Source organism: Culex pipiens, chromosome 1, assembly GCF_016801865.2.
Source record: "Culex pipiens pallens isolate TS chromosome 1, TS_CPP_V2, whole genome shotgun sequence".
Taxonomy (NCBI): Eukaryota; Metazoa; Arthropoda; class Insecta; order Diptera; family Culicidae; genus Culex; species Culex pipiens.
In genome coordinates this window covers 1009402-1129280 of record NC_068937.1, presented here as the reverse complement: position 1 = coordinate 1129280, position 119879 = coordinate 1009402, and the positions used below count along the sequence as shown (strand labels likewise).

Below are 119879 nucleotides of genomic sequence, written 5' to 3'. Positions count from 1 at the left end.
TAACGTTCGTTCATGAGTAAATTGGGTACTAAAGTCCTGTGTCAATTTTTATGTACAACGGTAAAAAACACGAATAAAAACCATTTCTGATCTTTTTTTTTTCATTTTAACTCAAAAAAAATTTACAAGACAACATTTTTTCGATGGATCAACTATGGTCCCCTTGGAATGAGCTGTCAAGTAGGAGCTTTTCTGTCAAGAAGGACCGCGAGGTTAATTTTTCAAAATTGATTTAAAAATCCATTTTAAACTCTTTGTGGTCGTACAAAGGGTCATTGTACTCAGAAAAATAAGCTTTATCGCTGTAAACAAAAATATCAGCAATCTAAGCTTCATTTTAGGACCCAATTCAAAATGTTTGCAGAATCCAACAGAAATTATTCTTATTATTTTCATGGTCGTTGTCGAATTTGAACACCAAATTAATGGAGTTTTTTTTTTTGAAAAGGTCCAATAAACCAAATTTTCAGTTTTTGCTTTTTGGGTGTTTTTAAAACCGCCTTGAGTCAGGGGTATTAAAAAACACCCAAAAAGCAAAAATTTAAAATTTGGTTTATTGGTCCTTTTCAAAAAAAAAACTCCAGTTATGAGCCTCGTAAATGAGTAATGCAAAAACAAACAAAAGATGATTCCTGCACCAAAATATCGAAGAGTATAGTGGCCGTAACTATAGCTTTTGAGTTTTTTGCTTTTATCTCAAGATTTCCAGCAAGAGCATTCTCTATCTGTTCTTCGTTCAGGCACACTCGCCGAAGATATTTACTTTTGTTTTCTCAGAAAACTGTGACGAAAGAACGCAAGACCACACATAACGTCCCGCTAAATTGCGAAGACCAATTTTGTTTTATGGCGGCTTTCAATTCGATTTAAAAAATGAAGCAAAAATTTTGAATTTTTAGATTATAATAAATTTACTATCCAAAAAAATAAAATTTTTAAATTCACAATTGAAAATCTCAATTTTTAAAATTAATGATCCTTCAATTATCAAATTCATCAATTCCTTAATTCTTGAGTTCTTTCTGAATTCTAAAAAAAAACTAAATTCCTCAATTCTTAAAAATGCTGAAATTATTATTTGCTAAATTTTATAGTTTATAATTTATTTGCCATTTGCCATTTTTGTCGCCATCTCAAATTACAAAAAAAAATAAGTTAAAACCCCACATTTTTTTTATTGGATTCGAAATTTAAAGAATTTTTAATTGATTTTTAAATCCTTAACATGTAATTTCTTTGGATTTTAAATTGATAGCATTACTGAATATTTGTAATTTTGATGTTCTGAACTTTTAAATTTTTGATCTTTTGAGTTCTTAATATTATTTTTTTAATATTCCTAGTTTTTTTGCATTTTGAAATTTTAATGTTTCGATATTTGAAATTTAATGAATAAAAAATCCTACATTCTCGAATTTATTTATTTATTTTTGATAATTTAAAATTTTGTGTTTTTTTGTATTTAAATTTGATCTCTCTGTGCGGATATGGAAGGGACCGTCAAGCGAGGGAGGTATCAAATTACAGAACGAAATATCAAAGCATGCTTTTTGAAGTGATTGAAAAATTTATTGACAGGTAGAGCAGGTGGAGTCAACTGTAGTGAATTTTTGAATTTGTGATTTTCGCATTATTATTTTTTAAATTTAAATTCTTAAATACATTTTGTTTTGATAATTGCGAAATTTATTAATATTTTTTCAATTTCTTTGTTTCTCGATTAAATTTTCAAAAGGTCCTATCTGCATAGGAATTCCATAGTATGTTTTGAAAATTTACACTAGATTTCTGAAATTCGAGAACAGAACACTGATGAAGTCTGCAAGTAGTAGACGAAATACGTATCTGTCAAGATATTAAAAATATATAGCGGAATTAAAAGGAACAACTCGTCTCTTTGTATTCACAGAAATGCATTCTGCTAAAACGCTCAACCAAACCACAATAAATTTAGGTATTTCATAATATTTTTTCTACAAAGTTTGTATGGAAAATTAACTTTAACTTTAAAATTAAAAAAAAAATCAAAAACTCAAAAATTATGAAATACAGAAATTAAGAAATGAATATTTGCTCCCTTTGGATTACTTGATTTCGAACAAAAAAACAAATCCGTCCTTCAAAATTCTGCGTTTTGAAATTCGGCATTATAAGGCAATTCGGAATTATCAATATTATTGAATTGAATGCAAAATTATTGATATTGATACGTTTGCAATTTTCAGTCACATTCAAATAAGCAGATCTAAATTATTTGATTTCTGGAGTTTTTTTTAAAAGGACCAATAAACCAAATTTCCAGTTTTTGCTTTTTAGGTGTTTTTTAATACCCCTGACTCAAGGCGGTTTCAAAAACACCCAAAAAGCAAAAACTGGAAATTTGGTTTATTGGTCCTTTTAAAAAAAAAAAAAACTCCAGATTTGATCATACTGCAAACAACTTCAGAGCTAGAGTTTTGAAATTTGTTAGTTTTCTTTGGATCAAATGTAATTTTCCGGAAAGTTTCCAAAGTCTGTTTAATTTAGACAAAATCTGAGGGCAAAATATCAGAAATGAGTTATTAAAAATGAGCGTGTTTCACTCAAATATCTTCACACACTGAAACAAATCGAAAGAAATAATTTATCACAAAAAAAAAAGTTGATTTCTGGAGTTTAAACAAAATTGTCACTTAACTCATCAGCGTGTCGCCACTGGTGGCTTCCTGATGAAAACAAAGAGCTGTCATTACGATAGTCCCGGTGAAATATGTTCGGTTGACATCGGGCGGCCAACTTAAAAACTGGACAATTTCGGACGAATGATTTTAAACACACCGCCGGACGCATTCCTCAACAGCCTTTATTTTGAAAATGTAATAAAATATGTAAGACACTGGCGTTTACATGATGTTCTTTTCCTCCATTTTATTATTTTTTGTGTTACTTTGTAAGTGTGAGAATGTTTTCTATTATTTTCCTCTTCTTATGTGTGATTTAAGTTATTTTTTTCTTCTTCACATTCGTTCGTTCCATGCTTCGCCTGATGTTTTTGCTCTATTTATTCTGCTGCGGTTCACCTTCTTTTGCACTGTTTGTTTGTGTGTGTGTGTTTTTTTATTTGAAATGTTGCAATATTGTGTTTGAGTTTTGTGTGTGTGTTTTTTTTAATTGGTAGTAAAAAGACAAAGAGCTTTTGCAGTGTTTCAAAGATGTTTTAGGTTGCAGATTTTTTTTTCGTTTAGTCATTTGTATCATTGAACATTTGTTTGTTTGTGTTGGTGTGGCTGATTTGATATTGTAAGTTTACTTGAATATCAGGATATCTAAGCATGGAATACACGACACACAACTGACGCATCGTTACGATATAGTTTTACAAATGTAGCATGACGTGAAAGATGACCAGGATAAGCAGTTTTAATTTTGAGTGTAAGCACGTGTCCCTGGCTAGAAGAAAGGACCATTAATAAGTATGTATAGAGTGATTAGTTTTGACCACAGTTTGTCGTAAATTTGGGTGCTGATTTCGAAACAACGGGAAGGGAAGAATTAAAGAAAAATACCAGAACTGGGGGGTGATGAGTGAAATGCATTCTCACAATTGCGTGTCAATTTTCGCCGGTGCAGTTTTGCTTTAAATTTTTTTTTGTAATTATTCGATTTTAGTTTTTCACTACTCAGTGTAAATAACTCTAACTTTGATCTACTTTGAGTTCTCGATTTATGTGTGTAATTGGTACCCGAATTTGGAAAGTAATTCCATCACTTTAAGCACACGAGTTTGACGTAATAAATATTTGTATTTTGAGAGAAAGTAGGTCGAAAAACCCTACAAATACAATACCTTGGTAAATGTTTGGAAAATGTGTGAGGGTTTATTTGTTTGGGTTTCCTTAGCTCGCTAGTTTAGAATTAATTTTATTACGGAGTAAAACTTATGCGATATATATTTTTATGATCCCATCAGTTTAATTATTGATACGGATTTTAGTTGAATTTAGCTGAAAATTTTGTAGTTTAGTAAATGGTAATACTATTGATATTTCAAAGTAAGACTTGGATTTTTGTTTATCACGACATTTTTAAATCACGCACAATGTAACCGATCTGTGTTCGGAGTTTGAACGTACCAACCGTTGGAGGGAGAATTTAGTATTTGTTTGTTTGTTCAAAAGAAATCGTTTGTTTCTGAAAGACCTATAGAAAGAACAAATCGAGAGGTTATTTGGTGTGAACAAAACTGATAACGAGAGATCAAGTAGCGCGAGCGAACGAAAATAAACGGAAAAAAATGTTAATCATAGGAGAGACAAAATTTATTCGAGTAGAAAAATAAGCCCAAAATTTGGAAAAAAGTACCTAATTGCTCAAAGTTTTGCCGAAAAAAGAGTGAGAAAACTTACTTACAAATCCAAATTACTATTAAAGGGGGAAAAAAAGAGTCGCTTTAAAAGTCAAGGAGTAAGATCTCTGCTCAATTGCCGCAATCATGCAAATGCATTCCGGTTTGGGATTCGAAAAACACGTGTTTCTGTGTGAGATACTGTTGCATTGCGAAGAGAAAATTAGTTATGAAAAAATGTGTACTTTTGCAATCCTCTTGCATTTTTCGGTGATTTTTTGTGCTTTTTCTGTTTGTAATAATTTAAAAAGATTTTGTTGGTGAAGGAAAAGGGAATAAAATCATGCGGCCAAAAATGTGAGAGGAAATGATTTTTTTTTCATACAAATGAACTCGAACTGAGAGTGCTCAGGATTGTGAAAGCATTGTGTGCCTTGAAAATGGATTTAAAATGTGAAGCAGCGAGAGAGTGTGTGACTGAGTTTGAGTGAACAACACCGATCGTGATGATGATTTGTTTCCCGTTGCAAGTTTTCACCGGTGCAATTGACGTGTTGATTTTTTCCAGTGTTTGAATTGGCTTTCTACACGAAAATCAAATTCACCCATTTTTTCGTCTAAACTACACCTACCCAGAATTGAGTTAAATGGGCTTCTGTCAGATTTGAGTAAATGTCTCGCAATTCTTGTTGAATTCTGAGTGAAATTCACTCAAATCTGACAGAAGCCCAATTTACTCATTTCTGAGTAGGTTCGGTAGAAATTTGAAACTGTCAAAAAGAAACACGCTTAATTCGAGATCGCCACCAATGAAAACAAACAGCGGCCAACTGCGATGGCATTCTGAGATTTGGACGACTGCGGACGCATTTGTCTATTAGAAATGGTATCTTTTGGCTAAATAGTAGCTCACGTTTGTGTTTAGCGTTAGATTTTATTAATTTATTTTTGCAGCATGTACGTTCGACGTTTGATTAGTTTTTTTTATCTACGTTTACAATCATAGGCGTTTTTTTTTCTTCATAGTTTTTTTTTTATCATAAAAGTGTTGTTTACAGTACATTTTTTACATCGTTTTCACATTGTCCCACATTCCGTCGATGGTTTGTCCCCCTAAATATAGTGTCCTACGCGCTAAAGTGTCCACTTAGTACAATATATATAATATATATGAATATTCGCTTTTCCTGCTCACAAGTTTCTCGGCAAACACCAATACAGTCACGGTTTTATTTTTATTCTTCTTATTTTTGCTAATCGCAATCCATTACGTTTACTTTGTCCATCAGTTTGCAGCGTTGCAACTCGCAATATAGTTTATTTAGGGTTTTTTTAGTTTTGTTATTGGTAGTTTTTGATATGAAGTTTTGAAGTACTCTGCTTAGCATTATAGGTTCGTTTATTTTCTTTACATTCAGTGTGATGCTCGGGTTAATTTCTGTCATAAATCGGTGAGTTCTTGTGGTTGTCATGGTTTTGGTTGCTAAGGAAACTGAGAGGACTGGAACTTCCGGGAGGGACGAAAAGTAACGTTTTGAAAGGCTCGGATTTTTTTTCAGCTTTGATTAATTTGTTTAAGCAATCCGAATAGATTTTTTTCAGTACACATAGGTTTTACACGTTTAGCAAGGAGTTTGTTTACCTACTCAGATGCGTTTTATTTTTTCCTAAATATTTTTTTTCGCTCAGCGCCCAATGTTTCATAACTATTTCTATCGACTAAATTTACGTGCCATTTTTTAATATAAAAAATGGCCTTCAATAATTGTATGAACTTTAGCTCACTCGGATGTTCTTTTTACATATTTTTTTGTTATATTATAAAGGCGTTTGATTATTTGTTTATTTATCAACAGCGGCATACAAATGGGTAACACTAACTTTCTAATGCAAAAAAAGGAGTGCAACCACTCGTTTGACGTTTCACCTTGAACTGCCAGTCTACACCCTCATTTTAAATCACTCAGTTTTCGTCAAAAACAAACCTACCCAAAGAATGAGTACATGTGGCTAGTGTTAGATTTGGATAAATCCTTTCACCTTTGAGAAATTTACTCAAATCTGACATTTGCTCCACTTACTCAATTTTGAGTAAGTTCGCTTCCATGAAAACTGAGTAAATTTGAATTTCCTCAATTTTCCTAAAAACCAAACTTACTCAAATTTAAGTTACAGGGGCAAGTGTCTAATTTGAATGAATTTCACAAAGAATTCATCCAAGGTATGTAGATTAGATTAGGTGGGTTGTCGAGCAGTCAAAAAATAGTTAGCACGAAAACCGGATTTAATATGGCGATTTTGAGAAACGTCATAATTTGAAAATTTTCCGACCAAATTTCACCGGATTTATTTTCTGGAGGGTTATTTAGCATGCCAAACTGAACAGAAAAACGCTTTTAGTTGAATTTGTTTTTGAAAAATATTATTCAGAAAAAAAATCCGGTGAAAATAGTCAAAGCCCGAAAATAGTCAAATTTTCCCTTTTTCTAAAATTGCCATATAAATTGCCGTATAAATTCCAGTTTCCGTGAAAACTATTTTTGACAGCTCGAAAACTCGCGAATTCTTTGTGAAATTCACTCAAATTTTACTTTTACCCCAGTTACTCAAATTTGAGTAAGTTAGGTGTTGAGGAAAATTACATAAATTTAAATTTGAAAATACGCAAAGATTAAAATTTAAAAAAAACGTAACACAAACATATCTTCATTTTTAAGCAATGCAATAGAATGAGCCTAAGACAAAGTGTCAACAAACAGCTCATGTCAGTTGATGTTACGTTTCCCCTTTTTAAATCGTTTTGCCAAAATTCTTAAAATGAAATTATCGCGTATATAATTATTTTCACTTTCATTTTTCTTTTACCAAATCAAGAGTTTGTTTTGAAAAGGTCCTATAAACTATTTTGCTTTATATGTTTATAAGACCTTTTGAAAAAAAAAACTCTAGAAATGATTTATCTTTCAAAAATCTATAAAAAAAAGTAATTTCAAATGCTCACCAAATTGGTACATCGCAAATCGCGTTATCGTTTTTTGGTAGTAATCCAATTGAAAAACCCCCAGAAAAGCCTTCCCTTCTTAATTTCCCATCCAGAGGCTTGCAACCAAAGTCAAGGCCAACCTCGATCGCGCGTCTTTGAATAAATCATAACTATTAGTCACGCCCCGTTAAATTTTCAAAAGTATCGCCACAGACAAACAGACGGAAATCATTAAGTTAAAATATGCGTGCAGCTTCGAGCAACTGTCAAACGCGTTGGGGTGAATTCAAAATTGCCGTGGTGAATTTCCGATATCATTCAAATTGACCGTTATTTTTTTGATTTGAACAAGATTCGCGTCTATTTGTCGGAGGCACCGCCTACTACGACCATCCGTCTAGACGGCAAATGTCCCCTTCCTCCTTTCTAAATGGCGTGGAGGGAAAAGAAAGCCGCCTACTTGTGTTTGTGTTGCATTTTTGGACTGAAAAAAAAACGAAATCGTGGAACCCCCCACAAATCGGCTTATGGTAAATTATTTTCGTCAGAATTTGAGTAACCCGATTTAATCTTTTTTTATCTGACAGAAGCATAAAAAACACTCAAAAAAAAAATGCGTTTTAAATTGTTTCGAGCAGCATAGCGGAGCGTTAGGGTGGGAAAAATTCGCGGGGTAAAGCCTTTTTTGGGTGAATGTTATTCTTGTTTAGTCTCTCTCACGTTTTCACTCGAACTTTTTGTTTGGCTAACTTAATCTCACTCGCATTTTTTGGCGCACACATTTGCAAGCGTTTTGCGTGCAGTTGCGTTCAGCTGGAGTGATTTTTGTTTAAATTTTAATTATTTTTTAACGCGTTTTTTTTATGTGTCAACTTCTACAGTCTTCTAAGATGATCATTTATGCTTTGTTTGGTTGTTTGTAAACAAGTGATTTCTTTTTTGTCTTAATAATAATTGATTTTGGTTTATCAAACAACGAGTTATTTTTGCGCTTTGCCACTACTAACAACTGCTTTCGTTTGTTTTGTTTTTCCCTCTTTTTCGTGTTTCTTTTTTATTACAAAAGCTACATTTTAACAGTGCATTTTGTTCAAGTTGGCTCTAACACGGCGTCGGAATATTTTATGTATTATTGTACCAATCGATTTTTCTTTCTCCACCTAAAATCCTAATCCGATTTATCACATTTCATTTCACGTATTCCTAGCGATTAGACAAAATATCAGAGGAAACGCTGGCGGCTCGCTCTCTACAACGAACATAAATATCTTGTTTGTGTGTGATTTTCAAAAAGTGTCACAAAATTAAGTCGAGTTTTTGTAGTAGGAAGCTTCAACGCGTGGCGGCGCTGCCAACGCGCGTACGAGAACCAACTGTCAAAAAATCAAAACAAAGTTGTTCTTTTGTTTCAGTGTTGTTGTTTTGCACGCTGATGCATTTCCGGCAGAGAAAAGCGTTGTAGTGTTTAGTGTTTAGTGAGTTATTTTGTCTCGTTTTCCCGAAGAATTCCTAGACCAAAAAGCGTTCCGTTTTTCCGTTCGTTCCGATAGAATCTCATTCTCTTGCTGGCGCGCATGACAAGCGGTGACACCTCTGCTGCGCAAGAAACAATAACTTTGGAATGTCTCAGACTTACTAGAAAGAACTCTTTTCGTTTTGCCAGCTCCGACCCGTTTTCCACTCGTTCCTAGTAGAACCTGGCCGAATCCTCCGGGAATACCTTCACTCAAATTCGCTTGATCGTGTTGCCGGTGAAAAAGATCGACATCCGGCGGCTGAATGTCATCGGTTCCACGTCGGAATCGTCGTCGTCGTCGTCATCGTCGGCGCCGCCGTTGGGGCCGTTACTGTAATACCGGTTGCCACTGTAGGACGTCGACGACGGATGGTGGTACGAGCTGGCCCGCCGTGCCGCCAGCGGTTGATTCCGGGGCCGCGGTGGTCCCACCGGAAGGAAGGCCAATGTCCGCGGCAGGGGCGGCATCAGCGGGTTCTGGCCCTGGTCGTCCGAGTCGCAAAAGCCCGGATTGAGGATGATGTTTGGCACCAGCTCCAAACTGTCCAACTCCTCTTCTTTTTCTGACGTTTGAGGATTTGCGTCGCGTTTTTAGGGTTGCGATTTTTTTCAGTGTACAAGTGTAAGTTTGCATTATTTGTCGCAGCAATTTTTTTTTTCAAGGCAGGCAGGCGAATATAAATTGTTTTTGTTTCATTTGTTCCGCAAGCGAAAGGCAGAGAGTAACGATATAAGAAGGATTTTAAGGGAAAAAATCAGTTAGAAGAAAAATACAGCTGGTTTGGTAAGCATTTACTCAACGCTCTAACAGTTTCAACTAACAAACAAAACCTACAGATACGAGTAATGCTAGTTTTGTAAAACTATTGCTATTTTATTTCAAAGATGGCTTACAAAAATGATCTTGTAAATATATACTTTATAAACCACCTTTGTTTGGCACTCGAAAATCTCGATTTTGGTCCATAAAAATCGATTCAAAAATACTGTGCACTTATTGTCTTTTTTGCCTAAAAATTCAAAATACAATTTCCGCTATAAGCCACTCGTGAGCATTTTGTTCCCTCGCAACTATGTGTGTATTGTTTTTTTAACAGTGTAAACGTTAGTGAATTCATCGCTCGATGATTGCAATTTGTGAGTGTCCCGTTTTGCTAACTACTTAAAAACTTACTTAATTGTTGCTCAAAACTAGGTTTCTACAAAATTTTCTAATCAAAACAAGCACTCAAAAGTATTAGTTAAAAAACGCATTCAATGTGTGTTTGCAAACCAAAGTTCAAAACGTTTGTTTGAAAATTACTACAAAAAGAAATCTGTATAAAAAAATAAAAAAAAAATAATAAAATCAAAACAAACAAACAATCCATATCCTAGCAACAGCAAAGGGTGAAACTAGTACCGATTGGCTCGCGGCACTCCTTATACAGCACGATGCACGTCCCCAGCGACAGGATGACCAACGTTCTAGTAAATAAAACTTGAAATTTATTAAGTTCCAAAAACTTAAGTTTTTCAACCTCTCACCCCATGACGACGGCGACGGCCGCGATCCAGACGCGGGTGTCAAAGTTCTGCGCGTCCACCATGATCCGCCGAATCAGGTCTAAGTAGGCCGACGGTGAAGAAAAACAAAACAAAATTCAAACAACTACAACAACAACAAACGACGCCACGTGGTATTGACAGTTAACTTTGAAGGGGGTGCATGAAGAAAAAAACGAAGTCATGACCTACCTTTCTCCTCCATGTCCGGCGTGGTGGTGGCCGTGATGGTGACGATTTCGCCGGAACCGAGCGCGTTGTTCGCCCAGATCCGGAACTCGTACGTGGTGTTCGGGATCAGGTGGTAGATCTCAAGTTGGCGCTGTCATTTAAAAATTTTATAATTAAAATAATTGATTAATTAAATAATTTAATAATTTAATAATAAAATAATTCAATAATTTAATAATTTAATAATTTAATAATTTAATAATTTAATAATTTAATAATTTAATAATTTAATAATTTAATAATTTAATAATTTAATAATTTAATAATTTAATAATTTAATAATTTAATAATTTAATAATTTAATAATTTAATAATTTAATAATTTAATAATTTAATAATTTAATAATTTAATAATTTAATAATTTAATTATTTAATAATTTAATAATTTAATAATTTAATAATTTACTAATTTAATAATTTAATAATTTACTAATTTAATAATTTAATAATTTAATAATTTAATAATTTAATAATTTAATAATTTAATAATTTAATAATTTAATAATTTAATAATTTAATAATTTAATAATTTAATAATTTAATAATTTAATAATTTAATAATTTAATAATTTAATAATTTAATAATTTAATAATTTAATACTTTAATAATTGAATAATTTAATAATTTAATAATTTAATAATTTAATAATTTAATAATTTGATAATTTAATAATTTAATAATTTAATAATTTAATAATTTAATAATTTAATAATTTAATAATTTAATAATTTAATAATTTAATTATTTAATAATTTAATAATTTAATAATTTAATAATTTACTAATTTAATAATTTAATAATTTACTAATTTAATAATTTAATAATTGAATAATTTAATAATTTAATAATTGAATAATTTAATAATTTAATAATTTAATAATTTAATAATTTAATAATTTAATAATTTGATAATTTAATAATTTAATAATTTAATAATTTAATAATTTAATAATTTAATAATTTAATAATTTAATAATTTAATAATTTAATAATTTAATAATTTAATAATTTAATAATTTAATAATTTAATAATTTAATAATTTAATAATTTAATAATTTAATAATTTAATAATTTAATAATTTAATAATTTCATAATTTAATAATTCAATAATTTAATAATTTAATAATTTAATAATTTAATAATTTAATAATTTAATGATTTAATAATTTAATAATTTAATAATTTAATAATTTAATAATTTAATAATTTAATAATTTAATAATTTAATAATTTAATAATTTAATAATTTAATAATTTAATAATTTAATAATTTAATAATTTAATAATTTAATAATTTAATAATTTAATAATTTAATAATTTAATAATTTAATAATTTAATAATTTAATAATTTAATAATTTAATAATTTAATAATTTAATAATTTAATTTCTCAATTCTTACCGCATTCGGACTAATGTGCCTCGGGTCGATCGTCTCCCAGCGTTCCTCCGGATCCTCTTCTGTCATCCGGAGCCGTCGCATTTCCGCCGTAAAGTCCCGGATCGCGTATCCGCCGGTCCGGTTTGGCAGCACTTCCCACACCAGCACCGCAATGATGGTGGACGCTCGCACGAAAAAATTTGACACCGCCAACGGCGAAGTCCGGACCTTGACGTGAACCCGCCGCAGCTCCACGTACCGGTCCGGAGTGCTGTCAAACTGGGGCGTGGACGCCGCCGGAAGGTCTTCGCTGGAACTGTTGGACGATTCGTTGCGCGCCACCGTGCTGAAGATCACGAACCCGCTGTCCAACGTACTGTTGTCGGAGTCGTCCTCCGGAAGCGATTCGCTGGACAGTTGGACCGTCGTGAACGTCGGAACCATCTCGGAACACGTGTACAGACCGCCATCTTTAGCCGTCAGGTTGATCAGTTGCAAGGAGCCGTCGTTCTGGCAAAAAATGAGATTATTTGAAAAGTTAGTTTGGATCTATAAATAGAGTCGGACGAACGGAAGTCCTAAAATAGCCCAATGATAGCAGCCAAGCGACGCCTACTCTGATTCCGCGCTTTGAAGCAAAATCCCACGCGCTAAAAATAGAGCCAAATTAAAGTCCGGTGTTTTCCGGTGAACCTCGCAACACAGGTCCAGGATTGAGTTATCAAAATTGGGCTATTTTTCCCTCTCTATGACAAAAAAATGAACCTTGAAAAACACAGAGAGTTGACTAAAAAAGGGGTCACGCACAATCAATCATGATATCCTGGCGGTTGATGGTGTGTGTATGTTTGTATTTCATGGCCTGCCCTGTTAATCTTGTTAACCGTTCGACATCAGCGCGATAACAGACCCCCCCGACTGCCAGACCAAATAAAAGGTTATGAATTTATTCATGACTTGCTGCGACGCGGTAGCGGAAGAGTCGTCATAGTAGGCCGCGCGACTTTGCTGTGCTTTTTGCGGGGTTTCGACTTGAGTGATCCTCCTAACAGCAGGGTTGCCAGTTCACGGGAAAATAAATTTAAATTTTCTTTTTCGTCACGAAAAAAGAGCTCAAATTGAGTGGGAGGTCTTGGAAACTGTTGAAAGGACGGAAAAGTGCCACACAACATCGTTTCAGAGAAAATGTGACCTGTTTGAGATGGATTTCGAGCGATAAGGCGAAGCTTTTATTGAAAGAAGTTGGTGCTTCTTTCAGCGGAAACCGACTCGACTTGGGAGTTGTGTACCGAAATGGGATAGAAAATTGCAATCACAATAGAGTGGCTGATTGATGTCGCACGTTCGCGGCGAAAAAACCAAATTATTTTCGCTGTGAAAAGGCTTGCTTTGACTTTTTTTTTTGTTGCAAAACTTATACCGATCAAAAAAGTTAGTTGAGGACGAGAAAAATCAATTTCGCAGATGCCTACTGCGATGCGACAGCTCGGCGACGATCAGGGGAAAAAAATAGATAATCTGGGTCACATTCATCCCCACATCGAAGGTGGCCATGGGTTTTATGACACTTGCTGCACGGGTTGCTACGACCATCGTCCTCGCTGTGCTGGTTTGGTATAATATTTGCATTTGCTGCACTTTCGCATGCACATATTGATGATGCCGGTTATGAGGCAATATAAAAGTAGAACTCGATTCGTCCGCTTAATCCGTGGTGCCCGGAGGCTATCGGCTCTGATCCTCGGAAAGCTAATCCGGCAATCTCGATGGGAAACGAGTAAATTGCCTTTTTCAAATTTTCTCTCTGCTTTCCGGGAACTAATTTAACCCGTGAACATGTTAACTGTGTAACATTAACCCAAACATAGTAGTTCTTCCGTGAGCGTGTAGAGCCAGTGACAGCTTCGTCGTATACATAACAAAGTCCAGGTTGCGACTCTCGAAATTTCTCGAAGACAAAAGTTCTTCTAAAAACAACATTCAGAAGGCTAAACAGTCGGCAAACAGCTTCACATTTCCGAGCAAAATTGCGCCGATAAAAGCCTTTAGATAGCAATAAAACACCCCTCTCAAAACAGTTCAACTGGCGCCATTACTCTTTTCATTTAAGTGTGTATGTGTGCACAATGGTTCTCGACGCTTGCTTTGTTTTCCTCAACCAGCCTACTACGACGACGACTACTCCACCACGCGATTCACGTCATCCTGTTATTGTTTTCGTTCTGAAAACTCGCGACAGATCCGCGGGTTGGCGTCGCGAAACGCGACAAATCCAATTTCCGCACAAACTCCGTGTCAAGTCGGGCCGATATTTTTAGGTTAGGGGCAAAAACGGGGAAACTTTCATGCAGGCGCGCGATTTTAAGCTCCGACATCAAAGTGAGGCGTCGCGTCGCCTACGTTGATGCCTCTCTGATAAATGGCCGCCGGCGGAAAGTGGATTATCGGATTTTAAACCGCATAGATCAGATTCGTGAATGGGGTGCAGTTCGATTCTGGGAGGAATTTGGGATTTGCGTTTCAGTCGAAATTGAGCTATTCGCGGTTTTGCTCGCCATCGATTTTCAAGTTCCGCACCACGTGCTTGCACTCGCTATCTGGTGGGAAGTATTTTTGTTCGCAATTTCCCCCCTCTGAAGTAAGCGAACAGATATCATAAATTTTCCGACCAGCATTTATTTCCTCCCGGGAGCTTCCACCAAGATTTTCTGGTTTATGTATGTTGAGGGTTCGCACAGCCTGCTGATTTGAATAGACAGTAAAATAAAGGAAAAATGAAATTAAGATTTTTAATATTATGATAATAGTTTTTATAAGTCATTTTTGTAAATTTATCATGATTTAAAATATTTACAGTCAAAACTTTAAAATTTATAAAAAAATATCTTATTTATCTTTTTTTTTTGTTATTTTGTCATGATTTTTAAGTTGATCAAAATTTAAGAAAATCCTCAAAGTTAAAGCTTTAAACAAATTTCATAATTGATAATTTAATCAAAATTTTTAAATTAAGCATATTTTTTCAAATTTTCATAATTTAAAATTAATCATGATTTTCATGTTTATATTAATTTTTCAAAATCAAATAAAACTTTATATTATCTAATTTCATCGTGATTTTAGATTTATAAAAAAATTAACGAAACGAAAAAAAAAAGAAAAAAAAATCAAATTATTCATTTTTTTTAATTTGTAAATTTTTTTGAATTTAACTTAATTTTTATCCAAATTACAACTTTTTTCTTAAAATTATCCATTAAGATATTTTTAAGCTTTGTATTCAGAGGATTTTGTTAAATTATGATAAACTTTAAAATCATGACTCGAACGGACAGTGTAGAATAGATCTGATTATTCTATAAATCATGATTAATTTTAAAATTGAGATAAATATTCAAATTCTGATGCATTTAAAAATTAGCATAAACTTAAAAATTTTAACAAATTTGGAAATTTTGATTGATGATAATTTTAAGTGGTCATAAATTTTAAAATTTATCAAAATTTTTTAATTTAAAATTATCATAATTTTTAACATAATCAAAATTTTAAAATTTAAGTTTCGTCCAAATTTTTAAATGCATCAGAATTTAAAAACTTAATTCATTTTTTTTTCAATGATTTCAAAATTATCATTATTTTCAAATTTATCATAATTTTTAAATTTATCACACACCTTGATTTTTTAACCGAATTTGGTAAAGTATCTGCAGAACAGTTCGATAAAATGAAAATTACCGAATCCGGTTCATCGTTCAACCGAAATTTGGTAAAATTTTGTTAGTTTTGACAGACGGTTTACCGATCTACCGATTTCCAAATTTAGCATAATTTTTAGATTTATAAATAATATGATTTATCACAGTTTCTATTTTAGCATAATTTAAAAAAAATCATAATTTTAAATTCATCAAAATTAAAGTCAAAATTTCTATATTCATCCAAATTTTCCAAATTAAAATAGCTTTTTTTTAATTTAGGTAAATTTCTAAATTTAGCTAAACTTATAATTTGTTAAAAATGTCAATTTAATTTTTAATTTTTTAATTTATCAGCTAGATCAAGATAATACGAAAATCTTCATAATTTTAGAATTCGTTATAAATTTCAATGTTAAGTTAATTTGCAAATGTCATATATTTTAAATTAATCCTAAAGACTGTTTTATCTGTCCATTAAGGGGATGCAGGTTAAAAATGTAAAAAAAATGCCATTTTAAAATTATGATAATCTTGAAAAAAATTATCATGAATTTCAAAATTAAACTGATTTTCAAATTATTATAATTTTCAAAAGTATATAATATATTTTAAATTTTTAAAGATATCATATTTTTTTAATTTTCATTCTTTTTAAAATTATTTTATTTTTCAAAAGAATCACTTAATTATCATAATTTTCAAAATGATCATGATTTTCAAAATTACCTGTCATATTTTTAAAATTATCGCAATATTTTCAAAATTATCACTATTGTCAAAATTATCATAATCTTAAAAATTATCATTTTTTCAAAATCATTATTTTAAAGTTAGGCTGGTACAAATTTTATTTAAAGTTTTTGGCCCGAAATATCAGGGGGGCAAAAAATTTTTTTTTTTTTTTTTCAAAAAACTTCAATATTTTTTATGATAATTTAAGTGCAATTCTGGAGTTTTTTTTCGAAAAGGTCCTATAAACCAAATTTTCATTTTTTGCTTTTTGGGTGTTTTGAATACCCCTGACTCAAGGCGGTTCTAAAAACACCCAAAAAGCAAAAAATGAAAATTTGGTTTATAGGACCTTTAAAAAAAACTCCTGAATTAGTTAAAATCCATTTAAATTAAATTCCCCTGCGTTTAGAATCATTTTTAGCATGTTTGGGTTGATTTAAAAATCTTTTGAATTTTTGAAAATTTTCGATGTCTACTATCGCTAAAGTTTTTTTTTTGCTAAATTTTTTGTTTTCATCAAATTTTACATTTTTTGAAAACTTTTATTGCAAAACAACTGAACTAGTGTAAAATACATTTTAAAACACTTTTTCCATGCAAATGTTGAAACTATGGCATGTTATTTTAATATTTATATTTTTTTATTATTTTGCCCCTCGACTCCGGCCAGAGCCGAGGGACAAAACTTTCAAAAATATTTGCATCGGCCTTATCATATTTTCAAAATTTTAATTATTTTCAAAATTATCATAATTTACAAAATTTACGATTTTTATTCAAATTGTCATTTTATCAATTATTACAGTTCAGACTCGATTGTTGAAAGGCTTCTAACTTAGGATAATCATATCAATATTTTTTTCGTAAATAAAATTATTGAAGTACCTAGTTTCCAATTGCCAAATACTCTTTTGGCCGTTATGCCATATTCGAGCTGAACGACCCAAAACAAGATAGTTAAAATAGTACTTTATGTAACAACCCACGCTTTCAAAAATAACAAATTTAAAAATTTACCGTTTTCTTCTCAAAATGCATGACAGAAACTTTCAATAAAGAAAAAAATATGAATTAAATACATTTTTCTGCGTGCAAATCACAACATCAGGCAGGAATACGACCACGGCCATATTGTGCACAACACCACCACCATGTTCTGCGCGCTGCACGGCTGCACCCACGTGTATTTGCATTTCTATTTCCGGCCTGCTTTGATCTCAGTGTCGGTCGACCGGCAAACAACATTCGAGCGCGTCCTTGACAGCGGGCTCACCTTTCCCGGTAGGAATTCAATGCCTACTGCGTTTTAAGCAAAAGATTTTTTTATAACTTTTTCAACATAATTTTCATAAAATTGGGTACTAAAGCCCTATGTCAATTTTTATGTACAACGGTAAAGAACACGATTAAAAACCATTTCTGATCACATTTTTTAATTTTAATGCAATTTTTTTTTTTTGAAAAGACAACATTTTTTCGATGGATCAACTATGGTCCCCTTGGAACGAGCTGTCAAGTAGGAGCTTTTCTGTCAAGAAGGACCGCGAGGTTAATTTTTCGAAATTGATTTAAAAATCCATTTTAAACTCTTTGTGGTCGTACAAAGGGTCATTTTATTCAGAAAAATAAGCTTTATCGCTGTAAACAATAATATCAGCAATCTAAGCTTCATTTTAGGACCCAATTGTTTACCCTGCTGCGCAAATGTGTCAATCACGAGAGGGCCCCATTAAGCGACTGCAGCCGAGTTGTCTTCCGGAACTCTGCGGTTTTACTCTCATCGCTTTCACCAGCAGAAGTAAGCAAATATTGGCCCAACATAACGAAAAAGCTCGTCGTTTCATTCGGTGCTGTTTGAACAACCCGGGTATGGCCTACTTCTCCTGCTGTTGATGATGGTCCACTAAACGAAATGTCAACACGCTCCGTCCGGCGATGGTTGCTTTGATGTCCATTCGGAGGAGAGATGTAACTTGATAGATCCAATTTTCGTCCACACAAACCAAAGCCCCAAAAGGTATTCCTTGATATTGTGGTCTGAGCTGATCAAAAAGCTTTTTGTGGGGGAAAAGGGATCAACCACCGAAAAGAAACAAATTTCTCCGGAGCTAAACATGGCAAAAGGTAGGAAAAAATCGCTGATAGACCAGTAAATAACCGCAAACCCCGCAAGGAATTCGCTTAAGGGACGCTCCCTGCGATGGACACAACGTCGGACAGGGTGAAGAAGTCAGAAAATCCAATCACGGAAAAATGGGAATTTTCCTGCCCTTTATCTTTCCACAAGCTATACTCCCCATCATCGAGAAATCGAACGCCATTACGAATCGGGTCACTTGTCACGGGGTTGCTTGGATTGTGCAATCGTCGCATGACATACTTGGTTCGAACGTTCCCCCTCTCCACTTTCTTACAGGGACGGGCACTTAAAGTGCAATCAAACAGTAAATTGAAGGTCGAAGCAAAACGGACACAAAAATAAATCAATTTTCAGCCCTTTTTACCACCGCAGCAAGCCATGACACAATTCTTGAGCATAAAAGCGCTGGAATCTAGGTATTAAAAGCTCCCTTTCCCGCACCCGGATTGGAGAAATTCCATTGTCCTGTCATTTTCTGTGTGAAATGTGACAGAGCGGTATCTTATTTCCATAGCTTCCTGCGACGACCCCGGCGAATGACTTCCTTTTCTTTTGACCTGCATGTTGTAGTTTCATGGCGGAAACATGGTCGAAGCAACCTCTCTGCCAACAGTTGGCTGTTGTCGTCGGTTGCTGAGGTTGAGGAAGCAATTTTCACCTCTCTCCGTTGGACCGATCCCTTGGCTTGTGGGGTTCAATTTTGAAATATGTTTTAAAAATACACGGCACACTGCGATCATAACCTTTCAGCTTGGAAAAAAGGGGGACATTTGGGGTCAAATCGGCAACCGCACTCACCTGAAACTGCTGGAAATCGCCGTCCCGGCGGCCCGCGTGCACCCACATCACCGGATAGGGTGACTTACATTGTAGCGTCAGATTTTTGCCCTGGTCCACGACGTACTCGTCGTAAATCACACCAAACGAACGCGTCACGTAGAGGACTGCTGGAAGAAAATGGGGAAAGCGAAAAACTGCTATAAACATTGTTGGCGGGAGTTATTTTTTGTTGTTTATTTCCTCCCCCCTGAATTTATGTTAAGGTTCAAATAAGGTTGTGCTTAGTGATTTTTCCTGACCTTGTCGAAGGTAGAGCGAACACTACACAGTAATGCTAGGTTAGGTCCCCCTCCCGACAGTGTTGTGACACAAAATTACTGCACATAAATTCCGACAAATTGAGCAAAACACAGCATGCCATGACCGACGGGTTTCGTTTATTCTCGACCACCTTGCGCGCAAGCAACCAACCCACACTGGAAATTTATATTAATGAAATCCCATTATTGACTCCTTCCACTCGAATCTCGAGAAGCCACTTTTCACTTTTTCCAGATACCAAACAAACCACAATCAACCTTTTTTCTTCTGATCACCCATTATTATTTTCAATCATTACCCACTTTTGTTCTCGATTTCTGAACAAGCTCTCTCGAGTTTTTTTTTGTCATCACCCTTATCTTGTCGACATCTGTTTGACACAGTGTGTCCCGTTTCTTGCTGTTGTTGTCGCACCACCCTCAAAATGAAAGGGGTGGTCCTTTTCTCTTCTTAATCACCCCTCCTTGCGACCCAAACCATCAACCTTTGTGCGATCCAAGAAGGCGGGCATTGTTTCATCCCTCTTGAACCCGTTATAGACAAAGCAGCATGCTGTGGAGCACAGACAAACACAGTGTGTTAGAAATACTCACGTCACGTCAAACCACATCGTCACAATCAAAGGAGGCGAAATGAATCAAGTACAGTGATACAACGACATTTTGAAATTTCTGATTTTTCTTTGTTTGGTTTTCAATGACTAGCTAAGGGATATTTCAAGACTAATCTAAAAATAGGTAGAAAAAATGCAAAAAAAAAACTATTAAAATTAAAATCAAAAAATTTTGGGATATGCTTCATTACACAGAAAACTAGCTATACAAATTTTTAGAATTACAGTATTTGAAATTCAGAATTAAAAATGTTAAATTCTGGATTTTTAAAATTTTTAAATTTAGAATTTCCGGTTTTTAATTTTTATTATATTACAAGATATTTAGATTTTTCATAATATTTTTTTAAATTGAAATAAAAAATGGTAAAAACGGTAAAAATGGTCGAAATGGTCAAAATTGTTAAAATGGTCAAAATGGTCAAAATGGTAAAAATTGCCAAAATGGTCAAAATGATCAAAATGGTAAAAATTGCCAAAATGGTCAAAATGATCAAAAATTGTCAAAATAGTCAAAATGATCAAAATGATCAAATGATCAAATGGTAAAAATGGTAAAATCGGAAAAAAATGTCAAAATGGTCAAAATTATCAAAATGGTAAAAATTGTCAAAATGATTAAAATGTTAAAAATGGTCAAAATGGTCAAAATCGTAAAAATTGTCCAAATGATTAAAATGGTAAAAATGGTCAAAATTGTCAAAATAGTAAAAATTGTCAAAATGATCAAATTGGTCAATATGGTCAAAATGGTCAAAAAGGTAAAAATTGTCAAAATGGTCAAAATTGTCAAAATTGCCAAAATGATCAAAATGATCAAAATGGTCAAAATGATCAAAATGGTCAAAATGGTCAAAATGGTAAAACTGGTAAAACATGTCAAAATGATCAAAATGGTGAAATGGTCAAAATGGCCAAAACGGTCAAAATGGTAAAAATTGTCAAAATGGTAAAATGGTAAAACATGTCAAAATGATCAAAATGGTGAAATGGTCAAAATGGCCAAAACGGTCAAAATGGTAAAAATTGTCAAAATGGTAAAATTGTCAAAATTGTCAAAATGATCAAATTGGTCAAAAATATCAAAATGGTCAAAATGGTCAAAACGGTCAAAACGGTCAAAATTGTCTAAATGGTCAAAATTGTCAAAATGGTCAAAATGGTCGAAATGGTCAAAATGGTAAAAATGATCAAAATGGTAAAAATGATCAAAATGGTCAAAATGGTCTAAACGGTCAAAATGGTCGAAATGGTTAAAATTGTCAACATTGTCAAGATGCTCAAAATAGTGAAAATGGTGAAAACGGTCAAAATGGTTAAAATAGTCAGAGATACAACGTCATTTTGAAATTTCTGATTTATTTTTGTTTGGTTTTCAATGACTGGCTAAGCGATATTTCAGGACTAATTTAATAATAAATAGAAAAAATGCAATAAAATCTATTGGAATTACAATCAAAAAAATTTGAGATATGTTCCATAACTCAGGAAATAGCCATACAAATTTTAAGAATTAAGGTATTTGATGTTCAGAATTCAAAATGTTAAATGATGAATTGCACAAATTTTTGAATTTAGAGATTTCAGCTTTTTATTTTTTTATTTTAAAGTTTTTAGATTTTTCTTTATATTTTTTAAATTTTTGTGTTTTTAGATTGTTTTAATATATTTGTTATTTTCAGAATTTTAAGATTAAAAACTTGGGAACTCTAGATTGTTTTGGATGTTTGAGAAGAAAATTTTTGGAAGGTTGAAATGTTTAGAATTTGAAAACTTTTAGAATTTTAAAAAATTTTCAAATTATTTAGAAATTTATAAAAATTAATTTAGGAATATTAAAAAAAAATTCAAAAGCTTTTGAAAATGAAGAATTTTTATTTGAAAAATTAGAATGTGAAAAAATGCAGAATTGTAGAATCGATGAAGCCCTAAGTTTGTAGCTAAAAGTATCACAAAATGTTTTAAAATTATTACAGTTAGCTACTATCGAATATTCGATAACATATTGATTTTTCCTTTATGTTTATGTTTATGTTAAGTTTTTTGTTTTTTTTTCAGATCTGTGCTTCAGAATTCAAAAATAAACGTTTTATATGTATTTTAAGTAAATTAATTCATTTTTTTTAGTGAAATTTAAAGAATTTTGAAGGATTTTGGAATGTTAAAATTGTAGCAATGAAAGATTTTTTGAATTTTAGAGTGTTAACATCGTAGAATTGTTGGAACTAAGAATTTGAGTATAAAAAATATCAAAATTAGTAAATTAAAGCTTAAATTTCAAAAAATTTATGCAAAAAGTCTAACATTTTTACAGTTTTAAAGTTTATGTTGTGACTATCATTCGCAAAATTTTAATGAATTCATGATAATTTTATTTCCTAGGTTTTAAGTCTTTTTTTCCTGTGCTTCCAAAATTTAAATTTGGAAAAATAAAAAAAAGGTGTGGGGGCCATCCATAAACTAGGCGGACACCTTGGTTGGTGGGAGAGGGTTGTGTTTGTCCAAAATATTTTTTATTATTGACAATTGTCTACCAGAGGGAAGGAGAGGTCTAAAATTTCCAAAAATGTGTCCACGTAGTTTATGTACGGACTCCTGCGGTAAAAAAATACAAAAATAAACTTTATACATTTAGTTTTAAATAGTTTACAAGAAGATCAATCTCAAGTATTTTTGTAGTGAACAATTCGGAATTTGGAATTTTCAAAAAACGTGTCAACGTGGTTTATGGATGATCCTTAATTATCTCGTGCTTCAAAATGACATAATACCTAAATTTGTTTTTGTTAAAAATCAAAACAGATTCCAAAAATCCACCACCTCCTGTTCAAAAGGAGCAGTTATCAAAAAAATTAATAAAGACAAAAACAAAAAGGAAAATTTAGCCGCAGGAGGTCCGCTGCCACGCGCGCTCTCATCCAAGCAAGCTTCGGAATGACGTCGTTGGCCCAACAAAAACAACAAAAAAAGAGCAAAAGCCTGCCATGATGGCAAGCTGTGCGGCGGCCACTTCTACTTATGTTTTTTTTTTCTTTCACTTTTGTGTGTTTTTATGTGTGGCCGGCGTGCTCATGAATTCATTCATCCCTGCGGCGACCGGCGGGGTGGGAAAAGCGCACAAAAGCTCGCTGTTTTTGTTTTGGCTTTCTTTCTTCCATGATGTGAACGACTAGATTATGAGCATCCGACGACGACGACGACTCTGACAATGAAGAACATTCTTCATCGCAGTTGGCGCGGATTTAAGGGGAATGCTGAATTTGTTTGTTGCCTTCCGGCGTTACCTTGGTGTTCTGGTTGGAATTTCCCGTACTTGACACCTCGCCTACTCGATTATGACAGGCGTGTGAAAGATTACAACTTTTTCGCGTGCGCTTTGACATTGGAAGGTTGAAGTTTTGTTTTGAAGCGCCGTGCGCCTCCTTCGATTTGTTTACGGTTGAAGAATTCGCCGGAGACGCATGGTCGATGACAGTTTCAAGCTTTGCCGAAGCGAATCATGTTACGTGTCTTTGAAGCACCTCTCTAACGAAGCATATGCCGTGGTTAACCTGCGTCATACGACATATACTTTGAGAGACCGCAGCAAGCCGTACATCCGCCCTAAACAAGCTTTGAAAAGAAGAAAACGTGGCGCGCGCGAGTCATTCGACGAGAACGAGTTTGCACTTGACACGGCCTCCTCTTGACATCACACACCGCCTCCTCGTGTAGTAGGCCTTGAACAACCTTGGCGAGTGCCGGGCTGGAGGAAGGCGGAAGGTCAGGAAGGAGCATGTTGTTGAGCCTCTTCCTGGATGCAGTTGAGCGAATTAATGGGAATTAGCACGGCTTACTACGACTTTATCGCTTTAGCTTATGCCAAAGGGAAACTGCATAATTGCTTCTATTATGCAATTTCTGAGTCGAGAAGTTGAGAGTTGAGAGCGCCGCAGCGCCTACTGTGTCATAATCGGCACCAATTGGCCAACCGCCGAATTTCGCGGCTTGCTTCGATTCTAGAAAGAAGCCAAACTTTTTCCGGAAATTCCAAAAAAAGAAAATAAGTAATTCTCCGTAAAAAGTTTTTCGCCACTGGCATGGCATGCTGTGGCAGCAGCCCCAAGTGGCTCATTTTTTTACTTGTGGGTTGCAAGTTGTTTTTGCCAGTTTGGTAGCCGCGCAAGGGCTTGTGTAGAGGTAAATTTACGAGGGAAAACGAGCTTCCGTCGAGAGACCGCGCACCCGACCGGCCGGGAAGCGGCAAACACTAAATATCTAATTTAGGAGGAGGATGTTTTGCTACGAAACTCCGGGCATGACTTTTGGAAAACGGGTTGTGTGGTAGAAAGAAATCTAAATACATTCCAGACTCGATTATTCGAAGTCCTCGGTCTAAAATTTTTGAATGCAAAATGGCGGCCAAAATGGCGATAATGAAACAAAAAAAAAGTTTATTATTCGATTACCTGAAGTCTCATACAAACCATCGGACAATCGAAACTTCGGATAATCGAGTCTGGACTGTATATCTGCATATTTTGTAACATTCTGATTCTCAGCAAGTTTCAATAAGGCTTTCTAGTCAGAAATTTACCAACAATTTCCAAGTGTGTTTACATGGCAGCTGGAGGTTTGTTTGCATCAGATTTGCTATCTCTTTATACCAAAAGTTTTTTGTCCGGCAACTTTCAGCTGGTTTGTTTGACTGACCGCCCGTTATGTCAGCGAACATATTTCGCAGGGCTGTGACAGCTCGAGCTAGATCATTGTTTGCATCAGGACACTGTGACGAGGAGTTCGTCATTTTTGGGTTAGATTTTTTTTTTTCACTGGGCCTGTAAAGCCTTATAACCTAGGAAGCGTTCTTTACGTAACTCATAACTCAATATTTGGAATTATTTATCTCAAAAGAATTATTTATCTCTCCTACAAATTTTAAATGTTCAGGGCAGTTTAGAGCGGGTTTTCGCTGTTGCCTTCAACTCAGAAATTGAATGGAATATGAACAAAGCGAACCGCCCTAATTTTTCTTACAAATTCTGAAGAAAATTCCTTCGACGCTCTAAAAATATTGAATAAAGGCAAATGTTTCTGGGGACCTCTATGCTTAAACACGAATTGTGAATGTTCAGTTAAATCACAATCACTGAAATATGGTTGAATTTTCTCAAAAATCATTTCTAACTACAAAGAAAAATGCAATTTAAAATTTTCTTCAAATTAAATTCTAAATAACTTCAATTCGACAAATCACAAATTATTTTAAATGCCCGCATCTGAAACCATTTAAATCAACGCAATCCATCATTTTCCGTTGTCAAACTAATCATCCTGTAAACGAGCCTGCTGATACGTTAAATTATGCAAATGCCAAACAAATCTCATCTCACATCGCTTTGATTTCCAACCCACGCGGCCCCACATCTGTTGCATTCCCAAATTCCCCCGTGGGGAGGGAAAAATCAAAGTCACCCGCGGAAAAACAGCAGCTTTGTTTACGCAATTTGACTGGCTGTGTTTATGTCTTCGGCACGTCAAGTGTGCAGATCGAAGCAACCTGTCTGCGTTTTCCCCCTTCAAAATTGTGTTACGTCACAGCTCACGCCACAGACTCGATGCGAACAGACGTCGCGTCGCGCTGAAAATTGTTTTAAGGTTTCGAAAAAAAAAAAATAAGTCCATCGATATTTTATTGCTGCCCCAATCATTACCAATCACACTGAAGTGGAGGGTCATAAATTTTTCATTTTCCCAAAACTCAGACCATTAATTCGCGGCCGTGCGTTTCCTTACTCTGCCTTCAGAGGGGTCGGTCCCTTTTGCCACGGAATCGGGTTTCCGAGTCGAGGACAGAAGAAAAATCAATTTTCAATTTACAATATTCTCCCCATCAGCTTCGCCGAAGTGGATCTGCGCTGCTGGTTGAAAGTGGAGAAGCTTTTTACTTCTCGAATGACGACTGCACCATTCGTAGAGTGGCAAGAGTGAAGCACTTGATGGCTTTTCTAGGGGGCATTGTTTTGGCGTGTGTGTTTGAAAATGGATATCAATCATAGTTGGCTTTTAAATGCACTTCCCTTTTTTCTCTAGCTTCTAGCTTTTATTGAATGAGGCAGAAATGGGTCACTGCGATCGAATGGAAATTGATTTGCTTTTTACTTGAAAAGAGCAAACAAAAAATTTGTCGCAGGAAATGAAAGTGTTATGAAATGTTTCGTAAGATAACAAAGAATAGAGGCAGAACAATTATTATTCATTCAACAGGAGTCGGGTTTTATCGCAAATAGGGCCCACACTTTGTCCTGCTCTGCAACCCTTGCGGGTGTTTTCCATTTGTTGCCGGGTTTACATATTTTTTTTCTGCTTCCGAAAACCCCAAACTAAAGGGTACCAGCATAGTGTGGTTGGTTTTCTGTGTCCCCCCGATCGATATTTGACCATTGGGCTGGAAAATATTACGACGAGGACCGAAAAGTTTGCACGGAAAATTTTTAAATTCAAAGTAGGCTGGGCGAAATTTCATTAAACGGCTATCACATAGCAGGCGGTGAATTAAAATTTAATGAAGTCAGTTCGCCCAAGTTTATTTCAATCATAACTCTCTCTCTCCCCCTGGATAAATAAACTTGTTGAGCCGTCGACGGGCTCAGTCCTTTGCGGCATAATTCAATTAGTAGCGCCAATCATGACGGGAATGTTTCGGTTTTCGCAGCCAGGGTTTGTGCGGGAACTGAATGGCAATCATCATTATCGTTTGCGATAGAATTTTAACTCTGTGATTAACAACAACCGATACCGGCGGGAGTGGGGTGGTTTTGGCGAGAAGATGGGCTGAAATTTGATTATGCCAATGAATTCGTATCCGGATTTGGTTATACAACCAACATTTCTGCGTCAAATGCGAATACAAAAAAAAAATAAAAAAAATGTCAAAGTTGTCAACATTGTCAAAATGGTCAAAACGGTCGAAACTGTCAAAATTGTCAAAATTTTCAAAATTGTCCAAATTGTCCAAATTGTCAAAATTTTCAAAATTGTCAAAATTGTCAAATTTGTCAAAATTGTAAAAATTGTCCAAATTGTCCAAATTGTCAAAATTTTCAAATTTGTCAAATTTGTCAAAATTGTTGAAATTGTCAAAATTGTCAAAATTGTCAAAATTGTCAAAATTGTCAAAATTGTCAAAATTGTCAAAATAGTCAAAAATGTCAAAATTGTCAAAATTGTCAAATTTGTCAAAATTGTCAAATTTGTCAAAATTGTCAAATTTGTCAAAATTGTCAAAATTGACCCAATTGTCAAAATGTCAAAATGTCAAAATGTCAAAAGTCAAAATGTCAAAATTGTCAAAATGTCAAAAATGTCAAAATTGTCAAAATTTTTAAAAAGGTCAAAATTTTCAAAATGGTCAAAACTGTCAAAATTGTCAAAATTGTCCAAATTGTCAAAATTTTCAAAATTGTCAAATTTGTCAAAATTGTCAAAATTGTCAAAATTGTCAAAATTGTCAAAATTGTCAAAATTGTCAAAATTGTCAAAATTGTCAAAATTTTCAAAATTGTCAAATTTGTCAAAATTGTTGAAATTGTCAAAATTGTCAAAATTGTCAAAATTGTCAAAATTGTCAAAATTGTCAAAATTTTCAAAATTGTCAAATTTGTCAAAATTGTCAAAATTGACCCAATTGTCAAAATGTCAAAATGTCAAAAGTCAAAATGTCAAAATTGTCAAAATAACAAAAATGTCAAAACTGTCAAAATTGTCAAAACTGTCAAAATTGCCGAAATTGTCAATATTTTAGAATTTGTCAAAATTTTGAAAATGACAAAATTGTCAAAATTGTCAAAATTTTCAAAATGGTCAAAATTGTCAAAATTGTCGAAATTGTTAAAATTGTCAAAATGTCAAATGTCAAATATCAAATGTCAAATGTCAAATGTCAAATGTCAAAATGTCAAAATGTCAAAATTGTCAAATTTGTCAAAATTTTCAAAATTGTTAAAAATTGTCAAAATTGTCAAAATTGTCAAAACTGTCAAAATTGTCAAAATTGTCAAAATTGTCAAAATTGTCAAAATTGTCAAAATTGTCAAAATTGTCAAAATTGTCAAAATTGTCAAAATTGTCAAAATTGTCAAAATTGTCAAAATTGTCAAAATTGTCAAAATTGTCAAAATTGTCATAATTGTAAAAATGTCAAAATGTCAAAATGTCCAAATTGTCAAAACTGTCAAAATGGTCAAAATTTTCAAAAAGGTCAAAATTTTCAAAATGGTCAAAACTGTCAAAATTGTCAAAATTGTCAAAATTGTCAAAATTGTCAGAATTGTCAAAATTGTCAAAATTGTCAAAATTGTCAAAATTGTCAAAATTGTCAAAATTGTCGAAAATGTCAAAATTATCACAATTGTCTAAATGTCAAAATTGTCAAAATGGTCAAAATTTTCTAAATTGTCAAAATTTTCTAAATTGTCGAAAATGTCAAAATGTCAAAATTATCACAATTGCCAAAATTGTCAAAATTGTCGAAAATGTCAAAATGTCAAAATTATCACAATTGTCAAAATGTCAAAATTGTCGAAAATGTCAAAATTATCACAATTGTCAAAATGTCAAAATTGTCAAAACTGTAAAAATTGTCAAAATTGTCAAAATTGTCCAGATTGTAAAAATTTTCAAAATTGTCAAAATTGTCAAAATTGTCAAAATTGTCAAAATTGTCAAAATTGTAAAAATTGTAAAAATTGTAAAAATTGTAAAAATTGTCAAAATTGTCAAAATCGTCAAAATTGTCAAAATAGTTCAAAATTGTAAAATTTTTCAAAATGGTCAAAATAGTAAAAATTGTGAAAATGGTCCAAATAGTGAAAAAGGAAAAAAAGGAAAAATGGTGAAAATGGTAAAAATTGTAAAAATGGTCAAAAAAGTCAAAATGGCCAAAATGGTGAAGAAGGGTAAAAAGAGAAAAATGGAAAAAATGGACAAAACGGTAAAAATTGTTTAAATGGTCAAAATGGTCAAAATGGTCGAAATGGTCAAAATGGTCGAAATGGTCAAAATGGTCAAAATGGTAAAAACGGTAAAAATTGTAAAAATGGTCAAAATGATCAAAATTGTCAAAATTGTCTGAATGATCAAAAAGGGCAAAATGGTCGAAATCGTGAAAATTGTCAAAATTGACAAAATTGTTAAAATTGACAAAATTGTTAAAATTGACAAAATTGTTAAAATTTGTAAAATTGTCAAAATGGTCAAAACGGCCAAAATGGTCAAAATTATCAAAATGGTCAAAATGGTCGAAATTGCGAAAATTGTCAAAATTGACAAAATTGTCAAAATGATCAAAATGGGCAAATAGTCCAAATCGCAAAAAAAAAATCAAAATTGTTAAAATTGTTAAAATTGTCAAAATGATCAAAATGGTCAAAATGATCGAAATTGTCAATTTTGTCAAAATTGTCAAAATGGTCAAAATAGTCTAAATGGCCAAAATGGTAAAAATGGTAAATGGTCAAAATAATCAAAATTGTCAAAATGGTCAAAATGGTCAAAATGGTAAAGATTGTCAAAATGATAAAAATGGACAAAATTATAAAAATGGTCGAAATGATCAACATTGTCAAAATGGTCAAAATGGTAAAAATGGTAAAGATTTTCAAAATGGTCAAAATAGTGAAAATGTTGAAAATGATCAAAATGGTCAAAATAGTCCAAATTGCAAAAATTTTCAAAATTGTAAAAATTGTCAAAATTGTCAAAATGATCAAAATGGTCAAAATGATCGAAATTGTCAATGTTTTCAAAATTGTCATAATGGTCAAAATAGTCGAAATGGCCAAAATGGTGAAAATGGTAAATGGTCAAAATGGTCAAAATGGTCAAAATGGTCAAAATGGCGAAAAAGGGGAAGAAGGGAAAAATGGACAAAATGGTAAATATAGTAAAAATTGTCAAAATGGTCGAAATGGTCACAATGGTAATATCGGTAAAAATGGTATAATGGTCAAAATGATCAAAATTGTCGAAATTATCACAATTGTCAAAATGTCAAAATTGTCGAAAATGTCAAAATTATCACAATTGTCAAAATGTCAAAATTGCCAAAACTGTCAAAATTGTCAAAATTGTCAAAATTGTCAAAATTGTCCAAATTGTCAAAATTTTCAAAATTGTAAAAATTGTCAAAATTGTCAAAATTGTAAAAATTGTCAAAATTGTCAAAATCGTCAAAATTGTCAAAATAGTTCAAAATTGTCAAATTTTTCAAAATGGTCAAAATAGTAAAAATTGTGAAAATGGTTCAAATGGTGAAAAAGGAAAAATGGTGAAAATGGTAAAAATTGTCAAAATGGTCAAAAAAGTCAAAATGGCCAAAATGGTGAAGAAGGGTAAAAAGAGAAAAATGGTAAAAATTGACAAAACGGTAAAAATGGTTTAAATGGTCAAAATGGTCGAAATGGTAAAAACGGTAAAAATTGTAAAAATGGTCAAAATGATCAAAATTGTCAAAATTGTCTAAATGATCAAAAAGGGCAAAATGGTCGAAATCGTGAAAATTGTCAAAATTGACAAAATTGTTAAAATTGACAAAATTGTTACAATTGACAAAATTGTTAAAATTTGTAAAATTGTCAAAATTGTCAAAATGGTCAAAACGGCCAAAATGGTCAAAATTATCAAAATGGTCAAAATGGTCGAAATTGCAAAAATTGTCAAAATGGACAAAATTGTCAAAATGATCAAAATGGGCAAAATAGTCCAAATCGCAAAAAAAAAAATCAAAATTGTAAAAATTGTTAAAATTGTCAAAATGATCAAAATGGTCAAAATGATCGAAATTGTCAATTTTGTCAAAATTGTCAAAATGGTCAATATAGTCGAAATGGCCAAAATGGTAAAAATGGTGAAAATGGTAAATGGTCAAAATAATCAAAATTGTCAAAATGGTAAAGATTGTCAAAATGATAAAAATGTTCAAAATGATAAAAATGGTCGAAATGATAAACATGGTCAAAATGGTAAAAATGGTAAAGATTGTCAAAATGGTAAAAATAGTGAAAATGTTGAAAATGTTCAAAATGGTCAAAATGGCGAAAAAGGGAAAAAAGGGAAAAATGGACAAAATGGTCGAAATTCCGAAAATTGTCAAAATTGACAAAATTGTCAAAATGATCAAAATGGGCAAATAGTACAAATCGCAAAAAAAAAAATCAAAATTGTAAAAATTGTTAAAATTGTCAAAATGATCAAAATGGTCAAAATGATCGAAATTGTCAATTTTGTCAAAATTGTCAAAATGGTCAAAATAGTCTAAATGGCCAAAATGGTAAAAATGGTGAAAATGGTAAATGGTCAAAATAATCAAAATTGTCAAAATGGTCAAAATGGTAAAGATTGTCAAAATGATAAAAATGGTCAAAATTATAAAAATGGTCGAAATGATCAACATGGTCAAAATGGTCAAAATGGTAAAAATGGTAAAGATTGTCAAAATGGTCAAAATAGTGAAAATGTTGAAAATGATCAAAATGGTCAAAATAGTCCAAATTGCAAAAATTTTCAAAATTGTAAAAATTGTCAAAATTGTTAAAATTGTCAAAATGATCAAAATGATCAAAATGATCGAAATTGTGATGGTCAAAATAGTCGAAATGGCCAAAATGGTGAAAATGGTAAATGGTCAAAATGGTCAAAATGGTCAAAATGACGAAAAAGGGGAAGAAGGGAAAAATGGACAAAATGGTAAATATAGTAAAAATTGTCAAAATGGTCGAAATGGTCACAATGGTAATATCGGTAAAAATGGTAAAATGGTCAAAATGATCAAAATTGTCGAAATTATCACAATTGTCAAAATGTCAAAATTGTCGAAAATGTCAAAATTATCACAATTGTCAAAATGTCAAAATTGTCAAAACTGTCAAAATTGTCAAAATTGTCAAAATTGTCAAAATTGTCCAAATTGTCAAAATTTTCAAAATTTTCAAAATTGTCAAAATTGTCAAAATTGTCAAAATTGTTAAAATCGTCAAAATTGTCAAAATAGTTCAAAATTGTAAAATTTTTCAAAATGGTCAAAATAGTAAAAATTGTGAAAATGGTCCAAATGGTGAAAAAGGAAAAATGGTGAAAATGGTAAAAATTGTCAAAATGGTCAAAAAAGTCAAAATGGCCAAAATGGTGAAGAAGGGTAAAAAGAGAAAAATGGTAAAAATTGACAAAACGGTAAAAATGGTTTAAATGGTCAAAATGGTCAAAATGGTCGAAATGGTAAAAACGGTAAAAATTGTAAAAATGGTCAAAATGATCAAAATTGTCAAAATTGTTTAAATGATCAAAAAGGGCAAAATGGTCGAAATCGTGAAAATTGTCAAAATTGACAAAATTGTTAAAATTGACAAAATTGTTAAAATTGACAAAATTGTTAAAATTTGTGAAATTGTCAAAATTGTCAAAATGGTCAAAACGGCCAAAATGGTCAAAATTATCAAAATGGTCAAAATGGTCGAAATTGCGAAAATTGTCAAAATGGACAAAATTGTCAAAATGATCAAAATGGGCAAAATAGTCCAAATCGCAAAAAAAAAATCAAAATTGTAAAAATTGTTAAAATTGTCAAAATGATCAAAATGGTCAAAATGATCGAAATTGTCAATTTTGTCAAAATTGTCAAAATGGTCAATATAGTCGAAATGGCCAAAATGGTAAAAATGGTGAAAATGGTAAATGGTCAAAATAATCAAAATTGTCAAAATGGTAAAGATTGTCAAAATGATAAAAATGGTCAAAATGATAAAAATGGTCGAAATGATAAACATGGTCAAAATGGTCAAAATGGTAAAAATGGTAAAGATTGTCAAAATGGTCAAAATAGTGAAAATGTTGAAAATGTTCAAAATGGTCAAAATGGCGAAAAAGGGAAAAAAGGGAAAAATGGACAAAATGGTCGAAATTGCGAAAATTGTCAAAATTGACAAAATTGTCAAAATGATCAAAATGGGCAAAATGGTCAAAATAGTCCAAATTGCAAAAATTTTCAAAATTGTAAAAAATTGTCAAAATTGTTAAAATTGTCAAAATGATAAAAATGGTCAAAATGGTCAACATGGTCAAAATGGTAAAAATGGTAAAAATGGTAAAGATTGTCAAAATGGTCAAAATAGTGAAAATGTTGAAAATGTTCAAAATGGTCAAAATGGCGAAAAAGGGAAAAAAGTGAAAAATGGTAAAAATGGACAAAATGGTAAAAATTGTCAAAATGGTCGAAATAGTCAAAATGGTAATATCGGTAAAAATGGTAAAAATGGTCAAAATGATCAAAATTGTTGATCAAAATAGGCAAAATGGTCAAAATGGTCGAATTGTGAAAATTGTTAAAATTGACAAAATTGTCAAAATGATCAAAATGGACAAAATGTTCAAAATGGTTCAAATTGTGAAAATTTTCAAAATTTTTAAAATTGTCAAAATGATCAAAATGGTCGAAATTGTCATTGTTGTCAAAATGGTCAAAATAGTCGAAATGGCCAAAATGGTAAAAATGGTGAAAATTGTGAAAATGGTAAAAATGGTCAAAATAATCAAAATGGTCAAAATGGTAAAGATTGTCAAAATGATAAAAATGGTCAAAATGGTCAAAATGGTCAAAATGATCAACAAGGTCAAAATGGTCAAAATGGTAAAAATGGTAAAGATTGTCAAAATGGTCGAAATGGTCAAAATAATGAAAATGTTCAAAATGGTCAAAATGGTCAAAATAGCGAAAAAGGGGAAGAAGGGAAAAATGGACAAAATGGTAAATATAGTAAAAATTGTCAAAATGGTCGAAATGGTCACAATGGTAATATCGGTAAAAATGGTAAAATGGTCAAAATGATCAAAATTGTCGAAATTGTCAAAATGATCAAAATGGTCAAAATGATCAAAATTGTCAAAATGAACAAAATGGTCGAAATGGTCAAAATGGCCAAAAAGGCAAAAGTGGTCTAAATGGTCAACATGGTTCAAATGGTCAAAATGATCAAAATTGCCAAAATTTACAAAATTGTTAAAATTGTTAAAATTGTCAAAATGGTCAAAATTGTCACAATTGTCAAAATGTCAAAATTTTCAAAATTGTCAAAATGGTGAAATGGTCAAAATGGTAGAAATTATCAAAATGGTAAAAATGGTCAAAATGGTCAAAATTATAAAAATTGTCAAAATTGTCAATGGTCAAAGTGGTTAACATGGTTAAAATGGTTAAAATGGTCGAAATGGTCAAAATGGTAAAGATTGTCAAAACTGTCACAATGGTCAATTTTGAGTGGTATCTTTTATATGAAACTTTACTCCTTGTCTGATGAAAATAAGAAATTTGCAAATCCTAATCGAAAGTCAACAAACGACAGTGGGCAAAAAATCATGGCCAACCAGATGCGACTACATCAAACAAACCCCGCACCGGTTGCTGAGCCAGTAATCCGATTACCGGTCCGATGTCCAGCACAGATCCCTTTTAAACCAGTAGACCAGTAGTCGGGGTGCACCGCACAATGACGCGCTCGTTCAGCCAATCAGGACGGCTTAATGAATTCATCAACGATTTATGACTTGCGGTGCTGCGCTCATCCATCTGTCTTACCGGTATTCATTGAAAGAGAGAGAGGGGTCTGATTTATGAATTAGAGTCGGTATTCAAGCCAACAACAGCCAGTAAATAATTGTTAGCCGGATCTTCTGCGCTCTCTTCCCGTCGTTTAGTAAACTGTTTGTGAGTAGTTTGTTCATTTACTTCTTGAATTGATGATGTGTGATTAGACTGAATTACCCCCGAGATTTGTGCGCGGAAAAAACTCATCGTAGCAACCCTCATCGTAGTAGCCTTCTAGCCATAAACCACGTCAAAAAAAAACTTGCAAACCCAGCTTTTCTCAAATAAAAGTCAGCGCGTTTCTAACCAGAATCCGTGCACGGAGGGAAAAGTTTCGCCCGCTTTTCTTCCGTGGCGGTCAAGATTGGACCCATAATTCATGGAGTGCAACAGCTCTAACTTTTGCACAGTCAGCCAACCGCGCCACCGCCTACTATGATTCCAAAGTTTTTCTCGGAAAACTTTTACCGTCAACAGTCGCGGCCTCACAACCACCACAGTTAAGGGTGTGGTAAACTCACGGCCAACACTTAAAAATTGTCGTCAAAAGACCGTTCGCTAGAAATTTGCAAACAAGACTGAAGACCTTCCCGGCAAAAGCCACTCTCCACGATCATTCTAAGAGCACACTCACACTTACGAGTCTTTCGTTTCATTTCTCCCGCGCCGCCCGATTCCGACACGACGCTCGAAAGCTTTGCAGCCATCGCCGCAATCGTTCGTTATCTCTCTCTCCAATTTCTCTCTCTTTTATTTAGCAAAGCTTTACGTTGCGCAGTAGATCCAACCTAAACGAAGCACTCAGTGTACACGTTGCTGACCAATTTCTTGGTACACGAGGGTGCTCTCGCTTTATGTGCGTCGCCGTTGCTTTTCAGCCAACCAAACACAATCGATTTTCGGCATTAACATTTGAAACGGTCATAATTCATTTCTTTGTCATTCTTTCCATTTAATAATTTATTCATTTAAGTGCTTTTTATTGCAAATTATTATCCTGGTCTTATTCTCTACATTATCCCCCTTCTCTACTCTTCTTTTTCTGTTTTCTGTCTTTGTTTTCTACTCAATTTTTCATATTTTCTCAACAAATAAAATTTAATTAATTTTTTTTTACTGTATTAAAATATATGCTTTTTCGAACACTCACATCTATTTTTTTTTAGATCACTGTAGATATCTGTCAAATGAATCAAATACGTTTCTTGTTTAGCAAAACTCCAATTATTATAGTAGTCCAACATCAAATAATATTGACAAATGTTTTGCTTATTTGTGCATTGAGTTGCTTATTTCCAAACTCATCCTGCAAGCATGCTTTTTTTATTTATTTATTTTTTTTTTTAGCAATATAATTTCTTTTTACCGGATCATACAATTCTCAACCTTTATTCTTCTTTTCATGTTCACAAAAGTATTTTTCTTCGATGTTTTTTTTTATTTTCAGTAAAAAAAATTCTTGTTCCTTTTATAATTTTGCATTGCATTGCATTATTGTATTTGATCAACAATACACATGCAATGACACTATACCTTCTCTCTTTCCTTCTTATTATTTGATTGATATTCAGATTAAATTGTGTTGAATGTTTTTATCTAATTTTATCTTTTTGACCCACTATATTCTTCTTTAATTCGCACAATTTACTATTGTTGATGTCTTGTTTTATTTTATGCTTCATATTCAAACTGTTAATCTCAAATTGATAGTAAAGTATTCTATTAATTCGATTTGCTCAATAATTTCCAGTTTTAAAATTTTTCTCTAAGGTTCGTATGTTCTCTTTTCATGTTTTTTCTCATTCTTTCAACACCGTATGAAGTCATTCTACTTATAACTTGCATATCTTTTTTTTATATTTTTTTTTCAAATGCGTTAGTCAAAACTCCTGCTATACAGGCCACCGTACTTCTTCAAACTTTACTATCTTCTCCTGTTATATTTTAATCTCTCTGATTTGGATTATTTTTATATTTGATTTCAAATATTCATCTCATTCCCTGTGATTGATGTACCATATCACTTTTTGTGCTTACAAAGTCACTGAGAAAATTATAGAGAAAGTCCTATTTAATTAAATTTTATCCTGCTTTTCCCGTTTCCGCTGATCTGTTCAATGCTTATATAAGATGTTTTGATCCCCTACCGTTTTTTACGTATTTTTTCATCTTATAAACATTTTCAAAACAATTCCGAATTATTTCTTCCTTAAGGATCATTCCAAAATTATTTGTTACTCTTTTCATAATAAGAAAACACTGTTATAAAATATCCGTCCAATAATCATACATAAAGCGTGTAGATTTCAAACCAGTGTCACTTAAATTTTCACCTTGAATCTTACAGTTTCTTACATTTTGTTTTTAAACTGACAGAATGTTCAGAATCATGACAGATCGATTTGGTTTTTTTTTTTTGCAAAAATCATTTCCAGTGTATTTTCATGCAAAGTTAAGTAACTTCTATCGTTTCATTTCCTCTTTAAACGATGTCTCGTTTCCATAATTATTTAAATTATTTGGCTCTCTTTCTTTTCTTGTGAAAAAAAACCCTCATTTTTTTTCTTTCAGAAAATCATTTTCTAAACTTCTTAAATAATCCCAAATTATTTGTACCTCCTTTCTTGATTTCAATATCATTTACTGAATTATCTCTAGAAACTCACTCAGGTGTTCAAATTCAGTTCAATAAATAAATATAAGAAATGTAGGTTTCCATGCTACCGTTTATTTCATTATCTCCTTTGACTGATTGAAATTTCCAAAATCCAAATGTTTTTTTTTTGCTGTGAAAAATTCAAATCAAATCAAATTTACTTTATTTCCTCAAAAAGAAATCGGTTCAGAATCCTCCAAAATCATTCCAAATTAGTTTGTTACTCTTTTATAATAAAACAAACCACTTTGATTCAATGTACTCCAGAAGCTCAGTCCAATGTTTAGACATAAGGCGTTTATATTTCTAAACCAACGACTGTTACCTTTTCTCTTCAAACTTTACTGTTATTTTATCAAATGTCTCCCTTAAGTGTTTGAATCTCAGAACCAAAGTCTCTTTTCCCATTTTCATCCTTAACTGACAGAAATTTCAAAAATAGTTTCAAATTATTTCTTCTTTCAGAATCATTCCAAATTATTTTGGCCTTCCTTTGATGATATTTTTTTTTATTTTAGTTTTCTCAATCATTAAGCGTGTAGATTTCTAAAAACTATCGTATCTTAATTTGCTCTTAATTTTTTTTAAAATGTGATAAAATGCACCGTTTTTCATATTTTTCATCGAGCGTTTTTTTTTTATTTTTGCCATCCCAAATTCTGTTTTGTTCTTTGCTTGAGAAAAAATATTCTATTTCATTCCCTACAGCAGCGATTCTCAACCTTCTTCTAGGTCAGTACCCACTGCCATATGAATCAAGTAGGCCCGGTACCTCCGTTGAGAATCGCTGCCATACAGGGACGCAGTTTAGAAACTTTAAGTATCATTTCAAATTGTTCTGCTTTTATTCTAAGCACTTTTTTTATTATCTCCTAAAAACGTGTTTTCAACCACCGTTTTTTACATTTTCTCCATAAAATGATTGAAATTTCGATATCATTTTAATTTATTTTGTTTGATTTTTTTTTCGTTGAGGGAAAAAAATTACTTTTTTCTTTTAATCATTTCATTCAGAAATTTTGTTCAATTAACAATTATAAGACGAATAGGTTTCCAATCTACCGTTTCTTACGTTATATCCTTAAACTGCCTGAAATTTCCAAACATACTCCAAATAATTTAAATCGTTTTTTTTTTTTTTAAACAAATCACTTCCACATTATCGCCAACAAAAATTCCATTCATAATTCTCCATTATCATCTCGATTAGCATTCAAATTGTTTTGTTACTCTTTCACGATAAAAAAACGTTTATTCAAGTTTTCTCCAGAAACTCAGTCCAATTTTTAAATAAAGGAGCATAAATCTCAAAACTAACGTCTATTATATTTTCTCTTCAAACTTCACCGAATCCTTTTTTGATTTTTTTTTTGTTTAAGGGACCATCCATAAACCATTTGTTTTTTTTATTAAAAAAAACACGTTATTTAATAATATCCAAAAAACTTGTGTTTTACAATCACAGTTTCTTACATTATCTCCTTAAACTGACTGATATTTCCAAATTAATCAATCTTTTTTTTTTTTTTTTTTGAGAAAAACAAATCAACTCTACTTTATTTCCTCCGAAAATTCCGTTAAGCATTCACCAAAATCATTCCAATTTATGTTGTTGCTCTTTTATGATGGAAAATCACTTTTATTCTATTTCAGATCTCAAAATCAACGTCTATTGCATTCTCTCTTCAAACTTTACCGTTCCTGTTATTATTATTATTTTTTTTTGTTTAGGTTCTTATTAAACCGTTTGTCATGTTTACTTATCAACCCATTTTCTTTTAATCTAACTCACGCTCAGAAATCAGTTGAGGTATTCGTCAACATTCTTTGTGTTCTCCAAACTAACGTCTATTAAATTTTCTCTTAAAATTTTGCCATTTTCATTTGATCCTCAAGGCGTTAAAATCTCAAAACCACAACGTCTATTACGTTTTCTCTTCAAACTTCATCGAATCCTCTTTTTTTTATTTTTTATTTTTTTTGTTTAAGGGATCATCCATAAACCATTTGTTTTTTTTTTATTAAAAAAAACACTTTTATTTAATAATATCCAAAAAACTTGTGTTTTACAATCACAGTTTCTAACATTATCGCCTTAAACTGACTGATATTTCCAAATTAATCAATCTTCTCTTTTTTTTTTTTGATAAAAACAAATCAACTCTACTTTATTTCCTCCGAAAATTCCGTTAAGAATTCTCCAAAATCATTCCAATTTATGTTGTTGCTCCTTTATGATGGAAAATCACTTTAATTCTATTTCAGATCTCAAAATCAACGTCTATTGCATTCTCTCTTCAAACTTTACCGTTCCTGTTATTATTATTTTTTTTTAATCATTTTCATTTTTTTTTGTTTAGGTTCTTATTAAACCGTTTGTCATGTTTACTTATCAACCCATTTTCTTTTAATACAATTCACGCTCAGAAATCAGTTGAGGCATTCGTGAACTTTTTTTGTGCTCTCCAAACTAACGTCTATTAAATTTTCTCTTAAAATTTTGCCATTTTCATTTGATCCTCAGGGCGTTAAAATCTCAAAACCACAACGTCTATTACGTTTTCTCTTCAAACTTCACCGAATCCTTTTTTTTTATTTATTTTTTTAAGGGGTCATCCATAAACCATTTGTTTTTTTTTATTAAAAAACACTTTTATTTAATAATATCCAAAAAACTTGTGTTTTACAATCACAGTTTCTTACATTATCTCCTTAAACTGACTGATATTTCCAAATTAATTCCGAATTATTTCAATCTTCTTTTTTTTTTTTTTTTTAGAAAAACAGATCAACTCTACTTGATTTCCTCCGAAAATTCCGTTAAGAATTCTCCAAAATCATAATTTTTTGTTGTTGCTCTTTTATGATGGAAAATCACTTTTATTCCATTTCAAATCTCAAAATCAACGTCCATTGCATTCTCTCTTCAAACTTATTATTATTATTTTTTCAATCATCACCATTATTTTTTTTTAGGTTCTTATTTAACCGTTTTTCATGCTTTCTTATCAACCATTTTTTTTAAATCCAATTCACGCTCAGAAATCAGTTGAGCCATTCGTCAACATTCTTTGTGTTCAGTTGAGGCGTTCGTCAACTGTTTTCATTTTCTCTTCTTTTTTTTTGTGCAGTTGAGGCGTTCGTCAACTGTATTTTTTTTTTTGTTAAGTGTAGTTGAGGCATTCGTCAACTGATTTTTTTTGTTTAGTGCAGTTGAGGCGTTCGTCAACTGATTTTTTTTATTGTGCAGTAGAGGCGTTCGTCCACTCCATTCCTCTCTCTGCTATTAAAATCCTCACCATACGTACCTACCAACTGCGCCATGTGGTAAACTCACGGCCAACACTTAAAAATTGTCGTCAAAAGACCGTTCGCTAGAAATTTGCAAACAAGACTGAAGACCTTCCCGGCAAAAGCCACTCTCCACGATCATTCTAAGAGCACACTCACACTTACGAGTCTTTCGTTTCATTTCTCCCGCGCCGCCCGATTCCGACACGACGCTCGAAAGCTTTGCAGCCATCGCCGCAATCGTTCGTTATCTCTCTCTCCAATTTCTCTCTCTTTTATTTAGCAAAGCTTTACGTTGCGCAGTAGATCCAACCTAAACGAAGCACTCAGTGTACACGTTGCTGACCAATTTCTTGGTACACGAGGGTGCTCTCGCTTTATGTGCGTCGCCGTTGCTTTTCAGCCAACCAAACACAATCGATTTTCGGCATTAACATTTGAAACGGTCATAATTCATTTCTTTGTCATTCTTTCCATTTAATAATTTTTTCCTTTAAGTGCTTTTTATTGCAAATTATTATCCTGGTCTTATTCTCTACAAAGGGGAACCGGTACGGTGAGCGCGACGGTCGGGGAAAATGCCACCTGGTAATAAAAGATGCTGTGTAGTTGAACTTGTTCAACGTACTAATAATGACGAACAAACAGCGCAAAGTTTCAACGGGCGACGATTAATTCACCTACTAATGCGACCGGAAACTTGCTCCAGTTGGATTTTTCCAGTGACAATACTCGTGTCTGTCGGGGAAACTCGTTCAAAAGGAGAAAGAAAAAAGATGGCGTCGAATGCCATCAAGTAGGCCGGTGTTGCCGGCGATGCACAAAGCGAAACTCGAGTAGAATTGAAATTTGAACACGTTTCGGCTGCCGGCTTGCTGCGATCGGACTATTTTTCCGCACGTTCCGGTCGTCTGTCGAAAAGAGAAACTCACAGCGAAAAGTACTTTCAAAAGGGCATTCCAGAGCTTGTAAGAGTGGACGTGGTGCTGACAATGCGCTGTCATGGACTCCGAGTGTGGGTGGGTGTGCAGGACAACAACAGCTCACGCTACCCTACTGCTGTCGATACGGTGAGGTACAAGCTGGTGCCGAAGCCGGAAAAAGGACAACGGAATCGACTTCACTTTTGAATTGAACGAGAGAGTCCGGGGCGAAAGCATAAATTTATTATTCAAATGGAATTGGACATTCCGAAGCGTTTTTTTTCTTTTCGTTTTGGTTTTTGTTGTGCCGGCAGACGACCCTTGTAGGTATGTATGTGAGGGAAAATTGTACACAAAACAGCATCAGCATTTTTTATCTCGTTCCGATGAACAGGTGGATTTATCGGAATTTAGCAGAAACGACTCGTGTTTCTCTTCCGAAAATAATTGGTTTTCTTCCGAGAATATCCGATTTAGAATCATCAAACACATAGAATGAAAATGTATAATATTAGAATTTTAGAATTCTAGAATTCTAGAATTTTAGAATTTTAGAATTTTAGAATTTTAGAATTTTAGAATTTTAGAATTTTAGAATTTTAGAATTTTAGAATTTTAGAATTTTAGAATTTTAGAATTTTAGAATTTTAGAATTTTAGAATTTTAGAATTTTAGAATTTTAGAATTTTAGAATTTTAGAATTTTAGAATTTTAGAATTTTAGAATTTTAGAATTTTAGAATTTTAGAACTTTAGAATTTTAGAATTTTAGAATTTTAGAATTTTAGAATTTTAGAATTTTAGAATTTTAGAATTTTAGAATTTTAGAATTTTAGAATTTTAGAATTTTAGAATTTTAGAATTTTAGAATTTTAGAATTTTAGAATTTTAGAATTTTAGAATTTTAGAATTTTAGAATTTTAGAATTTTAGAATTTTAGAATTTTAGAATTTTAGAATTTTAGAATTTTAGAATTTTAGAATTTTAGAATTTTAGAATTTTAGAATTTTAGAATTTTAGAATTTTAGAATTTTAGAATTTTAGAATTTTAGAATTTTAGAATTTTAGAATTTTAGAATTTTAGAATTTTAGAATTTTAGAATTTTAGAATTTTAGAATTTTAGAATGTTAGAATTTTAGAATTTTAGAATTTTTGGAATTTTAGAATTTTAGAATTTTAGAATTTTAGAATTTTAGAATTTTAGAATTTTAGAATTTTAGAATTTTAGAATTTTAGAATTTTAGAATTTTAGAATTTTAGAATTTTAGAATTTTAGAATTTTAGAATTTTAGAATTTTAGAATTTTAGAATTTTAGAATTTTAGAATTTTAGAATTTTAGAATTTTAGAATTTTAGAATTTTAGAATTTTAGAATTTTAGAATTTTAGAATTTTAGAATTTTAGAATTTTAGAATTTTAGAATTTTAGAATTTTAGAATTTTAGAATTTTAGAATTTTAGAATTTTAGAATTTTAGAATTTTAGAATTTTAGAATTTTAGAATTTTAGAATTTTAGAATTTTAGAATTTTAGAATTTTAGAATTTTAGAATTTTAGAATTTTAGAATTTTAGAATTTTAGAATTTTAGAATTTTAGAATTTTAGAATTTTAGAATTTTAGAATTTTAGAATTTTAGAATTTTAGAATTTTAGAATTTTAGAATTTTAGAATTTTAGAATTTTAGAATTTTAGAATTTTAGAATTTTAGAATTTTATAATTTTAGAATTTTAGAATTTTAGAATTTTAGAATTTTAGAATTTTAGAATTTTAGAATTTTAGAATTTTAGAATTTTAGAATTTTAGAATTTTAGAATTTTAGAATTTTAGAATTTTAGAATTTTAGAATTTTAGAATTTTAGAATTTTAGAATTTTAGAATTTTAGAATTTTAGAATTTTAGAATTTTAGAATTTTAGAATTTTAGAATTTTAGAATTTTAGAATTTTAGAATTTTAGAATTTTAGAATTTTAGAATTTTAGAATTTTAGAATCTTAGAATTTTAGAATTTTAGAATTTTAGAATTTTAGAATTTTAGAATTTTAGAATTTTAGAATTTTAGAATTTTAGAATTTTAGAATTTTAGAATTTTAGAATTTTAGAATTTTAGAATTTTAGAATTTTAGAGTTTTAGAGTTAGGCCGATGCAAATATTTAAAAAAGTTTTTGTCCCTCGGCCCTGGCCGAGGTCAAGGGGGGGGCAAAAAAATTAAAAAATATAATAATTTAAATAACAAGCCATAGTCTTCACATTTAAATGAAAAAAGTGTTTTAAAATGAATTTTACACTAGTTCAGTTGTTTTGCAATCATTAGTTTTCAAAAAATCTATGATCTGACAAAAACAAAAATTGTATCGAAAAAAAGATTTTGCATCGAAAATTTTCAAAAAATCTTAAGATTTTTTAAGAAACCCAAACATGCTAAAAATGATTTTAAACGCAGGAGAATGTATTTTAATTTGATTTCAGTTGGTTGCACTTGAATTTTCATTGAAATTTTGAAGTTTATTGTAAAAATATTTTTTTTGCCCCCTGATTTTTCGGGCCAATTTTGAAGGGGGGGGTGACAAAAACTTTTAAAAATATTTGTACCAGCCTTATAGAATTTCAGAAAAAAATATAATTTTAGAATTTTTTAGATTTTTTTGAAAATTTTCCGTTTGAATTTGCAAAAATCTGAATGTAATAATTTGGGGCGTTTTTTTAGCAGCTTCATACTTTACTTTCAATAGAAGTAAGTTATGTGTTCGAAGCTCTATTTACAATTACTTTTCGTCTTCCGCAATTAACACCACAATAACCCGGTAGAGATGTTTGCAAATACGAACGCTCCAAATGAGAAAAACTTTACCCTTTTTATTAAAATTGCAAAACCAGGCATAAAAGAGTGTAAGAGCAAGAGTTTAGAGCGATTTACCTTTTCACGTCGGAAAAGAGCTCCCCTTCTGTGGCGCACACACACCATCCAAGTAGCCTGCGAAAACTTATACCAGAAGGAAATCCACAAGGATGTAAATAAATTTTCACAGTCGTTTTACCCTTCAAGCAGCAGCAGCAGCAGGAAGAGGAAACACTTTTCAGGATTACAATGGAAATCGGAAAAGAGGTGCTTCTGAAACTTATGGCTTGTGCATCGTTACGAGATGCCTCTTTACTGCCTTGGTTTATCGATTTTTGCCTCTGGAAAAACTAAACCGAGCGCTTTGGGCTGTAATTAGTTGGGGAAACACATCGCAGTCGGCGGTGTTTGCTGTTTGGCTTCGCTTGCAGTTTGCGCACTTTGTTCGCTCCATCATCGATTTTGTGGCATGTTCAATATCTTTCCGCTTCACTTGACGATCCCAAAAAAGGAGAAAAGGAAGTGTACCCTTAAAAACCGGGGAAAACAAACTTCAATTTGTTTGTGTCATTCAACGCCATCGACAAAGTAAGCGAAAAATGATATCGGAAGAACAAGCAGTTCTGTACTCAGCACAGTTTACACAGCGAAACGACGGTCCACATAATCCACTCTGGCGGTCGATTAGTGGCCGTTTTCTCGTGCAAAAGGGTCACTCCTTCCACAATTCTTTGCCGTCACCGCCTGCTTGGGATGTGTTTTATCAGTTTCCCCATCGATCAGCATCGCTTACTCGGATCCTTCGCCCGTCTGCCTCTCATGGCAAACTAGATTGGCCCAACCGCGTTGCATTAATGGTGCTTCCTTCCTCTTCACTTTATTGTTGTTGTTGCGGTTGTTATTATTCGCAACCCTCGGAGTAAGCAATATCAATTTTATATGAGCGCGCGCTACATAATGTACACACTGCTTTGCTGCGAGCGTCCTTCAGCCTGACACTTTGGCAACACTGGTTAGAGTAGCTTCCGCTGGCAGATCCGTTATTATCTGCTAATAAATCAAATTATTTCCGACCAACCACTCGCGCACACCACAAGATTAATGCATGATACTACTTGAAGGGGTTTTTTTTCGCTTTTCCTGCCCACAACTCATCGGTTTTAGTCGGTTTGCCTCGCCAAGTGACGTAAATACACACAGTTTGGGCTCTTCGTCGTACATGCGAACATGACATTTAGTAGAGCCTGTCAGGACGATCATTACTCATCTCTTTCTCTCTCTCTCGAGGGCGTTGATGGCAGTGTATCATCAGGGTTATATATAGATGGAGTAGTGGACACACGCAACGTGGGCGCCAATTAATTCGTCATTGGCACGCGCGAGAGTGACATTTCTGTCGGAAGTTGTGAGCACTTATGTTAGGTTTTTACATGTTTTATAAAAGGATTTAATAAAAAAAACTCCGGAACATTTTCGGAACAGTTATTGACAGACAACAAAATTAATCATAAAATGCGATAATCTGGCATCCCTGAAACTAGTTATCGAGACCAAAGCGAACACCTCGTTTATCATTTCAAGGTTGGATTTCATAAATTATCATTTATTTTTATTTTGATGGAACTTTGTCCGTCTGCATTCCCTATGTTTTTCCATACTGGGCTGGTAATACAAAATGTACCGTTTTCAAGTTATGGCTACTTCTAGGTATACATTTTCGATTCCTTTTATTACACTTAAAAAAAGTCTAAATAGTACTTTTCAATTGCAAATTAAATTTTGCTTTAACAAATAATTTTCAATTGATTCGAGAATTTTTCTTCTTTCTATTCTATTTTTCCGTGTTCCATTTTTTTCGTACAGCTTTGCTGAAGACACCAAATCGAGCTGATAATCCTTCCTCAAGTACAGATTTTACAAAAATCTGTATTATTTATTGAGGATAGGAAAAATATGAAATTAAAAAAAATGCAGATTAAAAGATTTAAACCATAAAATGTGAAAAACTAGAAATTTAAAATTAAAAAAACCCGATTTAACATCACCAGAAATAGAGCCTTTCTTACAAAATGATGAAACTCCGACAAATATATTGGTGCAATTATTTTTTCAGAAACAAAATGATACCACCCAGTGAGAATTTGACCTAAAGCTTCAAATATGTTTAGGCTAAACCTCAAATGCCATTTTTTTTCGATTTCAGAGGTACATTATGGGTCGCAAGATATTTAAATTTAATTAAGAAAAACATATTGGATTGACATTATTAGAAAAAAAAAACTAAAGGGTACTCAGTCTTCAATTTTAGTCTATGATGAACTTAAAAAAATATGTATCGCTATTGCACTTTGTCGATCTTTTATGAGAAGCCAGAAAGAACATTTTCACGCGCAGTGTTAAACGCGCAAGCCTAAATGTGCTGGCGTTTATGCTTCGACTTGACGACTTGTCGATCTTTCGAGCGAGAACGAGCCGGGACTTCGAATTTGATGTTCAGTATATGATTCTGTATAAAACCAAAATTTAATGGGAAAAAATAGGGTAAAAATAAGACGAAAAACACTAATATGGCTATATCTCTGGAAATACATTTTGGAAAAGCTTCAAATTTTGGGCCCAAGCAGTTTATGGCGCATGAATTCTTTTAATTTGATAGTGTTATCTGTAAAATTGTCCAAAACATATCTCTAAAAATGTTTTTGACTACATTCATTGATCGCAAATAGTGAATCGAAAAATAAAATGGTCGTCTCAGACCCCACGGCTACAAATCTGAAATATAAAAATTGTGGGTTTTACGAGCGGTTTTCCAATGATGGAAGACACCAATTTTTAGGAGCGGATTCATACATCGCTCAAGTATTTCAGAAAAAGAGCTCTCAAAAATCAGACTTTGAGTTCCGGGTTTCGGGCCAAAATTCAATCGAAGGAGCGAATCAAAACCTTCAATTTAGTAATAGGATTTTTTCCTGGAACGATTCCTCGTCGTGCACGATTTTTTTAAAGATTTCTGAGAAAAGCGTTTTCCCTAAAGCAAACCTTAAACCTTTCTTTTCTAAGAAAGGCAAAAAAATGCTCGTATGACAAGTAAATTCAATTGGGTCCTAAAATTAAGCTTAGATTTCAGATATTATTTTTCAAAACGATGAAGATTGATTGACCACAAAGGGTTTACAATGGATTTTTTTAATCAATTTTGAAAAAAATAACTTCGCATCCTTTCTTTACATAAAAGATCCTACTTGACAGCTCGTTCCAAGGGGACCACAGTTGATGAAATTTACATAGGGCTATAGGACCCTATTGTATGGAGACTTGTATTTAAAAACTGATGATGCAAAATGGCTTCTTTTTGATAGGGAATGCATAGACCATGTTTAATCTAGTTTTTAAAGCCACAAAGAAAAGTCAATTTTCGAAAATCAATATTATTGATAGATTAATTTTTTTCATAAAATAAATTTAAAAATTTAAAAATTAAATTAAGAGATCAAAGGTTCACAAAGCAAAACAAAATATTTGCTTGAATTCAAAAAAAAAAAATATTTGCTCAATGTAAATTGAGCAAAACACAATTTAAAATTAATAGACTGAAGCGGTTAAAATTAAGATAGAATATTTTGTTAACGATTAAATAAAATTTTTATCGAGATAAATAAATAATTAAAAATAAATCTGTTTTTTTTATTTTTTTTTAAATAAAAAAAATAGACAAAATACTGTTTTCAAGCAAGAAAATTTATATTAAAAAAAACTTATTAAATTGAAAAAAAAAATCTAAATTTAAAAATTATAATTCGCATTTTATAATTTCGTTTTCGTTCGTTAACTTTCGTTAATTTTTAATTTTAGAATAAAAAATCAAAATCTAAATTTAAAAATTGTCATTCGAATTTTATTATTTAAAAATTAAAATTTAATTATCCAAACTGAAAAGTTTAATTTTAAAAACATTTATTTTATTGTAAATCAATATTTAACAATTCAAATTAAAAAAAAATGAAAATTCAAATTTCAAAAATTGATAATAAAACTAAAAAAAAAATACTAAATCTGAAAATTTAAATTTCAAAATAAAATTACAGACACAAAAAAACGGAAATTTTAAATTAAAAAACATTTATTACAAATTAAAAATTAAAAAAGGAATAATTTCAAACAAAATAAGAAAATATTTGATAACAAGAAAAAAATACCAAAATGTAGGACTAAACAAAACATTAAGATCGATAAAACGAGTTTAATTGAAAAAACGATCATTTAAAAAATTAAAATTGCTTAAATTAAAATTTAGAACATAAAAAACGCTAATAAAAAAAGTGAATAAAAGTTTAAAACTCAAAATAAATAGAGCAAAAACCTATTTTCTAATAAAACAATAATAATTCAATATTGAAGAAATTAAAAATTAAGAGATTAGAACCGACGACGTTAGAACTGTTAAAGTTAAGATAGAATATTTTGTTAACGATTAAATAAAATTCAAATTGAAATAACAATTAAAAATCAATAAATAAAAATGAAACGAAGAAATCATTTTTTTTATTTCTTAATAAAAAAAGATAAAATCTTATTTTTAAATTATAAAATTTATGTAGAAATAACTTTTTAAATAAAAAAATAAGAATAAAAAAAATTTAAAATTTTAATTTAAAATTTTTACTTCAAAAGCTATAATTTCAAATTTAATTTTTTTAACCAAACAGAAAAGTTTAATTTGAAAAGTAAAAATAATAATTTTAAATCAATAGGTTAACTGTGAAATACAGTTAAAATTTAAAAAAATAAGATTTTAAAATTTAATAATAAAATTTAAAACAAAAACAAAATTTAAAAACTAAAATCTGAAAATTTAAATTTCAAAATAAAATTACGGACACCAAAATAAAAAAAAAATACAGAAATTCAAAAACATTGAAAATGGAATAATTTCAAACAAAATAAGAAAATATTTTATACAAAAATTTAAGATCGATAAAACGAGTTTAATTCAGAATGAAAAATTGATCATTTAAAAAAATAAATTAAATACTCTTGTGTCTGAACTTGTGTTGTGCTTCCGCCTACTATGACCAAAACAATCTGGCATCAATCCCAAGGCACAGTGTTCGGAATGGAAAAATTAAGTGGAATAAATTGATAACTCCTTTATTTGACGTCCTAGCCAAATGTTGTCTTCGGAAGAGTTGTTGTACTTGATAAGGGCTATCTTTTCAAGTTATTGACATACAGGGTGACGACCTTCCAGGGTGTCAACCAAAAACTCACTTTGTTGGATGACGTTGTAGGGCTTTGGTGTCTTGGGCAAAGTTGTAGAGGAGAAAATGTCATAAATGTTTGTCGAAAGCGCCAAATTTGTAGCTCTTAATCTACTCGAGATATACGCCATTTTTGCAAAAATGGTCCAAAAAGCACTTTTTTGGTGATAACTCAAAATGTTAGCATTTTAGCGGCCTACTATGTTCTGAAGAGTTGTTTATGACATAAAGTTACACATCTTTGCCGAAGACAGCAAAATTTTTTGAGCCTTTATTGAGGAGTTATTACCATTTTTAAGTGATTTTGAGCCTATTTTCAAGTTGCTATGTTTTCTAAATGGCGCATTTACAAAAATTTAAGATCGATAAAATGAGTTTAATTTAGAATGAAAAATTGATCATTTAAAAAATTAAATTAAATACTCTTGTGTCTGGACTTGCGCTGTGCCCCATCTACTATGACCAAAACAACCTGGCATCAATCCCAAGGGTATCGACATTTCTGCGAAAACCCAGGATCAACCCCGCATTGAGCATTCAATGCTCACGAGCAAACATCAAAAGCACACGCCATTCGTCGGGGTCCCATTTCGGTTTTTCGTTTCTGATTTTTCCCCGGCACTAATCAGTCTGGTCAGTTCATTAGGGACGGACCAGTTCCGTCGAAAAAAAAGAAGAAGAAAAAAAGAGCACCAGCCTTCTGCCGTGGGATCAAAGCGAACTCCCACATTCCGGTGATAATTAATGAGACATAGGCGAGAGAGAGAGAGAGAGAGAGTAGAGTGGGGGGAGGAGCTTTCCATTAAACCATTTTCCTCCTCCACTTTTCTGTCAGAACTTTTCTTTTTTCGTCGACGTCTCGACGGTCATCGAAGTAGGCGCCACCAGTCGTCACTAATTCCATTCAGTCGACGCGCGGGTTAATCAAACGCTCATCAAATCGAAGTAGGCGTCTGAATGAGATTGGTCATCGATTTCGTTGCTTCGCTGGAGACGCACGGCCGTCCGTTGAAGAGTGCGGTCGCTCAAGGCCGACTCGATTGGCGCGCCGTTACGGTTTGCTCTGTTTACCAACTCGCGAAGTTGTTACTCTTCTCCCTAATTGTAATCGATTTATCGTGTGCCTGGTTGGATTATTTACAGGTTGGAAATGCGGGATGTGCGGGATGTGTAAACTGACTGACTTTGGCTCATAATTTTGCGCCTGCCTGCTGAGATGGTGCCGTGTGTTCGTTTGCCGGCTCATCATTAATTCAGCTTACTTGGATGAAATCCATCCGGATAATGGGATGGAAAGATAGTTTGCGTGGGAATCTGCTACATTTCCTTCGGCGGATCGTCGAGGTGGGGATTAAATTTGTTTGCACACTTTGCGAATACGCCATCAAGTTGTCAAATTTGAACAGACAAAATTAAATCAACTCTGCCAACTTGGTAAATCCCCAACAAAGCCCCAATTACGCGCCAACTTGATTCCATATTGGATCACCATTACCGTCCGACGCCGAATGCCGGAATGTCAGGGACGAATTTCCCCTTCGCAGAAACCTTCATGAATAATCAAGGAAATGCCACGGGGGCGACGAAACGTCTAACGAAGAGTGGAAAATTCAATTTAGCGGATAATTTCAACAGTGCAAACACCCTTTTGTGCGTCACATCCAAGTAGGCGTCCCCTTAAGCGATTTTTCCAGCATACTGTGTCGAAAATTTCGCACGCAAAAAGCTACGAAAATGGCCGTCACCCACAAAGGAAGATATATTTATTAATTAGTGTGCGCTCCCTTGTTCGAGATTTCGTGACAAGTTGAAGTGTGTGCTGTTTTAGCACTCTCTTGAAAAGTTAGGACCACAGCACAGAGTGACAGATTTTGCACTGATTAGTGTGACACTAAAGTCGCATTTTTCGACTCAAAACGTCCAATTGTCTGTGGTGGCGCCTTGGTTTTCTTGCGGTTGTTCGCTCTCTTACGTCACGACACCAAGGGACCATCCATAAACCACGTGGACACTTTAGGGGGGGGGGGGGTATGGCGATTATCCACGATCCATACAAAAAAGATTTTTTTTGTATGGACAATTGTCCACGAAGGGGGGGGGGGGTAAAAGATTCCCAAAAAAGTGTCCACGTGGTTTATGGATGGTCCCCAAGCAAAAGTTGGAGGAATTAAGTTTTTGTCCACCCTCCCCAGTTCCCTGGCCACTCCGAAAGTTCCGAAATGTTCCGTTCCGTTTTATTAGACCTCCAGGAATCGTTCCGAGTGTTAATTTAGCGAGATTATATTAATTGAAGCCGAGGTTGAGAAGTGTGTGGTTTGCTTCAAAGGCACAGATAAAATTAACGGAACTTAAAACAAGTTGTTATCTTTAATCAAGCCTAAGCCCTAAAACCGTCCAACTCCAAGCGAAACTTACTTGAAATACCGTGGAGAATTTCCCTTGTCCTCTTAAAAAAGTGGAACATCAACAATTTCCTTCTTTCAAAGTCCCTCTCCTCTGGTGTCCTCTGATGTTTATTGGAGACGGGAGAGCCCAGCAATGAACGGCTGTCGTGGTGTTGAGAATTCTCTAGGCAACTAGGACTTCGATAATCATCGTACGAACATGACGAAATCCAGTGTGCAATCCGATAAATTCACCGTCTTCAAACGAAGCGAAGCGGAAGTAAAAAAGTCAAGTTTTTCTCAAAAAATAAGCTTCCTGGCCACACTAGAATCACCAAAATTACATTTTAATGCATTTCCAGTGTGCTAAAATACCAAATATCGGGTATAAATGCTAGAATAATTCTGAAAAACCTCCTCTGAATCTACCCTGCGTAGAATTAATCCAAGCAGGCGTCGCTTTTCCACTACTGCAAACTTGTCAAATTATAGTTTTGACAGTTTATGATTTTAGGTTGATTTTATTATTGTAAGGTTAATTTCCTTAAGCTCAAACAAACTCGCACTTTTTGAAAGTTTGATCGTTTGCCTGCATCTGTTTGCAGAAACGTCAGCCTGCATACATTTTGCTTAGTTTACGAGTTTGACATTTAGTCAAACACGAAAAGTGCAAATTTGTTTGTTTGTCACAGTCTAATACCTGCTTTACTGGACCCGGCACAAAAATCATCGAAGCAGTTGGCGGGTCACTGCGTCCCACCATCCAGCTGCAGCTTTGTTGACAAACAAACGGAGAAGGTGATCTTAAGGTGAAAAAATGAACTCTTTTCTCAAAACTTAAATTGAAACTATTTTTACAGCAGTTTATTTTATTTTTACTTTTTTTACAGTTTTGTTTAAAAAAATGTTCTTGATGTTGGAGAAGTCAATTAAGATAAAAAAATAAACTTTTTTTCTATAATTGTTTTTTATGACCTTTTTTTTTAAAATAAAATCGATCTATCCCCGAGCGTTTCTAACGACCTGAAAAGACGCTAGAAAATCCAGTTATCAACTAAATCCACAAAACATAGGTTTTAAACAATGGAGCACTTCCATTCGAGCAGTTTTAGCTTCAGCCAGAATAAAGGCAGCCAGTGTCAGCCAGAATAAATATTCGTCACTATTTATGCCAGATTTTGACAGATTTTACATTATCTGCCAAATTTGAACATATTTTTAATTAAAATGAACGAATTCAATTGAAAATAAATAATTTAGTAAATATTGAAAATGATTTGTTTTTTTTTTGTTTTTTATTGGATGAAAATATATACTCGACCTTTTTGAGAACTAAAATCGATTGAACCATCAGAATTTTACAAGCTTTTGAATACATTCCCTTTCCTTTTTTATCCATAGTTGCTAGATTTTCGTCAAGATTTTCCAGATATTTTTTTCGGTACCTGGAAAGATTACAATTTTGCAGAAAAAAAAAACAAAAAACATCTTGAGACATATTTTTTTTAATAACAAACTTGTTTGAATTTAAGCTGCATTTGCAATACCACCTTAAGTAAAATATGCACCTCTTAAAAAGGGAGTTTAAGAAAGGTTGCAAATGGTCAGCTGTGGTAGCAAAAAGAAGCCAGAAAGGGTTAAAAAAGCCCCCGATAAATCTCTCTCTCTCTCTCTCTCTCTCTCTCTCTCTCTCTCTCTCTCTCTCTCTCTCTCTCTTTTGTTCTGCCGTTCGTAAAGCTTTTTATCGTCCCCATTTTTTAAGAAGTGCGTACTCAGCTGAGAGGTAAAATATCATTTGAAATCGAAAGAACTTTTTTATAAAATGCACTTATTTTAATGTATTTTTTTTTGTTAATCTGTAGAAGTTATTAACTGCTTGACAATTTCTAGGAATAATTCAATTTTAATTTTTAAATTAATTCGTTTTAAAAGGGTTAACACAAAAAAGTTTAAGATGTCGCCATTTTCCCATGTGGGTTGAAAAATATGTTTGATATCTTAAATTAATCTTAAATTTTATGAATGGGCAAATTCCTTTTTTTAAATCAAAAAAACATGATTTTGTTACGGTTTTGGCTTGAAAGAATTAACTTTTCAGAACAGAAAAAACGTGTACTGGAGCATGAACTGCACATGAACCTTCCCACAAATCGAAGCTAAAACCATAAACAAAGTTCACCTTGTGCATGTTTGGAGAACGAAAAAAAAACCGGAGAGAAAAAAATCGTAAAAAGCAGCAACACCATCAGGTTTTCCGAGAAGCCATTGCATTGCCAATCGCAGGTGGCTTTGACCGACTGAAAGCTCTTTTTTTTGTTAAACCTTCCTTGGACGGAATAAATCTATTATAGGTATCCAATTATAAGGTCAGAAGTGTAGAGACTGAAGGGAAAGTGAAAAGGTAAGGTAAGAAAAAGGAGAGAGAAAAAAAAGGAAAAACACTTACGCTGCATGAAAATCAGGGTATTATATAAACAGCTCAGGAGGCTCCGTTCGGCAAACATAATTCCATAATATTGTTTTCGCAGCCTGCTCGGATTTCCACGTCGGAAGAGCGACGACGTCGACGAGGCGCTGCAGGACAAGGAAAAAAAGAGCACTCACTGTGTTTCACTGTTTGGAAAAAAATATAAAAATACTGGAAAATTACACCACACCTTTACACTTTCACCCTTGGCCACTGGTTGTAGATCATATTGCAGAGGGCTTTTCCTTTCGAGACAGAGCCGCGTTCAGCGCAAAATTTCCATCCAAGTTGGCTGAGGAAAAACCGACCAAACACGTTCGCTTCCAACTATCAAACTGATTATACAACAGCCTGGCTCCTGCTGACGGCTCACTTGCACAAACCACTGTCAAAATCGCACCATCCAAGCTGGCCAATCAACGGGAAATTGACGATTTTCCTTCGTTTTCACTGTGCAAACCCCACTTCTCTACACACCAACACAAGCGCGCCTACTAGGACGAACATCTCTCCGTTCGTTTCGCGCTCGCCGATTTTTTTGTTTTCAAAACAAAACACCACGCGACTCCACGCACTCACCCAAAACGTCAAACGGAAATTCGAAAGCTCCCCTCCAGAGGAAAGCGTCCAAACTGCACGGCCAACTGAGAGTGACTGAATTTTCCTGTCGCGCGCGCTCGAACTCGAACTTCTTCCTGTTGCTTTCGCGACCAGGACGAAAAATTCTCGCTCTCTCAATTTCCCTCGGGCGCGCGCTGCTCTCTCACTCTCTGCGAGAGGGTGAGAGAATTCGCACCGGCGGCGAACGCACCTTTGTGTTTGTGAGTTCGATTGTTTTGATTTTTTGGGGGGATGAAGGAAAACAAGCGTGTGCGTGTGAGTGGCGCTTTTTTCCTTTTCTTTCACGGAAAATTTCTGCAGGTGGAAGGGGGCGCGTGACGCGCCAGGAATTGCAATGGCCAACTGAGACTGTGTGGTTGGAGTTTCGGAATTTTTGTAGTTTTTTCCTGCGTAAAATTTCACAATCGCTCACAACTTTTATGTACTTCACACGCTGCGAAATTGTAAACTAAACTGTTTTCACTACCGAAAGGGAAAGGATACAGAGTACACAGGAAATTTAGAGGTTTTCTAGAAAGAAAGAAACGCTCTCAGATGAAGAATGTTTTGTGTTGACTGCCGCAGGAAAAGTGAGTCATTGATGGTCGTTTGCGGAGAAAGAGAAAGGATCCACCGAGTCCTCAAAATAGACACTAGTGGTGCGAATAATCCCTTTATCAGCTTTGAAAAAAATGATAGTTTTTTTTATTGATTTCGAGTTTTTTGTAGAGTCAAACTACATTTTCAAAAGTTTTTCTATATCTATCTTATAGGTTAGTTTTTCATTGCCGAAACTTTAATTAATAAATTTTTTAAAATCTTTAAATTTTTGTAAATTCCAGCCAAATAGATAATTTTTAGATTTGTTATTATTTTTGTTATTTGTTTTTTTTTGCAGCGTTTTTTAACAATTTTGGTGTGATTTAGTTTGCGTCAGGCTCTCGACGCAATAAGACGTGTGCATCGGAGCTCTTCTGCGCGCTTTGGGTTATCGCGTGTGTCGGCCATCTGCACCACTTGCTGGTGCAGATTTCGCGTGTTTAAGCGTCAGTTTTCAACTGACGACCGGTTTTAATTTGCGATCCGGATTACATCCGAACTCGCAACAATGGCTCAAGTGAGATCGCGTGAAAACACCTTCAAGGTGGACCTTTCGAACTTTCCGAAACGACCGTCCATTGAGGAACTGCAGAAGTTTGTGCTAGTGAAACTAGGACTGGCCGTTGGCCAAGTGAAAAGGTTCCAGGTGAACCATGCGCAGAATTGCGTACATGTGAAGTGTAGTGAGCTGAAGGTGGCACAAGACACCGTTGCTATGCACAATGGCAAACACGTGATGGAGATCAACAAGACCAAGGTCACGGTGCGCTTGGTGATGGAGGACGGGGGAGTGGAGGTAAAGATCCATGACCTCTCTGAAAACGTCACGAACGACGACATTGTTGCGTTCCTGCGCCATTTTGGCGACGTGCTCAGCATTCGCGAGGTGTCATGGGGAGAGGGTTTCCCTCTCTGTGGCATGTCATCAGGCATCCGGGTGGCGAAGATGATCCTTCGCCGCCATATTAAATCGTTCGCAACGATTCTAGGAGAGAGCACACTAATCTCCTACAGAGGGCAGCCGATGACCTGTAGGCACTGCACGCTTACCCAACACATTGGTATGTCGTGCGTGGAGAACAAAAAACTTCTCGGTCAAAAAGCCGATCTCAGCGCCCGCCTGAAAAGTGCGAGCGGATCAACCTCAACTAGCTACGCTAGTGTGCTGAACGGTGTTGCCCCTGACACCAACACATTGCTGCCAGAGTTCAGTGGCACCATCCTCGGTCCGGTCATCCCGCAACGACCGATAAGACCCGAGAGCACGGGCACGGCACCCAACGCCCCTCAGAGCGGAGCGGCAACGAGCGCTACCGGACACTCAGCTGATGGATCGCTTAACATCAGCGGAGACGGTACATCGTCTGTTCAGACAAGCGGCTCGACGGACGTTGCCGAACACTCAGCTGGCTCTGAAGCTAGCGGAGGCGGCACGTCGTCCGAGGTTTCGAACACCCTCGCAAGCGAGACAGAGGTCTCAGCTGGATCAGTTGCGACCGCCATCGAAGGTGGTGCGTTGATCGATCGCCCTAACGAGTCTGAGCTCGCCAGCACAAGCGACATGTTACTCATTCCACTCCCCCCTGCTGCACCTGCTGCTGAAGGAGACAACAAAGAAACCGAAGAAATGGAGACCGAAAGCCCGTCTGCTGCCGACGATGGTGCAGAACTCAACACTCCGCACCCGAAGCTGCCGTGTGAGGAAGAGGACGCAGAAATGCCGGCCGTGTCGGACCTCGCTAGCTGTGAGTCGGTGAGTCCTTTCGAATTCCCTGTACCTACCCCTGTCCCTATCCCTCATCCTGACCTCAAGAAGACGCACTCGTTGAGTTCCATCTCTGGAACTGAGAGCGATGGAAGTACGCGCTCTAGTGAGTTCACTGCGGTGAAGAAGAAGCGACGACCGGGTCGTCCAAAAAAGTCAAAAGTTTAGTCACCTAGCACCCTGCGGCTCCCACTGCAATGAATCTGTCTTGCTCTTATAACATCGCCACCATAAATATTAATGCCATTTCGAACGACAACAAGATCCAATCCCTGAAAACCTTTATTCGCTCAACTGACCTTGACATTATACTGCTTCAAGAAGTTGAAAACCCAAACCTAGCTCTCCCAGGGTTCAACGTTTTAACGAACGTGGACGACAGTAGGAGAGGAACAGCAATAGCTTTGAAATCGCACATCCATTTCTCGAACGTTCGACGCAGCCTCGACACGCGTATCATTGCCGTTACCCTGCGAAGCATGGTGACCATTTGCAACGTATACGCCCCCTCCGGAACCGTGAACGCCGCATCCCGTGAACGCCTGTTCAACAATACGCTTCCCCTTTTCCTCCAAAACTGCTCAGACCACTGCATTCTTGGCGGTGACTTCAACTGCGTGATTGCTTCGAAGGACGCAACTGGTACCAGCAACCACAGCTTGGCGCTTAAAAACCTAACCAGCAACCTGGGACTTAAAGACGCGTGGGAAGTTCTGAAAGCTAATCAGATCGCGTACAGTTTCATCAGGCCGAACTGCTCCTCCCGGCTTGACCGATTGTACGTTTCCGGTGCATTTGTACCGGGCTTGCGCACGGCGGAGTACCTCGTGACGTCGTTCACAGACCACAAGGCGTTCAAAGTGCGGTGCTGTCTTCCCGATCAAGGACGACCGACCGGAAATGGTTTCTGGTCGATGCGTGCGCATGTGTTGACTGAAGAGAACCTAGAGGAATTCGAGCTCAAATGGAATCGCTGGCTACGAGAGAAGCAGAACTTCAACAGCTGGATCGAGTGGTGGATTCGCTGCGCCAAACCCAGAATAAAAAGCTTCTTCCGCTGGAAGACAAACGAAGTTTTCCGCCGGTTCAACGTTGCGAATGAACTACTGTATGGACAACTCCGAGCAGCCTACGACAACTTGACCAACAATCCAGCGATGGTTCCCGAAATCAACCGTATAAAAGGAAAGATGCTTCTGCTGCAAAATAATTTCTCGAAAGCCTTCGAGCGCCTGAACGACAAGTTTCTAGGCGACGAAAAGCTGTCGACATTCCAGCTAGGTGACCGGACCGGTCGCAAGAAGAACAGCACAATCTCTTCTATCAAACAACAAGGAAGACTTCTAGAAGACTCAGCGGAAGTCGAAGATCACATCTTTGACTATTTCCGCCAGCTGTACAGTGCTGAAGATGTTCAGCTCAACCGGGACTTTCCGAGTAATCGACTAGTGGACCCGAACTCGGAGGCAAACAACCGTGCGATGGAAGAAATTACAACGGAAGAAATCTTCACTGCTATCCAGACGAGTGCTTCCCGGAAGTCCCCAGGATGTGATGGCATCCCGAAGGAGTTTTATGTCAAGGCGTTCAACACTATTCATCGACAGCTCAACCTGATCCTGAACGAGGCGCTGCGGGGAGGTTTCCCCGAACAGTTCCTGGACGGTGTAGTGGTCTTGAGCAAGAAGAAAACGAACCTGGAAACCATCAAAGCGTACAGGCCCATTACCCTGCTGAACTACGACTACAAACTGCTGGCGCGTATTCTGAAGGTGCGACTGGAACGAATAATAAACGAGAATCGAATCCTCAACTCGTGTCAGAAGTGCTCCAACGCAAGACGCGATATCTTCGAGGCTGTTCATGCGATAAAGGACAGGGTTGTGGAGTTGAACTGTAAGCGAAAAACTGGGAAGCTAATCTCGTTCGATCTGGACCATGCGTTCGACCGGGTTGACCATACGTACCTGCTAAGCGTGTTGCGCAGCATGCGCATCAACGAAAATCTGGTGGCTTTGATTGGTAGGCTGATGAGCTCCGCCCGATCACGGATAATCATCAATGGGAATCTCTCCGCTCAATTTCCCATTCAGAGGTCCGTGCGCCAAGGTGATCCTCTTAGCATGCTGCTCTTTGTCGTTTTCCTTCATCCTCTCCTCGAGAAACTTCTTGCTATTTGTAACCATCCCAAAGAGCTAGTGGTGGCCTACGCGGATGACATTTCCATCATTTTGGTGGACGAAACGAAGCTGGCTGAAGTCAGGCGGGCTTTCGACGACTTCGGACTGTGCTCGGGGGCCAGGCTGAACATAGCGAAAACAACTGCAGTGAACATTGGACCGCAGCGGGAGAACTCAACAGGAGCGGGATGGACGACGGTTTGCGACTCTGTGAAGATCTTGGGAGTTATCTACTTTAACTCACTGAAACGAACGATCGAGGAGAACTGGAGAGAAACCATCCGGAAGACGTCATACCTCATGTGGCTTTTCAAGCCACGTGATCTCTCCATCCATCAAAAGGTCACTCTTTTGAATTTGTTTGTGACGTCTAAGTTGTGGTATATGGCATCAGTGCTTAGCATGCCAAACGCTTGCATAGCCAAAGTCACGTCCCAGATTGGCCAGTTTATCTGGGGAAGATATCCGACTCGGGTATCCATTGACCAGCTAGCTCTCCCGGTAGCAGAGGGAGGACTAAACCTGCACGTGCCAAAGATGAAAAGCAAAGCTTTGATTCTAAACCGCTTTATCAGAGGATCTAGCGAAACGCCATTCGCAGCTTCCTTCGTGAGTCAGCTGGACAACCCACCAAACCTTAGTGGGATTCCGGCGCTGTACCCGTGTCTGAAAGCCATAGCTCGAGAACTGCCATACTTACCGCAACGGCTGATTGGACAACCAACGGCAACAGAACTCCACGGGTACTTCAGGAGAACACTAACCACACCAAAAATCATGAACGAGCACCCGGCTGTAGCGTGGAGGTCAGTCTGGCGCAACATCAGGAGCAGAGTACTCACATCTGCGGAGAAGACTTCTTTCTATTTGCTGGTCAACCGGAAAATACCACACGCTGAATTGCTGTTCCGACAGAACAGACTGGACAGTGGAACGTGTCAACATTGTCTCGGTGCCGTGGAAGATCTGGAGCACAAATTCGCGAAGTGTACTCGAGTGAGACATCTCTGGAACTTCATTCAATCAAAATTAGGAGCAATTTTGAATCGAAGAGTTAGTTTCAATTTGTTTTTGATACCAGAGCTCAACAATATTGAGGCTAACAGTAAAAGCAGGGCGCTAAAGCTTTTTATTTTCTATATAAATTTTGTGTTAGATCCAGATTGTTCTTTTACTCTAGCATCACTAGATTTCGCAGTTAGTTTAGTTTGTTAAAGAGTTCTTTAAAAAACTACAAAAACATGTACATTTAAACAAAATGATCTAAATAAACGTTTTTACAAAAAAAAAAAAATTTCTGTTATTATTCCAGCCATATAACAATTTTTTAACATTTTTGGACTTCAAGCAGAGTTCTGGAGCGAATCCTGCATAATTCTTGTTATTTTTTGATTCCGTAGAGCATTCCTGAAGGAGCCATTACACTACCGCAAACAAACTCGCACTTTTTCGCAGTTGACAGTTTGCCAAACTCGAAACTTGTTTGCGGCAAACTCGCAAACAGGGCAAAATGTATGCAGGCTGACGTTTGTACAAACAAATCCAGGCAAACAAACAAAGCAGGCAAACTGTCAAAAAATGCTAGTTTGTTTGCGGTAGTGTAATGGCTCCTTGAGTGAGCTCAGTTTGGCTTGGCATATTATCTTTAAATAGCAGCCACTTTTGTTATTGAGCAAAATTTAATTTTTGTCAATCAGTATTTTTTGGCTTTTATTTGAACTTCAGCCAAATTGAATGTACGGGCCTGAAACATTATGTACAATTGTGAAAAACGCGCTTAAAACCCATTTCTGATAACATTTTATCAATTTTCACTTTTTATTTAATTTTTGTGGTGCATTTCCAATGTTTTTTTTTTTGCTAGTTTTTGAATTACAGAATCTAGTATTTTTGATTACAGAATATTCGAAGATCTGTATCTTAAGGAGGGATTTTCTGATCAATTTGGTGTCTTGAGCAAAGTTGTCTATGAGCGAGTCTATGAGGCTGTTAAAAATTTTATTTAATGTTTTTGTCCCTTGGCTCTTGTCGAGGTAGAGAGGGGTGCAACAAAAAAACTAAATTACAAATTTCAAGCCTGATTTTCAAGTTTTTTTTTTCAATTTAAATGTCAATTTTAGTCAATAACTTATTTTTTGCCCCTTGAAATTTTAGAAAAAAATCTGAAATTTTTGTAGGCGAAAAAAGTCTGATTTTATAAATTTGAAAACATTTCACCTCTAAATTCTTTTACCGAATTCCGTAGTTAAAAAATTGGTAATTTATAGATCAGTAAACCATCAGTAAAAGTGAACAAAATTCTAGCGAAAATCAGTTGGACGATCAACAATAATGATCTTCATTACCGAGTTTCGATAAAATTTCACCGAATTCGTTATTTTTCAGTTTACCTTTTTAGTACAGTCCAGACTCGATTATCCGAAGCCCTCGGATAAATTTCACTTCGGATAATCGAATCACGAAAAATATGGTTTTTTTCGTTGTTTTATTTTTGATTGTCGAGCTTAAGTATGACCCCTAAACTACGTTAAAGTGATTTACTTATTTTTAATCCAAGATGGCGGCCAATATGGTGGTGACGAAATATTGGAAAAAATGCATTTTATTATTTAATAAGCAATCAATTATTAAAATTTTACTGAAATGGGGTCGCAGAACTCAAATTTGATGTTTAAAACAAGAAAAAGAAAAAAAAGAAAAAAAAATGTTCGTGATTCGATTATCCGAAGTCCCATACAAACCTTCGGATAATCGAAACTTCGGATAATCGAGTCTGGACTGTAGTTGAAAATTCGGTAAACTTTACAGAATTTGGTAAAAAAATAATGTTTGTATAAAGCAAAATTTTAAAATTAATTTTCAAATGCATGATAGTGTTCAGTTTTTACGGTTTTTACAGTTTAAAAATATGTTATGAGGGAAAATTATGGGTGCCATCATTATTTGACTTTTTTAATCAATGTTTTGAGATTTTTTTTCTTGGTGTCATCTAAAGCCATTGCAAATTTAATACCAAGTTTTTGCTTCAATATATCCTAAAAATCAGGGGAAAAAATATTCAAAAAATAAAATTTAAATTGAAAAAAGTTGTGCAATTGGTTGTAAAATATGGAGGATACCTTGAATAATGTTTATTTCTGATTTTTTTTTATCAAACAGAGCATTTTTAAACTCTTTAAAAATTTTGAATTTTCGGACCACGGATCGGAAAAAATGTGAAATTTAGAAAAACAAATATTTTCATAAATTCATTGATACTTTGCAAATTTGTGCAAAGCAATTTTTTAATGGTGTATAAAACAGTGCAGTGTGATCTTTCGGTGGCCTGTACTCCGGCCACCGGTCTGTGCAGTGCGATTTTTCAACGGATTATTGTTCCTGCACGATTTCCTCCATGGTGCAAAAACGAAGCTTTTGATACATAACAATTGATGGTTTTCGAGAAATCACATTTCGGTAATTTTTAGGTCCTTTTTTCCCACTATGCAGTAACGTACTTTATGGATGAAACCAAATTGTAAACACTCTGGATCGATCTTTTGACTGCAAAAAAAATCAACGTTTGAGAATTCATATTTGCTTGCTTAAGCAATACATATTCAATATTGGCTCGAAAATTCAGAGGGCAAAAAGTATTTTTAAGTGATTTTTAATAGTTTTTTCAATTAAATTTTTTGCATAAAATATTTTTTCGTCAGTACTTAAGTTTTTTTGAAAACCAAAACTTTTTTGAAAAGGTGAGATGAGCCATACATTTTAAGTTAGTTCTTAGACAACTTATGTTCATCTGAAATCATTAAATCAATAAATCATTAATTCAGTAATTTAATGTGTGTGTGTGTGTGTGTGTGCAACCAACCAAACGGGACCACGCGGTCGCTTCTTACAAATTGAGTTGTTTCCATGTATTTTTAGATCTACATTCTATACATGCAAATAACTCGCATAGGCATTTGGAAGGTGTTAGCTCTGCCGAGCTTCGGAGACCCATTTCTACGCTGGCTAGCCGAGCGCGAGGTACCTCAGCTTTTATCGACAAGCCCCGCCCTGAAGAACGTTTGCACCAATCGGGTTCAAACGTTATTTAGAACTTCCGAACCCTTGTCAAATGGACAAGGACCCAGCGCGTATATAGTTGATAGCAACAGTATTCCTAATTCCATTCATAGCTCACCAAGCCGTGATGGCCTAGTGGTTAGCATTTTTGCTTACCAATCCAAAGGACGGGGGATCGAACCCCGACTCAGGCGACTTTGATTTTTCGTATATGTTCAGAGTTTCAAGATTAATATTTCCTATACTTTCTCGTTGAGAGCAGATGGGAATCGAACCCAGGACCATTCGCTTAGAAAGCGAACACCGTAACCAGTCAGCCACGGCCGCTCCAATCATTAATTCAGTAATTTAATTTGAGAAAAATAAACATAGAGTTATCTAAGCCCGAGCTCACGCACACTAGCACCCCATTTGTTTTGCTAGCAGGTACAAAATTTAACTTCAATCTTTTTCGTGTACGTACACGCAATACATGCGCACGTAGATAACTCTATAACTTCTTTTGAAATTCAGGGGGACGCTTTGTTATGATTCGTTTTTCTTCGCCGAATGAACATGGTGCTTTTTTCATGATATTTTTTTTTCGTCACGAGGTTCATGTAGTCTATTTATTTGACAGGTTGACAGGGCTATATAAACAGGCACTGCTGATGGCTGATGGATTTGCGGAGGGTTGATAAATGAAAATAAATCAACTGTCGTAATTTTGGAATGCCCCCGAACAAACTTTAATCTAACCTAAAAGTGATTCATTTTATCTCAACGTGTAGCATTTCTGGCAGCACTGCTCAGCACTTTGACAGTTTCGGGGTAGAAAAATCCAAACAAACGTCGCAATAAATAAAACGTGCACACGCGGTCGGTCCGCGGTCCTCAAAAAAGTTCTTTTTCAACCCGTAAATCCGGAACACGAATCCACGCGCCATGGAAAAGTACGCCGTCCCGAACAAGCTCCCGGCGGAGGAGATTTCCATTCTGGCACAGCGCAAGGCGCGCATCAAGCGGGACGCGAACCAGTGGGTGCGGAAGCCGCTTCCGGCGAACCGAAAGACCAAGTTCTGCAAGCCGGAGCTGTTTATCGCGGACTTCCGGAAGGCGGAGCGCGACGAGAAGCGCATTAAGAGGAACTTTTTGAAGACGGGGCTGGAGCTGCGGAACGCGGAGATTGAGCACGGCCGGTTGGTGCTGGTGTTCCGGCACCGGGGCAAGTACATCGCGAACAAGGAGGTGATGCACATTTTGACGAAGCTGGGACTGCCGTATAAGCGGCGGGCCGTGTTTCTGAAGCTGACGGAGCAGGTGCACGCGATGCTGAAGATGGTGGAACCGTGGGTGATTTGGGGCTATCCGACGATTGGGACGGTTCGGGAGTTGGTTTATAAGTACGGTTTGTTCAAGCCGGAACAGGGCGAGAAGGGACCGAAGAAGGTTCCGATCACGTCGAACAAACAGGTCGAGGACAAGTTTGGCCATTTGGGCATTATCTGCGTGGAGGATTTGCTGCACGAGCTGTTGACGGTGGGGCCGAACTTTATCAAAGTGACCAAAATTCTGCACACGTTCGAGCTGCGATCGCCGGTCGATGGCTGGAAGACGGCCCGGAAGGGCAAGCTGCGGTCGATCGGGGGCGAGGCCGGCTTCCGGGGGGACGACATCAACGAGTTCTTCAAGCGATTGCTTTAAACTCGGTTTAGTTTGTAAGATTTTTCTTTTTCTCTTTTTTTGTGCCCAAAACAAAATCGTAAATAATTTTAGCTGTTAAGAATAAGTTTGTATTTTGCTTTGAATGTATCGCGAAAGAAATTCCTAAAAACCGCCGCTGCCGGTCATTCCTGCTGCATCATGTTCATGTCCGCGGACAGACACTCCTCACCGATGTTGCTCGGCGAAGTGTCCACCATCGGGTCGTTCGACTCGCTCGACGGATTCTGGCTGAACATTTCATTCGGAAGTTCCCCCTCCGGAACAAGGGACATGGCCTGCGCCCGCGACTGCAGGTGCCGTTCGACTTCCTCCGCGGTCAGATGGCCATCCTGCATCAGTTGATGCTGCTGCGGATGATGGCCGTGGTTGTTGGCCAGCATGGAGGCCTGAAATTGCCGCTGCTGGAGCAAATTCGGCTGAACCAGTTGCTGTTGCTGCTGCTGAAGTTGCTTCTTCGGACCGGGTTTCCTTCGTTTGGGCGGATTTTTGCTCTGAGACTGCGCGCTGGGCTGCGAGGGTTCGTTCTTGCGCTTCCTGCCCACCGTCGGAACCGGATCGGGCTTGGACGAATCGTCCGACGATTCCGTGTCCTCGTCCTCCGACGAAGTCACGTCCACCTTCTCGTACTGGAGCAATCTGTCCAGCAGGAACGACCTGTCCCGGGTGATCTTCAGCAAGCGCCGCTGACTGGTTCGCAAATTCTCCTGAAAGAATTCGTTCTCCTAAAAAGAAACAATCCTCATATTACCCATTCCTCTCCCACAACAAAATCCAAAAAAACAACTCACATAAAGCAAATACTTCAACTTCTTCTTGAGCTCATTGTACTGGGCCTTATAATCAATATTCCGCCGCGTCGGCATCACGTCCTCATCGCTATCCGGATCGCTCTGTTCCGTACTGTCCCCCCCATCCGGCCCACCCATATCTTCCCCGTCGGAACTGTTGTTGTTGGCGTTGACATTGTTGTTGCTGTTTCGAACGGCGACCGCGGCCTGATGGGACGACGACGAGTGTGGCTGCGGGTCTGCTTGCTGCATTTGCTGCTGCTGTTGGGCCTGCTGGGCTTGCTCGTTGATGGACCGGCAGTACCACCCGTCCAGCATCGTGAAAAGTGGCGATTTTTCGGGTTCCGGGTTGAAGTTGCTTGCTTGCGAAAATCGATGTAAACAAACAAATTTTGCGGAGCTGTCAAAAAGGTGATTGGGGAAAAAAATGGATGTGAGCAGGCATGTCTGACAGCAAAGATGTGAGAAGTTGGATTGGACTTTTTTCTCATTCGAAAATGACCCGCATAAAATTATATGATGATTTGCACTGTTAAAACCATGCAGTTACAATAGATATCATAATATCTATGGTAAGTTTATTGTTGACTTTTTCGAACTTTATTGGAATGAAGATAGAGCTACCTTAAAATTCATGATTACAGCAAATATTATGGTTCTGTTATTGGAAATCTCATAATGCATTTTTATCAATTATTTTTTACAGTAAGTTTCATTGTTATATTTTAAATACAAAACATCACAATCTACGTTGACAAGCTCAAATCAAATAAAATCAAATTATAAAAATATTAAAGTACTTAAATATTAAAATATTAAACTATTTTCATTTAAAAAGTATTGAAATACTAAAATATTAAACTATTTTTATAAAAAATATTTTGAAAAATTAAGATGTTAAAAAATTGAAACATTGAAATATTAAAAAATAAATAAATTTTAAAATATTAAATATCAAAAGAGTCGAAAATAGAAATATTTCAGTAATAAAATATTCGTAAAATAATTATATGGCAACACAAAAAATATTAGATTTTTTCGAAATTTTAACATTTTAGAATTAAATGTTGTTTGATTGCTTCTACACATTGTGAAGTTTTGATACTCTGACACTTTATATTTTTTGATTTTATTACACTCAAACTCCGATGGTTTGACACCAACTGTTGTCAAACCAACGGGGTCACTTTTTAGTTTGACACCCCTTTTACATGGAGTTCACATACACTACCAAACGTTCGTTTTGATAGTGTGCGTGAGCGCCGTGTAAAAAGAGACAGTTTATCGCTTTTCAGTTTGTTTTTTTTTTTAAACGAAATAGTGACCAACCACCGGGAGTTGAGTGTATTGAAACATTTAAACATTTAAACATTTAAACATTTAAACATTTAAACATTTAAACAATTAAATATATAAACTTTTTTTCGAAAAATAAATATTACTGCGGGCGTTAATAATTAGAGTTCACGCGCGGCGATACGACCGCAAGATAATGGTCGCATGACAGCCGCATGACAACCGCAGAACAATTTTTTGTCTGTTGTCAAAGGTTGCCTTGAGTTTTCAGCTGACTTTTTGGAAAATATTCAAAACAAACCAAGTTGACAGCCAAATCAATGCATAATTTCAGTTCAACTTGCTGATTTTTACCCTGCGGAAGTTAGGCGGCAATAATCTCCTGTAACTCACAGCGATGGAGAAACGTGATTTTATCTCGCAATAAGCAATAATAAGTATCAACAAACGAACCTACCCTGTCACGGCGTTCTAGCAGGATTCTAGCAGAGTTCTTACAGAGCTGGATATTCTTACAGAATTCTAGCAGAAATGTTCGACCGTTCTAGCAGGATTCTGACAGAACCAGCTTTGCTAGAGTATTTCGTGACTGGGTAACATGACACTTAATATGTGCAGCCGTCGCTCTTGCAACGGACACACCATTACACTGAACCCGTGCGACGCTCCTGAAACGAACGCACCATAGTTGAGCGAGCTGTCAAAGTTTTTCACTCGCGCGTGCTCGATCCTGTCTGTGTCTGTATTCGGTCGCAGTGTTAACCGAAATTTTCAACGGTAAATCGCGTGTGCTCGTGAAAAAGTAACATCCAGCGGTTGGCCTCAGGATTCTGAATGCGTTCCTGGTGTTGGACACATCCGCCGGGTGTTCGAACTGTTCCGACGATGGCGAAGAGTTTTGCTTTAAAACAACGAATGTTTCAGGTGGGTTATATTTGCGGAGGGCGGAATCCCGTCCCACGGCATACATTTTCTTTTGCCTGCTTGAGCTGCTTGGATATTGGCTGATGCATGAAGTGATTTGTTCATCTTTTTTCGGCACACTCAACAAACGTCAAACCAAACAAAATTGCTGCCGGATCTTTTCCGGGAGAGATCCGGAAAAAGATCCGGCAGCAATTTTTACTGATTTGACATTTGCTGAGGATGCCGAAAAGTTTTTTTTGTGTTACTCTCGCAAAAGACAATTAGGTTTTACAGCGTGACGTCACGAGCGCACACGCACACACATTTTTACTTAGACACACGTGCAAAAAAAGTAATCAGTGCAGCCGAACTGTCAAATTTCTAACCTAAAAATCGAGTCGGCGTAAAACCTAATTAGGTTTTACGCCGACTCGATTTGGAGGATAGAAAAGAGTGCACAGTTCGATGCGGTCGTCGATTTTGTTCGGTGAAATTCGTCGACAATCGACGAAGACCATGTAAACAGTGCACACGAGCTGTCAAATGACGTCACGGCGTAAAACCTAATTAGGTTTCACAGCTTGACATCATGAGCGCACACGCACACACATTTTTACTGACACACGTGTAAAAAATGTAAACAGTAAAGGCAAGCTGTCAAATTTCTAACCTTAAACTCGAGTCGGCGTAAAACCTGATTGGCTGATGCAAGAAGTGATTTGTCTTCATTTTTCGACTCTCCCAACCAACGTCAAACCACTCAAAATTGCTGTCGGATCTTTTCCGGAAGAGATCCGGCAGCAAGTTTGTACTGATTTACGTTTGCTGCGGGTGCCGAAAAGTTTGGTTATGTTGCTGCATGTAAAAACAATACGATCATTTAGTGTTTTTATTCAACAGGGAACATTTCGCCTACGGGGTGAACTTCGCGCTCGATTTGGACGAGGAAAGCCGCAACAGAATCACTCGACAAGATCGCCAAGAAGTTGGCTTTTCTACAAGGACGATCGTGGATGGCGTGTGGCCCAATTTGTGCTGCCGGGGAGTACCAGTCCGGTCGCAATCATCAGACGATAGAGGAACATCATTGCACATGGGTCAAATGATCACCAAGGGAACATTCCCAACACAACCGGGTAAGCAGGAACGAAAAAGAACAGATCGTGAAGTTCAAAAAAAATCGTGAAGAACCTATTTATCATTTTTTTTTTTGTTGAATAAATTTAATAATTTGGATACGAAAATTTGAATGCAATTTAAAATAACAAACGTTTCAGTAATGTTTAATTAATGTTGTGTTTCATTTGTTTTATTTTTTTGCATAATGTTTTATTGAATTTAAGAAATTAAGAATTTAAGAAATTAAGATTTTAGGATTTAAGAATTATAGTATTCAAAAATTAATGAATCTTAGAAAAATAAATTGGAAATTCCGATTTTTTTTAAATGCTGAGATTAATTATAATTTTTAATAATAATAATATTAGCATCTAATAACTTAATTATTTTTAGAATTTAAGAATCAAATAACACCGAACTACGAATTTTTTGTGTAGGTTCAACTCGAGCGGGAGCATAAAACTTGCGCAACTTTTTTTTTACCGCGTTCGTTCTGAGCTTTGTACCCAGCGTTATGAAAAATGTTTGATTTTATCCTTTACTTAATTGTCTTCTCATTTTAAGCACTAACGAAACCAGCAAATCAATCCGGAGTCTCCAGTCGACAAAAAGGAGCCGGTGGTCAGTTTAAACGCACCATGACATCACCCATCCGAGGAGAAACAAGAATCGGTCGCGATCGAGATCGAAAGCGAAAGAAAGCGGCTTCGTTTTGGTGTTTGCAAAACTCTAGAGAAGACATTATCAATTAACAATTGAAAAAAAAAAACAAAGTTATTCAATGTTGAATGTAAATAAATTACAATGAATAATATAAAAGTACTGTAAAACATACTGTATTTACTATTTATTTTAATGTCCGAATATTGTTGTCACAGTACAATTTAGTAGGGAACAAACCATGAAAACAATAATTTTACTGTGTAATTCATTGTAATGCTTATTAGTTTTATTGTCCGCATATAGTTTTTACCGCATCATTCAGTAGATAAGAAACCATGAAGAACTGTAAATTGACTGTGCATTGCATTGTAATGCTTGCTGTATTTATTATTAATGCATGATGTTTTCTATAGTCAGGACGAGTTTTTGGATGAAAAATGCAACATTAGATTAACAGTAAAATGCGTCGTATTTGGAAAAAAATTGCATGGAAAAATTTCGAAATTTTTATGGTACCGGTGCATAACAACCCCCCTTTTTTATGGTAAAGTCCCAAAATACGACGCAAATTATCTTAAAAAACGATGCTGTCTACTGTTAAAACACTGTCAAAATGACAATATATTTTATCGTTTTGTAACGTTAAAATTTACTGTAAGTTCATCGGAAATCTTTATGCGGGGCGCTTTCATACATGCTGTTGATAAGGGAAACACCATTAGATCGTTGAAGCGTGTGACCGGTTGTATTGATAGGATATTACGGATATTACGGTCGTGTTCAGCAACGGAGAAGGACAACCATGGGTGGTCTCTCATGCTCATGCTTTTATATTTTATATTTTTTTCGGTTTAATTGTTTTAGATATTTATTTTTATTTTTTTATTGTATTAGGAAATTTAAGTCATCAAAACAATTTGGTTGTTTTACAAAATTAAAATGAATTTCAAAATTTTAAATTCTCCTCTAAATTTAAGGGTGAGTGTGTTTGTTTAAACCTTGTAACCTCGATTAACTCCAAAATTATAATTATAATAATTGTTTTTTTTTGTAATTTATAATTGCAAAAATGTAATCGAGAAATGAAAAGTGGAACATGGAGTTAAATTTTCTGTCAAGCTTCTGTAAAGTTTATCACGACCGCTGCGAAAGTTTCATTTCATGTTACTGGCTCACATCTATTTCTCGATAGCAAATCTGATGAAAAGATGTAATGAAAGATCAAATTCTCAAGTTTCGCCCGGTTTTCCTGGATATTTTTCCCGAGGTGACCACCCCGAGATCATGCAAAGACTCAAGTAATCGTATTGACATTTTCGTAGTACTTAAAATTGCTTGTAAATTAAATGACTCCCCGCATAAAGATTTCCGATGAACTTACAGTAAATTTTAACGTTACAAAACGATAAAATATATTGTCATTTTGACAGTGTTTTAACAGTAGACAGCATCGTTTTTTAAGATAATTTGCGTCGTATTTTGGGACTTTACCATAAAAAAGGGGGGTTGTTATGCACCGGTACCATAAAAATTTCGAAATTTTTCCATGCAATTTTTTTCCAAATACGACGCATTTTACTGTTAATCTAATGTTGCATTTTTCATCCAAAAACTCGTCCTGACTATAGAAAACATCATGCATTAATAATAAATACAGCAAGCATTACAATGCAATGCACAGTCAATTTACAGTTCTTCATGGTTTCTTATCTACTGAATGATGCGGTAAAAACTATATGCGGACAATAAAACTAATAAGCATTACAATGAATTACACAGTAAAATTATTGTTTTCATGGTTTGTTCCCTACTAAATTGTACTGTGACAACAATATTCGGACATTAAAATAAATAGTAAATACAGTATGTTTTACAGTACTTTTATATTATTCATTGTAATTTATTTACATTCAACATTGAATAACTTTGTTTTTTTTTTCAATTGTTAATTGATAATGTCTTCTCTAGAGTTTTGCAAACACCAAAACGAAGCCGCTTTCTTTCGCTTTCGATCTCGATCGCGACCGATTCTTGTTTCTCCTCGGATGGGTGATGTCATGGTGCGTTTAAACTGACCACCGGCTCCTTTTTGTCGACTGGAGACTCCGGATTGATTTGCTGGTTTCGTTAGTGCTTAAAATGAGAAGACAATTAAGTAAAGGATAAAATCAAACATTTTTCATAACGCTGGGTACAAAGCTCAGAACGAACGCGGTAAAAAAAAAGTTGCGCAAGTTTTATGCTCCCGCTCGAGTTGAACCTACACAAAAAATTCGTAGTTCGGTGTTATTTGATTCTTAAATTCTAAAAATAATTAAGTTATTAGATGCTAATATTATTATTATTAAAAATTATAATTAATCTCAGCATTTAAAAAAAATCGGAATTTCCAATTTATTTTTCTAAGATTCATTAATTTTTGAATACTATAATTCTTAAATCCTAAAATCTTAATTTCTTAAATTCTTAATTTCTTAAATTCAATAAAACATTATGCAAAAAAATAAAACAAATGAAACACAACATTAATTAAACATTACTGAAACGTTTGTTATTTTAAATTGCATTCAAATTTTCGTATCCAAATTATTAAATTTATTCAACAAAAAAAAAAATGATAAATAGGTTCTTCACGATTTTTTTTGAACTTCACGATCTGTTCTTTTTCGTTCCTGCTTACCCGGTTGTGTTGGGAATGTTCCCTTGGTGATCATTTGACCCATGTGCAATGATGTTCCTCTATCGTCTGATGATTGCGACCGGACTGGTACTCCCCGGCAGCACAAATTGGGCCACACGCCATCCACGATCGTCCTTGTAGAAAAGCCAACTTCTTGGCGATCTTGTCGAGTGATTCTGTTGCGGCTTTCCTCGTCCAAATCGAGCGCGAAGTTCACCCCGTAGGCGAAATGTTCCCTGTTGAATAAAAACACTAAATGATCGTATTGTTTTTACATGCAGCAACATAACCAAACTTTTCGGCACCCGCAGCAAACGTAAATCAGTACAAACTTGCTGCCGGATCTCTTCCGGAAAAGATCCGACAGCAATTTTGAGTGGTTTGACGTTGGTTGGGAGAGTCGAAAAATGAAGACAAATCACTTCTTGCATCAGCCAATCAGGTTTTACGCCGACTCGAGTTTAAGGTTAGAAATTTGACAGCTTGCCTTTACTGTTTACATTTTTTACACGTGTGTCAGTAAAAATGTGTGTGCGTGTGCGCTCATGATGTCAAGCTGTGAAACCTAATTAGGTTTTACGCCGTGACGTCATTTGACAGCTCGTGTGCACTGTTTACATGGTCTTCGTCGATTGTCGACGAATTTCACCGAACAAAATCGACGACCGCATCGAACTGTGCACTCTTTTCTATCCTCCAAATCGAGTCGGCGTAAAACCTAATTAGGTTTTACGCCGACTCGATTTTTAGGTTAGAAATTTGACAGTTCGGCTGCACTGATTACTTTTTTTGCACGTGTGTCTAAGTAAAAATGTGTGTGCGTGTGCGCTCGTGACGTCACGCTGTAAAACCTAATTGTCTTTTGCGAGAGTAACACAAAAAAAACTTTTCGGCATCCTCAGCAAATGTCAAATCAGTAAAAATTGCTGCCGGATCTTTTTCCGGATCTCTCCCGGAAAAGATCCGGCAGCAATTTTGTTTGGTTTGACGTTTGTTGAGTGTGCCGAAAAAAGATGAACAAATCACTTCATGCATCAGCCAATATCCAAGCAGCTCAAGCAGGCAAAAGAAAATGTATGCCGTGGGACGGGATTCCGCCCTCCGCAAATATAACCCACCTGAAACATTCGTTGTTTTAAAGCAAAACTCTTCGCCATCGTCGGAACAGTTCGAACACCCGGCGGATGTGTCCAACACCAGGAACGCATTCAGAATCCTGAGGCCAACCGCTGGATGTTACTTTTTCACGAGCACACGCGATTTACCGTTGAAAATTTCGGTTAACACTGCGACCGAATACAGACACAGACAGGATCGAGCACGCGCGAGTGAAAAACTTTGACAGCTCGCTCAACTATGGTGCGTTCGTTTCAGGAGCGTCGCACGGGTTCAGTGTAATGGTGTGTCCGTTGCAAGAGCGACGGCTGCACATATTAAGTGTCATGTTACCCAGTCACGAAATACTCTAGCAAAGCTGGTTCTGTCAGAATCCTGCTAGAACGGTCGAACATTTCTGCTAGAATTCTGTAAGAATATCCAGCTCTGTAAGAACTCTGCTAGAATCCTGCTAGAACGCCGTGACAGGGTAGGTTCGTTTGTTGATACTTATTATTGCTTATTGCGAGATAAAATCACGTTTCTCCATCGCTGTGAGTTACAGGAGATTATTGCCGCCTAACTTCCGCAGGGTAAAAATCAGCAAGTTGAACTGAAATTATGCATTGATTTGGCTGTCAACTTGGTTTGTTTTGAATATTTTCCAAAAAGTCAGCTGAAAACTCAAGGCAACCTTTGACAACAGACAAAAAATTGTTCTGCGGTTGTCATGCGGCTGTCATGCGACCATTATCTTGCGGTCGTATCGCCGCGCGTGAACTCTAATTATTAACGCCCGCAGTAATATTTATTTTTCGAAAAAAAGTTTATATATTTAATTGTTTAAATGTTTAAATGTTTAAATGTTTAAATGTTTAAATGTTTAAATGTTTCAATACACTCAACTCCCGGTGGTTGGTCACTATTTCGTTTAAAAAAAAAAACAAACTGAAAAGCGATAAACTGTCTCTTTTTACACGGCGCTCACGCACACTATCAAAACGAACGTTTGGTAGTGTATGTGAACTCCATGTAAAAGGGGTGTCAAACTAAAAAGTGACCCCGTTGGTTTGACAACAGTTGGTGTCAAACCATCGGAGTTTGAGTGTAATAAAATCAAAAAATATAAAGTGTCAGAGTATCAAAACTTCACAATGTGTAGAAGCAATCAAACAACATTTAATTCTAAAATGTTAAAATTTCGAAAAAATCTAATATTTTTTGTGTTGCCATATAATTATTTTACGAATATTTTATTACTGAAATATTTCTATTTTCGACTCTTTTGATATTTAATATTTTAAAATTTATTTATTTTTTAATATTTCAATGTTTCAATTTTTTAACATCTTAATTTTTCAAAATATTTTTTATAAAAATAGTTTAATATTTTAGTATTTCAATACTTTTTAAATGAAAATAGTTTAATATTTTAATATTTAAGTACTTTAATATTTTTATAATTTGATTTTATTTGATTTGAGCTTGTCAACGTAGATTGTGATGTTTTGTATTTAAAATATAACAATGAAACTTACTGTAAAAAATAATTGATAAAAATGCATTATGAGATTTCCAATAACAGAACCATAATATTTGCTGTAATCATGAATTTTAAGGTAGCTCTATCTTCATTCCAATAAAGTTCGAAAAAGTCAACAATAAACTTACCATAGATATTATGATATCTATTGTAACTGCATGGTTTTAACAGTGCAAATCATCATATAATTTTATGCGGGGCTGAAAAGATAAAACATCAAGATCATCAAAACTAGATCTGGAGCAAATAGGTAACAGTCGTTGGCCACCAACGGCGCTCGCCATGTCAGTTTGTAGATCTCGGGGGATTGGGACGGGAATGTTAGTTAGCACAGGTTGCTACCAAAGGTGGGTTATATACGATATCCACACCCCCGCGTGTGCCGGAAAACTACTTCTACTTGGGATTTTGTTAGTGGGTTAAGGTAATGGCCAGGATTCATCATAGAGGATGATGATGCGACCCAATAATCAATAAATTTTATTTTATAGTGTGATGGATTATGAATTCTCAAGGTAAACAGTCGGATGATGCGGATGAGAATATTCCCGGTTATTTGGTGTTGATTTTGAATAAATGATTCAATCTTAGACAGCCGGCTGTGGAAAGATAAAACCAAATAATATTCGAAAAAACGAAACCGCCCGGATAGAAAAACAAACACAATCGGGGGGACAACAAAGACGGAAACGGCAACGAAAATCTTGCGTGATGACCGCGACCCGCACCGTTCAACTTCACGAACGCAACTCCGAAAAAAATATAAAATATAAAAATCATAAAACTAAATTTTCAATAAATTTAAAATTTTTTAAATAATTCATAAAATCTTGAACTCTTAATTCTTAATTTTTTTAATTTCAGGATTACAAAATGCATTTTTTTTATTTTCTTAAGAGCGAGTTTTTCACCAATGTGTAACAGGTCGTATCGAGGTGCTCCGATTTGGATGATACTTTCAGCGTTTGTTTGTCTATACATGAGATGATCTCATGCCAAATATGAGCCCTCTTCGACAAACGGAAATGGGGTAAAACGGGCTTTGAAGTTTGAGGTCAAAAAAACATTAAAAATCTTAAAATTGCTCGCATTTCCGTAAAACTTTTTCAATTCCAACTCTCTTAGGTGCATTCGAAAGGTCTTTTAAAGCACTTCAAAATGTGCCATAGACATCCAGGATTGGTTTGATTTTTTCTCATAGCTTTTGCAAATAACTGTTAAAAATTTATTTTTTTAAAACCTTAATATCTTTTTCCTACAGCCTCCAACACTCATACTCCCGTAGGTCAAAAGATAGGTAATTTTATGGACTATAAGCCAACGGAAATAACTTTTTGGCCAATCGCAGTTTTTCTCATAGTTTTTCGATATTTCTATAACAAACATTTTACAACGTTAGTTTTTGCCCTGTAGGTCGTCATAGCGGAACTTTTTGGTCCTTGTTTTGGTCTCAATTTTGTCATATTCGGAATCCTCGAAAAATTTCACGTAAGTTCGAAGTATTGGAGTTGTAAATTTGATTGAAAAAAATGCCATTTAAAATGAATTAAATTTTTTTTTAATTTGTCGGATTAGGGGTAAAACAGATATTTGCCTACTTGATACAGCATTTGACGTATTGATCACATTGAAAAGTAAATCAAACGTTTTTTTTCCAAAAATGATTTATTTAATTATTTTTTAAATCAAATTTACAACTCCAATACTTCTAACTTTCGTGAAATTTTCCGAGGATTCCGAATATGACAAAATTGAGACCAAAAAGTGCCGCTATGACGGCTCACAGGGCAAAAACTAACGTTGTAAAATGTTTGTTATAGAAAAATCGAAAAACTATGAGAAAAACTGCGATTGGCCAAAAAGTTATTTCCGTAGGCTTATAGTCCATGAAATTGGGTACTAAAGCCCTATGTCAATTTGTATGTACAACGATAAAAAACACGATTGAAAACCATTTCTGATCACTTTTTTTCATTTTAATGCAAAATTTTTTTTTGACAAGACAACATTTTTTCGATGGATCAACTATGGTCCCCTTGGAACGAGCTGTCAAGTAGGAGCTTTTCTGTCAAGAAGGACCGCGAGGTTAATTTTTCAAAATTGATTTAAAAATCCATTTTAAACTCTTTGTAGTCGTACAAAGGGTCATTGTACTCAGAAAAATAAGCTTTATCGCTGTAAACAATAATATCAGCAATCTAAACTTCATTTTAGGACCCAATTACCTATCTTTTGACCTCTGGGAGTATGAGTGTTGGAGGCTGATGGAAAAAGATATTAAGGTTAAAAAAAAAACATTTTTAACAGTTATTTGCAAAAGTTATGAGAAAAACTCAAACCAATCCTAGATGTCTATGGCAAATTTTGAAGTGCTTCAAAAGACCTTTCGAATGCATCTAAGAGAATTGGAATTGAAGAAGTTTTACGGAAATGCAAGCAATTTTAAGATTTTTAATGTTTTTTTCGACCTCAAACTTCAAAGCCCGTTTTACCCCATTTCCCTTTGTCGTAGAGGGCTCATATTTGGCATGAGTTCATCTCATGCATAGACAAACAAACGCTGAAAGTTTCATCCAAATCGAAGCACCTCTATACGACCTCTAGAACAAACCGAGCAATATTTACAAATACTGCCTCTTAATTATTAAATTTAGATTTTGTTTAATTGTTGGATTATTAAAAAAAGAAGTTCTCTTCATAGCTGTCGGCCACTTTTACTAGTACCAACCACTAGTTTCTTTTTTAATTATTTATACACTTTTTTGAGGCTGTGTAGTGTATTCACTTTATCAATGCGAGGAAGGCACCAACCACCTAAAGGTGGATTAATTTACGTTTTTTTTTTTACTGAAATGTTAAGGAGCGTTCTTTTATTACGTAACGCTGTAGGGGGGGGAGGGGGGGTCGGAGGCCGTGTTACGCTCTATACAAATTTTTTAAAATTTGTATGGAAATTTTGTTACGAGGGGGGGGGGAGAGGGGGTCTAAAAGTCCGATTTTTCGCGTTACGTAATAAAAGAACGCTTCCTTAGAACCATGGCAGATAATTTATTTTTTCTGAAAATCAGCCTTTAAAATTTAATCCCGGCATTCCGTGTGGTCGCCAACGTTTCAATTAATGTTGACCATTTTCATCTCGACGTGCAAAAATGCTGTCACTTTGAGAGTGCTGTCAGTTGAATTAAATGTAAACAAATCGATGTTTTGGTTCCGTTCTCACCGAAAAAGAAGGCATTTTTCTGAATAATAATTGTTTCAATAGTTTGCCGGAAAATGTCCGATCCGTTCAACGAGCCGATGCTGGCCACCGGTGGGTACGACCACACGATCAAGCTGTGGCAGCCGTACTCGGGCTTTTGCTACCGCACACTTCAGCACACCGATTCCGTGAGAAAATGGATGATTTCCCGTTCCGGGACCGGTTTATTTATCTCGTTTTTTTTACAGCAAGTAAACGCACTGGACATCATCCCGAACGGGACGATTCTGGCGGCGGGCGGCTACCAGCACATCCGGCTGTACGACATGAACTTTAGCTATCCGGTGGTCAACTTTGAGTGCGTCATGAAGAACGTGACGCGGGTTGGGTTCCAGGAGGACGGCAAGTGGATGTACACGGGCGGGGAGGACTGCAAGGTGCGCATTTGGGACATGAGCTCGCAGAGCCCGGCCTGCAAGCGGATGTTTGACTGTTTGACGCCGGTGAACGCGGTTTGTCTGCACCCGAACCAGGTCGAGCTGGCGATCGGGAGTCAGGGCGGAAGTGTCTATTTGTGGGACGTCAAGTCGGACGTGCACGAGCAGCTGATTCCGGAGGTGGAGGCCTCGATCCAGGACATTGCTATCAGTCCGAACGGGGCGTTTATGGCGGCGGTTAACAATAAGGGCAATTGTTACATTTGGAGTTTGAGGAACAGCTCGAACAGTGAGACGCAGCTGACGCAAACGGATCCGAAGCTGCGGATTGAGGCGCACTCGCGGTACGCGTTGAGGTGTAAGTTTAGTCCGGATTCGAGCCTGCTGGTGACCTGTTCGGGGGATGGGACGGCCAAGATCTACAAGACGGACACGTTTCAGCTGCACGCCGAGCTGAAGATTGAAAAGTACTGGATGTGGGACGCCGTGTTCAGCAACGATTCCAAGTATCTGTTCACGGCGTCGTCGGATGGGCACGCCCGGCTGTGGAAGATTGAGACGAAGTCGATTGAGCGAGAGTACCACGCGCACCTGAAGGCGATCACGGCGTTGGCGTTTCGCGATGTTTCGCCGAAAACGTAATTATTTAAAGGAATAAAAATTTTGCTTGAAAAAAAAAAACATGTTTGTGTCACTTTTCGCAGAAATCCAATTTCCTGAGGTTCTAGGGAGAAAAAAAAAAATTAACAATTAATAAATTCGGGATTTTTTGTTGTCTTTTTTTAAATTTTTGAACTCTTTATTTTTAAATTTTTGTTGTCTTTATTCAATTTGAGCATTCTGAATTATTTAAAATGCTCAAATAAAATAAAGACAGCAAAAATTTAAAATTAAAGAGTCCTAAAATAAAAAAAAATTAAAACAACAAAAAATCCCAAATTCTTAAATTTATAAATTCTAAAATTTCTCAATTCCCTGATTTACTTAAATCCTAAATGCAGAAGTCATATTTTAGGATAAATACAAAAAAAAGTGGTATTCTTAAAATTTCAAATTGTTGAATTTTTAAGTTTCTATTTCTTATTTTTTTTTAATTCTAAAACTTTTAAATTCTCACTTTTTTGGATTTAAAAAAATCGTACATTCTGAAATTTCTAAATTAATTAATTTTCATGAATTCTAAAATTGCTAATTTTTAAACCTCCAATTAATTAAATGCTAGGTGTCATATTTTAGGTTGCATTCTTACATTTTTAAATTCTTCAATTCTTTAATTCTTGAACTTCAATTCAATTCTTAAATTGAAATTCTAAAAATGTTGAATTATTAAATTCTTTAATTCTTAAATTTCTTAATTCCTTTATTTCCTTAAATAACTATTTTTTTAATTGCTCAATTCTTAAATGCTTGGAGTCAAACTTTAGGTTAAATTCTTTAATTTTTTAATTCTGAAACTATTAAATTCGTCATTTCTTCAATGCTTGAACTTTTTAATTTTTAAACTCTAAAATTCTATTTTTTTAATTTTGTTATTTCATAAATTCTCAAATTTCTAAATTCCTTCATTTTCTTAAATTCTAAAATTTATAATTATTTGAATTTTGAAATTTAAAGATGATTGGAGTCGTATTTAAGGTTAAATTCTGAAATTTCTAAATTCTTAAATTAATAATTCTAAAAATGTTAAATTTTAAAATTCCTCAATTCTTAAATTTCTAAATTCCTTTATCTGGAGTTTTTTTTTTTGAAAAGGACCAATAAACCAAATTTTCAGTTTTTGCATTTTGGGTGTTTTTTTTATACCCCTGACTCAAGGCGGTTTCAAAAACACCCAAAAAGCAAAAACTGGAAATTTGGTTTATTGGACCTTTTCAAAAAAAAAACTCCAGTTATTTTCTTAAATGCTTGGAGTCATACTTTAGGTTAAATTTTTAAATTCCTGAATTTTTAAATAATGAAATTCTTAAATTTTTAAATTCTTAAACTCTTAAATTCTTTAATTCCTAAATCCTTAATTTTTAAATTTTTAAATTCGTAAGCTTTAAATTTATAAATTCCTTCATTTTCTTAAATTCTAAAATTATAACTTTTTAATTTAGAAATTTATGAATGCTTGGAGTCATATTTTGCAATTTCTTAATTCTTCAATTTTAAAATTCTAAAATTTTTAATTCTATAAGCTTTTAGATTCTTGAGTTTTTTATTCTAAAATTTTTAAATTCCTGAATTTTTAAATTCCGAAATTTTTAAATTTTTCAAAAAAAATCTAAAATTCCAAATTTAGATTTTTTAAGAGTTTAAGAATTTAAAAGGAATCCAAGAATTTAAAAATTGAAAAATTTAGGAATTTAAAATTTTTAGAATTTGAAAATTTAAGAATTTAACCTAAAATATAACTCCCAGCATTTAAGAACTTGGAAATTTAAAAATTAGTAATTTAAGAATTTAAGAAAATTAAGAGATCAAAAGAACTTAAGAATTGAGGAATTTAAAAATTTAAGAATTTTACATTTTTAGAAAAAAGTAAAATTCTTAAATTTTTAAATTATTAAATTCCTCAATTCTTAAGTTATTAAATTTTTAAATTATTAAATTCCTCAATTCTTAAGTTCTTTGATTCTTAAATCTCTTAATTTTCTTAAATTCTTAAATTACTTATTTTTAAATTTCCAAGTTCTGAAATGCTGGGAGTTGTATTTTAGGTTAAGTTCTAAAATATCAAAATCTAAAAATTTTAAATTCCTAATTTTTTTGATTTTTTAATTCTTGGATTCCTCAATTTTTAAATTCATAAACTCTTAAATTCTTTAATACTTTAACTCTAAATTCTTTAATTTTTGAACTCTAAATTCTTAAATTTTTAAATTCCTCAATTCTTAAGTCCTTAAATTTACAAGTTCCTAAATTTCCAATGAAGTTATATTTTAGTTTAGAAAATCAAATTTAATGAATTTTTAGATTGGAAATCATGACGAGGACTTCGGGGAACAGAGTACGAACTGTTTTTAAAAAATTCAAATTCCTGGAGTTTTAGATTCTTCCTAGACCATTTCTATAAATTTAGGTAATTCTGTAATTCAAGTTTTATATTTTTTTGAGTTACATTTTTGACTTACATTTTTTTTAATTATAATTTTGTGTGTTGAAGTGTTGATTATTAGAACTTTCGATTTTTGTTCTTTAATTTAGAACCTTTGATATTTTTTGATTTTTTGTATTTGTAAAATACTGAATTTTACATTTTTGGATCATATTTTTTTTGTAATTGTGAGTTGGGTGTGTGTGTATGTGCAACCAACCAAACGGGACCACGCGGTCGCTTCTTACATATTGAGTTGTTTCCATGTATTTTTAGATCTACATTCTATACATGCAAATAACTTGCATAGGCATTTGGAAGATGTTAGCTCTGCCGAGCTTCGGTGACCCATTTCTACGCTGGCTAGCCGAGCGCGAGGTACTTCAGCTTTATCGACAAGCCCCGCCCTGAAGAACGTTTGGACCAATCGGATTCAAACGTTATTTAGAACTTCCGAACCCTTGTCAAATAGGGGGATGGCGTCGCTATTTTTAGACCACGTTTTCCACTTTTTCTCATCGAAACCGACTACTTTATCGACTTCATTTTGCTGGGCGAGATAGGACGCCGTCTATTTTTAGACGATGACTCAGCACTTTTCCACTCTTGCGCTTAAAAAAACCAGGTGGCAGCACGATGTAACGCCACGTCCCTATGGACAAGGACCCAGCGCGTATATAGTTGATAGTAACAGTATTCCTAATTCCAGTCATAGCTCACCAAGTCGCAATGGCCTAGTGGTTAGCATTTTTGCTTACCAATCCAAAGGACGGGGGATCGAACCCCGACTCGAGCGACTTTGATTTTTAGTTCATGTTCAGAGTTTCAAGATTTATATTTCCTATACTTTCTCGTTGGGAGCACATGGGAATCGAACCCAGGACCAATCGCTTACAAAGCGAACACCGTAACCAGTCAGCCACGGCCCCTCAATTTTTTGTTTTGTAATTGTGAGTTATTAATTTTTAAATTTTTTGTATGCATGTTTGTATTTTAATTTTTTTAATTCTCTGATCTTTTTTTAATTTCTCAATTTTAAAATATGTTTTTCATATTATAATCATATCTGGTTTTTTAAAGGTCCTTTAAACATTTTTTTTTGTGTTTTTGAAAGAGCCTTGAGTCAGGGGTCTTCTAAAACACTAAATTTTGTTTATTGGACCATTAAAAAAACTTCAGATGTATATTTTTGAATTTCTTCTACAATTTCTGAATTTCTAAGTTTCTGTGTTTCCCTATTTCTCAGTTTGTGAAACACCTTATTTTTTAAAAAAAAAAAAAAGCTGCCATAAAATTTAATGATAATTGTTTGGATTCTTTAAAAACAATCCTTTTCGGATATTATTAGCGACTAAATTCCTAATATTTTTCGCGAGAGATTGTTTTTTTAGGGAACGTGACACAATACAAAAACACATCGATTTTTAAACATTTGTTCCTTTATTTCCATTTAAGATTACATTTTATTTTGTGTATATATTTTTGTGTTTTTTGAGAGTAACATATGGCAAAACGCACACACTTTAAAAGGGGGAGACATCCACAAGCACTTACTACTCGTACAGAACGTCTCCGTCGGTCGGTTCCGTGCCGAAGTAGCGGTCGCCAAAGTTGCCAATTCCAGGAATCACGTAAAACTTTTCGTTAATTTCCGGATCGAGCGCGGACGTGACGATTTGCACCTTCGGGAACGCGTACGCAATCGAGTGGACGCCAATTTCGGCCATCAGCAGCGACGCCAGCATAATGTTCTCCTCGGGGACGTCGTGATCGAGCAGGACGCGGATCGCCATAATGGCCGCCGCTCCCGTCGCCACGGTCGCGTCCATCAGAATCACGCGATAGTCCTTGATGTCCTTGGCAAGACGCAGATAATACAGTTCCGGTTCGCCGGTCAGCTGGTTCGTCTGGATGAGGATCTTGCCGATCCGGATGTGCTTGCAAACGTCGCTGACGGCCTGCTCCATGGTCTCGCCGGCGCGCAGAATCGACACGCCGCAAATCTTCTGGCAGGCCAACCGTTTACCCTTGTACGGAACGTTCTGGGGCGTTTCCACCTCGACGTTCTTGAACGGAAGCAGCGACAGGGCGTACTCCAGGACCAGCCGGATGAGCCGTTTCGAGTAGAAGATAAACTCGTCCCGCGGCGTGCTGGCGTTCCGGATGAACGTGTGCAGGCCCTTGATCTGGGGCGTCGTTGGCAGCAACTTGAGCGAGTCCGGCATCGGCTGGCCAATGTAAGAATGGGCAAGAGCTTCCCGCAGCTTGAAGCCTCTCAGCTGCAGCTGCGTGTGGACATGTTGGACAATCAGCTGGATCGCGACCATATTGCTGGATCCGCGAGGAACGATAATATCCGCGTGTGCCATCGTCGGCGCAATGTAATTGCTGTACGCCGGCTTCACCATCGTCGAGTACTGTTTCAGCACACCCTCCAAATCCCGGCCACGCTGTTGAATGTCCCTCTTCAAACGCCGCGCCAAACGGATGTCCGAATCCGTGTCCACAAAGATCTTCATGTCCAGCATTTTCACAATCTCCGGGTTGTGAAACGTCAAAATCCCCTCAAATATAATTACATTCGCCCCGTACATCGTCTTGGTGTGCTGCTCGCGCGAGTGCGTCACAAAATTGTACACCGGAACCTCAACCTTCCGGCCCTCCTTCAGCCGCTGCAGCACGTCCTTCATCAGCTCAATGTCGAACGCGTCCGGATGGTCAAAGTTGTACTCGTTCCTCAGGGCCTGGTGGTGCTGCTTCTCGTTTAAAATCTTGTAAAAACAGTCCATCGACAGCAGCGTCACCCACGGAACGTCCAGACTCTCGATGATCTTCTGCGCGACCGTCGTCTTCCCCGAAGCGCTGCCACCGCAAATACCTTAAATTGAGCTTGTTTATTAATAAATCAAATTTAAAAAAATCCTATATTTTACTTTTTATATTATTTATTTTAGTTAAAAGAAAGTGAGTGGTGCGGTGCCTGTGTAGACGCGCAGTCCTGTTTTTTTTCGTGTTATTTTCCGTCTCTTTTGTGTCGCTATTTGTGTACATGGTGGGGTGATTGGATTTCTTCTTCTTCTTTTTTCATTTATTTTTTGTTCGCGCGTTCGTTGGCCGATGAATTTTATTTTTGTTCTCTTTATATAGTTTTCGATAGAAACGATCCGATTTTTGTTTTTTGAGACAAGCAAGTCGTATTGCTGGATTAAGTCCTTTCCATATCATCGAGGATCGGAAGGCACGTCGACGGATATGTTTTAAGGCTTATGATATAAAATAATTTTAATGAATGAAGCCCTTCCTACATCACCGTTGATCGGAAGGCACGCCGACGGAGTTTCTCTGGAGAATCGCGGTCGAATTAATACTATATTTAAATCCTTAGATAGGTATCTTTCCGCAGCCGGCTGCCTAAGATTTTTAAAATTTCAACCCATAAACAAATTGCTCATGGTCGCATCACCTACCACAGTGAATCCTGACCTCATACCCATCTTACTAACCCCTCAAAACTCATGTGATACTTTGTCGGAGACGCAGTCGATTTGGCGGTCCCATCACTCAAGTATCGGACTAACATTCCCATCCACTTCCCCGTGTCTTACCACTGGTCGTGGCCGGCGTCGGTATTGATCAGCACGATAGGGACCTTTGAAAATTGCGAAGGGGTGATGATTGGTTCCTACTTTTCATCTGTGGTCCACGGAGCAATGTTTGGGGGTCCTGGTCAATAACGAAGTAGCAGCTACGGGTAGACACCAATGCTATGCTATGCTATGCTATTTATTTTAGTTAAAAGAAGGTTTTTTTTTCATGTAAACATTATTTTAAATTGTTTTAAAAAGTTTTCAAATTTTTTTAAAAAATATATTCAAAAATAAGTTATTAGAAATTTTGATAGTAGCTTCTAAATCCACGATAAAGATATCATTTTTTTTAAGATTCACAAATTTTACATTTACAAATTTGAAAAAAAACACATTCTTTTTATTTTGTATTGTTTATAGTTTTTTAATTTATAGCAAATTTAAAGATTTTTTTTTATTTATCTTGATTTTCTATTGCTTACTTTTTATGGTTTTAAAATTTTAAAATTTATTATTTTGTTTTTCAACTTTAAATTTTTCGACTTTTCATTGTTTAATTTGGTTTTTGTTTTTAATTTGTTTTAATTTAAAAAAAACATTTTTTAATTTTTTTATTGTTTAAAAAAAATGTTAAAATGAACAATATTTCAACAATATTCAAGATTAAAAAAATATTAAAAGTTTAAAAAATCTCAAAAAATGTGTCTTTTTTTTATTTGTCTTTCGACTTTTTACTCTCCAATTAATTTTTGTAAAAAAAAACATTTTTCTTATTTTTTTTATTGTTTGAAAAAAAAATATAAAAAAAACATTGCTTAACAATATTAAAAAACTTCTCAATGCACTATCAAAATTTATAAATTATTAAAAGTTTCAAAAATCATAAAAAATGTATTTTTCTTAAATTTATATAGACATCTTCAAATTTTGTTTAATGTTTTTAAGAGCTTTTAAAAAATATTTAAAAAAAAAGTATTAGAAATTTCGATCGTAACTTCTAAATCCACGATGAACATATCATTTTTTTTTTCAAAGTTTCACAAATTTTACATTTACAAATTGAAAAAAAAAATTCTTTGTATTTTGTATTGTTAATATTTTTGAATTTATAACAAATTTGTAAAAAAAAATCATTTCTCTTGATTTTCTATTGCTTATTTTTTATGATTATAGATTTTTAAAATTTATTATTTTGTTTTTTAACAAAGTTTAAAAAAACGACTTTTTATTGATTAATTTGTTTTTGTTTAAAAAAAATTTTTTTTTATTGTTTTAATTTTTTTGTTAAAATGAACAATATTTAAACTATAATCAATATTATAAAATATTTAAAGCTTAAAAAATTAATAAATATATTACATCTTTTTTAAATTTTTCTTTCGACATTTAATTTGTTTGAATTTGTTTTAAAAAAACATTCTTCTAATTTTTTTATTGCTTAAAAAATTTAAAAAATATTTTTTAAATGAACAATACATAAAAAACTTTTCAATCCTCTTTCAAAATAAAAAAATATCAAAAGTTTAAAAATATATTTTTCTTATAATTTTATAGATCCTTTTTTTAAAATATTTTTTTAGTTTTTGTTTTGATATAATAAAATTATTCTGTTTTAAATAAGTTTTCAACATTTAAAAAATAATTTTTTTTTTCGTTTTTTACTGTATAATTTTTATAATTTGTTTTAAATTTGTTTTAATTCTTTATTGTCTAGAAAATTTTCAAAAAAAATTGTTTGGATAAACAATATTCAAAAGTGGAATTATAAATTCCGATAATAACTTTTCAATCCTTCAATCCTTAGCCTTTTTGGTTTATTTTGTATTTTTTTAATTTTTTATAGTTTTTAAAAATATTTTTTTTAATTTTTTTTTGCCTTCATCACTGAGGTAAGGCTATAATCCTGCTCGAAAAATGAACTTTTTATAAGAAAATCGTAGACCCCCCTTCATCTGTACATATCGACTCAGAATCGAAAACTGAACAAATGTCTGTGTGTATGTGTATGTATGTATGTATGTGACCAACAAACTAGCTCATGTTTCTCGGCACTAGATGAACCGATTTGACAAACCGGTTGCATTCGACTTGGTTCAGGGTCCCATAGATCGAGTTTTATACAAATTTAATTTTTGATAAGTATTTCAAAAGTTATGCAGAAAAATGTTTTTTCTCATTTATCGGGATGTTAGATAAATGGCTAGAAATTGATCCAAATACCATCATGTTACACATAGTTGGATAAGTAAATGAAAGACCTTTCCAACGAGTCCAAAATATTGAAGATCTGGCAACCCTGTCTCAAGTTATGACCACTTAAGTGATTTTTATGTACTTTTTTTAGGCCGGATCTCACTATGACGTACTTTCGAAAGAAATAATTATTCGGTTGACAAATATTTCCGGATCAATTATTAGGAAGTAGTGAGGAAGGCATCAACAACATCGGTGGATTAAGTTAGTTTTATTTCTTATAACTTATTAAAAAAAACTTTTTTTTTTAAATAATCAAAAATTTTATTACAAATTTTGATCGTAACTCATCAAACCACGAATAATACTTCGAAAAAAAATTAATGATTTTAACATTTAAATTTCGAAGAAAACATATTTTTTTCTAATTTATTGTTTATTTTTTCTAGTTTAGTCTAATTTGAGTTTTTTTTCTCGATTTTCCGTTGTTTAATGTTTAGATAGCTTTTAAATGTAATTTTTTTTAATACATTATTTTACAGAAAAATACATTTTAGATTGTTTTCAGTTGATTAGACTTCTATTTCCATTGAAATTTTAAATTTTTGAAAAAAATAAATATTTTATTTTGCCTCCTGATTGTTTGGACCAATTTTGAAGGAGGGGCGACATAATTTTTGAAAAGTATTTGCAATGCCCTAAACAATATCTTCAAAAAATCAAATAAGTTAGCTTTTATATGCTTTTCATGTTTATTTTTTTTCTGTTGTTTTTTATAGCTTTTAAATATTTTTTTTAAAATTTATTGTTTGTTTTTTTTTATTTTTCAAAAACTATCCTTTGAATAAAAAAATAGTATCTCAAATTTTGATAGTAATTTCTCAATCCAAAATCGGGATTTCAAGTTTAAAAAAAAAATGAAAAATAAAAAAACATAAATTTTTAATTTTTAAAAATTGGTTCTTCTTTTGGCCAATTTTCAAGTAATTTTATCTAGCATTCCTCGAAGAGAAAGGCAACAAATCTTCTAAATTCTTGCGATTGAATTTATGTTTGAAATGTAATATAATTACGCCAAACGTCCGATACACTCACCTATAACAAACGGTTCCACCTGCTGCCCCGCGCAATTATACCACGGCGGCCGCCCCGCCGTATAGATCGTCCGGTGATTCGCCCGGATGATCGCTTCGTTCGTGCAGTTCGTCGTGTTCTGGTTCACGGAAGTGGTCCGCTGGCGGCGCGGCTTCGGCGAACGGACCTGCGACCCGGAAGAGTTCGACCGCTGGCAGGTGCGCTGGTTCGGCACCGTCGTCGGCGACGCCGGACAGCACTCGATCCGGTCCAGTTCCGGTCCCTCGATCACTTCCTCCTTCTGCTCGGCCGAATCGCTGTCCGACGAGGCGGAACTCAGCGCGTTCTGGCTGTCCTTCGACACGGCCGTCTGCGCACTCGTGTCCAGAACCATCGCGGCAATTGGATGGAATTGAAATCAATTAACACTTTGAGCTCGAAAAAAAATATTCTTCCTTATTCTGCCACGTTCCGCGGAGACCGACTTGCGAAATGAGAGCACACCGATTTTCTTCCGAAAAAACAAGAAAAATGCTGACTTTTCTGAGGTTGTCAAAAGTTGTTGTTGTTTTTGCTGCTGCACGCTGAACAAAACCAAACCAGTTTTCTGCTAAATCTCCAATTCGACCAACTTTCAGTCAATCTCCCTGGAGCGTGCAGCAAGAAATTGTTTTTATTTGGCGTGTTTTGCAGCCAAGAAGGCTGGAGGAGGAAGTTTGTTTTTCGCAAGTGCGCTGAAAATATGTGATTAGTCGCGAAAGAAGTGCTTTTACAACTTGAAGTGAAGCGAGTGCGTGCCCGGAAGTGAGAAGCTTCAAGCGAGGAGCAAGTGGCGAGGGCGGAAAAGGTGATTTTTGCAAGGTGAGTTTCAATCGTTGGGATTCCATTTAAAAATGGCTGCCCTTTTTCGTCGCAAAAACAGCTGCACGCTGAGGGAAAGTAGGTCGAAGTTTTGTGACTTTGGGTTGGAGGTGCAAAATGGGTAAAAATGGCTGGACCTAGTTTTGATTGATTGACTGATTTTCTTAATTGAAATTAAGTTAAGGATTTTGTTCTATTTCTCTCCAAATAGCAGATTCTCACTATAAAAACTTATTATTTTGCCAACCTTTAGAAAAAAATAACTTGCTCCCTTATTTTTGATAAACGATTTTTACATGATTTTTCTTGCATTTGCATACAAACGTTTACAAAGATCGAAAATCATTTTTTTAAGAAGGCATTTCTGACCACTTTGTCCCGCCCGTGTGGATCAATCGGACGTAAATATGGGTATCCGGCGCCGTCGCCCCATGCCGTACTCAAACACTTAGGAGCCCAGGGCGGCGAAGACCTTGTATTTAAAGGGAAGACACTAGTATTTGATACTAGCAATGGTGGCCGACAACTATAAAGTCAACTTCGTCATTTCTGACCACGATTTTTCAATTTACTTTTTACTTTAAAAAAAACTCGATTACGACAAACTACCTCCTATTTTTTTTTTAATTTTTATTATGTTTTAGTAGAACAAAAGTGCATAACGGACGTTTTTATTTCAGCCAACTTATATTTTATTTTTTTAACTGTGTTTTAAAAAAAATGAAATGGATGCAAAATCAAACTGGCAGCTTCTCTTGTGAAATTTGAGAAAGAGTGCTTTTTCCATATTATAATTTTTTGGTATTTTTTCAGAAAAAAATGTTTTTTTTTAATTAAAAAATAATGTCCATTTATTTTCACTTGTAAAAAAAAATTAAAATTGCTCAATAAAAAATCTACAATTTTCTCCAACATTGTTGATCCCGTTTGCTGAAATCCACCTTCAAAAATAAAAATGAGAAAAATACGTATTTCTAAGTGCTACTCAATCAGCCCTCATTTTTCAATCGACAATCAGTTAACGTTTTAACATATTCTTTGATTTTTTTTTTGAAAATTCATGAAAACCGGAACTTTTTGCTGTGCTATTTTTCTTCAGATTATGATTCCCTTTATTATGTGTTTGATCCCTTTTTCCGCTATGTTTGTTTTTACCGAACAATTTGAATTTTTGTTTTTACCCAACACAAAATTTCTAAATCGGTTTATAAAGATTTTCCGTTCCTAGAAATTAATTATTTTTTATAAACTTAATAGAAGGTCCTTTTAATTCCATTATTTAAATTTTTAAAACTTGTGATAGAGAGTTTATCGAAATATGAACTTAACCTAACCAAAAATAAACAAATTTTAATTTCTCAAAAAATCCACAGGTCTAAAATTTTATAAAAATAAAAAATTGTCAAATCTTTTCCTTTAAAATTTCAACAAATTAGAATTGTAAAGCTACGAAAATTTGATAGTTCACTTCCAAAATTTAGATAAATAATTAAAAAAATGCTTCATATTTGAATTGTCTAAATCACGATCGAAATATTTCGAACGGGTTAAATATAAGAAGTGTTTGTGGTCTTCAAAAATATAGAAATTAACCTGAAATAGTAAATCTTTTCAATGTAGTTCTTGGGATGCCCGTCCGTGGGGATCAATCGGACCACGTACTGGACTCATAATCTCGAGATCGCCGGTTCGAATCCTTCGGCGAGCGCCCTCAAAATTCTATGTGTCAATATGGGTATTTGGCGCCTTCGCTCCGTGCCATACTCTCGTACACTTAGTAGTCCAGGGCGGTGAAGCTATTGTATGTAAAAGGACACTAGTGGTTAGTACTAGTAATAGTGGCCGACAGCTAAAAAGTCAACTTCTTTCGTTCTTGTCTGGAATTCTTCAGTTCGTAAAATGAAACAAGCCACCTTCCGTTTAATACAATTTTATTGAAATCTTTATAGCTACGGTGAAGAAATAAATAGAGTTTTAAAAACATTCACTGACCGCAACATCTGCAGAAATACTTGTTCAACTATTTAAAAAAAAAACCCTCCACTCGCCCTCTCACTCATCCATCTTTTTCGCTCCGCTGTGAACTCATCCACCACCTTTCCTCCAAACCAAACTTCATTCGCTCTGCATGATTCCCCATCCCGAATAAAACTCCGCCGCTTTTTTGCACTCATATCCGCACCCCGGAATGTCCTCTTAAACTGCTCTCTCTTGCACGATATTTGTACTTGTTGAAAATGTCCCAACAAAAAAGAAAAATATTGTGCTCTCTTTCGCGCTAAGATTCGTGTTCGATTGATTTTCGTATTTTAATTGCTTCGCATGTTGGAGCCGGGCAGAACACTGGGCGCGCCGCCGCTAATATCCGTGTGTGATGTGATTTCGGGTTTCCCTCAAGGGGACACGGCCGCCGGCACCGGTTTCAGGATCAGTCGTCTGCGATCGAGCGGCGTGGTCTGGAAGTTGCCTCGGGGTGGGTAGCTCTGACGGGATAGATGGGATAAATGTGGTGATTTTAGACTTGTTGGTGTTTTTTAAGGTTGAGATTTTGAGTTAGGACACTTTTTTGAGTTAGCTTTTGTAAGTTTGATGAATGGTTAGTAAAGTTTAGTTAGTCTAAGCTGATGATTTTGATAGAAAACGCACAATGAATGACAAGAATGTTCCCAAAAAGTCAAAAGAGAAGAAGAAGAAGCTTAACTACCCGCTTGTCAGGTTTGAATATTTCTACGATGATTCCTATAAGAGATACACATGAACGACAGAGGATCTTTCCCAAAGCACGAATGATTGAGACGTTAAGCGATGCGAGATTGAGGATTTTCCCACCGCCGCGCACATAAAATTAGTCATATAAATTTATATACGTTTTTAATTGCAGGTTAAGGACGTACAATCACAAATCGTCAACGTTAGATATTGTTACGGGAAAGCGTTTTTGTGAAACACACACGCGGAGCTACAAAGAGAAGTCATACTCACAGAGTGATAAACCACCGAGATTTGCGGTTTTTTTCTGGTGGGAAGAAGTTCGGGGTCACAAGGACACACACACGTACACGCACACGTACAGTAAACTAATACATCTAAACGCTTCGCAGCGCTACAGTCCAGTCTCTAACAGTAGTTTTCGTTCCATTTTGGCACTTTCGTTATGTAATGCATTTTTTAAATTGAGATGCTTTTGGTTTTATTTTGTTCTACTCTATTTGCTAAGATATAGTACGATTAATATGCATCCAGTGATTCTTCTTCTTCTCTTTTCGTAAAATACTAGTACTTGTTTCTTCTACACAATTTATTTCAAACATAAAATTGAGTGTTTAATTTTGGCTCATTCTACAAACACTGGATAGAATAAGGACGTTTCAAATTAAGTGGATTTTGTTCGTTGTGATGTACTAGTTTCGAATATAAAAAATAGTGCGATTGTTTGTTTTGAGGCGTGCATCGAATGGAGTTAATGTATGGAGTAAAAATCGTTCTAGAATAAAAAAAAACAATAGGGAAAAGAAATTCGGTTAGTGAAGGGCCCTCCCTCTATATCTCAGTCTCTTGGTGGTGTTCCCGTTTCCAGACCAATAGCAAACAGCGAGTAACCAAAAAACAACAACAAAAACCATTTATTATACCTTCAAACATCGGCAGTAATTCCGATCAAAGTACGTCCCCGTCGTGCATTCCTTGACCTCGTTGCACTCGCACAGACACGTGTCCGGGTTCCACTGCTTGATATCGCTCTCCTGCAGGCACCGGGTCCGGTCGTCCGGGTTGGTACACTCGCAGCGGCAGTTGGGCGCGTTGTACCGCTGCAGATGGTTGCAGTGCTCCTCGCGGACACGACACTGGCACTGGCAGCTGACGTGCTCCTCGACGAGCGTCACGTCACGATTCTTGAACTTTAGCTTCGTTCCCGTCTTGTACTCGAGCACCGTCACCTGTGGAGAAATTTGTAGGTTTTATTTCTGTAGACTTTTTAAATTTAAACCTATTTAAAAGTTTTTTCACTTTTCCAATTAATTGCTTTACGAAATTTAATTGGGAAATAAAAACCAGAACGAATTTACTTGTTTCAAAAAGAAAATAAGTTTGATTTTTACAAAAACTTAAACCTTTGAAACCAGTCAAAATTATTAGAAACTGCCTTTCAGGTAATCAGAAAATGCTCCCATTACTCAAAGTTGGGTTCATTATCATAATATAATCGATTTTGAGTAACCTTCTGTGACCGTGTGATCGATTTTAATTTCAAACGTCAAAATTTTGTTTACTTCAATACACGGTGACGAAGAATACCCAAATTATTAAATTTTCGGCAAATGCGACTCAAAATTGCTTACCCTAATAAAAGCTAAAAAATGCTTACCGTGAACGGAATCGTTCGCGTCGCGGTCGGCAGACAGGCGAGCCGCGACGACACGCAACAGCCGCTGCACCGCTTGACCCGGGTGCACTCCGGCGAGTAGATCAGCGTCGGATCCGTAACCTCCTTCGGGCGCAGCGGAACGATCGTGTCCGTGGTGCTGCACCCGGCCGGCTTCGGAATATTCGCGCCGGAGCGTTCGCCAAAGTCTGGAATTAAAGGTAGTTTGTTTTGTTATTTAATTTTTTTTTTTGCAGATGTTGTCCCCGCGCGCCATTGTGGACCAGTATTTGGAGCTGAGCTCCCATGACCTTTCCCGCATGGTGTACCAACTGGCGTCGAACGCCGTGCTCGAGTGGAACGGACTCACGGTTAGGGGAGGTTCGAAAATAGTGAAATTCCTGAGACAGAAACAGCACGCCGGACAGGTGCAAAGCTTTACCGGTGCCGTCACAACGGCGAAACCGTTTGAGGTGCGTGACACACATTTGGCCACCAAGGCAAATCCTCCGGAGAACTTGACCATAAGTCCGGTTCGGGAAGGTCCCATCGCTGCTACCCCTTCATCACCGATAGCTTCCGGCAGTGCGAGCGAATTTCGACCGGAAGATCCCAGCTTCGAAACGCCACCAAAGACACTGCCGGCGTTGCCACATCCGCTGGCCCCCACCGGAGGCCGTCGCTTCCTACCATATCCCAGTGACGACGAAGACGAAGACGGTGATGACCCTGGCCAGTCGTCGGACTTGTTGTCGAATCGCCAGAGCAACTACTCCGAGCTGCAGTACCTGGAAACGGTCGGCACCGTGCGAACCGCCAACGAGCCCAAACATCGTGGTACTCGTACCACACACCACATTCCCCGCGAGGATCCCTCGGCGACCAGTTCCGGACCATCGGAGGCCACCACAAGCAGCAGCAGCAGCATCGGTGAAAAGCGGACCAAACTGAAACTCTCCTACCGGACGCACCTTCGCACCCAGGAAGTCCAGTTCGCACTCATCATCTACGAACACATCTCGACCCGATCGACCGCCGTCCGTCGGAACCTGTTCGTCGAGGAAGATCTATTCCCAAACCAAGAATCTCCAACGAGGTCACACTCCCCGGAACCCATCCCCCTCCCCGACTCCCCTCCCTTACTGACGGCAGTAGCCCCAGCGTCGGAAGATTCCCCACCGATCCAACCGCCCGGAACCCCCGTCAAACGGCGCCGCATCCCACCCGTCATCATCGGGCTGCGAACGTCCCCTCGGAGGAGCTTCGCTCCGGACGAAGGCGCCGGTCCGGCCAACATCCAGCAGACGTGGCCCCGCAAGAACACCCACTCGTCGTCGGAAGGCGGTGGCGGCGGTTCCGCAAGCAAGCAACGCAAACTCTCCAGTGCCTCCGCCACCATCCGGAAGCCGCTGCGGTTCTGAGTTTTGACAGCGGTCAGCGCGCGCGGCATCAGTAAGTACCAGTGTTTACTTTTTTTACTCCTTTTTGAATTTTATTTTGTATTTTGTGGTCCGTTTTTTTAATTTACCTCGAAAAAAAAAAAGAATCGTTCGACCACCAGTTGGTTACAGAAAAATTAAAACATAAAAATTAATATATGTTCTGCGATACATTCAACAAAGCTGCTTTTGCTTCGAAATAGCCTAAAAGAAACACGTACCCTTGCTGGCGAAGATGCGCTGGTCGATCGAGTCCGGATCGATAAAGTCGAAAATGTCCTCGGCTGCGGTGAGGTTGCCCAGCTGCAGGGCCAGATCCAGGGGAAGCTGTGGAGGGAGAAGGAGGGAGGGAAATATTAAATAATCGAACCGTGTGGCATTGTTGCGCAAGACTAAAGAGGTAATTAAACCCGCCCGGACGGAACGCCCCCCTCGTAATCCCACACGCATTTCTGTGCTCTGTAAGCTAGAAGGGTTCTACTCGTTAGTCATGGATTAAATAATTGCATAAAGTCGTCCGTGTAGCTGTATTGAAAAGACATGATTTGACGCACAATAGATCCGTATACATGAGTAAAAAAGTTAAGATTTTCAATCAATTGATGATTGAAGTGGGTAAAACAATGTCGCAGTAAAATTCAAAATCTATCATAAATTATACATTCTAAATTATGCGTGTACAATTATTGAAACTCCGACATTTGCTTGCACTGAAAAAGTAAAAGCGCTGCATTCAGGTAAAATTCTTGAAATCCCTCAAATATTTTTAAAGAAAAGAAAATGTTTTTTGAAGAGAATACTTTTAAAATAAAATAAATGGATTTGCTAATTTAATTTTAATTGGTTTAGTGTTGTTTTATTTGTTACAATATCAGTTTTATGTGAATTTCTAGAAAGTACTTGTAACATTTTATTTTTTTGGATACAAATCAATCTTAGAAATAGACAATTTATTGACACTCAGAAAACCATTTGAGTAGTTATCTAAGTTTTTTTTATAAAAAAGGACCCATAAACAAAATTTTAAGATAAAAAAAAAATCGACAAGTCTGATATTTGGCAACATGAAAGAAGGGCTCTTTCCCGATATTTTGCAGGGTCCACCGAAATCTTTTTCGGGGGGTCTCGAGCACATTTTATTGATGTTTTTTTCGATTTTATAGGATATTCTTGAGAAAAGTCGCTAAAACTCGATGAATTGACGTACATATCCATCAAGTTTCTTATGAATATGCCTTGAGAGATTGTAAATTACATACTTGAGCTCAAATAAAAAAGTTTCCGAACCAAATTTGACATATTTCTAGTTTCACACTATAAAATAACCCCAAAATACAAGCTGGTTACCCCAGTACGACCGAATTAAAATGTTTTCTTTGTGAAATTTTTCATGAAAATACAGCAACAGATTGCCCGGATAAATATTTGAGAATAAAACACTGCTAAACTTAGAGTATTTCGTTGAAAATCTATTTATTACCTAAAAGGTTCCCTCTGCTTTATTGCACCATGACATTTTAAAACATTTTCGAATCAACCACCAATCAACAATTTCCCTTAAAAAAGGTATCCATTTTGGTTCGATATAATCAGAGAATTTGTAAAATAAAATGTGCCCAAATTTGTAAAATAAAAAGTGACTTTCTCCAAAATTTCTGGATTTAATTCCCATGCAAACTATGAACACCGCCTACTCAGATTTGTAGCGATAATAATATTTTGTGGAAACTTTAAAATTATACAGTAGACTCTCTCGTTGTCTACATCAAAGGGACCTGTCGAGAGATATGAAGGAGTTATCAAATCTTAGAACGTTAAATCAAAGCAATCTTCTTGAAGGGACTGAAAAAATTATTGACAGCTGCAGTGTATCAAATTTTTAAGATATTTATGGAAAAAAAACTCAGTAGGCGGTGTTCATAGTTTGATTGGGAACTAAATCCAAAAATTTTGGAGAAGGTCATTCTGCTCATATTGAACCAAAACTGATACTTTTTTTTAGGGAAATTGTTCCGGAAACTATTCTCTACAAAGTGGTTGATTCGAAAATGTTTTAAATGGCATTTATGAAAGATTTTTAGAACATTTGTTTTGCAAAAAAAAATCCGATCAGGTATTTATTTTTTTGCTTTTTGGGTGTTTTTGAAACAGATTTTGCCAGAGGTAAGTAAAAACACCCGATATCAACGCCAGAATAAAATACATCTTTTTCTCAGCTCAACAACTGTGACTCACACCTTAAGTTGGCCCTGTCCAAACAACACTCCAACTGTTTCATATATCTCTCTTTACTCCAAGGGTGCTACAAACACTCCCGTTTTTGTACCGTTATCGTTCGATCACTTCTCGAACCCTTGTTTGTCTTCTTTACCCACAACACAAATTGGTTTGTTTAGGTGTAAATTATACCTTTGGAAATAAAAACGATTCTCAACCTGTCATCACGCGCAAGTGTTTTTTTATTTCTCTTCGAAACGAAGCCAAAGCCTACTAAGTTAAAAGACCCCACATAAAGACTGCTACGGACTGCGGAAGTTTTCGGCTCTCTAGCTAGACTATTGTGCTGTCAGTGAGTTTTATCAAACGAGCGCAATCACAAAGAAAGACGCTATAAACCAGCTTTAATAAGAGTTACAACTTGAGCTAAAACGAGTAGGTGGAAACAATCTTCCAGGGTGGATTTGTGGATTAGGGCAATTTGTCAACTTAGTTTTGTTGACGAAAATTTTGTTCAAAAATTCTAAAATTATAAAAAAGCAAGAAAAAATTGTTTAAAATAGTTCACAACTATGAAAAAAGCAAAATTACCCCTTTTTGACAATTCATGGCCTATCTACAATCACTTAGCTTAGAATAGTTAAGTAAAGTAAAACTTAGAAAATGTACACAACTTACGGCCGTCATCCACAATCAACTTAGAAAATTTGCTGGGCTGATATACGTTGCTATGTAGTTGTTTGTTTACCTTTGATATGGAAACGTCAACTTACCGTAGATTTTGAAATTTTCCAAACCATACGTCAAGTTTCTAATTTTATTCCTTTTCATTGTAGAAGATCAGATTCATTTCCATTGATTCAAACTCCTAAGCTAAGTGAAATTTTCTAAGTTAAGTGATTGTAGATAGGCCATCAGTTCAGTAAAACAAACGACTTGAGCATGGCGCTGAGTCGCGTCACCGGAATCACGAGACGTGCTAACTTAATTATTATTGCGCGCGCTCAGTGACTTTATCTTTTGAACTCGGTGGCAACGTGGTCGGGACGTTGGTTTGTCAGCATCGCGGACCACTTAGTGCGGGCACGCTAAACAGGAAAACGAAGCCGAGTGATAATTTTCACAGCTCATTCTGATGAAATTAAAACAAACGAAAAAATTAAGTTGGCCTTCCGGCTTAAAATAATCGTTCCTACTATCAAATCAAACTATGTCAAAGTCGCCTTTTAATCCAGCAAATGGGTCAATAGCTGCTATTTATTAGGGGGCTTATCTAACCCAAAATTGTATCGAACAATGAAAAGTGAAAAATGTTGTAACGTATCAAACCGGTGTAAATTCCAATGTCTGGCACTTGAAACCTCAACCTCACTGCACTGGAATGTGGTTCTCTGCCCTCTCACTCTAACTCACAAACTCATAAAGATAAGACCATTCCACGTGAAGGTACGTGCTTGAAATTGTTAAGTTTCAGCGCGACAAACACCTTGCCATTAAAAACCTTTCTTTCTAGTTGGTTGTAACGATGAGTAATTTATACTAGGTCTAGGTACTGGTTTCACAACAGTTGCTATCGCAAATCAATAAAGAAGATTTCTTTTCAATGAGACACGCGTGGGCTATCGGAAAATCGGGCTTGTTATAGTACTCTCTACGATGGGGCTTAATGGATCATTACTGCAGTGCATTAAACAGTGTTTACTTTGTATTGTTTTTAAGCACGCAAGGCGAACAATCATCCTTGGACAAAGTTTTGACCCGTTCAGAATACAAAATTAGGTTTAGAATATTGCACTGGTGGAGGGAACTTGAAGAATGATTCAACAATTTTATAAGTCGGTTGGACTATTTTTAAAACATTGACAAATTTGTAAAGTCCAAACGTCTTTAGAAAAAAATAAAATCGTTCAAAAAAAAGATTTAACCCGAATGGAGTGCTTTTCCTTTTTCAGTGCAAGCAAATGTCAGACTGTGAACGATCGTACACACTTAGATTATTCTAACGAATTCGATTAAATTTTAAACAATTCCACAAGTGATTTTCGGTTTCCGTTAAATTGATCGACGATATTGTACGATCAGTTCCTAGCTGGACTCGATCGCTGGAAACAACCGGCGACTCAACGACCGACGAAATAGGCGGCGGGCTAGATGCGGGCATAAAAATGTCAAAATCTCTTCCCCCCTCACTTCGTCTCACCATCCAGCTGCAGCTTTGTTGACAAACAAACGGAGCACGCGGTCGCATGACGGCGGCATCGAGCCAGAATTAGGGGTGATTAAAATGAAAGTTTTTTCAAGAAAAATAATATTTTTCCGACCAAATAAAAAAATTGCGAGCATGTTCAAACAATTATTCCTGATGTCGGAGAAGAGATAAAAAAGCAAAATTTTAATCTATAATTTTTCTACAAATTGATTTTTTTCACTCCAACTGGGAACCCCTAGGTCTATCCATGACCGTTTCCAATGACCGTGAGAAGATGTCAGAAAATCCAGCTATGAGCTAAATCCACAATAACTTCCAAGAATGCTTTTTTTGATAAAAAAATATTTTGTATATTGTAAAAATATTAGAAAATTTATATTAGGGGAAAGGTTTTCTGATCGGTCCCCGTGGTAAACGATGCCCTCGAGGATAATTTTGGCTTGTTTCAGCGTGACGTACTTAATGAATTAAGCCTTATAACTTAAAAAAAATATCAAACATACCGAAATTTCGCAAAAAAATTCACAAAATACCGTATTTTTCGAAAATATTAAAATTTTCAAAATTTGCAGATTTGTTATGTGTTTTCACGTCATTTTAGTTTTTTCTGTTAAAAGTTAATTTTTTTTTATCAAACGAAGCGAAATTTTTGATTTGTTATGTGTTTTCACTTCACTTGAGTTTTTTCTGTTCAAAAGTTAATTTTTTTTTGAAACCCGGGATCCTTGGTGTAGGGGTAAGCGTGGTTGCCTCTCACCCAGCCGGCCTAAGTTCGATCCCAGGAGGTTCCGGTGGCAAATTTTGAGCCGAGATTTGTGTGATCACAAATAATAATTGGCCCCGGCAAATAATAATGTTGGCCCCGGGCCAACCTAGAGGTTAGGTCGTTAGCTCAGTCCAGGTGTAGCAGTCCTGCCTCGATAAATCTTATCAAAATGAATTTTTCATTGAAAAAAAAAACACTATATACATCAACATTGATTCAAAATATCAAATATCAAAATTTGCAAGATTAAAGGGAGAACTAGGTAAACATTTTTTGGAGCGAATTCCTCAATATATTTTGAATTTTTGAATATCTGATATTTTTTGATTTACCATGATAATCAATAAAATTTAACTTTTTTCAATCCTTTTTCATATCCAGTAAAAACCAAATCCTAATGCTTGAAAATTTTAAAAATAATTTCTGATTCAAATTAATGAGTGCAATTATATTCCAGGAATTTATTTTTAAGGGAAGTAATTTTTACTTAAATCGTCAAAGATTTAATTTTTGAAATTCACTTAACAATAAAGATTTTTTGTTCGAAATCATTCTTTAGATTAAAAATGGCAACTATTTGAGATTCTAGAAAATTCGGTAAAATGTCGGGAACTGAAAAATTCCAGTTTTTTGAATTTTTTTAAATAGTGTTCATGATTGCTCATCCAGGAATTTTTTTTCGGAAACTTTAAAAATTGTTTTAACAAAATTGCCAAATAGACTTTGAAGATTGGTCCTCTAGTTACAAAAAACAACGAATAAAATAAGGGAAACAAGAAAATTTTATTCTTTCAAGTATCATCCATAAACTTTTTTATTTTTCAGTACTAACACCTTAGAAACTAGTGGTCATATTTCCAGAGCGATTTTGTTTGTTTGTCATAGTCTAATACCTCCTTTACAATTTTTTAAGCTGCCAAATCAGCTCGCAAAGCAAGAAAATATGGTAAAATTTTCTGTCTTGGATTGGGTGTTCCAGATTTTGGCAAAGCTACAATTTCTTAACTTCATGTTTAAGTTATTTTAGTTAAGTGGACGAAGTTGTATTTGAACCAGTTCTTAGATCATTCGAGATAACTAGTCCAAGGAAGTCACATCGTCACTGACCTTGATCTTGACCGACACTACAACAACAACACGTAAAAGAGAACCTTGCCCATAACTAATCAATCTTTGTACCTTTAGTTGTGTTCGATTCTTCGTCGGACAATCCTCCGTTCGATTTAATTGACTTGCTGGTGGGAAACCAGTTTTTCTGGTAGTGCGGTAAATACCACCAACTAGGTACTAGTAGCACGCATAATATCCAAGGTGTCCACCCCGAGACAACACCACGGAAATAACGGAATTCAGCGCCGCGACAGATCGCGATGATTCACGGGGTCTGATTTGGTTTTGCACAACAATTCGAGTTCGTTCTTAGTTGATTCAACCAAATTGGCCTTTTATTCGGTGCATCCGGATGCAGTCTACGATTTTAGTCATCCGGTTTGACAAGATAACTGACCTACTACACGTTGACAATGGGTTAGACAGATTGACAATAGAGCGGATTTGATTTCTAGAAGAAGACTTCGATCAGAGGTGATTAATCTCGGCTGAATCTAATTAAAATGCTTGAGTGAAAGGAGCGTGCGCGGTGAGTGAGGTGGGCCCCCACACGCCTTCACATCTCGATCGCAGCAAGCGGCGCGACGCCAACTGACACACGACGTGGCTTCGGCCTGTGGCATGCCAAAAGAATTTCTTCTTTTTCTACGCCCTGCCTCACAGCCTGCTGAGACGATTATGATGACTCATTAGGGTGTAATATGGTTGTATGGAAAAAAATAAAGTTGTCCAAATTTAGTGAGCACAGCCCTTTTTTAGTTCCTTCTGGGGTCCTAAACAACTCCCCAAAGTTTGGGACCGATCGGTTTAGTCCTCACTTTGCGCAAAGCGATTCAATTTTCCATATAAATTTGTATGGGGAAAACCATTTTTTTGGATTTTGGTATTTATCAAATCCACGTTTCATATTATATCAAAACCGGACTCATATTCGGATGCTCTGGAATCTGCTCTACAACTTTCCCCAAGAGAGTATGGTGCTAGCTTGCCCCTAAAAAAAGATACAACGTGTTCAAAACTCGTCTAAAACGTGTTTTTTGCTCGAAAATCACGTTTTAGACGAGTTTTGAGGACGCTATATCTTCTTTCAGGAGCAAATTAGCACCATACTTTCTTCGGCAAAGTTGTAGAGGACATTCTAGAGCATCCGAATATGAGTCCGGTTTTGATATAGCATGAAACGTGGATTTGATAAATACCAAAATCCAAAAAAATGATTTTCCCCATACAAATTTATATGGAAAATTGAATCGCTTTGCGCAAAGTGAGGACTAAACCAATCGGTCCCAAACTTTGGGGAGTTGTTTAGGACCCCAAAAGGAACTGAAAAAGTGCTGTGCTGGAAAATCGATTTTGATATTACACCCTAATGACTCATACGCAGAGACGTGCAAATTCCAGCCAAGGTGAGCAGCGGCCGGTAGCCAGAGGACAGTCAGTGGCGTCCTGTGTCAGGGTCGAGTGTTGACTTGTGTTGGAGGGAAACGCCGGTCAGCTGATTCACTCGTAACTATTTTGGCTAGTTTTTGCTGGTTAAAAACAATAATCATATAATTTTTGGGGGAAAAAATCCTAAAAATAACAATTAAAAAATTGATAAATACAAATATTCAATAATATGAAAATTTAATAATTCGAAAACATCTAAATTCCAAAATACAAAAACAACTTAAATTTTTACATCATTTAAAAACACAAATATTCAACAACTCGAGTATTTCAAAAAAAAAAAGGTCGACGTCATTCAGTCCGATGTCAGCCAACATATTTTGCAGGCACTGTGACAGCACTTTGTTTTCATTAGAAAACCATGAGTGGATGTGACGGCCCTCTGACGAAGATTTATTATTTTTTGAATTAAATCATAGTTTTTACACTGGACCTAAAAAGCCTCATATGCAGAAAATTTAAAAAAATCAAAAATCACGTAATATTACCGAATTTAAAAAAATGATCTAAAAATTAGATTTTTTCTCCTAAAATATGACTCCAAGAATGCTCCAAAGTTATCTGATTTTCTGTAGTCTTAATTGTGGAGAAAATGCATTTTTGATTGAATTTTATTTTTTTTTTGATGTTTTTAAACTTTTGAATTTTTAAATTGCTGAATTATTGAATTTTAAATTTTTAAATATTTAAATTTTAAAATCTAATATATTTCAGAATTTTAGAATTAAAAGATTAAAAAAACAATATTTGATTTGATTTGATGAACCAACAGGGCCACAAGGATGACCTTTGTAGCGAAGTTTTAAAAATTAAAAAAAAATAACCTTTTAAAAGTTTAAATAACAGAAATACTAAAGTTTAAAAATCTTATGATTTTTAAATTTATAGTTTTATATTTTTTAAGAATTGTAAAATTTAAGAATTCAATGATTTATTTTTTTAAACCTTTTTGAAATTTAAAATATTCAAATCTCAGAACTTCAAAATTTTAAAAAATTTAAAATTTTTCAAAACAATGAAAATTTTAGGAATTTTAAAAAAAATTAAAAATTTTAAGAATTTTTAAAATTTAAAAAAAATTTAAGAATTTCTAAAAATTTTAAATTTTTAATAATTTTAAAAATTTTAAGAATTTCTAAAAATTTTAGATTTTAAAGAATTTTAAGCATTTTAAGAATTTTAAGAATTTTAAGAATTTTGAGAATTTTAAAATTTTTAAGAATTTTAAAAATTTTAGAAATTTAAAGAATTTTACTTACTTTACTTACTTTTACTGCTCGTACAACCTCCGGGTCATGAGCTGTCTCCAGATGCGTTGCCATCTAACTCGGTCCTGGGCTGCTTCTCTCCAATTCCAATTTTAAGAATTTTAAATTTTTGAAGAATTTCAAATTTTTTAAAAATTTTAAAATTTTTAAGATTTTTAAAAAAATTAAGAATTTTCAAATTTTTAGAATTTTTAGAATTTTAAGAATTTTAAGAATTTTAAGAATTTTAAGAATTTTAAGAATTTTAAGAATTTGAGGAATTTTAAGAATTTTAAGAATTTTAAGAATTTTAAGAATTTTAAGAATTTTAAGAATTTTAAGAATTTTAAGAATTTTAAGAATTTTAAGAATTTTAAGAATTTTAAGAGTTTTAAGAATTTTAAAAATTTTAAAAATTTTAAGAATTTTAAGAATTTTAAAAATTTTAAGAATTTTAAGAATTTTAAGAATTTTAAGAATTTTAAGAATTTTAAAAATTTAAAAAGCTTTAAAAATTGTAAAAATTTTAGAATTTTAAGAATTTTAAAAATTTTAAGAATTTTAAGAATTTTAAGAATTTTAAGAATTTTAAGAATTTTAAGAATTTTAAGAATTTTAAGAATTTTAAGAATTTTAAGAATTTTAAGAATTTTAAGAATTTTAAGAATTTTAAGAATTTTAAGAATTTTAAGAATTTTAAGAATTTTAAGAATTTTAAGAATTTTAAGAATTTTAAGAATTTTAAGAATTTTAAGAATTTTAAGAATTTTAAGAATTTTAAGGATTTTAAGAATTTTAAGAATTTTAAAAATTTTAAGAATTTTAAGAATTTTAAGAATTTTAGGAGTTTTAAGAATTTTAAGAATTTTAAGAAATTTAAGAATTTTAAGTAATTTAAGAAATTTAAAATAATTAAGAATTTTAAGAATTTTAAGAATTTTAAGAATTTCAAGAATTTTAAGAATTTTAAGAATTTTAAGAATTTTAAGAATTTTAAGAATTTTAAGACTTTTAAGAATATCAAAAATTTAAGGAATTTATTTTTTTTAAAGAATATTTAAAAATTTTAGAATTTGAAGCATTTTAATTTTTTTAAGTTTGAAGGATTTAAAGAATTAGAAAATTTTAAATTTTATAAACTTAAAAAAAATTAAGAATTTTAAGAACTTGAAATTTTTTAAGAATTTTAAGAATTTTATAAATTTTAAGAATTTTTAGAAAATCTAGAATATTTTAGAATTTTAAGAATTTTAAGAATTTTAAGAATTTTAAGAATTTAAGAATTTTAAGAATTGTAAGAATTTTAAGAACTTTGAAGAAATTTGAAGAATTTTAATAATTTTAATTTTTTTTAAGAATTTTAATAATTTAAAAAAAATGTATTTTAAGAATTTTAGAAATTTAGAATATCAAAATTTTAGTTGTTGGCTTTGATTGGTAGAAATAATTTCGATTAAATATTTCAAACCAGCTTATTTCCAGTAAATTCCTGGAAATCGGATATCGTCGATTTCACCAACGACACAAATTTCCTTCTCAACCCTACCTACTTTGACAAACAGGTTTATCTCAAAAATTAAAAAAAAAAATAAAACAACTCGGTACTCACATCGTCCGCCCGGCAGCACCCATCTCCTGCGTCCACCTCCCGTTTGACGTCCTTGCTGATGACGCTGTACCGGTTCTTTTCGTTGGTCAGCGGCCGCACCATCCGGTTATTGCTGTTCTCCAACCCCGACGGTCGGAAGGCTCGCCCCCCGTTCTCGTAGCCCCAGGCTGCTCCGCCGATCAAAGCAAGCAACGCCAAACAGGACGCTCGCACTTGAATTGGTTGCATTTTTTTTACTTTTGTTAGTTTCGTTTGATTTTCGGCAAGGCCTGCTGCTGCTGCCTTTTTGCACTACTTTCTTCCCGGCGTGGCTTGCTGCGAGACTTCAAACAACACGATAATTGCACTTGATGCACAGGGCGTTCTGATTTTTTTTTCTTCTCTTTCTCTTCCTCAATTAGTGTCGTCCACTTGACTCAATCGAAGACTAAAAATAAAAGCGAAACTGAAACATCAATTTTCCCACCCTTCTTTTCCTCTCTTTTTTTTGCGTTGCGTTGCGATTCTGAATCGATTTTCACTGCCGTCGGTGGAAAACGGCGCGCGCGAAATGTTTGCACTAGTTAGTACAGGGGTATTACGAGAGGTCGAATAACAATAAAAATAAATAGCATAATATAAACAGTAGCAGCAGCCGGCGAACAAATCGCGCGAAAAGATTTGCTGTGCGAAACTAGATAATCCTCAAGAGTTTTCAAAACACTTGACGTGCCGAGCGTTTTCAAAACCAGGTTGAGCGTTTGGCCCCTTGGAGAATCGTTCGACATGTTTATGTAATTTTGATTAGCGCATTCAGTGCGATTTATTGAATTGATTTTAGAATAAAACTGCAATCGAAGCAGGCGGAAATCATTTTAAACATGCAACGTTTGCCGCGACTTTGATGTAAGACAGTGAGCGAGAGACCAACTCTCGCGACAAGCAGATCAATAGGAGGAAAGAGAGAGTTGCTCTCTTGCTTGCTGTCAAATCGATTGACGCTTGAAAATTTCAAAACGCTGCGCCTACTACGAGATAACCATCTGACTAAACACTAAAAAAACATTTTATCCAACCATGGCAGACAAACAGCTGTGGCTGGACAGATTACAGATTTGATTGTGATTGCCAACATCCGCTCCAGAATAATTCAAGTGGCGAACGAGGGGGGAGGCAATGACGTGTGCAGTGTTTGTTATGATACGAGCTGCTGGAAACCTCTTCGAAAAGGGCTCAAATCATGACGCATGATTTTTTCGATAGATTTTCAAACCTGCAATTAGCCGTAAACCTCCGTGAACCTTTCCAAACAAAAAGAACGGAAACGGAAAAGGGCAGCACAGAGAGCAAACAAACAACAGGTTTCGAATGCAAATATCAAAGTAGCCGTGGATCGCGTACGCTGCACACGTCGAAGCCTACTACGACCGACCGAGTGTGAGCCTACTGCGATCGCGTCGCGATGAGTCATCCACCTGTTTTCGAACCACCCCCCTGACCAAGAGTTTGATAAAAGAGCGACGGAATTTCACGACCATCAATTTGAATTCGGAGGGGGACCGCCATTTTGGGAGGTTAAATTGTTCTATTGTTGCTCACAAAATGATCAAAACGTGTGTGCTTTTTTTCTGACGTAGAAGGCAGTAAATTTCATCTGTCACGTCGAATTATTTACGGTGACGTTTGAGATAAAGCTTGTGGTGAAGTCTCCAGCAGTGAGCAACAACAAGATAAACCGCACTTACATGCCGTGTTTTGTGAGTCATTTTTATGTAATTGTTACAAACAACAGCACTCTGGTAGTCGTTGACCAGTGAGTTGGGCGCCGGGCTTGAGGTGATTTTCTGCGAACGGCGATTCATTCAAACTCGACGAGGCAGGTTGAAATCCCAAATGGAAAGAAACAAATTTTGTGGCGGGAATTGTCATTGTCACGAGGTGCGTAGCGAACTAATTTTTGAATAATCTAAATGATGAGTCGTTTTGGGAAATACCACGATTTTATCAATTTTATTCAAAGTAGGGGAAATTCTCATGCACTGAAATAAAAAAATAGTACCAAATTCCTTTATTTTAGGAATTTTGCCTCTTTTCCTTATTTAGTAATCGGGTTTTTTGGATAAGGGGAAAGTGGGGCAAAATTAGATCGTTTTTACGAAAAAAAAATACTGCTTTGATGAAAAAAAGGAAATTTTCATAATACCACTGTATTTTGTATGGACCATTTTTCAACAATTGTTTATCAGTTTTTAAGTTCTTTTATGTATTTATATCACAATCAAATATGTTGTTGCAGCAATTCGTAATTTTTTCCATACTAAAAATCCATATGGTACACTTGCCCCACCTGAACAAGATTTTTTATAAGCTCTCAACAAAAATAACAAAAAGTTGAATCATACTTTATAATAGGTGCAAGTCATTGGTAGGGACACTACTGATCTAGGCAAAAAAGCATTTTGATAAAATGAGCCTTAAAACGAGCCCTAAGCCTTATTTTGTACATTCCAAATATTATAAGAAAACAAAGGTTTTGAAAAAAAAACCTCATTCAATCTTATTCCCCGTGGCGTTTACGTCGTTTTGGCGGTTATGTGGCAGAAGAATCAGCTAACTGCATTGCTAGCAACAATTCCTCATGCTGGAAATAATCAAAATTGTAAAAATTACGGCCGTACGAGCGATTGTTTCTCTTGCCCCATATGGTCGTCTTGCCCCACCTTCCCCCACTTAATAAGGAAAGGAGCCGAAATTCCTAGAACTCAGGAATTTGGTACTTTTATTTTTTTCAGTTTATGTTTGGCAGGCTAAGCACTCGCTCCTAACCCCACTCAATTTGCTAATTTTCACTACAGTCCAGACTCGCTTATCCGAAGGCCTCGGAAAAATTTCACTTCGGATAATCGAATCACGAAAACAATTTTTTTTTCGATTTCTGAATTTTGATTGTCGAGCTTAGGTATGACCCCTAAACTACGCTAAAATGATTTAGAATTTTTAAATCCAAGATGGCGGCCAAAATGGCGGTAATGCAATATTGAAAAAATGTATTTTATTTTTTAAAAGGCAATCAACAACTCAAATTTGACTAAAATGGGGTCGTAGAACTCAAATTTTATGTTAAAAACCAGAAAATGAAAAAAATGCAAAATTTGTTTTTTGTTCGTGATTTTATTATCCGAAGTCCCATAAAAACCTTCGGATAATCGAGGGTTCGGATAATCGAGTCCGGACTGTATTAAAAAAAAAAGTTTTATAAAACACCAATTTGATGGCCTTATAGCCGGGATGAAATTAATAGGTTGAAGATTTTTTGTGCAAAATTAGTAAGGCTGGTATAAATTTTATTTAAAGTTTTGTCACTTCTTGAAAATCGGCCCGAAAAATCAGGGGGCACATTTTTTTTTAGTTCAAATTTTCAATGAATATTTAAGTGAAATCAACTGAAATCGACTTAAAATGAATTACCTTGCATTCATAATCATTTTTAGCGTGTTTGGGTTAATTCAGAAATATTTTGAATTTTTATGAATTTTCGATGCCAAAAGTTTTGTTTAGCTTAAAGTTTTGTTTTCGTCAGATCTTTGATTTTTTGAAAATTCATGATTGCATATCAACTGTACGGGTGTATAATGCATTTTCCAATGAGTATTTCATTGAACTGTTGAAATTCTGGCTTTTTATTTCATTTATTATATTGATGCATCTGAGAAAACCTCCAAAGATCAGTTTTTTGAACATAGCAAATCAGGATTTTGGAGAAAATTGATTTTCGAGGCTTTTTTAGAGCTCTAAAAAACAAACATTTAATTCTTTTAAAAGTCAATTTGGACTTAAAAGTCAAAAGTAACAAAATTTTAATATAAAACGATGCCATTTTAAAACTTTTACTTTCACTGCAATTAATTAAACATTGATAGATTGGATTTTGTATATCTTTACTATTTCTATCAGTGATTCTATCAGCGTAGAAAACCCTTGGCGCTGACCTGTCAGTTAGACTTTTATCAAGGCAAAGATGGGTTATTTTATCTCAAATCTATCAAAACTCTTTTCTAAGTTACCAGTTTTAAGGTGGTAGATGGTGTCCTTCCCTTTGGGAGCAATGACTGTCAATGATGGTTCTGGATTAAGGGTCCAGAAATAGTAAATTGAAACGAATAAATAATCACTATATGTAAAATGCTTCTACAAACAACACAAAGAAAACCAATTTTTGATTGAAACATTCTGAATCCAGATTTGAATGTTTCTCTAAAACAAACATGGCCACCAAATGGCCGATTGGGGATGATGCCTTCTAGAGCCTTAATTGGTTTATAGGCATTTTCAGTAGAACAAGTTTCTTAGCGAATTTCCAAATTTTGTGATTCATGCAACAAAATTGTTTTTTTTTTTGGAAAATTTATATTGATTTTGATGATAAAAAGTTATAAATAAACGAATTTGCACACTTTAAGGTTGACGTGGTAAGCAAAACAGTGAAGGAGCTATTACACAATCGCAAACAAATAAACAAACTCGCATTTTTTGACAGTTTGCCTGCTTTGTTTGTCTGCCTGGATTTGTTTGTTACTAACGTCAGCCTGTATACATTTTGCCCTTGTTTGCGAGTTTGGCAAACTGTCAAACACGAAAAAGTGCGAGTTTGTTTGTTTGTTTGCGGTGGTGTAATTGCTCCTTGACTTTAAAAGACATCCCAGTAGGCACATGTTACTGATTTTAAAAATATAAATATTGAGACCAGTAATACCATTTAAAAATTAAATTGAAATCCTATCAATATCACTGCGGTTTACGGAAAATTTTAAATTTAAATTTCAAAGCCACGTGGTTTATGCACAAATCCTTAGAAATCAACGACCTAATATTAGTCATATTTTAGTGTTTTATTGCCTGTTTCATTACCAAACCTAGAGTTTTTTTTAAGTTCATAAAAGCTCTGGGTTTCCCTATGTTTATAGGACCTTTTCAAATAACACAAATTAAATGCATGCTCTCAATATTTCATCACGCCATCATCGATAGCAGATTATCTTATCACTTCGGAGCAATTTTGAGATCATCATATTTTGAGGTTTGCGATCCAAAGAGACAACGAAACCCAAATCGTTGGTCGATTATCGAGAACTTGATTTTGACAGATCTCTTTTTAGGATATTGGAGCTTCAGATAATCGAGTCTGGTCTATTAAAAGAGGGCGAATTCAAATTTTTACTAATTTGAGGTAGCTGAACTCAAATTTCACTTAAAGAATAAGAAAATAAAGAACATAATTTTTTTTCTCATAAATCGATTTTACCCAAAGTTTGAAGAACTTGTGAAAAAATAGAAGTTCAAAAAAATTCGAAAAACTGATCTAGCCCTGCACTGTCTACTTCAGAAAACAATTTCAAAAAAAATATGTCCCAAAAAGACCACCAACCAGGTTGACGCCACCGGTGTAGGTGGCATACAAACAATTTTATCATCATACTCAAAGTCCCTTAAAAGTTATCTGAAGAAACATAAAAAAACTTCCCGATCGCAGTAACCTGTCCTATCACACACCCAACAGCTCAATTAGACCTGTCCAGAAAACGACGTGACAAAGGTAGAGCGCAAACGCCCAAGATAACGACTCAAAGAGATAACACGTGGATTGCTTTGATGGCACTGTTTTCTTTTTTGGCTACTTTGAAGGGAGCACTTTTTTGTTGATTTTGCTTTCCCCGAAGGTCAGTCACATTTCGATCGTTTCGTCGCCTGCCAGCGCATTGAAGTTACCGCTTCTTCCCCTTTTTTGACACGACGACGACGACGACTGAACTCCACATTCCCCTTCTGAAGCGCAAAAAAAACGGCATGTTGTACATAAATTCACTTGATTTAAAGCTGGCCTTAATTGGGTTATTATTCAATTTAGGATTTTACAATAAAGCGGCTTAGCAGCGAGCGGGACTGTTGTCCGATTTGTGTTTGTTGTGCACTTCGCGGCGCTTCCGACCGACGGGGAAGTCACGTTCTTCTCCACACCACACAGTCTAACTCTTCACTCTTCATCACTTTGCAAATCTGCACTCTTCTTCTCGTTCATAAAACGCAATCATTTTTCCCCCCGCTCACTTTTCTCGTGTGTTCTTCAACCGTCTAGTCATCCACGACAACCATGTAAATTAGCACTTCACTCCAAGGGCTACTTGGATGATGTTAAAACCCCCCCAACTTTGCCACTACCTTCTGTCACACACAACCACCCCCGCTCGTCGTCACAGCCTACTAGAACAACAGCACCACCCGCATCGTAGTAACACACTGCTTCGATTCGTAAGCCAAACTTCGTTTTTCGCAGCCGATCACGTTGCTCGCTAGACTCGTACTGAGCAGGTCTGGCCGACGGTCACTAAGTCGCGCTTACCTGTTGAGCGGAGAAGCGAAAAAAAAGTGACTCGGACGCGCGCGCTCTCTCGCGAAGCGGGGAAAAGAGAGAGAGAGCGAGAGAGTTTTCGCGATGTTGTGGGAGCTTTCGATAGGGTCGGTTAGTGAAGTTTGGATTGAACTTAAATTGGAAGCTTACTTTTATTTCGAGCGTTATTAAAGGCCATTGCAAATTTTATTTCAAGTTTTTGTCTCCCCCCCCCCCCCCCAACCTTTCAAAATTTCCTCAAAAAAATATTGACTAAAATTGAAATTTTCATGCAAAAAAAAAAACATCTCAAATCAATTATACATTATTCAGTACATTGCATTTTCAATTAACAAAAATACTTTTTAATATTTTACCATATTTTGAATTAAGGACCACAAATTGGTAAATCAGGTAAAAATAATTAAAGATTTGAAAATTAGTTTTTCTTTTTGAAATTATTCAAAATTTCGTCTATGATTAATGTAGTTGTAGTTCTGATAGTTTTGCGGAGTTGATTTAAGTATCCGGCAACTGGGGTCATTGGGGACATTGGGTCTAGGGGTGAGATTGAGTCAAATTTCTGCAAAGTGTACGTGTACGGCGTGCGGGGGGGGGGGGAAAATATAAATATTGAAATAACAAGCCATAGTTTCGTGAACATATTCGAATTTCGTTTGGGTGGTCCCATACACTTTTCCCTTTAAAATTCAACAATTCGTCGCCATCGTGCTAACTTGTCGTACGTGCAATTTGGGCCAAATTGAGTTAAGAACGCCATTTTGTGCAGCTCACAATGCCTCACCTTTTGACCTTCACAGATCCCCAAAATTCGATTTCAATCCTGAGATATTGAGCATGCAGCATGAGCATGAGCATGAGAGATCACCCATGGTTGCCCCTCCGTTGCTGAACAGAACCGTAATATCCTTTCAGCACTACTGATTATAGGCTTCGACGATCTAGTGGTGTTTCCCTTATCAACAGCATGTATGAATGCGCTGAAAAGATAAAACACCATGATTGCTAAAGCTAGATCAGTTGCGAATAGGTAACAGTCATTGGCCACCAACGGCGCCCGCCATGTCAGTTTGTAGACCTCGATTTTAAGGGACGGGAATGTTAGTTAGCGCAGGTTGCTACTAGGGCAGCTGATTTACTCTGTGCTTACACCCCACGAGCGCCAGGAACCTGAAAACTTGTTAGTAGGATAGGGTGTTTGGTCAGGATTCATCATAGAAGATGATGATGCGACCCAAAATCATAGTGTTTGTAGAACGGTATTTTGTATTATTCTCAAGGCAAGCAATCGGAGGCTGCGGATGAGACATTTCCCGTTTATCTGTTGTTAAATTTTAAATGAAATGGTCTAGTCTTAGACAGCCGGCTGTGGAAAGATAGAACCAAAATCATTTGTAATTAAAACTGAAGGGTTAAACAGTGTAATTTTTAACTTGAGATGATTTCACGAGTTTTGAATGATTGATGTTTAGTGAGGTACTGATTAACTTTGCGAACGACGAGTTACGATGTATCGAGATGAAATGGTATGATAGGGTTTTGTTGTTGTTGCACATCGACAACGGACGCGAAAAATTTACCGACCCGACGAAAAGGCATCGCAAATCGAACTGGCTAACTGTCATCGGGACAGTCAAAGCCAGCCGCACCTTCACACGCACACACGCACGCGAAAAAAAACGAAAAACACACTGCGACGGACGCGAAAAATTTTGCGACCCAACGAAAAGGCATCGCAAATCGAACTCCGATTTCAATCCTGAGATATTCAACAAAAACCGAAAAAACTCCGTGCATTTTTGTCACTTTACATATGAAAGTAGTTTCAATCTTGTCGTGCTATCTTGTCACTCCATGAAAATTGATGTAAGTGCGACAAAAGGCCAAAGGGATTTCAGGCCAGGAAAGTCAGGATGCGTTTGTCGCACGTACAAGCTAGACTACCGTAAACATTTGTAATTATAACTCGGGACTCCAGCAACCAACTTCAACCAAACTTCGGGACAATGCACAGAATGGTCAGCCAAACAAAACGTGTTTGTTATTGTTTACATTGCGTGCGCTCGTTTTTGTATATTCAAGGTCAAACATTAAAACGCGTTTTTCTCGGAACGTCAAAATGGCGGGTGCGACAAGATAGCACGACGACGTCGAATTACAAATGAAGATATCTCGAGTTTAAAGATTTGGTCATTTTGTTCATTTTGTACATTTTGGTCATTTTGGTCATTTTGGTCATTTTGGTCATTTCGGTCAATTTGGTCATTTTGATCAGTTTGGTCATTTTGGCAATTTTGATCATTTTGGTCTTTTTGGCCAATTTGGTCAATTTGGTCATTTTGGCCATTTTGATCATTTTGGCCAATTTGATCATTTTGGTAATTTTGGTCATTTTGATCATTTCGGCCATTTTGGTCATTTTGGCCATTTTGATCATTTTGGCCAATTTGATCATTTTGGTAATTTTGGTCATTTTGATCATTTCGGCCATTTTGGTCATTTTGGTCATTTTGATCATTTTGGCCAATTTGGTCTGTTCAGTTTGGTCATTTTGGCAATTTTGATCATTCTGGTAATTTTGACCAATTTTATCATTTTGGTCATTTTCATCTTTTTGGTCATTTTGACAAATTTGATCATTTTGGTCAATTTGGTCATTTTGTTCATTTTGGTCAGTTTGGTCATTTTGGCAATTTTGATCATTTTGGTCATTTTGACCAATTTGATCATTTTGGTCATTTTGGTAATTTTGGTCATTTTGATCAGTTTGGTCATTTTGATCAGTTTGGTCATTTTGGCCAATTAGGTCATTTTGGTCATTTTGACCAATTTGATCATTTTGGTCATTTTGGTCATTTCGGTCATTTTGATCAGTTTGGTCATTTTGGCAATTTTGATCATTTTGACCAATTTGATCATTTTGGTCATTTTGGTAATTTTAACCTATTTGATCATTTTGATCAGTTTGGTCATTTTGGTCAATTTGGTCATTTTGTTCATTTTGGTCAATTTGGTCATTTTGGCAATTTTGATCATTTTGACCAATTTTGTCATTTTAGCCAATTTCGTAGTTTCGTCATTTTGGCCAATTTGCTCATTTTGGTCATTTTGGTCATGTCAGTCATTTTGGTCATTTTCGCAATTTTGATCATTTTGGTCATTTTGACCAATTTGATCATTTTGATCAGTTTGGGCATTTTTGTCATTTTGACCAATTTGATCATTTTGGTCATTTTGGTAATTTTGGTCATTTTGATCAGTTTGGTCATTTTGGCAATTTTGATCATTTTGACCAATTTCGTAGTTTCGGTCATTTTGGCCAATTTGCTCACTTTGGTCAATTTGGTCATTTTGGTCATTTCGTTCATTTTGGTCAGTTTAGCCATTTTGGAAATTTTGATCATTTTGGTCATTTTGGTCATTTTCATCTTTTTGGTCATTTTCATCATTTTGACCAATTTGATCATTTTGGTCATTTTGCTCATTTTGGCAATTTTGATCATTTTGGTCACTTTGACCAATTTGATCATTTTGGTCATTTTGGTCATTTTAACCTATTTGATCATTTTGATCAGTTTGGTCATTTTGGTCATTTTGGCCAATTTGGTTATTTTGGTCATTTTGAGCAATTTGATCATTTTGGTCAATTTGATCATTTTGGTCATTTTGATCATTTTGACCAATTTGGTCATTTTGATCATTTTGGTCATGTTAGTCATTTTGGTCATTTTCGCAATTTTGATCATTTTGGTCATTTTGACCAATTTGGTCATTTTGATCATTTTGGTCATGTTAGTCATTTTGGTCATTTTCGCAATTTTGATCATTTTGGTCTTTTTGACCAATTTGATCATTTTGATCAGTTTGGGCATTTTTGTCATTTTGACCAATTTGATCATTTTGATCAGTTTGGTCATTTTGGCCAATTAGGTCATTTTGGTCATTTTGGTCAATTTGGTCATTTTGGTTATTTTCATCTTTTTGGTCATTTTGACCAATTTGATCATTTTGGTTTTTTTGTCATTTTTGATCATTTTGGTCACTTTGACCAATTTGATCATTTTGGTCATTTTGACCAATTTGATCATTTTGATTAGTTTGGTCATTTTGGCCAATTAGGTCATTTTGGTCATTTTGGTCAATTTGGTCATTTTGGTTATTTTCATCTTTTTGGTCATTTTGACCAATTTGATCATTTTGGTTTTTTTGTCATTTTTGATCATTTTGGTCACTTTGACCAATTTGATCATTTTGGTCATTTTGACCAATTTGATCATTTTGATTAGTTTGGTCATTTTGGTCATTTTGGCTAATTTGGTCATTTTGGTCAATTTGGCCATTTTGGTCATTTTGAGCAATTTGATCATTTTGGTCAATTTGATCATTTTGGTCATTTTGATCATTTTAGCCAATTTGGTCATTTTGTTCAGTTTGGTCATTTTGGCAATTTTGATCATTCTGGTAATTTTCATCTTTTTGGTCATATTGACAAATTTGATCATTTGGTCAATTTGGTCATTTTGTTCATTTTGGTCATTTCGGTCATTTTGGTCAATTTGGTCATTTTGGTCATTTTCATCTTTTTGGTCATTTTGACCAATTTGATCATTTTGGTAATTTTGGTCATTTCGGTCCAATTTCGTAGTTGACCAATTTGGTCATTTTGGCCAATTTCGTAGTTTCTGTCATTTTGGCCAATTTGGTAATTTTGGTCATTTCGGTCATTTTGGCAATTTTGATCATTTTGACCAATTTGGTCATTTTGGCCAATTTCGTAGTTTTGGTCATTTTGGCCAATTAGGTCATTTTGGTCAATTTGGTCATTTTGGTCATTTCGGTCATTTTGGTCATTTTGGCCAATTTGGTAATTTTGGTCATTTCGGTCATTTTGGTCATTTTGGCCAATTTGCTCATTTTGGTAATTTTGGTCATTTTGATCAGTTTGGGCATTTTTGTCATTTCGACCAATTTGATCATTTTGATCAGTTTGGTCATTTTGGCCAATTAGGTCATTTTGGTCAATTTGGTCATTTTGGTTATTTTCATCTTTCTGGTCATTTTGACCAATTTGATCATTTTGGTCAATTTGGTCATTTTGGTCATTTCGACCAATTTGATCATTTTGATCATTTTGGCAATTTTGATCATTTTGGTCATTGTGACCAATTTGATCATTTTGGTCATTTTGGTCATTTTGGCAATTTTGATCATTTTGGTCATTGTGACCAATTTGATCATTTTGGTCAATTTGGTCATTTTGTTCATTTTGGTAATTTTGGTCATTTCGGTCATTTTGGTCAATTTGGTCATTTTGGTCATTTTGGTCATTTTGGTCAGTTTGGTTATTTTGGTCATTTTGACCAATTTGATCATTTTGATCATTTTGATCATTTTGGTCATTTTGGTAATTTTGGTCATTTTGGTCATTTTGGTTATTTTGGTCATTTGGGTCATTTTTGTCAATTTCGTCATTTTGGTTATTTTTGTCTTTTTATCTAACGATTCGAAATTTGGTATGCATTTTCACTAGTTTAGTTTAGAGTTTTTGGAGTGAAGAACTAAAATTTTCACAAAATATCCTTTTTTAAATAATAATTATGTCAATCTTGAATGTTGATCAACTAAGGTTTTTGATCAATTTGTAGTTTTGAAAAATATTTGCTAAGCAATCTTTTTACTTTTGTACAAATCAAATATTTTTTAAACGTTGTTGGATTTATTTTTGGATAAGTAGTATTATTGATGTCACGCAAAAAAAAATGTTAAATATCAGATTTTTTTTCATTTTCTAATAACATTGAATGGACATCTTTTCTTCAAAAAAATATTTCAAAGAGAAAAAATAGTTGGAACTTTCGGATTAACTGACAAACCGTCAAACATATATTTTTTTACTCATTTTCTTTATTGTTTCCTTTTTCTCGCGTGAATCGACCCATCGCGTCGTCTATAGCATCATATCAATAAATATGACAATATGACATACAGAGATATAGTTTTTTTTGTTTGTTTTCTTGCAGGTTGTTGCTGTTCTATACAATATTTTTGTTTTAAATTAGCTTTTTTGTGTATTTTTTTAGCTTTCTCGTGTGTGTATGTGTGTGTGTATCATCTCTCTTTGTAGTATGTTGCTGTTGTTGTTGTTTTTGCAATTAATTTAAATAAATATTTTAAACTTCTTATTTACTCTTATAATTTCATTAAAAGACGACTAAAAGACTTTTTCCTCAATTTATAGAAGTAATATTTCGTTAAATTTAATAGTTTTTTTTTCTTCTTCTTCTCCTTTTCATTACTTCGCTTATGTGTTGTGTTGTATCGTTTCTTTTTTATACCTATTTTTTTGCTTATAGTTTTACACGTGTGATAAAACGTAATTACAGTTAATAACATAAAATTTGACTAGCTATAAAGTTTTTCACTTTTCACCTTACTCGCTCATTTTTTTTATTCTTCTTCTTCTTATTTATTTCGTTTAGCCGCGCATTTGTAATATTGTTTTTAGTTTACTTTTCAGTAAATGTTAGTGCTTTTTTTGTTTTGCTTGCAAATTTGGATATTTCTGGAAAAGGTTCAAACTTGTCCCTATGCAGAAAGCGATTTTTTTCGTCGTCGAACAAAATTAGTTTTAGAGTGGAAAAAAAATGTAAAAAATTAAAGTTTTGAAAAAGTTAGAGGAAGAGAAATAAATATATTGCACATTGACAGAGAGTTGTTTTCAAAGCAACAGAAATCTTAAGCATTCAGCTAGGAAAAAAAAATCAAGGCCTACCTAGTTGAACGTTTCATCCAAGTAGCCATGACAAACGCGCGCAGTTGCGCGTGCAAGAGAACAATAGAATGGTTAATACTTTCAACGTGCAGCAAACTAGAAGAACAAACAAAAAACACATTTATGGCGGTGGTGATGTGATTTTTTTTTCGGGCGACTTATTTTTCCTAATGCGTTTTTTATTTC

General features: G+C 34.9%; 8 protein-coding genes and 2 long non-coding RNA genes across 15 annotated transcripts in view; 4 read left to right on the top strand and 6 right to left on the bottom strand.

Annotated features, from left to right (window-relative positions):
- Positions 1-3043: 3043 nt before the first annotated feature.
- Positions 3044-55868, bottom strand: LOC120424283 (uncharacterized). 2 transcript variants are annotated; one of them, XM_039588354.2, is made up of 8 exons: positions 54893-55868; positions 54682-54809; positions 19356-19504; positions 12006-12494; positions 10561-10690; positions 10351-10429; positions 10226-10290; positions 3044-9386 (listed from the first exon to the last, which is right to left on the bottom strand). In XM_039588354.2, exons 2-8 carry the CDS (start codon positions 54737-54739, stop codon positions 9034-9036), a joined length of 1323 nt encoding a protein of 440 aa, XP_039444288.1. In that variant the 5' UTR covers positions 54740-54809; positions 54893-55868; the 3' UTR covers positions 3044-9033. The 2 variants fall into 2 exon arrangements, with proteins under 2 accessions (XP_039444288.1, XP_039444289.1); XM_039588355.2 differs by having other exon boundaries at positions 19356-19501.
- An 8842-nt stretch (positions 55869-64710) lies between these two features.
- LOC120424296 (uncharacterized) lies at positions 64711-65671 on the top strand. The gene has a single exon (XM_039588379.2). It carries the CDS (start codon positions 64828-64830, stop codon positions 65584-65586), a length of 759 nt encoding a protein of 252 aa, XP_039444313.1. The 5' UTR covers positions 64711-64827; the 3' UTR covers positions 65587-65671.
- Positions 65650-66791, bottom strand: LOC120424295 (uncharacterized). Its single transcript, XM_039588378.2, has 2 exons — positions 66396-66791; positions 65650-66329 (listed from the first exon to the last, which is right to left on the bottom strand). The coding sequence occupies exons 1-2, from the start codon at positions 66711-66713 to the stop codon at positions 65730-65732; spliced, it is 918 nt and encodes a 305-aa protein (XP_039444312.1). The 5' UTR covers positions 66714-66791; the 3' UTR covers positions 65650-65729.
- A 1115-nt stretch (positions 66792-67906) lies between these two features.
- On the top strand, positions 67907-70535 carry LOC120424310 (uncharacterized). The gene is made up of 3 exons (XR_005606358.2): positions 67907-68882; positions 69016-69733; positions 70281-70535. It is a non-coding gene; the product is annotated as an uncharacterized LOC120424310 (long non-coding RNA).
- Positions 70536-71738: 1203 nt separating this feature from the next.
- Positions 71739-74883, bottom strand: LOC120424311 (uncharacterized). Its single transcript, XR_005606359.2, has 3 exons — positions 73911-74883; positions 73060-73777; positions 71739-72512 (listed from the first exon to the last, which is right to left on the bottom strand). It is a non-coding gene; the product is annotated as an uncharacterized LOC120424311 (long non-coding RNA).
- A 3976-nt stretch (positions 74884-78859) lies between these two features.
- LOC120424286 (protein LST8 homolog) lies at positions 78860-80014 on the top strand. Its single transcript, XM_039588357.2, has 2 exons — positions 78860-79084; positions 79145-80014. The coding sequence occupies exons 1-2, from the start codon at positions 78971-78973 to the stop codon at positions 79973-79975; spliced, it is 945 nt and encodes a 314-aa protein (XP_039444291.1). The 5' UTR covers positions 78860-78970; the 3' UTR covers positions 79976-80014.
- A 3817-nt stretch (positions 80015-83831) lies between these two features.
- LOC120424300 (uridine-cytidine kinase-like 1) lies at positions 83832-89814 on the bottom strand. Its single transcript, XM_039588385.2, has 2 exons — positions 89288-89814; positions 83832-85290 (listed from the first exon to the last, which is right to left on the bottom strand). The coding sequence occupies exons 1-2, from the start codon at positions 89658-89660 to the stop codon at positions 83966-83968; spliced, it is 1698 nt and encodes a 565-aa protein (XP_039444319.1). The 5' UTR covers positions 89661-89814; the 3' UTR covers positions 83832-83965.
- A 145-nt stretch (positions 89815-89959) lies between these two features.
- Positions 89960-96111, top strand: LOC120424302 (uncharacterized). Its single transcript, XM_039588386.2, has 2 exons — positions 89960-90127; positions 94748-96111. Exon 2 carries the CDS (start codon positions 94748-94750, stop codon positions 95909-95911), a length of 1164 nt encoding a protein of 387 aa, XP_039444320.1. The 5' UTR covers positions 89960-90127; the 3' UTR covers positions 95912-96111.
- Positions 92042-112868, bottom strand: LOC120424303 (uncharacterized). 3 transcript variants are annotated; one of them, XR_005606357.2, is made up of 7 exons: positions 112732-112826; positions 106537-106963; positions 96151-96256; positions 94494-94699; positions 93760-94065; positions 93110-93611; positions 92042-92610 (listed from the first exon to the last, which is right to left on the bottom strand). XR_005606357.2 is itself a non-coding variant. In XM_039588387.2 (6 exons), exons 2-6 carry the CDS (start codon positions 106762-106764, stop codon positions 92521-92523), a joined length of 936 nt encoding a protein of 311 aa, XP_039444321.1. In that variant the 5' UTR covers positions 106765-106963; positions 112732-112868; the 3' UTR covers positions 92042-92520. The 3 variants fall into 3 exon arrangements, 2 of the variants coding, with proteins under 2 accessions (XP_039444321.1, XP_052567580.1); XM_039588387.2 differs by lacking the exon at positions 93110-93611 and having other exon boundaries at positions 112732-112868; XM_052711620.1 differs by lacking the exon at positions 93110-93611 and having other exon boundaries at positions 112775-112797.
- A 6141-nt stretch (positions 112869-119009) lies between these two features.
- LOC120424291 (uncharacterized protein DDB_G0271670-like) overlaps positions 119010-119879 on the bottom strand; it is a 24169-nt gene continuing 23299 nt past the window's right edge. For all 3 annotated transcript variants that reach the window (XM_039588370.2, XM_039588373.2, XM_039588371.2), the window contains one exon: positions 119010-119879. This exon is cut by the window's right edge and continues 5794 nt beyond it. The gene's annotated coding sequence lies outside the window, so the exon portion shown is untranslated.

Excerpts from the sequence above, each read along its gene's own strand:
- LOC120424302 (XM_039588386.2), top strand. The coding sequence starts at position 94,748 with ATGTTGTCCCCGCGCGCCATTGTGGACCAGTATTTGGAGCTGAGCTCC.
- LOC120424286 (XM_039588357.2), top strand. The coding sequence starts at position 78,971 with ATGTCCGATCCGTTCAACGAGCCGATGCTGGCCACCGGTGGGTACGAC. Across the intron at positions 79,085-79,144 it reads CACTTCAGCACACCGATTCC|CAAGTAAACGCACTGGACAT; the intron begins GTGAGAAAATGG and ends TTTTTTTTACAG.
- LOC120424283 (XM_039588354.2), bottom strand. The coding sequence starts at position 54,739 with ATGTTTGCCGAACGGAGCCTCCTGAGCTGTTTATATAATACCCTGATT. Across the intron at positions 12,495-19,355 it reads GCGATTTCCAGCAGTTTCAG|AACGACGGCTCCTTGCAACT; the intron begins GTGAGTGCGGTT and ends ATTTTTTGCCAG. Across the intron at positions 9,387-10,225 it reads GGAGTGCCGCGAGCCAATCG|AAAAAGAAGAGGAGTTGGAC; the intron begins GTACTAGTTTCA and ends CTCAAACGTCAG.
- LOC120424295 (XM_039588378.2), bottom strand. The coding sequence starts at position 66,713 with ATGCTGGACGGGTGGTACTGCCGGTCCATCAACGAGCAAGCCCAGCAG. Across the intron at positions 66,330-66,395 it reads AGTTGAAGTATTTGCTTTAT|GAGAACGAATTCTTTCAGGA; the intron begins GTGAGTTGTTTT and ends GTTTCTTTTTAG.
- LOC120424296 (XM_039588379.2), top strand. The coding sequence starts at position 64,828 with ATGGAAAAGTACGCCGTCCCGAACAAGCTCCCGGCGGAGGAGATTTCC.
- LOC120424300 (XM_039588385.2), bottom strand. The coding sequence starts at position 89,660 with ATGGTTCTGGACACGAGTGCGCAGACGGCCGTGTCGAAGGACAGCCAG. Across the intron at positions 85,291-89,287 it reads GGTGGAACCGTTTGTTATAG|GTATTTGCGGTGGCAGCGCT; the intron begins GTGAGTGTATCG and ends GCTCAATTTAAG.
- LOC120424303 (XM_039588387.2), bottom strand. The coding sequence starts at position 106,764 with ATGCAACCAATTCAAGTGCGAGCGTCCTGTTTGGCGTTGCTTGCTTTG. Across the intron at positions 96,257-106,536 it reads GGTGCTGCCGGGCGGACGAT|CTTCCCCTGGATCTGGCCCT; the intron begins GTGAGTACCGAG and ends CTCCCTCCACAG. Across the intron at positions 94,700-96,150 it reads GCGCATCTTCGCCAGCAAGG|ACTTTGGCGAACGCTCCGGC; the intron begins GTACGTGTTTCT and ends CTTTAATTCCAG.